General features: G+C 42.8%; 3 protein-coding genes and 1 long non-coding RNA gene across 7 annotated transcripts; 1 reads left to right on the forward strand and 3 right to left on the reverse strand.

The window, feature by feature from the left end:
- Positions 1-219: 219 nt before the first annotated feature.
- PDXK (pyridoxal kinase) lies at positions 220-42,362 on the reverse strand. Its single transcript, XM_081908067.1, has 11 exons — positions 42,027-42,362; positions 23,263-23,317; positions 17,954-18,058; positions 13,787-13,870; positions 12,900-12,946; positions 12,018-12,103; positions 10,912-10,957; positions 6,364-6,475; positions 5,658-5,794; positions 4,617-4,683; positions 220-2,610 (listed from the first exon to the last, which is right to left on the reverse strand). The coding sequence occupies exons 1-11, from the start codon at positions 42,117-42,119 to the stop codon at positions 2,498-2,500; spliced, it is 945 nt and encodes a 314-aa protein (XP_081764193.1). The 5' UTR covers positions 42,120-42,362; the 3' UTR covers positions 220-2,497.
- An 8,975-nt stretch (positions 42,363-51,337) lies between these two features.
- On the reverse strand, positions 51,338-71,746 carry RRP1B (ribosomal RNA processing 1B). Its single transcript, XM_081908066.1, has 16 exons — positions 71,510-71,746; positions 71,021-71,103; positions 70,340-70,397; positions 68,099-68,184; positions 67,495-67,556; positions 65,372-65,501; positions 64,492-64,556; positions 63,836-63,999; positions 63,268-63,359; positions 62,452-62,549; positions 62,254-62,273; positions 61,256-61,381; positions 58,683-59,407; positions 57,175-57,309; positions 56,405-56,471; positions 51,338-54,657 (listed from the first exon to the last, which is right to left on the reverse strand). The coding sequence occupies exons 1-16, from the start codon at positions 71,649-71,651 to the stop codon at positions 54,464-54,466; spliced, it is 2,247 nt and encodes a 748-aa protein (XP_081764192.1). The 5' UTR covers positions 71,652-71,746; the 3' UTR covers positions 51,338-54,463.
- A 1,061-nt stretch (positions 71,747-72,807) lies between these two features.
- HSF2BP (heat shock transcription factor 2 binding protein) lies at positions 72,808-92,656 on the forward strand. 4 transcript variants are annotated; one of them, XM_081908623.1, is made up of 8 exons: positions 72,808-72,923; positions 73,826-73,976; positions 74,742-74,845; positions 77,742-77,891; positions 79,855-79,993; positions 81,604-81,721; positions 87,171-87,274; positions 92,096-92,656. In XM_081908623.1, exons 2-8 carry the CDS (start codon positions 73,895-73,897, stop codon positions 92,302-92,304), a joined length of 906 nt encoding a protein of 301 aa, XP_081764749.1. In that variant the 5' UTR covers positions 72,808-72,923; positions 73,826-73,894; the 3' UTR covers positions 92,305-92,656. The 4 variants fall into 4 exon arrangements, with proteins under 4 accessions (XP_081764749.1, XP_081764747.1, XP_081764748.1 ...); XM_081908621.1 differs by lacking the exon at positions 72,808-72,923 and adding an exon at positions 72,957-73,084; XM_081908622.1 differs by lacking the exon at positions 72,808-72,923 and adding an exon at positions 73,083-73,213.
- A 3,588-nt stretch (positions 92,657-96,244) lies between these two features.
- On the reverse strand, positions 96,245-105,512 carry LOC309368744. The gene is made up of 3 exons (XR_014167918.1): positions 105,231-105,512; positions 97,699-97,806; positions 96,245-96,691 (listed from the first exon to the last, which is right to left on the reverse strand). It is a non-coding gene; the product is annotated as an uncharacterized lncRNA (long non-coding RNA).
- Positions 105,513-144,179: the final 38,667 nt, after the last annotated feature.

The following is a 144,179-nucleotide window of genomic DNA, read 5'->3' on the forward strand; positions in this document are numbered from 1 at the left end:
TTCATACTTTGAAGTCTGCAGGCAATGTGTATACAATGTAAAGCTTTTGTAAACTTCAGCTCATGTGTGCGTAAGGTTTGGCCTCTGAGATGTTGCTGAACTACAACTCCCATTATTCCTGACCTTTGGTCATGCCTGCTAGGGTTGATGGGAGATGCAGTTCAGTAACGTCTGGAGAGCCAAAGGTTCCCCACTCATACTTTAGCTGGTCTGATGAGCTTCACCACCTTCCTGTGACTATGCCCCCATGTTGCTGTCGTGCTCATCTGAGGCTGGCGGGAAAAGCTTTCATTGAGAAAAACTTGGGCAGGCCATACATTGTCCTATCCCTGATACCGGGAAGGGTGGGGAACTTGTGTGACACTGGGGACCACAGTGGAAATGTTATCAACAAGCTTACATCTACAACCACAATGACTAGACAAATGGGTATTTTAAATGAATGAAAAAGCTGAAATGTTTCAACTGCAGCCCCTCATTTTTAGAATGTTGTCCCCTTCAAGGCCTACCTTGAACCAACATAAACACTGTTTTGGCACCAGGCATATGACTGTTAATGTCACATTCTTATGTACAGCTAGATGTTTAAATTGGTTTGCTTAGTGACAATTACGAACATGTTTCTTTGGGGGCGCTATGGTAGTGGGGGCAAGGCTGGTGTTGCTTTTTGAATTGTATTGAATAATTTGTTGGTTGCTGTTACCCCTGTTTTTAGTTCTTGTATATTTCTATATTGTTTGTATGTTATATTGTAGATCACCTCAAGACCATTTTTAGTAGAAGGCATCTAAGAAATTTAAAACAATGCAATAAAGTAATTAAAAGCTGGTTTTTAACAACAGCAAACAACAGTTTGCACAATGGAGCTTTAAGACTCAAGCAGCACTCCTCTTAATGGAAGCACTTTTGCAGAAATCCTGTTTTCCAGAGAGATCCAGAGAAAAGGATGTTCTAATAAAAATTAGGAGAAAAGTACCCTGGTCATTTGCAAGGAAAGAGGAAGGAACACCGCAACAAGTGTTTCACAAAGTGCCATGGATTGCTTCAATACCCTGTTTTATCTCAAGAAAATAACAAGAAATAAAACAAAGAGTACAAATGTCAATTTATCCATAATTCTTCTGGGGGTGGGGAACAGAGAGACAGAGAGAAGAGAAACAGGAAAACAGGTTTAAAATTCTAAGTTGAATTAATATGCTTAGTCCTGGCACTATTAAATTATCAACAACTAAGAGGAACTGAAATTGTTTTAATAACTGCATGTAACAGAATCTAGCACTCTGTGTTGATTCCCAAGGTATTCAGACATGCATCCAGACCGTCATTTATTTTTTCAAGTTAAAATTTAACAATAACTCCTGTAAAATTCCTGAAGGTTTGGGCGTTGCATTGATAAATAATATGGGTAAAATGCCTCCCAAACGTCTACGGTGCAACCTATATTCATTTCTATCAGGCTTGCATGAGATTCCTGCCTAAGTGTCATTGAAAGGCATGGAGGTTGTACAACAGCAGTGGTTGGTGTGTAGTGCCTTTGGTGGACGTGTATGTCTGGAGAAACCTATTGATTATACAGTCTTTTTTTCTATCATCCATCCCAGAAGCAGGAGCACGCTAACCAGTGGTCAAAAACAGTGAATTGGTCTCAACAAACAACAAAGACTTTCACTCCACTCCTAGCCATTACAAGATGAAATGGGATATTCAGGTTTCATCAGAAGTGCTTATTAAGGAAACTTGCATCTTGTGAGTCTTTTGATAAAACTGTGTCAAGTGTATTCTATCAGAGGTAGAACCACCATTGTCTTTTACTCATCTGTATATTTTTGTGGAGAGAAAGAAGGGGGAAAGAAAACAAAACAAAAAAACCTGACGACTTTTGGTTGCTTAATATTAAAGGGTTAGCACCTCTGGATAGTGGAGTCTTGCAATTTTTCACAGACCAGACATGGGAGCTGTTCTCGACAACACATTCTTATACTTCCAAGGGCTGTACAGACAGAGAACCTAAAAGCTAACCATCTGCAGACCCCTCTCCAAACTTGGCCTGAATCTCTCTCTACTTTTTGAGGTACTGAACATTGAAGCAGGCTGCCAAACCACTGCATTTAAGGGGAGAGGTAACCTGCTCAATTGGCACAAGATGCTTTCCCGCAGTTTATACACTCCAGACAATCATTCCACTAACAAATGCATTCTGAAAGTCTTTGGCAAGGCAAGAAACCTTGTGCTCCCAAACCCAGGGTTCCCAACAAGACTGAATTGATCTGACAGCCATCTTCATACCTGGGAAGGAGTTGCAATATACAGCTAGCTTTTTTCATTCTTCTTAATTCGAGCAAGGCCAGCACATGTGCTTGGTAGTGGATCTCATCTATGCTGGGCACTATTTCATGGAAGTCAGGTTTCTGTCACAGATCTAAGGCAAACATTACAATTTACAGGAAAGAAAATGAGGACATCAATACATTGTGCGTTGTTAGGAGATATACAACCTTTATAACACAGTAGCTTTTATTATTATCTCTGGGTTTTCTATGTCCTTTTTGCTTTGGACCATCCGCAGTTCCAGCTGGGCTGAATTGGGTTTGTTTCCTTCTCCAGCTTGGGCTTAAAAACAAAAGCAACAAAGAGACTGAAATGCCACAGGTGTTTAATTTTAACAAAAGCAGCCCAGAAGAAAAACTCGTCCCTCCCCGCCCTTCACTCCTTCCCGCCCACCCCCAAATCAATATGCTTGAATCTCAGCTCTACTGCAATTCAGGATGCAACAAGAGCACTGTAAGATCAGACCAAAGGTCCATCTCATGCAGCCCTTTGTTCTCGTCATTGACCAGCCAGATGCCTTTGGGAAGCCCACAAGCAATAAAACAATATGCCCTCAATCTTTCTTTCCCAGCAGCATACGGCCTCTGAACACAGAAGTACAAGTTAGCTGGTATTAAAAGCTGTCCAATCCACCTTGGGCAGCACACTCCTTAATTTTTTATTACAGTGGTGCCCCGCAAGACGAACGCCTCGCAAGACAAAAAACCCGCTAGACGAAAGGGTTTTCCATTTTGGAGGCGCTTTGTAAAATGAATTCCCCTATGGGGTTGCTTCGCAAGACGAAAAAAATCGTGCATCCCCCCGCGGGTTTTTTCCGCTTTTTCCGCCCTTTTCTTAAGCCGCTAAGCCGCTTATCAGCTGTTCCGCTGATAAGCCGCTTAACAGCTGATCGCTGGAAGCCGCTTGACAGCTGTAGCGCTAATCCGCTAAGCTGTCAATGGGCTTGCTTCGCAAGACGAAAAAACCGCTATACGAAGAGCCTCACGGAACGGATTAATTTCGTCTTGCGAGGCACCACTGTATCTTGAGGGTGGAGAACCTGTGGCCTTTCAAATGCTGATACCTTCCAGTTCCCAACAGCCCCAGTCACAATGGATAAGGGTCAAGGATTCTAGGAGTCATTGACCAGGAGCACCAGGAGAGCGGCTGGATCAGGCCACTGGTACATCTAGTCTAGAATCCCGTGCTCACAGTGGCTCGCCAGAAGCTCACAAGCAGGACCTGACAAACAGCATGCTCTGCTGGGCTTCCCAGCAAGTGGCATTTAGACGCATGCTGCCTTCAACAATGGAGGGAGAACACAACCATAATGGGTAGTAGCCACTGATAGCTTTATCCCCCATGAATTTGTCTAACCCTCTCTTAAAGTCATCTGAGTTGGTGGCCATCACTGTTTCAATGGATGACTCCCTGAGGGAAAAATACAGGGTTTCTATTTGCCGTCTCTAAGCCAATGTGGTGCCTTCCAGATGTACAACCCCCATGATCTTTGACTCTTGGTGATGCTGGCTTGGGGTGATTGGAGTTGTAGTCAAACTATCTAGATGGTATTATGCTGGCCACAGCTGCTCTACACCATGCATAATTTTATTAGCATCTTTAATGCCCGCCCGCCCTCAGAATAGTTTTCCTAACCTCGAAGGGTAAATAAGGCCCTTCCTCTTGGTCATACACAATTACATTCAACACAAATTGCCACTTCTTTGACTGCATTAAAGCTGATTGTAATAGAGCACAATTCAAAATATTAATTGATGTGCATGACCTGTGTAGCATTGTTTTACAGAGTGGAATTTGTTTTTTATTGAAACTTTTCAACGTACAATGCAATAAACACCACCAAACTAATCTAAATAAAAATAAAGAAGAAAGGGAAAAGGAAAACAAAAAAGAAAAACAAAAGGAGAAAGAAAAACAAAAAGAGAAAATAGAAGGGAGAGAGAGAGAGAGAGAGAGAGAGAGAGAGAGAGAGAGAGAGAGAGAGAGAGAGAGAGAGAGAGAATAAAATACAGAGCTCTCTGTCATGGGTAGATTTTAACCCTTATCTCACACAAAAGGGGGTGGACCCTCCCAGCTCTCACCTGGGAGATTTACAGAGTGGAATTTGTAAGTATTGCTCCTTAACTGCCCCTTAATTTGTAAGCATTGAGCCACTGCATGAAATTAAAGGAGTAATAGATGGTCAGTTTAAAATCATGTTCATTCCAAACTCAACTGAATTGTATATGGGCTGTATTTTCCAGTAATGGTAAACAAATGAATTCAGAAACATGGTGTAAATAGGTTACCTTTTGCACACGTTATGGTTCTCTGCAAAACATGCTGCATTGCTGACACTGTCTTTTCACATGCCACCTGTAATTGGAAGGAAAATATTTCAGTTTCATTGGCAGTTTATTGACTCAGGCCAGTAGCACTACTGCTTTACTGACACTGAAGACAATTTGTAGGAGCTGTTCTCTTCAAACATGTGCCCATGGGGAGAAACATTACATTTAAATGCAATTTCACTAAGAATATGCAGGAGAAACCGAGTTGTAGGGAGCAGGCTTTATTTCTAAACAAAGCCTTTGGCACGTTATATTCTATTATTCCCCAAAATGAAAGCTTGGAGACAGAGTGGCATATAACACAATACAGATATTCTGGGCATCAGCATTTAATACATAAAGTATTTTGACATGGCATTCTCTTGCTTTTTCAGAAATTTTGAGACAATACTTCAGAAAGCTATAGTTGCTCATGGTATGTGCAAACATATGATGCTGTTGCCTTATACCAGATCAACCTATCAGTTCATCTACAACCACTCCTACCTCAGTATTCTATTCTGTAATAGAATATTCAGTAATGCCTTATTCTGACTTGTAGCAACCTTCCAAAGTGTCAAGCACCAGTATTTCCCAACCCTACTGCCCAAAAACCTTCTATGTGGAGAGTATTTTAACTTGTATGCACCTTTTTGTTTTCTTTTGACACTTCATTGCCTCTGTTCAAGCTGATCTTGCAGGTTTCCATAGCCCTTACTCCACCTAGGAACTAGCACCCAGCAGCATAACCAGCACTGATGCGGTAGATAGGTGTATAATTTGACACTGGAAGTGCCTGAACCCAACACTATCACATGCTCATTCTCATACCACTAACCTATGGTTTACTGTTACATCTGAACAAGGGCATTCATCCTTTATCGTTTTATATGGCCTTGCTTACTTATCCTGTCGTCTTCATTTACAAATTTACATACTAAGAATTTAAAGTAAAGAAATGAGAATATTTTTTCTGTCATTGAGGCAGGAAGGAAAACTGGGGAAAGTGTCTGTCCATACTTTTAGATTGTCTGGATGCTTGTGGGTCCAGGCCAAGAGCATGGCAGCAAACAGGTCTCCCGTACCAACGAAGACAGCATCTACTTTAGGAGACTCCATTCGGATCCTCTGTGTCACTGTGGTCCCATCTTGTGAAGCTGTTAAGGAAGGCTCATATTTATATTCTTCCCAGTTTAATGTAATCAAACAGGAATCTGAGGTTAACTCATAGGTGGGCAACATAGCAACCATGTACCAAATTCAAGTGTCTACAAGTGACTTCCCCTACATGTGAAGGCAGGCTCTGGCAAATTGAGCAGACAAGGCCAATTGTGGTCCTTTCCTTTGGACCACAACAGCTAGGCCGAGAGTGGGGTCTTGTCGTCTGAGCAGCCCATGTACTCCATACACACTGCCCAGGCTTGCACCCCGGGAAGCTCACTTCAGTGCTGCTAATGCAGTGAGCTGACTTCACCCCCGGAGGCACACACCATTGTCTCTCAAGATGCCAACAACAACAACAACCACAACAATAACAAGTGTCTGCAAAATATATTAGTAATATCTCGAAATAAAGGTAACTTTGATTTATTTTTACATGTATCTGTATTTATATATGAAACTTAATTTTCAATAAATGTTCTCCTTTATTGTGGTGTGTATTTTTAATATGTATGCATATGACAAAGCAGGGCTTTTTCTCACTTAAACAAATAAATCAACTTACTTTTCCTGTGGCTTCCTAATGCTATCAGGTAATCATCTCCTGAAGGTGCCTGGAGGTCTGAGCTGGTGATTACAACAGTCTCGGGTCCCATATTGTGGAGCATATCCATTACCTTTCCATGGACCAAAATATTGAACAGTTAATTCTCATTGAAGAAAAATGACAAATAGTTAAAAGTCCCAGCATTTCTTTAAAAGGCAGGCACTAATTTAAAATACAAACTTACAAGTATGTTACATTTAACATTAAAAAAGTTTGTATTAGTGAGAGCCACTATTTTTAATATCCTCCACCTCACGAAAAGCCAAGCTGCTCCAGTAATGCTGCTTTTTACAATTTGGGTTCTTACAGTGCAATTCTATACATGTCCGCTTAGAACAGGGGCTGTCAACCTGGTCCCTAACGCCCACTAGTGGGCGTTTCAGGATTCTAGGTGGGCGGTGTGGGGTTCTACAGCACAAGCTGAATCCTCCTTCCATTGAGCACTGGTGGGCAGTAAAGAAATTGTACCATCAAGAAAGATGCATTAGTGGGCGGTAAGTATAAAAAGGTTGACTACCCCTGGCTTAGAAGCAAGTCCCCTTGCTTTCAATAAGTCTTATTCCCAATTAAGTTGGTATAAGATTGCTGCCTTGGAAATAACTCTTCTTCACACAGTCCATTTTTGTTTCTAACAAAAAGAAAAGGAAAGCAGTTTTTTTTCTCTAGGATAACAAAGTAGGATATCTGCATGGAAAACAAGAAGGCCTGGGCTTAGTATCCTGTTTGTGCCAAGAGATGCAGGGCTGTTGCACAGTGACTACATGTGGGTATACTGCATGTATCAGGTGTGCTCTCCTGCCTCCCAGAGCCATATTTACTGTACTAAGATGGGACTAAACAAAATAGTTATCAGAACCTTCACAAAACTAGAATTCCCAGGGTTATTGTGGGGAAGCCACTGTAATTAAACTAGTCTAAACTTGGCTTTGATTTACTGCATAGGTGGTTCTCAGCTCATAACTTTGAGGTCGTGGAAACAAAGGCCAAGTTTGTACATGATGTACTGCATGCCAATGTGCCCCCGAGAGTAGCTGGGGCTCACTTTATGAAAATATTTTTAATGCCTGATTCAGCCAGCTCTTCATTCCAAAACAAGTGTTCAGATAATTAAAAAAAAACCTGTGTTAACTTGAGTGTTGCAGTATAATTGAGATGGGATTGTGTTTTAATGGGATGGCATTGTAACCACATTGTTTTATGCCTGGCTGAAACTTTATTATGTTTAAAGAGATATTTTTTCCCTTTCAGAATGGGATTGAGCAAGCAGACAGACTGATAGAAAATTCTTCTGTAAAGATTTTGGAATGTGACTAGAAAATCTATAGACCTAAAGTTAGCATCTTATTAACTTGTCAGGCAGTCCAGAGACTACTTAACTTGGGCTTGCTTCCATTAATGAGACTGAAAATGGCAAACAAAGCATTATAATTAGCAATGAAAGACAAGAGGGGTATTCCCCGGTGACTCCAGAAGCATAAAAAAAAGGAGAATAAGGATAAAAATAGCCGTAATAGTCGAGAGATGCTTTCTGATGCAGGGAAAAGTGTAATCTGTGGGCTGACATTCAATTGGCTTTGCTGGGAGAAAAACTGCAAAGATCAGGGGCCTGTTTATTCTTGGCATCAGGATATTTGTCTAGACAGAACCTAATTAGCGAAACTTAACATCAGAGGACTTTACTTACAGGAATCAATAGCATTCAGTAGATTGCTGGAATATCTACGCTTCAGTACCCAATTATCCCATTTAAAGACAGGGTGTGTTTACCAGAAATTTAAGACTACAATCCAGTGGTAAATTATATCTATAGGACTTCCATAGCTATATTAGTACAGAACTGTGTCATGAAAACACATTCGTGACCATAACTATTAGCACAGTTGTTCCCAAACATTTCCCCCCTCCACAGACCACTGGAAAATTGCCAAGGGTTTTGGAGGATCACTTATGGGTTGTTTTTTCTGCTTCTTGTAGCAGTTGCAATGTGCTGTGCTACAGATGCTGTATGATTTTTGATTACATCTCCATTGCATCTTTTATTTCTTATATACTGCATGTTACATGAATTCCATACGCTTCAAATTGCAATACAATACAAGAAATAAAAGCATCAATAAAAATACAATTAAAAATCAATATGAATATTTACTGTGTGGGATGTACCACCTGCCTTCTTCAACCACAAATGCACACATATGCTGCAGACTAAACACTGTGGCTTTAAGTATGGTTGAGTCCCAGTTTGCAAAACAACAACAAACCTATGGTTATGTGCAACATATTCAATAAACACACAAGACGTAACTGGCTGTACTTTTGAATAAATGAGGTATACTATTCATTGTATCAAATGTAGATTTCAACAGAAGTAGCTCATAAAGTTCAACGGAAAAAGCAGAAGACGCAGTAGATCAGTTCATTCTGTAATCAGTTCATGCATAAGGTCCATATGTGTATACTGTAAGTGTCTATTCCACCTGTCTGTTCTTGAAGTTCAACAATCCACATGAAAGGTTGTTACAGTTCCACAGAATCCTTTCACAGAGTCTAAGACAAGGATTTCTGGAATATTTGCCTTGTTTCACAGTCCTGAAGCCCAGGATGGCGAAACAAGGCTAATATTCTGCTTTTTCCGTTGAACTTTATGAGCTACTTCTGTTGAAATCTACATTTGATACAATGAATAGTATACCTTATTTATTCAAAAGTACAGCCGGTTACGTCTTGTGTGTTTATTGCAGACCACTGTTTAGAAACCCTTGATCTAACACATAATTATCACAGCAGTAACAGTTACTACACTCTAACAATAGCTCTATCTCAAAACACAATGATTCCGATTTATCTTTTTATACAGCACACTTTTTAAATGTGCAGAGATACTCCACAATTGCCACTTTAGTTTAGCATCACAGTTTTCTGTGCCCCTTAACTGAATCTGCCCGGCCTGGATGCCAGCCTGGCTCTTTCTTCTGTCATCATGAATCAAAGCCTAAAGGAACAGCTCACCATGCATCCCACTGACAAAACTATCTTCTCTTCTCTTATTAACAATAGGGGGGGAAATACCAAGAGCAAGAACTCAGAGCTCCTTCCATACCACTTATTGAATGCCGAATGAGACACTGGTTTGCAGGCAATAGAAGCTGTTCAGCTTATTATTTTTCTTGTGGCTGACGGTTAAATTAAAGGGGGCTTCTTTGTGGGTTGCCATGAATTTGTTTTGGAAATAATGTAGTGCCAGGAGCTAAGATGTGGAATCAAGAGACTTGAACAAAGGCATAATTGCACTAAAAGATCTTCTTAGGGAAGTGTCTTAATCAACCTTATGGTAAAGTCAGGATTGCCATATTTCAAAAAGTGGAAACCCAGACAATTTACAGGAATTCAGTCCGGACGCCATTTTCAACGGGCAAATCCCAGATATGTCCAAGAAATTATGGACGTATGGCAGCCCTAGGTAAAGTGGAATATGCTTATTCTCATTTCCTACTATTGTTTTCACAGCACCAACATATAAGCACCAGGGGGCAGTACTGCAAAGTAAAGCAATGCTGAAAGTCAATTTTGAATTGCAAGTGTTGTTTTCTCCAGTGTTGAGTTCATTTCTCTGTGATTTTTTTCAAAACCAAAAAAAAGTTGCTCTGTGTGCAGAATAAAGCACTGAATCATTAACATTTTTACAACGATATAGTTAATCCTAAATACTGTGGCTTTAAGTATGGTTGAGTCCTAGTTGATGTGTGCCATAGTTTGCTTCTTTCTCGGTCATTTTGCAACTGCCTTTTGCTGAGCTAAACCATAGTCTGGCTTAATGTGGCATCTGAACTTGGACTTGTGGCTTATTTCTCCTGGACAAACCACAAGTTGCAAGCCATAGGCCAAAATTTGGTTACCCACTTGTGGTTTGTTTGGAGAGAGCTAAACTACAAGCCTGGATTCAGGCAACATGCTAAGCCAAACCACAGCTTAGCTCAGCAAAGTGCATCATCATCATGACCAGGAAGGAGCAAAGCAGCTCCAATCTGCTCTCCAGGAGTGCACAAATTTGCTTTCTTGCACTAAGCCATGGCTTTGCTTAACATGGTTTGTGAATGGGGGCAGAGAAAAGAGGTGGTCTTGCCCACTTTTGGCTCCGGTCCCACCTACACTTGTCATGCAGCCACCCCGCTAATTACCCCCGAATACAAAAAAGTTGCCCACTTCTGTTTTTAAAGCTCTTACATGCTACTAACCTGTGGTAAATGCATGGAAGCAGACCAACTGCACTAAGTGTACAAACGTCTACAAGCAGTCACAACAACCCTTTCTCTAGCAGTTACAATCACACAACAATGGTAAGGGCTGCAACAACTGCCACATAGAGGCACTCCATACACTTGACATCTCTTTGTGATTTGTACAAGTCTACCAACAGCACCATATTCGACCCACTAGTGATTACATGGAGGCGTTTAAATGTTTTCACTGGGGCACTTAGATATCGAAGAGTTCAAGAACACCTACCTCTATAGCCTCTTTTTCGGTGTGTATCTTCCTCCCGGTAAGTAACCTACAAAGCAGGAAATAACAGTCCAGTGTCCTTTTAAAATAAACATCTTTTGCTAATTAAGATTTTAGCAATAAAATCTATAGTGCACTTTACTGGGGAATATCATCCTCCAACTTTTAATGAGATAAAACTAATAAACGCCACATTGCACAAAGATTCAAACAGCTTCCCATCAAACTTGCCTCAAAAACAAGAGATATGGTATAACAAGCCCCTATGTTGTATCCTTTGTCTCTGACATAGTATTATGGAAGCTCAAGAGTCTAGCAAGTAGGGAACTTTTAAGGAAGGTTCTAACAACCTTCTGAGCTACTATAAAACCCTAGGTATAATTCTGGCCTCTTTCTTCACAGCTGGTGTTTGAGGCTCATTCTTTAACCTATTTCTCATTCTTTAATCTATTTCTGTGTCATGTTTTATACAGTTCTGTGAATTTATGGGCTGCCTTGGTTCAACAGATAGAGAAAAGTTGTTTGCATAGAGTTCCCTTTTGCACTGCTATCATATTTCATTTAATTTATTTCAGGTATTTTAGCTGCTTTTTCTGACACAGTGGTACTTGAAGGAGAGTTCAAGACAAGAAGGTATCATAAATTAATAATTCAAATTTATAACACATTTCTAAAAATCTTCTTACTATCTTTGGCCAAGGCCTTCTAATCAAAAGGCTCTGAATGTTGTCTTACTAAGGTGTTATTCAGTGTGATAAATGTATAAGTTTGCCTTCACACTAACAAATACAAGAACTTAATTATGTTGCTCATCAACCCTTGGCATCTTCTAATCCTCTCAGCTAACAGACCCTGTAAAATGATAGACTCAAACAGCATATGTACTCCATGTTGTTTAAACAATCCCAGCCAAACTAATTTTAAAAACTTATCAAAATTTAGATTTGTAAGCATGTGATTTTATATATGGCAAGAAATATCAAGAATGCATTTAATATTAATTTTAATTAATTACAAAATGCAACTTATCATTTTAATCAGGATAATAATAATAATGAAAACTATTTATCTCTACATATTTAAAAATATATGAGAAAAACAATACTTACTCAGCCTCAAACTGATTAGGTGTTATTATATCTGCTACAGGCACAACCTTGTCCTTATAAACTGGAAGAAGATCCTTTGGAACATACTGTAAAGAATAAGAAAAATGATATTGGCTTTGGAAAGCTTAAGCAGATTCTTCATTATTCACAGTTTATTCTAATAAAGTTCAAATCCTCCAAAAACAAATCCATGAATGAGCAGTTCTTCTTCTCAGCTCAATCCAGAAATTGATAAGCACACTGGTAGAAAGAGATTCACAACTATTACTGCACTTGGAAATTTAATATGAGGGACTGATCAAAATTTGCTACATGCTGGCATCTACATATAAATACCGACAATCCCCAGAGGAATACTGTGAACGCCCCAATGTGTGTGTATATGTGTGTGTGATTGTCAACATTTGCACATGAGTGTCAATAGCAGGCATAGGCAAACTCGGCCCTCCATATGTTTAGGGACTACAACTCCCATCACCCCTAGCTAACAGGACCAATGGTCAGGGATGATGGGAGTTGTAGTCCCAAAAATATCTGGAGGGCTGAGTTTGCCTATGCCTGGTCAATAGTAACAAAATTCTACACACAGTTCCAGCAAATTCTGCTATTCTGTTGCAGCAGAAAGAAAGGCTGCTGTGGCATGGGGTGGGGGGGGGGGAATCACCTATTTTTTTAAGACAAGCAACTATCCGTAAATGGCTTTCCATACAGAGTGGCCACCATGCAGTTGCACTTGAAGCAGCCAGCACACCACACATTCCATACATGCAGACAGAGTTTCGTTCCCTGTTATACTGGTCCAGTCTATGTCCTGAAGAAATAGGGTTTGCTTTGGTATAACATTATTCATTAAGATGGGCCAAGAGTGAGATGATTACCAACCATATAGCCTTCCCCACTCCACTTGTCACCCATCACAGGATCGCATACTGAAAGAGAAAATTAAAATTGTTAATGCAGATGCAATAATGCCACCGTATAAGAACACTTTTAAGTATGAAGAGCCAAGAGATCGTAACCATGCCAGGCTCATTGAAAACCTATATGGTAGTTACAATAAATTGTTATTATCCTATGCTAGGAAATTGATCTTTGCTTAAAAACACGCACACACACACAAAACTTTGTACAGGATCCATAAAAGGATAGAAGGATTATAGGCTGTGAATCTGTCCAGTAATTTGAAGGGAACACTTCTCATACCTAGAGTGAACAAATGGTCAGGCAGCAGCAACTTAAACAGGCCCTCTTAGAACTGTTTGAAAGCGATGTTAACCTATATTGATTCCAGCAAACAAGATCTTGTCTCGTAGCTCCAGGATATCAGGCAAGACTTAAACAGCTAATGTAACGAAAGTTATTCAGTGACCTTTGAATCTGAATTCTCTCTAGCGAATGCTTCAGCACTCAGTTGCCTCTTTGAAATCAGAGAAACTAAGTCAAGGCAGCAAGTTCCACTGTAACATCAGAGGAGATCAGTCTCTTGTTGCCAGACAAAACACCCATGAGCTGTGAATTTGCTAATGCCCTTTTATTGTCACTACAGTGTTGCTAAGAGATTTCCCTGATGTCCCAGGTGGTGACATCAAAACTAATTTACTCACAATAAATATCGTGATCTATTTTTTTATATACTATCAATGCCATAACCACTTTTGCCTTCCCTGAGCCTTTAGAGTTATGTTCAGGAAAGCCACCAATATCTTCCGTCTGGGAGATCTCCCTAACTACATAATGTAAAGTGAAGAATTTGTATATTAGAAACTTACCATATACCAAATTGGAGTTCTGTTGTTTTAGCTCTTGAACAATATCAACCACCATTGCAAGGAATGATTTGTCTCTTGTGTAGCCTTTGAAGGGATAAGAGGAGAAATTAAGATTATGTTGGAAAAGTATTTTCCACACCCAATTTCTGTTCAGTGGCAGCAGCTCTATGAACTGGCCTGTAGTTGTCACTTCTATAAATTGGGGTGAGTTTGCTATATTAGAGTTTATCTGCCTGGACATGTGGAAGGACTCTTAAGCCAATCTTTTTTCATAGGTCTAAGAGATCAAAGCAAAACACAAACACAGAAACCACTATAAGCTTCCAAGCAGCTTTTCTGCTAACAAAATCATTCTCTTCCCTTGAGGAAAGACAACCAAATTTTCTGTCCAGGATGCAGATTGGCTGTAGTGGTTTTTACTTTCTTCCATGTGTGACTCAGTCATCACAAATTGAAGTGCCACAGGTCACATTTTGATCTTCATTTAGTTTTTCAGCTTTGCCAGTTCAAATGCAGAGGATTGAGGATGGTAAATGTTATAAATGTACTGTATTCTTTATCAAGGGTAGAGCCCCTACTTTTGCAAACACACGTCAAATGGAACCCTCCCAACTTCTCCCCCCACAACCCCTCCATAAACCAGAGTGAGCTGGAGGAAGTAATCACATAATATAGAATTGGAATGGACCCCAAGGATCATCTAGTCTAACTCCCTGCAATGCAGGAATCACAGCTAAAAAAATCCCTGACAGATGACCGTTCAAGCTCTGCTCAAAACCTCCAAGGAAAGAGAGTGCACCACCTTTCACGATAGTCTGTTCCACAGTGGAACAGCTTTTAGTGCCAGAAAGTTCCTCCTAATGCTTAGTTGGAATCTCCTTTCTTGTAATATGAATCCATTGGTTTGAGTTCTACCCTCTGGGGCAGCAGAAAACAAGCTTCCTCCATCTTCCATGTGACAGCCCTTCAGATATTTGAAGATATCATATCTCCTCTCAGTCTTCTCTGCTCCAGGCTAAACATGTCCAACTCCCTCAACTGTCCCTCATATGGCTTAGCTTCCAGACCTTTTATTATCTTGCTCATCATCTTCTGCACAAATTCCAGTCAGAACCTTACATTTTTCCTATTGAAATATATTTTGTTAGTTTTGACCAAGTTCTCCAATCTGCAAGCTGCGGCCACTCAGATCAAGCAAAGTGAATGGCACCTCAGAAACCCTGAATGAATAATAATAATAATAATAATAATAATAATAATAATAATAATAAGTTTTATTTATATCCCGCCCTCCCCAGCCGAAGCCGGGCTCAGGGCGGCTAACAACACTAAAACAGTACAACATTATAAAACATTATAAAAATGAATTAAAATCAAAATTGATGGCAACCATAAACTAAAGTTTTGTAAAGATTGCCAAAGGAGGGAGTCAGGCTGCGCCCTGACCAAAGGCCAGGTGGAACAGCTCTGTCTTGCAGGCCCTGCGGAAAGATGTCAAGTCCTGGAGGGCCCTTGTCTCTTGTGACAGAGCGTTCCACCAGGTTGGAGCCGCAGCCGAAAAGGCCCTGGCTCTAGTTGAGGCCAGCCTAACCTCTCTGTGGCTTGGGACCTTCAAGGTGTTTTTATTTGAAGACCGTAAGTTCCTCTGTGGGGCATACCAGGAGAGGCGGTCCCGTAGGTACGAGGGCCCTAGGCCGTATAGGGCTTTGAAGGTTAAAACCAGCACCTTAAACCTGATCCTGTACTCCACCGGGAGCCAGTGCAGCTGGTATAGCACCGAATGAATGTGATCTCTAAGCGAAGACCCCGTAAGGAGTCTCGCTGCGGCATTCTGCACCCGCTGGAGTTTCTGGGTCAGTCTCAAGGGCAGCCCCACATTTACTGTGTAAGATGGCCGTGAACAGCATAGATGGTTTGTTATTCTGCAAAACCAAATGAAGCAAGAACTCCCCAGCCCCCATCTCTGCTCTTCAACACTGTTGAGTTCTAGCGGGTAATTCAGATGAAATTCAGAGCAAACTTTGCCCTGCCTCTATAGGAGTGACCCTTATACATTTTACTCAAGAGTTATTCATTAGTTTAGAGAGATTACTTTAGTGAATAATTTACACGTCTGGTCATCATTCCTCAGAGAGTTGAGAAATATGGCCTAAGTTATATCCATGCTATACATTTAAAGAACTATTACACCACTTCATGGAGAATCCTGAAAACTGTAGTTTGTTGAGGGTGCTGGGAATGGTAGCTCTGTGAGGTCATCACCTTAACATACCAGAGCTCCCAGAATTCTTTGCGGGGAGCTATGCCTGTTAAAGTGGTGTAAATGTATGGTGTGGCAGTGACCTTAGTCTTAGATCTAAACAAGACATAACAAGAGACACTAGGGAGACCTGAGACAAAATGTATTGTGAGGGACAAGGAGCAGCTGCTGCTCTGTATGTTTTCAAACAACATATAGTACCAAAGGGAAAAAAATTGATGTCACCACACTCTGAAACTCCCCATTCTCATCCCCTACCAGCCAATTATGTGAGATGGTGGCAAGAAGGCCCGTGTGATAACATCACATGCCGCTGTTTTAATAGGCGTTATAAAGCAAAGAGCACAAAAACAGCAGAAACGCCATATCCCTTATAACAGTGACTTTAGTTCTTTAGTCACAATGTGTGATACTGAAAGTAGAGACCAAAGTCGCCACATGCAGTAGAAGCTGCTAAAAAAAGTTATTTAGCAAGCTTGCCTGAACATGTAAACAGAGTTGCAGATAACTGCATTTAAATTTTGATTATTTTATTTGTATATTTTTTACAGCTGCTTTATGCATGCTGCTTAGAGATTCTATGATTAAATAGTTAATATATTTGTCAATCTAAATAGATAAATAAATAAATAAATTGTATCGCTCTTAGATATTAGACTAGCAATCCAAATTGGGTTCATTGGGATGTGTCTGTGTAGGGTGCCGCATCCTGGGCCAATATTTTCAGGAAATTTTTATTGTTCTCTCTTCCCAAACAATAAACAGGGCCAAGACAATGAGCAAAAATAAAGATTAAAATTAGAGTTTTAACCTCTATACCCAGCAAGCACAATGCATTAGTCAATGAATGTCTGAAATGTTATTTTTTTCACTGGTGCCATACTCTCTTCCATCAAAGCTTCTCTTTCCCACTTAGACACAACTCCTTGAAAATATAGCTCCTCACAACTTATGCTTTCCTGAAAAGCTCTGAATATGGACACAGAGTATGTAATACCTTAAAAATCAACTTTAAATGATATAGACTTTCCAGTCTCGAAATTACCTCAATTATTTCAAACTATACTTTGAAAAAAGCAACCCTGAACCCACATAGAAGCAGGATAAGAAATAAAATAAAAATAAGCAATAGTGCAGGTAGAAAAATATTTTAGCTGGCCAGCTGTGGTTGGTAAAAGAAAGCAATACTGTGAAGCTATTCTGTCATTTTGCACATTAAGATTTTCCTCAGGGGGGAAATTAAAAAGGTCTTCAAAACAAATGGAATCTGTTTATGCTGAAAATTCATTGCCACATCAGTGCAATCTCATTCACTTTGTTATTAAATATCTCCTTTACCTCCAAGAACTCCATGGAAACCAGAGCAGGGGGAAATAAACTGTCAGCTGTGCAATACCCTTCATGGCAGAGTAGCCTTTATGGGCGATAATTCTGGACCTGTATCATTAAATTTCCCCGTTATCCCCGGCTTTGAAACCACCTCCCTTCTTGAGGAAGTTATATAAATCAATATGGCAATCAATTTCATCTAGCAAGTTTATAACAAGCCTATTCACTGCAGTAAGAAATACAGAAAATGAAATTTAAAACATATGCACTGTATGCATTGAGGTGAAACTATGTTATTAATAATAATCTGCAGAAATGTGAGCGAGGGTATTTTGCTGGATGCAAAGCTTTATATTACAAGCTTCCTGCTGAGGTTGCCTTTTAAAAATGCTTCTCCTAGAGAGGTAATGCAGACATAACACTGAGTTAGCTCTTAAACATGTTTAAGAGATTGAGGGAAGGCCACCTAGGACCCCATTTGCCTTAACAACAGCTATGGAATCATTTTACCCTCAGTGTACGTATTTCAGGTTCTTTAGTGGCCACGATAACACTCTCGCAAAAATTAAGAAGCTTACCTGTAAGTACATAATCGTAATGATTTACATTGTTCAGTTTCAGTCCTTCATATAGTTCATGAAGTTCATCTGAATTTAACACCTGTCCCTTCCAGTGATCATAACCTGAGCAAAGAAACAGACCAAATAAAGTTACAGGTTGGATTGGTTAAGTAAGACTACACCGGGTGGTGTATCCCTCTGGAACTGGTCTGTACCTTTTTCTCATTTAGATTGCGCTAACCCTTGCTATAATGTCTCTGTGGGGAATTATCTCAGGTTTGGGGAATTGTGCAGCAGATGGTGGCAGGTAACTTGACAGCTTGAGGAACAGATACCCATGAACACCCAGCTGGTACTTCACATATTGAGGTCTGCAGAGCTACCTTTAGGCTGTCACTACAAAGGTCATTTCCTCAAGAACTCTCCCCTGAGGGATCCTTCATGGCCAGAGGATGTTCACACAAAGTATAGAATGTAATATAGACTGTGGGTGATTGGCAACCCAATCATTCCTGGTGATGAGTGGAGGAAGAGTGCTGTCTTCACTTTCTGATGGTGTCCACACTACTAGGAACTGTCCCTCTACTCACCCAAAGACCCATAGCAGGCTGCAGTGTTCAGAAAGCCCTGTGGGGTAGATGGAACCAGGTCATAGGTCATATATGACCTACAAGACAAAGGTTCCCCATCTAATGACCCATATGTACATCCAGGCCTTTCAAGTCAGTTATATTTCTATTGTCTATTGATGGTTGGTTTATTGTTTATTTTGAATTCATGTTTGGTGTGTATTATAGTGTTTTGTTAAATTAAATGTTACTGTTTTAATTCCATATATTGTAAACTGCCCTGGGATCTTAACTGATGAAGGGCAGTTTAAAAATGGAATATGCAAATAATAAATAAAGCAATGGCAGTTACAGCCTGAACACTGGAAACAGAGGGAATGATTGATTCCACAGCATCTCCAGCACAATAATCTCATTAAAACTGAAATTGTTGTGGCAGGTTTTGTAGAGGAATGAGTGAGAGCACTAAAACAAGATTAATCTCATAATTTCTGACCCAATAAATGCATTTTCGAAAGAAAATAAATCAACATTAATAGTCCTGTTATTATTTTGTGAAAGCAACTGGGGTTTTCCAAATATAGAATCAGAGGAAAACCAATCACATTCCGCAAGTGAAAGAACAAAAGGGTGTTCCTCAAGCCACCTGAGGCATGAAATCTACCATCTGGCTATAATAATTCCCCACATTAGCTTTGGTTAGGGAGTTCACCCACCTGCTTTCTCTGACCCCTTTTATAAACGTACCGTAATTGCATTTTGGCATCTGATGGTACAAAAGTTCAAAGATGAACAGAAGCGGTGCCAAGAACACTTTTGAATAAACTCTGAGAAGGAGGGAAATAGCCAAAGAGCATTCAAGGACACAGTGTCCCATTGTGACTGGCAGGAGGTACTGGGCAAGCAGTAAATGGGTCAGCATACTATAATATGTTATCCTTGGAAACGAAGGTTCAAATTTCCACTCTTGTTCCTCCCCCCCAAAAAAAAGGGGGGGAGCATTTTCCTTAATTCTCCAACACAGTTCTGCAAATTTATTAGCCTTCTTCAAATCAGAACTGGTTCCGCAACAACAGGCATCGAAGATAGCTTTGCACATGCCTTTAAATCTCTCTACTCTATGGTCTTCTTGGTGCCTGGGTGTTGAGCTCCTGATCTGTTGTTAACCAATAAATACAACCATCCTGCCTCCTGGTATTAGGGTAGAGCCGTTGCAAGATCCCTCACACAGGATGCTACAGAGCCAAAACCCACAGGAGGCTACAGAGAATGTCTGAGTTAGCATCAGCATTCTGCATCACGTCTCAGTGGGAAATGTTTGGCTGGAAGCATGTGCTTAAGCCGTATTCAGGAGTGAGAATTCCTGTTGTGAGAAATCCTGTTTGGATCCCAGTCCAACTGCATCCCCGAACGTGAAATTAAACAATGCATCTGAGTTTACAACACACACCTGTTTTGTTTTTCAAGCCTAGGAAGCAAACCAAATGAGTCCTTTATATGCATGCTAATAACAAGTCTGCCAAACTGTTAAGAGCAAGCCAGAAGCCTATCAGGGTCTATTTCCTCCCCCTTCCCCCAAAACATTTATATTCGTACACATGAGAGAGAGCGTGACAAACTGAAACTGTCTCCCCCTTCCCCCCTGTTTCTTCTTCTTTTAAAAAAAGAGCATCTACGTAGGCTGTGTGACAAGCGCCTTTTATTCGAGCGTGAAGCACAATGTCGTTTGGAGGTGAGTCACTCACTCTAATCATACAGTAAATACTCCTCGCCAGGCAACTTAGCCAACAGAGCTCCCTCAGGGCTCCAGCTTAAAATGCTCTCTCTATATCAGGAGGATTAAAAGAAGGATATTCTTGAGCATCACAAATAGCATATCAACATCTTCCTTTTCGTTAATGTAAGGAACAGAGTGATTCAGAAAAAAACAAGCGTCCATCGGAAGATGTTTTAATATATGCTCCTTATCTCTCTCCTCCCTCGCTCGCTTGCAAATATCAGAAAGTCAAATTCTTCGAAGGAATCATGAAGTCTATGTATGGGCAGGTGTTTATAGTGACAGGTGACAGTGTCAATTTGCCACTGGGTAGCCTCAGACAAATTAATACCAATCTTAGTACCTCTTAGCATTCTTGTGGGGATAAAAAAAAAGCTACCTCTACAGATGCTCGCCCAGGCTCCTTGGGGGAGAACCAAGGAGGAAATGTAATACACACACACAAACAAACACTTCATCACTGGAGAGATAAGGGGCTGCTGTTTCCAAAACTTTTCGAAGCAAGGTAGTTTCCCTTTAAAACTTGTTTTTTTTAATGGCTGCTGGGAAAAGAGGAAGAAAGATTTGACACACTGTGTGAAACAGCGGCAGAACGTGCTTTAATGGCACCTGGGGCACACGCACACACTCTGGGAGGGCAGGGATTGGAGGGTGAAAGGAGCCAACCGCACGCCTGCTCAGCCTTCGCTGCCAACACTGCCAGAGCAATACCAGGCCCAAGCTGCTTTGCAAGGCTGGAATGATCAGACTCAGATGAAAGTCTGATGCAAGAGTCTGTTCTTTATGCTCCTTTGATATCGCATAAAGCTTGCTCCTCTCACTAAAGGTAAAGGTAAAGGGACCCCTGACCATTAGGTCCAGTTGTGACCGACTCTGGGGTTGCGGGGCTCATCTCGCTTTATTGGCCGAGGGAGCCGGCGTACAGCTTCCGGGTCATGTGGCCAGCATGACTAAGCGGCTTCTGGCGAACCAGAGCAGCGCACGGAAACACAGTTGACCTTCCCGCTTGCACTTTGACGTGCTTTCGAACTGTTAGGTTGGCAGGAGCAGGGACCGAGCAACGGGAGCTCACCCCATCGCGGGGATTCGAACCACCGACCTTCTGATCAGCAAGTCCTAGGCTCTGTGGTTTAACCCACAGCGCCTCCCACAAATAAAGAGAGGTAACACAATCCTAACCTTGCCTAGTGGACCATCAGAGCAGAAGAGCCACCACCACATCTGAAGCCTTGTTGGCTCTTGCTGGTCTGGGTAGAAACTGAGAGGCGGTTTCCTTGTTGTTGATGATGATGTTGTTTTGCAGCACCAATTCCAGGCTGGCACAACAGAGAAGATCCATCTGACAATGGACCAGCACAGAAGTCAGTGGATTCCTGTTCGAGTCCAGCTCTATCCCTGAAATGCCCTGTACACCAGCTGTAACCACCCTTCCATTCAGGTCTCCACAGCAGCAAGAGAGAGACCAGCACAGAAACCAAATCAAATCCCTCCTCAAGTCATCAACATTGGGGAGTTGGGAATGGTCCCTGAGTGTTCTGTATTCTTAACATTTATTTAGGATTATACATAAGAATGCCAGAGGAGCCTGCTCTACCGGGTCAGAGGTCCATCTAATCCAACAACATGCTCTCACAGTAGATTTCATATGTGGCTACGGTAGGTTTGGGGAACCTTTCGTCCTCCAGATGTTGCAGAATTACATCCCAGCGAGAATGGCAAATAGCCAGGGATGACGGGAGTTGCAGTTTTCAACATCTGGCAGGTCAAAAGTTTCCCTATCTGGCCTCTAGGAAGCAGGCCCTGAGACCAGCAGCACTTTCTCCACCTACAATTTCCAACAATGGTATGCAGACATGCTGCCTCCGGCAGTGGAGGCAGAGCGCAGCCTTTTTCTCCATGACTTGCCGATCAGAAGGTCAGCGGTTCGAATCCCTGTGACAGGGTGAGCTCCCGTTGCTCGGTCCCTGCTCCTGCCAACCTAGCAGTTCAAAAGCACCTCAAAGTGCAAGTAGATAAATAGGTACTGCTCCGGTGGGAAAGTAAACGGCGTTTCCATGCGCTGCTCTGGTTCGCCAGAAGCGGCTTAGTCATGCTGGCCACATGACCTCCCGGAAGCTGTATGCCGGCTCCCTCGGCCAATAAAGCAAGATGAGCGGCACAACCCCAGAGTCGGTCACGACTGGACCTAATGGTCAGGGGTCCCTTTACCTTTACCAGTCATTCAAGTTAGTGGCCATCACTACTTTTTGTGGGAGAGAATTCCATAACACTTACTTTCGTCTGCCCTGAATCTTCCAACATTTCTAGTTCTATCATTATTAGATATAGAGAAAACCTTTTTGCTATCCACTTTCTCCACACCATGTCTAATCCTATACAACTCTCTCGTGTCCCACCCCCCCTATTCATATTTTTTCTAAACTAAAAAGTCCCAAATTTATTCCAAGTGCAATCACATCATAGATTTGTGTGATGTTGGCTTATTTTCATTCCCTGACCTAATGATCCCTAGCATGGACTCCTAGCAGCTGCCACACTGGGTCAACATCTTCACTGAGCTATTCACTTTGACCCAGTTCTTATTCCTGGTAAGTCACCACAAGTTCAGATTCCATGCGTGTATTTGTTGAAATTAAGATTTCCCCCACACAACAATGTGTATCTCTTTACACTTGCTTACCACTGAATTGCATTTGCCATTTTACCACCCACTGACTCAGTTCAGAGAGATCCTTTTGGAGCTCTTTGTAATCACTTTTAGTTTTAACTACCCTGAACAATTTGGTACCATCAGCAAACTTGGCTACCTCTCTGCTCATACCCAACGCTAAATCATTTATGATCAAGTTAAAAAGCACAGGTCTCAGTACTGATCCTTGGGAGACTCCACTTTCTACATCCCTTCATTGGGAAAATCCATCCCCTTTTCTGTAAACTAAAAGCATCTCAAGAGAATAGATATACGGTATGTATATACTTACCTGTATGATTTGAAAACTGGACAGAGTTCACAGTATCTATTTCAAAGCCCAAAACCTGCAAAAAACCAAATAATACTTATAAACAAAATTCCTCCTTATTCTAGGGTAGCAACATATTTCTGTGGCCCACTATGCATTTAAGTACAGTATGCTGACAACTAAAAGCTGGGTAATTAAGCAAACCCATAAACAATAAAATGCTTCTGCTGGAAGTCTCCCTTCTTCTGCCAACACACAGCTGAAAGATATTGATGAATAAACTAAAATAGAAGTTAAACAGGGCAAACCTGTAAAGGCAATATTACAGCAATAATAAGGTCAGGAAGAGAAAATGGTAGAAAATATGAATGTGAAGTTCTCAGGATCCCAAGGGCCTAAAAGGGGAAACTCTTGGAGGATGAGGGAAGGTTGTTTACAGCAAACATTAATATTTTGTAAGAGTTCAAAATCTAATAAACAGCATTCCTTTGCAGTGACTATATTTGATATTGCACAGAATTATGACGCAACATGCAAAAAACCCCTCCCCGAAAACAGCCAAGCCTGGGAGGGAGGAGCGGGTGAGATGGATATGTGTATGGTGTTGTAGCAAAGAGGTAAACTACTCTTTGCAGTAGCAATAGAGATAACAGTAAATATATATTTATCTCATATTTCAAGGCATGCTACATTTCCATCCACTGCTTAAGTCTTAGGCTGCAAATATGATGGAAACATCTGACATTTAATATATTTGCTCTGAAACCTCTCATGGTAGGAATAAAATAGTCTTCAAAATAAAAGCTACTATATACAGCAGAGTGAGTCACAGGGAGACAATAGTAATAGTGCAGAAATCGTGTATGATCCATTTTCAAGCAATTTGCTGGCAGTTTAATTGAAGCTTTGCTAGTCACGCTGTACACTGGGGGACATTGTGTCTTCCTTGACATGACAGGGTAGCCCCTTCACATAATTTAAGCCACATAACTAGGCTATGCTATACTAAAGTAAGACATACTCAGATTCACTCACAAAATATCAGCAGATTGCAAGATCTTTTTTTCTGTGGCCTAGGGAAGTGTACAGATTGGATGAATCTGCAGCAACTACTGATAAAGCTGGCTTCTTGGTTCTTTGCAACAACAGCTGCATTAGCTTTAAAATATAGGGACGGCAGTTTATTAAGAGCCCTCATACCACTCCAATAATTTGCTCCCACAAAGGCAGCTGTGTGAATGTGGCTGCCCAAGCATAGCTGTCAACCTTCCCTTTTTTTGTGGGAAATTCCCTTATTCCAGCGCCGTTTTCCCTGCTTCCCGCTGCTATCCCGGATTGTTAGATATCCCATACTGTCCCCGGGACAGGTGAGGCTGCTGATCCCTTATTTTTGAGGCTGCTGATCCCTTATTTTCAAATCTGAAAGTTGACAGCTATGTGCCCAAGATATCCATGCACACATATCCTGACATCATCTATGGTAGCGTATACAGCCCCCTGGATACTTCCCAGCAAAGGAAAACTAATGTGAACTGTTATTACTGCAGTAAAACACAGAACCATAGAGCTGGAAGAGATTTCTTTGTGTACTGGCCACAACAGTCTTCAAAATGAGACTATTGCAATGCATTTGACGTCTGAAGACTACACTGGTATAGAACAAGGCAGCTAATTGGTACTAGCCACAGGGAACATCTCACCAGTGTTAAAATAACTCCATTGGCTTCCTATTTGTTTGCGACCAATACAAAAGTGCTGATTTGATAACCTCTAAGAGACCGTTATAGCTTGGGACCTGGATATCTGAAGGACCACCTATTCCCATACAAACTTTAAATAGGTGGGTAGATAATATTTATTAATGTCCAACACTTAATAAAAATACTGGTAGGTTGAAACAAAATGGCACTTGGAGAAAGGCTGTTTTTGAGCTCTGTGGTTAATTGTATCTTATTTTATTTGGCTAGTTTTAAAGTTTATTTGTTTTAATAAACAAATAAACACGAGGGGAGCTACAGCCCAAAAGTATCTGGAGTGCAGCATGCTGGCACCTGTGAACTAGGATAAAATCAATCACACTTAACATTAATTGTGACATATGTGGGCTTTTCCTGGATCAGGGCCCAAGTTAGTACAGCTTTCCTAATTGATTGTTTTTAAAAATGCAATATTAAAAGTTACTGATGTTAACATTTTTTTTAAGCTCCTTGTGTGACCAACGTTAGTATAGCTCCTTTACTAGTGAAATCGCATTGTGAGCAATTAGAATAATGTAAGTCAGCGGAAAGCCTGAGTGGAATAAGCAAGCACTTATGAAACTGGATCCATATGGTCATTTCACACAGTTTAATTGAAGAAGAAAGAATTCAAGCTGGTAACCATTTGTCACGGTTCACTAAAGCAAGCAGTAGCTATAGTTATTGCCTGATAAATGCAGTGAAGGCTACCTCAAAATCACCACTGATTGCCTCATAGACCGTTGCGATGTGATGAATGCCCTTTAGCTAGGCACTGAATATTTCACCCATCACATACACATGCACTCAAAACTTTATGCACTTTTGAAGTCTATGTGCTCCATACACTATAGGAAGATGTGTGTGGTTTTATATAATTCCACGCAAGCTTTCTTTCTTCAAGGACCATTTGAAATTCAACCAATATGTGTCTGTCTGTCTGTCTCTCTCTCTATCTCTTCTACTTAAGAACATCAGAGACAAAGATACTGAAAGTGCTGAGGAAATAATTACAGAGCCAAAATAATAAAGAACTCTAAAAGATAAAACATTTCCATAGTAGCTCCTTAAAATTCTAACTCCATCTTAAAGACAAGCTGGCCACCACCAAAGGGGGGAAAAACACCACTCTACTTTGCAGTGAATTATTGCTTTGATTAAATAGTCATTAGAAACAAGAAGAATGCATTACTGCGATTTCTAATAGATACAGATAGCCAAACAAGTAAGCCACAGCGTTTACTGGTTGTACAACAGCAGGTTTAAATTGCCTCGTATATCAGTGTCTGAATGCAATCCAAAAGGTTTGTAACTATAGAGAAAGCCTGTACACAAGCCCAAGTCTATACAAGCCAGGATCCATCTCCACTACCCATCTCATGAGTACAGGGGTAATGCATCTCATTTCGCCGCCTGAGGCAAAACCGGAAGTGCCACACTGCTGCCGCCACTACCACCATACCTGCTGCTGCTGCCACTGCCTACACTCCCTGCTTTGCTGCCATGTGCCCTGCTGCACTGGTCACTGGCAGAGAAGAATTGCTGCCATCAGTGCCCTGCAATCCTTGGATGAAGGGTGGTATAGAAATTTAATAAATAAATAAAACATTTCGGCCTAGTCCCCCTTCATATTCCCAATTCCAATAACTGAACATATGAACTCAGTGATCTACCTTATACAGAGTCAAAACATTAGTCCATCTAGCTCAGTATTGTTTACAATGACTGTGAGTAGCATTCCAAGGTTTCAAACAGGAGTTTCTCCCAGCCATGTCACGGACTGAATCTGGGATCTTTGCTTGCAAAACATGTAACATTTTACTAAGCAACAGCTTTTCCGTAGTACAACTTGTATGGAGGGGAGAAGAGAATGGCTGATTTGAAGACTGGGAAGGTAATCAGATCTGCGTTTGATGGGGAGCCCTGAGCAAAAGGAATTATTTTCTTCATTTCAAAATTTTTGTTATAAGCCACCTATTCTAACATCCACCCTGTGTAATAACTGGATAACACTATCAAACAACCAAGCATAGATTCATTGCGGTCTGTTTCAGATAGCTGGAGGTTTTAGTTTTCCCAACAGGACTCACGTGACTAGATCACATATCTTTTGACAGAATTGTTCAGAAAATTACATACACACTTTTAAACGTCCATCCATCTCAGGAAAGAGTAAAGGTAAAGGGACCCCTGACCATTAGGTCCAGTCAAGACTGACTCTGGGGTTGCGCCACTCATCTCGTTTTACTGGCCGAGGGAGCCGGCATACAGCTTCCAGGTCATGTGGCCAGCATGACTAAGCCGCTTCTGGCGAACCAGAGCAGAGCATGGAAATGCTGTTTACCTTCCCGTTGGAGCAGTACCTATTTATCTACTTGCACTTTGAGGTGCTTTTGAACTGCTAGGTTGGCAGGAGCAGGGACCGAGCAACGGGAGCTCACCCCGTTGCGGGGATTCGAACTGCCAACCTTCTGAACAGCAAGTCCTAGGCTCTGTGGTTTAACCCACAGCGCCATCTGTGTCGCCCAGCAATGAGTAAACATGTGCTAATCTGAGTACCTAGTCTGATGACTGCAGACCACACAGGGCCAAGATGAGCAATGTCTGCAACGCATTCAAATACTGCAAGCAACAATGCACACTACAAGGCAAGCACCATCAGCCTTTAATAGCATCATTAGATGCAACTAGTCACTTCTATGCTCAAAACAAGCTCCCAATTTTCCATCTCTTCATCAAAAAAGTTAAAGAGGAATATCTTAAACTTTGGAAGGATGGAACAAAATAAAAAAATTCCTTCCAGTGGCATCTTAGAGACCAACTAAGTTTGTTCTGGGTGGGTACGTTATCCATGCATTGATCTTTCGGGGCTGCACTAGCAACATCTGAAATCTTATTATTATTATTAACTTTTGAGGATACTGCTTCTGAAATCCCAGGTTGATAGACTGCACTTACTGCTTACTATTCTGTAGAATCAGCTGTAAAATCAAAGTAATGCCACAGTTTGTTTTAATCCACAGCATGCTCTAATCTCAGTTCCTCGGTCCCCTGATGGAAGTGGCAAGCTGCAAGGCAGAGTGGCACTTAATTGCATGTCAACTGCATTGCAGGATCGTGACACAGCATAGCTCCTCTACTGGAACATTCCAAAGTTCTCAAAGTGTTCCAATACATGTCACCAAATTAGGAACAGTATTTAAGAGAGTGCATCTGAACAAATACGCCTGTCTTCAGTTTATCAGGATAGCAGCTTAGTTGTTAATTTCCAGACAGAAACTACAAAATACAATTAGACAGCATTGTGCAAGGCAGTTTTACATAAATCAGTGGAGTTCCAAGTGTTGTCCTGCAGGCAAGGTTTTTCTTTAGAAGCCTAAAATTTTATAGTAAATCACTCAAACCATTTGAAAGTTATTATGCAGGAGTTAGATACAGGAGATTTCTTTCTTTCTTATTAAGTTGCGCATCTCAATATGTGAACTTTTTTCTTCTTCAGATTAAGCAGCTGTCAAGTAGGATTAACAATGCATTCTGAGATTACCGAGTCTCATATCTTCAGCCAGAACTTTTTCTTCTGTATACTTCCCCCCCCAGCTTTGGTTGCCACCTTGAGGGGGATGGAAATTGTAATTGTTCATCGGCACACTAATTCATTTTTAGAAGTATGAAAATCAGAACTCCTTATTCCTCAGCATTGAAGCAGAGCTAGCAACTTTTTAAAAATGTGAACAGCAACATTAAATCCCAGTCAGGACACTCTGAACAGGTGCCACCCTTAAGACAGCAAAACACACATATGAACAGCTTTTCCCTTCTGTCTGCCAAAGGCAGCAAGAGGGGTTTGCCATCCATAAATACCTTCTTTAACTAAAGGCCCACGGCTGGCAAGAAATAATGTTGTTGTTGTTGTTTAGACATTTAGTCGTGTCCGACTCTTCGTGACCCCATGGACCAGAGCACGCCAGGCACTCCTGTCTTCCACTGCCTCCCGCAGTTTGGTCAGACTCATGTTTGTGGCTTTGAGAACACTGTCCAACCATCTCGTCCACTGTCGTCCCCTTCTCCTTGTGCCCTCCATCTTTCCCAACATCAGGGTCTTTTCCAGGGAGTCTTCTATTCTCATGAGGTGGCCAAAGTACTGGAGCCTCAGCTTCACAATCTGTCCTTCCAGTGAGCACTCAGGGCTAATTTCCTTAAGAATGGATGCGTTTGATCTTCTTGCAGTCCATGGGACTCTCAAGAGTCTCCTCCAGCACCATAATTCAAAAGCATCAATTCTTTGGCGAAATAATGGAAGAATCTTAAATTAGAAAGTGGGGAAGAACCTAGAACAGGCATAGACAAACTCAGCCCTCCAAATGTTTTGAGAGTACAATTCCCATCATCCCTGACCACTGGTCCTGTTAGCTAGGCATGATGCGAGTTGTAGTCCCAAAACATCTGGAGGGCCGAGTTTGCCTATGCCTGACCTAGAAAATACCTGGCTAGATCAAACTTGCATGGTGCTTTCTAAAGGATAAAACATATCACTTTGAATTCAAATCCAAAACAAAAAGAAAACACCATTAATTCATTCTCTATGCTGTCTTTATTTTAACCAAAAGAAGTCACTGAAATAATTGTTATTTTTGTCATTGTTGTAACTAGTCTAATCACTGCTGCATTCAAAATAAACACATGCCATTTTTTTTCTTCCTTTAAATCTACAACAATCTTAAGTACAAGTTGATTGTGGTACAGGTCAGGTAGTGTTACGTCCAACAGAAATTGAGGAAAAGTGAAAAAGAAAGTATTGTGATTTTCACAGCAGTTTTACGAAGATCCTCCGCTCTAAACAAGAAAAAAACTATAAACTGAATACAAGAAGAAAGACACCTGGATCAAATTCAAGGAGCTTGTGCAAGATCAATGGAGGGCAGAATCTGGCTAGCAAATACTTGTGCTGTGACATCAAAGAGAAACTCATTCAGAGAAGATGCACAAGCTGTATTTAAATGCTGCAGTGTAAATGTAAAACACTTTGTATATCTGCTTATCTACTATTAAGACAGATTGAACTTTAGACCACTGAATTTAGGTATCAAGGGCTCTATGAACATTGGGCTGGCCCTGCAGTAGATTAAAACATATGCCAAGTTCTGGGAAAAGTTGGGATTGAGTTTGTGAGGGGTCTCTAATTAGCATATATATTTTTTGGGGGGGCATGACTCATTCTGAGAAATTCTACCCTAAAGGTGGGGGGGGGGGAGAATTACTATTAAAAATATTGCTTAAAAGAAATACATTTACAATACTCAAAAGCTATGTTAGAAAACTACCTTTATTTATCTTAGGTCATTCAAAATATCACAAAATAGTGTGCAAGCTTTCAGAATCTCTACCATTCTCCTCTTTTGAATTCTCAAAAAAAAAGAAAAGAAAAAAGCAAGCTTGCTACAACCCCAATATTATGAATTTTTCCTATAGGTCAACATGACTGCTTTAAAGCTGCTTTAAAAATGCAGTGTAATCTTAGAGTAGAACATAATGGCCAGCATAGGTCAACCAATCATAAATTGGTCCTACTCAATTTGTATCTCTTGTTCTCTTATTATTTAGCACAGCACATCAAGCTTATATAATGGGACTACATAGTTTAGCTGTATTTGAAAGAAATGAATACAGTGAGGTACCAAAATCTCATTAAGATTTTGGAGATATATTCCCGGGGCAATAATGCAATACAGTGGGTAGGCAATTGACTTAAAGATAAGGAACAAAGCAACAATAATGCATCACGCCGGCAAGAGGCATTGAGTTAGCTATTTCAGGGTGTAAGAGTGGAAACAATGCTGATTCATGTATTCTATTATGACCCTGAAGAGGTCATGATTGTCCAAAGTAGGAGTCCACATTTAACTCTCAACAGTTTTACTTTATGCAGTTTTGAGAATTTATAAAACCAGCAGCAAATGATGGCTATTGTATATAAATCTATGGCTTGTCATGAAAACAGAAAATAAAGTCTTGTAGTTGTATTAATGTGGACCAATAAAGTCAATGACCAGTATCCAACAAACTGTACAGTTAGTTCCATGAGCCCAAGGAAGGGCTCAGACTTGTTCTTAACGGTGTGTTCCCCCACCCCCGGAAGATACATGGCAAATAGCTTTTAAAACGAAGAGACCTTTACAAACTGTGCTTAGCCTGTGTGTCTGCTGTTCAAAGGACAAAGGACCCAAATTCTCAGTCTTATGCTCCCTAGCATTGGAGCTCAAGACGTCAATCATTTAGCTGCACTGTCAACTGCAATATTCTAGCAAACATTAGTGAAACTCTTGGGGGAAGTGTGCATAATTCCCACACCCCCTTTTCAAAGTGCGTCTAAGAGACCTGCCTTTGTACCTTCAGGAGCAAATATCTGAACCTAGACCAAACTGTGCAGCTTCAAAATTCATGCAATGAGAAAGGGATTAGGAAGCCCTCTGATGAGAGCCAACTGACTCATCTTGCTGCTAAGGCACAGAGGTGTGAAGGAGGACCTGCTGGCACTCTGCTTCAGGGCATGGAAATGGAGCCTGGTGCAGCACTTTCGATCCCTCCCTTCTCAGTGACTCTTGGGGGGGGGGGAGAAAAAAGGTTGATAATCCAAATTCTGTTGATTTCCCCCCAGAAAAAATACATATACGTGTTATAAGAATTGTAAGGTCTCAAAGATAAAATAAATATTCATAAATGCACACATATCTAAATATAGGAACCATGTGTCTGAAATAGTATGGGAGAGCAATCCTGAAGCCATTTTGACTCTCCCAATGACCTCAAATATTCCTCTGCAGTAAGGGAGGCAAATGGGGAAAGCCTTCCCATTGTCTTTTTGCTTGCAAATCCTGTCTTAAGGGCATATTTGTGTATGAATAGGGTGAGCCTGTGACCTGGATTCAGGAACTAAAGTATTTAAGCATCACAAAAGAATGGCCAGACTGCCCAGGTAATGCAATCAGGGACTATTATCAGGTATCCTGGCAGACAGGATTTCTCTGTAGACCGCCTCTTTCTGTGATGTATGTATGATGTTTTATGGGGGCTACAGGGTGGGGAATTTCAGGAGTCTTTATAAGGGCTCAGGGTACTCCTTCCCTCCCTCCCCGAGTGGTGAGTGGAGATCCTGTTGCAACAGTTTATTTTCCTTTTCCTTTAATAAAGATCAGGCTTACTAGCCACTTTGCTTCTCAATATACTGTACTTTTCCGTGTGTAAGACTAGGGTTTTTTAAACAAAAAAATAGGTTTAAAATTGGGGCTCATCTTATACACGGGTAGTGCTGAGGGGTGTTTTCTTAATTTGGAGTCCCCCAAAATAAGGGGCGTCTTATACATGGAAAAATATGGTACTCTGGTAGGCCTCTGTTATTTTTCTCCTACTGATAGGGAACCCACTCTGTACGGGCTCTGGAATAACCCATAAGGGATGGGAGCAGTTTTTTCTTCTAACAACATATACATTAAAGATAATCTCATTCACATAGTCAGGAAACATCCTGAAATGTGTATCTGGAAGTTGGGCACATGGAAAAGGGCCACAACCCTAGAAAGACAGTATTCTGTACTGCAGACCACAGCATGGTTGTGCTGTGCTGACAGGTGCTAAAGTTTAAGGAGCAAAGCCAGCATGCACTTCTGAATTCTGAGGGCATGTTCCTAGCCCTTCATTTGGATCAAGGATGCTGTTATGAAAACAGCAGATGTTCTTCCAACTGAAATTAGAAATGTGTTACTACAGGCTTCTAACTGAGAGAAAACAAATGTTTCATGCTCCAAGTAAAGCTTTCACTTGGATTTTTAAGAATTTGATTTCTACTTTGTTGAGTGCAACTCACTATTTATTTGCTCTTAAGTGAGAAAGCAACCAGGTGCAATTAACTCTGGCACCTCATTTGTGGCCCCTGGATCGCTCCACTTTGGCCTGCGCTGCCACAGCAGTCACCCAACTCATATTCATCCCTGAGGCAATTTGGCAGTGCACCCCCCCCAACCTTCTCCTGTGAAGAGGCAGCCACCTGATAGGCCCCTCCTTTTTGTGGTTTCCCCTTTTTCTTGCTCATGTTTGCTCATGTCTGCTTGCTGCTGGACATTCCTGCTGGACAAAAGTCCCAGGTGGCTCTAGGCCACTCAACCTAACCTGCAGCAATCAAGGGCTGTTACAACGCAACTCAAACGAGGCCTCTGAATAGGTCCAATTGACTCAGGGTTTAGGCCTCAACCAAATCCAGTGCACAGACCTAGTTTCTACAAACGGCCCCTCCAAACTGGAGTGTGTTTTGTCGGAGTATTCTGCAACCTGTCAGTGACTCAATAATAATCCATTAGTAGTGGATTTATACTATCCACACATCATTCCAGGTTATTAGTTGTTCTATGATGCTTCTGCATTATTGCTATCTGGAGGGGCACCACTGATCTATAGTGCAACAACCCTCAAGAACATTATGGCATGAAGTTAAGAGGATTTCAGAAAGAAATCCCTTCTAACTCTACCATTCTATGATTCTATGACATGCGCCAACTGGAAACAAAGCAATACAGTATGTCTGTTTCAAAGGTTTTATAGGCATAAACGTTATTTAAAGTGGGTCATGAATAACCAGCCCAATACCATCATGAGCACAAATCATCCTGAATGCAAGTAAAGAGGATGGCTGGAAGAGTCCCAAGTGCTTTTCATTTTCTAACCTTTATTTATCCTTTTATCAACTCTGTGAAACAGAATTGGCTGAGGCAACAGTTCAGCCAAAGAGTTTCATGGCTGAATGGTGATTTCAACAAGGATTGCACACCCATTTATTCCCAACTATGCACACTGTCCACTGCATAAATGAAATCTGTAGTTCCCAGGAGAGTCATAGACTCAGAGCTGGAGGTGGTCTTGCAGGCAATTTAGTCCAACACTATTCTACTCAAAGCGGAAATAGAGTTAGAACATCTCTGATGCCTCTGCTCCCAGGAAGTGAGAGCCCTAAAAGTCCAACTGTTATCACCATTAAGAAGCTTCTCCTAATGTTCAGTCGAAATCCACCACCATTAAGTTCATTAGATCTACTCTTGCCTACAGAGCAGCAGAGAACAAGCCTTTGCTCTCTGAGACAGCCCTTCAGCACTTTGAGAATGCTAACATGACTCTATCTCTGTCTTCTCTCCAGGATAAAATATACCCAGTTCCCAGTACCCAGTGTGGTGTAGTGGTTAAGAGTGGTAGTCTCGTAATCTGGGGAACCGGGTTCGCGTCTCCGCTCCTCCACATGCAGCTGCTGGGTGACCTTGGGCCAGTCACACTTCTCTGAAGTCTCTCAGCCCCACTCACCCCACAGAGTGTTTGTTGTGGGGGAGGAAGGGAAAGGAGAATGTTAGCCGCTTTGAGACTCCTTTGGGTAGTGATAAAGCGGGATATCAAATCCAAACTACTACTACTACTACTACTATTCTTCTTCTTCTTCTTCTTCTTCTTCTTCTTCTTCTTCTTCTTCTTCTTCTTCTTCTTCTTCTTCTTCTTCTAGCTATCTTCATAAGAATTGTTTTGCTTACCCTTGACCACCTTCATTGTCTTTCTTTGAAGACATTCTTCATTGTTCTAATTTGTCTGTAGCTTTCTTAAGTGCTGCACCCACCACTGGGCCTAATAATCCAAAAGATCCAGCTAATGTGGAATAAAGTGGAACTACTGCATCTCATGACTTGGAAAATTTGGTTCTGTTGATACAGCCTAAATAAACTCTCACTACCCTTCTTTGCAGCCACACAACACTTGCTGCTTGTGAATCCCTGCTGTCCAAAGATTCCCATATACAACTTCCAGTGCTTTTTTTTTTTTAAGAAAAAGAGATGCCATAACACACTATGCGCACCCCCCTCGTTCTCCTAGAATGGCAATGGTGCCCACCTGAGAGGTGCCGGAACTGAGTTCCAGCGAGTGCAGGCTGGAAAACAACCCCTGACAACTGCCGAGCCAGGTATCCTCATGTAAAAAGCAAGTACAACTATATTTTAGCTTAAAATAAAAGTTGGTCTTGCTACAAATGGACACATTTGTTTGTTTGCCACAGTGCAATAAAGAAGATAAACATGCTGGTAATTTGATAAATAACCTCATAGTTTGCACACACCAGTGGTTTTATATGTTTTGCTTGCAAACATGTCTTGTGGCATCAGCAGTGGCAGCTGTCCCTCATCACCACTGCTGGTTTCACTCATTTATTTTTTTACCTATTTACTACTGTTCATTTTGATTTTTAAAACAGCTTTCATGCCTTCTATAAATAGGAGTGAAACGTCAGCATGACTCAGAATGCTGAAACATCTTTCATTTGTGATTCAGGGCAATTTAGCCTACAGAGGTTCCACTGTTCAGAAAGACCACTAACCTCTGCCATCAGAAACAGCTGCCACTAGAGAGGACAGATTAGCTTCACAGCTTCTACATTGCATCAGAGCATATACTGGCATGCTCTGACGTCTGCTCCAGAACTGACTTGCATGATGATTATCCTCTGGTGGAAAGGGGGGGGGGGAATCTTCTCTCTCTCCTAATATGGAGACACTTACCCAGAGCAGATTTTAAAGCCATGTGGTCTCTGATCAATAAAGAGAATGGTCCTCAAAACTCTGTTAAGTGGCAAATGAAACGTGTTCTTAATGAAATATGCAGACTATTTAGGTATCACTGGTTCTGCCTCCATTCCATTCATAATTGGTCCAGATGGCAGGGGCTGGCAAGTTGCCTGAGCATCACAGATATTCAAGGCTGAAAGCAAAATATTATAGAACTTCCTCTATAAGAAAACATATTTATCTTTCTCTCTATCAGCAAAGCCTTTATCAACACGCAAACGTGCTAGGTAGTCAAAATAACCTCCTATGTCTGTTTCATATCCCTATCTGCAAGATATGGATAACAATGCTTTATTTTACATATCTGTTGTAAGGATTAACTAGACTCTGCATGTGAAACACTCTGTAATGTGCCCTATAAAAATGCCCATCCATTAATTCTAGTAACTCTTTCCCCAAGGTACATTCAGAGTCACTTTATAAGTTTTTTAACAAACTTAAAGTAAAACAAAAATGAGGTAGCATGATGCTACTATACAATACATCATCTTATGCCCAGTTAAAAGCTGTCTTATACAAGATCAGACCTTAGTTCATCTATCCCAGTACTGTCCATTCTGACTCTCCTTTTAAAAACTGGATTATGTCAGAGATTTGACCTAGCAATGTGTATGCTCTTTCACTGGGTTACAGCCTCTCCCCTAAGAAGGAAATCAAAGGGGAATAAAGGGGTCTGCACTATATCCTGATGTGAAAATACTGTTCCATATACATGTGTTGCTCCAGTATAGTGGGGAACTGCAGGGCTTGCCGATCAGAAGGTCGGCGGTTTGAATCCCTGCGATGGGGTAACCCCCCCATCGCTCGGTCCCTGCTCCTGCCAATCTAGCAGTTCGAAAGCACGTCAAAGTGCAAGTAGATAAATAGGTACTGCTCCGGTGGAAAGGTAAACGGTGTTTCTGTGCACTGCTATGGTTCGCCAGAAGTGGCTTAGTCATGCTGGCCACATGACGTGGAAGCTGTCTGCGGGCAAACACTGGCTCCCTCAGCCAGTAAAGCGAGATGAGCACCACAACCCCAGAGTCGTCCGCGACTGGACTTAACGGTCAGGGGTCCCTTTACCTTTTATGCCGAGGTCAAATTTTCTGGGACTGGTTGAGAGTTCAGTCACAGGATGCATGCCATGGTATAACCAGAAGTTCTGGAACCAAATGACTTAGCAACAGGCTGCTTTAACGACCCCCTGAACCTATCCAGCCAAACAAATATATCCAGCCATTAAGATGTTCCTTGGATGCCTTTCTTTGACCGTGCTCACTTTCAGAACACAGATGGGAGGGAGACCCAAGAGATGATCTTTTCAGTTCTGGTGACCCAAACCATGGCACTCTCTTCCAAGGGGAGTGGTTCACCTTGCCCCCAGTATGATGTATTTTTGGGGCTAGACAAATTTTGTCACACCTTTTAGTTGATGTGTTTATTCATAAAGTGTTTTAATTTCACTTATATTTCTGCTCCATTTTTATGTATTATTGTTACTTTTCAGTGGCTCTGAAAAGTTTTGGCCTTTTTCACATCAACAAACTTCACCCTTTATGTATTTATTAAAACATTTCTGCTCCAGTTTTCAGCTGAAAGACTCTCAAGGAGGCTAACTACACCAACAAAAAATACAATCAGAAAGTAAATGCAGCCATCACCCCCACTCCCCCAAAACCTCCTCCAACCCCACAAAACAGAACTCAGACAACAACTTGCTGGAAGCAAAATATATATATAGAGAGAGAGAAACAATTCAGAATTAGTTTAACTCAGCCCAAATGCCTATTGAAAAGTCAAGTCATCACTGCTTGTGAAGTTGTAAAGGAGCTATGCAGACTCCTCTGCAAAAGGCACTCTATGGGTTGCTGCTACAACTGAAAAAGCCCTGCCTTGTGCTCCCTCCTGCCAAGGGACACACTGCAGGGCTTCTGCTGTTACTCTGACTGCATGTGCTGGGTCACGCGGGTTTCTTCCAAATACTCTGGTACATTCCATCTATTCACAGTGTCTCAGCTTGTTTTAAGTATCCTTGTTTTAAGAAAATCTGCTCCTTTCCCCTTATGGGGTATCCAAGAGCACGTATAGAGACCTTGAGTGGGTTCCTGATTGGTAGGAGAAATAACAGAGGCCAACCAGAGTAAACTGAAAAGCAAAGTGGCTAGTAAGCCTGATCTTTATTAAAGGAACGGTTGCAACAGGGTCCCCACTCACCACACGCAGGAGGGAGGAGAAACCTGAACAATGGTGCACAAGGCCTTATACAGACTTTTGAAATTGCCCACCCTGTAGCCCAATGTTGTTGTTTGTTGTTTAGTCGTTTAGTCGTGTCCGACTCTTCGTGACCCCATGGACCAGAGCACGCCAGGCACTCCTGTCTTCCACTGCCTCCCGCAGTTTCGTCAGACTCATGTTTGTAGCTTTGAGAACACTGTCCAACCATCTCGTCCTCTGTCGTCCCCTTCTCCTTGTGCCCTCCATCTTTAGCCCAATACCATCCCCCTAAAACATCATACATAAAACATCACAGAAGGAGGCGGTCTACAGCAGAACTCTTGTCTGCCTGGAGACCTGATAATGGTCACGGATTGCATTACCTGGGCAGTCTGGCCATTCTTTTGTGATGGTTAATACTTTAGTTCCTGAATCCAGGTCACAGGCTCACCCTATTCATACACAAATGCACCCTTAAAGACAGGATTTGCAAGCAAAAAGACAATGGGAAGGCTTTCCCCATTTGCCTCCCTTACTGCAGAGGAATATTTGAGGTCATTGGGAGAGTCAAAAGGGCTTCAGGATTGCCCTCCCATCCTATTTCAGACCCATTGTTCATATATTTAGATATGTGTGCATTTATGAATATTTATTCTATCTTTGAGACCTTAAAATTCTTATAACATCCTCTAAATAACTGCTTAAGCATGGCTGTTGTTCTCTGTAGTGACAATGCAAGAAATTTATCACATAGAAAGTAGACTTTGCTCCCTTAGCTCCCTGGCCTCTTAAGAGTCCCAGCACTTCCGTTGCAGACTCTCTGATCTTGATTTACTTTAGTTCACAAATAATAGCACAATTATTAATAAAATGCTGATATTAATTTGGTGATATATCAATGGCAATACTCAGAAATCACAGGCAGAGAAAGCATATAAGAAAATATCAAAACCCTTCTCCCTGACATGCTAGCTGTCTACAGAATGGGGTTTTAGCCTGAGGGAAGCATTTCATCATGCAATCCTCCACCTGCATTTGAAGTCATACAATCCCAGGAGAATGTACAATGAGATGCTTCTCAATGTGTGGATCAACCCTAAATAGCTCTTTGCTTTGGCAATGAAACACAAGCAATAGCATTGCTAGGTTCCACACACATAATCTGGGGGGTGGGAGTGGGTTTCTGGGTCATTCCAACAGGATTCAATAGCAGTTCCTTCCTTGTAAGTGTGCAGCATATTTGAAATTTGCCTCAGTTGGCCTGTATTTCTACACCTCCCCCAAACTAATTTCCTTACAGTAAATGTGGGAAGAGATAATATCATAGGTCTTTCAAATGCTCAAGCACTACAGTGATTGGCAGAGAAAAGCAAAAGGGGGTGTTGGATATATTGCGACCAGTAGGTTGGTGCTGCTTTTGACTGCTAATCAGAGTTGACAATGCTGAGTACCAGGTAAAAAGTGAAGCTTGTGCATAAGCCAGAAGTCACAAACCACAACTTGCTGTTTCTGGAAAAATGTGAATCCCTCTCTACAACCCTGCACTTCCATCACAAGTGCAAGCACATTATGCTCTATGCTTGCAAGAAGGGCCAGAGAATTATTTACTAATGACCAGTAACAAAGGAATATAGAAATCTGCCTTATAGTAGGTCAGATGATTTGTCCACCTAGCCCACTGTTGTCTCTACTCTGACAATGACTCTTCCTTACATCAGGGATCTTCAACCTTTCCAAACCTGTGACTCACTTTTAACCCATATATTTGGAAATTGCTAGTGCTGCTGCTACAACCCACCTTGGATTAGGCTGTGATTCAATACTGTGTCCCAACCTACCAATTGAAAACCCCATATTTTAAATAATCACCTTTCAAGTGGAAATCCCAGAGACCTTCTGCATATGGTGCCTGTTTTATACCATCAAGCTATGGTTCCCTCCCCAGCATAATATTTCCCTTCCACACATGGGCATTTTAAAACTTTGTTAAAAGTGAAGAGGCAGATGCACATTTAGATCTCTTTTTTTGTTCGGCTAATACAGACACAACATGGGAGGACAGACACCAGCACACTGAATTGCATTTCACAGCATTTCTAGGGTACTTTAAATTTTAAAATAATCCCTTCATAGGCTTACAGTGGCTAATAAAATGCTTAATCTTCACCATGGCAACTTTCTGCTGATGTTTCATCAGGTTCCTAGCCTAGGATGAATTCCAGAAGAACAGTTCTATGGGTTTGCAGCCATAAAATGAGAGAAGGTGCTTAAAGCACCACAAAGACAATCTAGTGCTTTTGTGCTATCATAGTCAGAAGCTTAATTCAACAGGTGGACTGAGACAATGGCAAGTATACATGCTGAAGGCAAGATAAAAGATAATGATTGGGGATAACTCTTAGGATATATATTTTTTCACACTGAAATTTGCAGTGGTAGCTTGTTTCTTTTTGTACGTCTGCTACAGTTGAAGCAGTGGCTATAAACAAATGACGGCAAGTGATTGTACTTATAAATGGCATCAACTGGCTATATCAAATTTTACAGAGAAGCATTTTATATCAAGCAATGCTCAAGGTCCTTTGGTGAAAAATCTAAAAGTTATTTGGGTTTTTTAAGGCTACAATCCTATCATATTTATCTGAGAGAATACCCCATTGAACACACTATGGCTTACTTCTGAATAAACATGCACAGACGTGCACTGCAAATGTATTTAAATGGCTATTTCATATATTGGGAAATGGAGATACTACAAAAAAAGAAGTTTATCCTTTGTTAGCACAAGTAATCTGGGTCAATGGCAGGCTATATAATCCAAAAATCCAACCCTAGTATCTGCTTTAGCTTTGAGTTCTCTATGTGTGATGAACCTACTGACCTGTGCTCAGCTGGACAAATTCTTTTGGGAACAGGTTACTCATCTTACAGTACTGCATGGTGAGGTTACTCATTATTTACTTCTGTTGCTGCCTGTGCAATATGCTTGATGCAGTGCAAAAATCAATTAGCTGTGTGCAACATTTCTTATGAAGTGACCATTCTTTTCTGATTCTTTGGGAATCACATGACAGCCAGAAATACTGCATTTTATCACAGCTATTTTAGGAAACGTAATTATGCAGCATTTGAAAAATGGTTTGAAGCTACATTCCAAAACATGCTGGACAGCACTGTAAGTCCCAAAAAATCCAGAGCTCTGCCTGGAAACAAGATGTCCCTCAACGAAATCTAACTGTCATTAAAACATTGCCTAAGCAACCCCTGTTAACAGTTGTTGTTGTTGTTTCTACATACTTTGCATTCCTGTTGGTGCTATGTAGTAACACTGGCCAGCACGTTATGAATATACCATGAAAATCAGCAACACCAAAAAAGGGCCTGTTAACATAGACAAGCCAACAACAACAGAAGGGAAAGAGTCAGATTCGGAATCTTAACATACTTGATTCTGTTTTTTTAAAGGAGTGGCTCTTTGGAGGATCACTCATTGCGTTCAGGGGAGCTGCAGGACCGACCCTGGAAAGCCTTTTAAGATACCCAAATGAAAACATTTTTTTTTTAATGGGAAGGACGTGTCATGGCCAAGCAACCTCGCCACCGTTGACACTTCCTATCGTTCCCCAGAGCTTAGAAACTGACACGGGGTGCGCCTTCGTTTTGTTTTTCTCTCGGCATATTTCTTTGACCCTCGCCCTACTTGGCAGGCGCTGCTGCGGTTAGGAACTTGCCTGAAGGCAGCCGCTCTTTAAAAATATATATACACTGTACAGTGTCTCCCTTCCTCTCCAAAAACACCCCATCCTCGAAGAAGGGGCGCTTTCTCCGCCCTCTCCCTCCGCCTCTGCACAGGCTGAGGCTTGTGTCAGGAGGGGCTTCCTTGGCAGAGCCTCGCCTAGAGAGACCGAGGGGGAGCGGGAAAGAATCTCTACACGCCTAAGCCCCACAGCTCCCTCTGGACTGGGAACGGCAAGTCTCTGCCTCCAGCCAGGCCGCCCGACGAGCGTCCTAGGCGCCCTCCGCGGACGCTGGAGCCACAACCTCGCCGGTATTTCCTTTCCCGGGCTGCGCGCCTCAGGCAGCCTTGGAGACGGCAGGAGGAGCCACCTGCCGCCGCCGCCGCCGCCTGCTCGGTTGTGTCCCTCCGTGTTGCCCTCTGCCTCTTCTCTGACACGCACGCACACATGCACACGCACACCCGCGCACCTACCTGCAGGGGGAAAGTGGCCGCCTTGTTGCCCACGTAGCCGCGCACGACATGGCTCTGGATGGAGAGCACCCTGCACTCCGGCTGCTCCTCCATGCCTGCGCACCCGCGGCGGCTGAGCGAGGAGCCGGGCAGTCGCGCGCCCTCTGCGCCCAGGACAGCGCAGCTCCGGGCGGGCTGGACCCAGCGGCGGCGGCGGCGGCTTTGCAAATCCGCCTCAGCAGCAGGGCGGCCAAGGACAGCGGCGCAAAGAGCGAGCGGGGGAACCGGCGGCAGGAGGGAAGGGGGGAAAGAAGAAAAGAAAGTCAGGCGATCGGCGCAGACACCTAAAAGTCTCTTCTTACATCACAGATGAGACTGAGCAGGCGGCGGCTCCCGCGAAAGCAATTTAAAGGCACCCGCACACGCCGCCCAGCGAGCAAAGGGAGGGAGGGAGGGACGGCGCGCGCAAGGAGCCACCTGCCCCCCGTAGGCCGAGCCTGGTGCGGGGTGGGCGAGGGGGGAGAAGGAAGGAGGAACCACGAGCGAACCGCCCACGTGCCACGCTCTCTGCGCCCGCGCGCGATTGCCCGCCTCCCTGAGAGGCAGGAGGAGGGAAGCTGCGCGCGAGAGGCGCCCCCGGTTAGGGGCTTCCCAACGCCAGCCTCCCTGCCCGCCCGCCCGCCTTCCTACGCGCTGAAGCAAACATGTAAAAAAATAAAATGGGGGAGCGAGCTTTGTGGCACGCGCGCCCCACCTTGAAAAGACTTTGACAGATCGCTTGCGCCTTCAGAAGCTCTAGTGGGCTGGAGCCCCCGCCTCATAAGAAAGGCCGTGGCTCGACGAAAGCTGCTGTCAGTTATTCAAGGCGCTTTTGTGGTTTAAGATTTGTTCAGCAGCGGTTTCCTCTTCCCCGTAGAGAGGCCCCGAGCCCTACTGGACCCTTTCCGTGGGCACGACAGCAAAGAGGGGCAAGTCTCCAGCTTCTGCATAATCGCTATAAAGATGCCTAAAATGGCCACACAGGGACACAAGCAGCCACGACCAGCAGGAGGAATAATTCTCGCAGTGGGCTCCGCTTCCCACTTAAATGCACATCTCAGTTAGGAGAGGCACGTGTGAAAACGATGAGATGCTTGCCCATGACAGTTGGGCATCAAAAGAGGTACATAGCAAAGTTACTGTGGCCGCAAAAGGACGTGCACACGGAAGAAATTTATAGAGACCAAAACACACAGAAAGCTAATTCATTCTTCAGGTTCTGGATTGTTATCTGGCCAAAACAGCACTACCCATGCAAAAGAGGAAGGTATCAGTAGGCTCAGTGGGGGCAATGTTTGCAGGAATACAGAAACAAACTAGAATAAAAAAATTAGAGAGGATAAAAACTGCAACATTTTGTTGCAATTCCTACTTGTCAATGTCTGTTAGCCCTGGTATGCACACTTCCAATTACCAGTCACTGGGGAATAGTTATCTTGTTCTGTTGCAATATTACTTGGAGATGACAGTGGGCTGGTCATGATAAGTCATTCTAATGTTATTCCCTACAGATTTCTTAATGCATTTTAGAATTTATACCCCACTTTTTCTTAAACCAGCTACCATAAAGACACCTACAAAGGTCCACAACAGAATAAAAAAAAATCCTCTGTATAGCAATGGTGGTCAAGGGAGAACATGAGCACGTTTTCATCCAATTTATATAAACTTCTTTTCCTGTTCATATAGGGCCAGTTCTTTCTCACCAATGGCAAGCGAGCATTTGCTATGATATACATGGGATTCTCTGATTTGTATATTTTTATTAAATCTGCTCACACAGCCTACTTACCACTGCTCATGCATAGTAGATTTACTAATTGACAGTACTCTGAAACAAATTATTGTCTGAGCTCCAGTAATTGCACTACTGCTTCTGTATCCTCCAGCATATATGTCTCAAGCATCACAATATGTGTGTGTATGACAAATGCCTACACCCACATATGTTTATACATGCACCACAGTACCCTTTCCATTTATCAGTCCCAACTCAACGCATGCTATACGCTGTGCTCTCTCGGAACTCCAGAGTTCTATGTGCTTCCAGTTTTTTGTTAACATTTCTATGAGGCACTGCCACACACAGTACAGTGGTACCTCGGGCTAAGTACTTAATTCGTTCTGGAGGTCCGTTCTTAACCTGAAACTGTTCTTAACCTGAAGCACCACTTTAGCTAATGGGGCCTCCCGCTGCCACCGCAGCACAATTTCTGTTCTCATCCTGAAGCAAAGTTCTTAACCCGAGGTACTATTTCTGGGTTAGTGGAGTCTGTAACCTGAAGCATCTATAACCTGAAGCGTCTGTAACCCGTGGTACCACTGTACAGTAATGTGTTTTCTATTGAACAGTACAATTATAATTTACTAGCTGTTGAAAAAGTGTTAACTTCCGGTTTAAAATCAATAATTTATATGGAAAACTTTTAAGATGTTGATACAAAGTAGGGGCGGAAACTAAAATACATTTTTTGTGAGATTAGCATTTTGTTTCTTATGTTTGACTATAAAATATAATCTTTGCAACTCCCCCCCCCCCTTGCTGTTTGTTTCTTCTTCTCTGTGACTCATTTGTTATGTTTAAGTTCAGTGCCTTTGGCTTTGATTCAGTTTTGGAAAAAAATGTGCACCACTTGCCTCTGGATCCAGCTACGGGGTTTTTTTGGCTTTGCAACTTTAGTTTGGTTTGCTGGAGTCAACAAAGAGGTGCAACTTTGCATGAAATCATTTGATTAATTATACTAGCAGCTGTGCTATTATTATGATAAGAGAAATCAAAATATATGAAGAGAGGGGAAACAGAGAAAGAGTGCTTGAAGTAGGATGGGATGCCATTCTGCTTCTTTAAAAGCATTCCACTACATTTCAAGTGGACATAATCAAGCCTGGTACAACTATCCCACTTCCCATTTTTCTCTCACTGCTATAATGTCATTGGACATCTTGTTATTGATGTGCATCCCACTACTACCACGCCGTGGCTGTCACACTGGAGTCTCCCAACAAGCTGAAGCTAAGCACCTTACCTTGCCTCACAACCATGACCAAGTTATGCAAACTGTACCAGGGAAGGCTGCATATTAGCACATTAGTTGGGAATCCATACAGTTATCCTCAATAAGAAATGGAATTATCTGCTCAGCCAGAATTGAATTAGGTAATATTGCCATGAACTGCCAGTGGAAAAGGTGCGGGGGATTCCTTTGTCTTGGGTGAGAAACTAATTGAAAAATCGACAGTCTTGTCAAGACTGCCCTGTGATGAAAATTATTATGGTCAATTTGAATAATCTGACACAATATTTTAATCTGCTGGGGTTTTTTTTTTGCTAAAGAGGACTAAAATCAATGCCATTTCTCAGAAGTTTTAAATAGAAGCTGGATGGTTGACTAGCAACTCTTACCTACCAGTATTTTTAACTTTTTAAAATTTTAAAAGCTATGTAGTGAGTTATTATTGAACAACAGTGGATTGTGGCAGTGATTGCTGTGCAGTGAAAAGGATTTATGGATTGACTGAGGTTCCCCGAGACCAGTGTAGGAGGGAAGGAATCACATAAAGTAGATACATCAAGAAAATTGTATGTAATTATAGCTTTCACGGCCGCATACTGCAAAGTCCTGAGTCATTGATCTCTCAACAGATTCAGTGCAAACTCGCCGCTTATTTGAGGCCCAAAATAGAGACACATTAGAATCGTATTTTAAATACAAATTAATAGCTTTGAAGGCCTATTTCAAAAACAGAATGACAAGTTCCGAATAATTAAAATTTAGATTCCAGAGGAGCTGGATGAAACAGGAGATTAAAGAGACTTTACTTTTGCTACTATTTTGGCACAAGGAACTTTAAAGCACTTTCATTGCAGGGCAATTAATGACCAAAAACTCTTCTATCTCAACATTTTGAACTCGCTAAAGTTATTTTCAGGAGTAAAAGCTAAAAGCAGGAGTTGGGTAACGTATAGCCCTCCAGAAGTCATTGAACTCTGTGCCTCCTCAGCCAACATTGCCAATGGCATTCTGAGGGGTGGGGGCTCCAGTGATGAGGGGGAAACCATGGTCAATGGTCAAGCATGGTGGGAGCTGTAGCTTCAGCAATACCTGGAAGGCAACAGGTTTGTCACCTCTCATCTTTCTCTTATGGGAAAAGAATGGGGGTCCAGTTGAGAAAAGGGGAGACTGTTGCTATATGAAGTTCAAACGGTGGGCATCAACATGATTCAGCTCAGACTCTGAATTGGTGTTTATGGAAATTCTGCTTTGGCTCAGATAAGACTTGTATCTGTCCCAAATGGCCTGCTTTGGTTCTTGTTCTGAGATTTGTCTGAATCCAATACACACTCCAAGTAGGAAGTGGCAAAAAGAAAAGAAATGCCCCAGTAAATATATTTATTTGATGAAGATGGTGATCCAAGGAGCACAAAGCTTTTGCAAGCATCAAAAGAAACCCTCCTAGCACAAACAGTCTGTTTCGGCAGCTTGCTTTCTATGTGTGCTTTCTTGCGTCACATGCTGTCGTCTGGCAGTCACAAGCTGAGGGATATCTGCTTGGCAAGAGTCACAGTTCTCTGAAAATCACGCACACAGCGGAAAACTCAAGACTGCTGCTGTGATCCAGACAGAACAGATCTGTGTTTGAGATAGAGCTGCAACGGTTGTGTGGTAAATGGATTAACTATGTCTGTATTCATCTTCAGTAGTGTTACCTGGGTGACAATAATTATGTGTTTTTGTTCTTTTGCTACAGTGAGAGAAAATGCCCTTTTATTGAATGGACTAAATATAACCCACCTGACAAAGCTGATATGCAATTCACCATTTTGCTAAGCACCGAAATATGACTTCCTGTATTTGCTTTTCTTTTGGCTCATGTAATGCATGGAAAGAGGGGAGCAAAGAAGAGCATTAAAAATCAGGGACAGTCTATGCTCACAGAGCATTCTTAAATCAAGGATGTCCTTCACCTGTGAGGATATCTCCCAGGTTCTCAGATAATTTCCCTCCAAAACTTGCATTGAATATATCTTGGCCTTTTGTTCACCTGTATACATAAGCAGATCGTTCTTAACTTTCACATATTCTAAGATGGCATCTATATACTTTTATTCCCCCCCCCCACCTTGTATGTTTGAGTTGGTATGTTTACCTATGCATTTTTTCCTATTTAAATCCTAAAATGTAAACATTGGGTTTTGATCTCAAAGAGTCTCAAAAGACATGGCTAACTCAAGTCTGATGAGCTTGTAGTTTGCACGCCATAAACATAATTTAGACACAATCCCAAATAATACTGCATGTGCCAAACTATTGGGGTGGATTTATTGGGCTTATTTTATAATATTCTTACTGAAAATTACTTCTAAATAGAAAACTTCAGATGGGGGGGGGGACTTGATTTCACAGACTTGAGTGATTAATTACATGTAAATGGAAAAACACAGCATTTTTCTCACCTTATTAATTCTGAAACTTTGATATATTTACTACCATGTTTTCAAACTTTGTTCTGTCAACAAACTAGCTAGAAACGTCCCCCCAAAAGGAAAGTTGGGACTTGTATGTTACTGTTTCTGACCTTAAAGCACCACTCATTTATGAAAACAAGGCAAATAAACCATAGATCAGCCTTCCCAAACAGATCCTCAAGATGTGCTGGACTATAGCTCTCATCAACCTTAACTATGCTGGCTGGGCTGATGGTAATTGTAGTGAAAAACATCGGGAAGGCATCAGAATGGTGAAGGCTGCCACAGACAGTCTCTATAAACTATCAAGAACTGTTTTCTTGATTTGGGATGTTCCAGCTTGTATTTAATCAGTCCACTGTCCATATACATTAAAAAAAATACCAAAACAACAACAACAACAGAGCTTTCTGGCTCTTAAAATGTGCCTTTATGCCTTTAGGTAGGGAAGACTTCAGTTAGGAAACATTCTCAGGCATTCTCAGCTTTAGAAACTGTTTATTATTTTTGTTGTTGCTTTGGCTGCCTTTACAGTAGTACCTTGGGTTAAGAACTTAAATTCGTTCTGGAGGTCCGTTCTTAACCTGAAACTGTTCTTAACCTGAGACACCACTTCAGCTAATGGGGCCTCCTGCTGCCGCCGTGCTGCCGCTGCACGATTTCTGTTCTCATCCTGAAGCAAAGTTCTTAACCCGAGGTACTATTTCTGGGCTAGTAGAGTCTGTAACCTGAAGCATCTGTAACCTGAAGCATCTGTAACCTGAGGTACCACTGTATATGGGCACATTTTATACTGGGATGGGAATCACTTTCTCCAGCTGTTAGTGCAGCGAAGCTGATGGCCTTGAATAGCCAAGGGAGATACAATTTTGTCTGGCAGAGCAGATTTATGGCACTTCAGTAATGGATACAAGGGGCCATTTTGAAGGTTACAGACTGAAGGTCACTATGGTTTGGTGAGGATATATATTCAGCACACCCTGCATTCCCACGTAACTAAATTTAATCTGCCTCCCACCCCACCCCTGTAACATCATTCATTACCACTTAGCAGTCATGTAAAGGATTGTCTTTTATCGTATAGTATCCTAGCCCCATAGAATATAATGAAGACCACCTATTTCAGGAAGCACGACTCTAGATTTTTAAAAACACAATGTTTTGGCAATAGGATCTAGACTCAATCACTGTTGGCTACACCACATGCATAAAGAACGTTTAAAAGAATAAATTTACAAGAGAGACCAAGGCTGGAACAGTCCTAGATGCTCAGAATTATAAAAGCTTACAGCAGGCAGAGATTGTTTGTATTACTCAAATATGCTGTGGAGCTTTAATGGAGGTTGGGGGGTGGGGAGAAGTCTGTTAATGGAATTGTCAATTCAGTTCATGAACTGCATAGTAAAGCCAAGTTATGCATGACAATGGAAATCTTCAAAGGGTCTTATGGGCTTATCCCATCCCATATAAATCAAGAGCTTTATAGTAAATAACAGTGGACCGGCCATTGAAAATTTCTACCTTGCTATTGCTGTTTTGCATTGTTTGGATAATATTGTAGTTTGCTACTACAAAGTGGAGGCAGGGAACCTTACTCCTGTGAAGAGCCAATGAACACAGAAGCCAGTGGGTGGGGGCATTTCTGATGGTGCGCGGAAGCCGAATGTCTGGCAGAGTTTGCAGCTCTGCATAGTTCTTTCCATCCCCTCCGTGCCACCCTATGTGAGACTGCCCTTGAAAACCACCGGGGAAATTCCATTGGTGCAAAATTTTGCCGGGGGGGCGGGCAAGTACTGGAACCATGTGGCCCCCTTTTTGTATCACTTCCACTAGCTGTCAATTTGTTTTCAAGTGCGATTCAAGATGCTGGTAACTTCTCCTAAGCTGCTTGGGACCAAGGTACTTGGAAGTGATCTGGCACCCCTGGCAGAACCATCCAGATTGTGCCCCCTAGTCATGGACAAATTAGCTCTTCTTTCCGCCTCTTCTCCATCCCCCCTCCACCCATTCAATTCACCCTCTATTTAAAACATTGTCTTATGAGGCAATAATTGATATTTTTATTTATGTACATATTTTTTAGCAGATTTTGCACCCCACCTCACCTGTGCCCCTGGCGGGGGCCCACCTCACCACCCCCTAATTATGGGCCTGCTTGGAAGGGCTACCTCCTCCCATGTGAACCTACCCATCCTTTAAAGATCTGCTACTATACAGCGGTGGAGGAACCCTCTACGGCACCTGGGGCGGGGCAGCCCATACGGACTGTGCGCGAGAGTGGCGCCCGTACGGACTGCACGCGCCCTTGGCTGCTCTACAGCTGAGGGGAGGCAGGGGCCATCTTGTCACCGCCCCTTCCGCCCCCCACTTCATACGCCCCTGCTACTATAGCATTTGTATGTGTGAGTGCAACTGCTTCTGAGGAAAAGTGGGTGGCAGCACATGACAGGGCCTTTTCTGTGGTAGGGCCCAATTTGTGGCACTCCCTGCTTCAGGAGGTTACCCTCTGTTCTCCACTTGTGTTTTACTGGTTCTTGAAGGCATTTCTTTTTAAGCATCCCTTTGATTTCTGCTGCTGCTTAACTTGATTTATCATTAACTCTGGCTCTCTTGCTTTTCTGGTGCTGCTTTTAGTTTTGTGTACGTGCCTATCTTTGTTTATTCCTTGTATAAACTCATTTTTGTAGGGACAACATGAGAAAAAAGTTTTTCTATAAATAAACACAGAAGTACAAGCAGGGGAAATGTGGTGTGGTTTTTCTGGCACACTTATACATGTAAAGATCGTGGGCTTTTTTTACAGAGTGCCAAGACTTCCCAAGATTTTTCGTGCCACTGAGCAGGTGCCTGTATTAGTCATCTGCACTCCATGACTTGGTTTGTATATATCAGTAAGCCAAAAGCCAATAGTTCTTGGGGAAGGGGCACTACCACACTATCCAGGCCTAAACTATAGTTGAGCTTACTGGGTTGAACCCAGGTTCATGTTTCGTCTTGCTTCACAAGCTATAACCAAGCTTTGTTCTTGTTTTACAGCTTGTTTGCCTGGAGCAAAAGAAACAAGGCCTATTTCAGACGACGTGCTAAGCCAAAGCACAGGTAGCACAGCAGCAGCAGGACCGGGAACGTGGCTGTGATTTGCAGTGAGTGACACTGGCTTAGTGGTATACATGTGAGCTGGAGGTGGTGGCAGGAGGGCTTCCTTAAACTGCTCCACTGAGGGGTGGGCAGGCGCACGGCTGCCTGCGCACCAGTGGAGTAGTTTGAGGAAGTCCCCCACAAGCCAGAGGGGGACCTCTTGATCAGCTATGGGGCGAGCGAGAGGCTGATTAAGCCCCTGTACCGTTCCTGCTTGCACAAGCCAGAGTGGTACAGGATAGGACTGGGCAATATCAGTACATCACAATATTTAGCTGTTGATATACCACAATGTTAAAAACCAGGTATCGCCCAGCCCTAGTGATCACATGGAGAAGACTGGGCTGCTGACACCATCCCTGTTGCTGTCATACCTCACTTCCTGACCTCTGCCTGTGGAACTAGTAGTCTAATGGAACTTTATTAGTATTGGCAGTTTTGCTGCCCTAGACTCCTTTGGAAGAAGTCAGGGCATATAAATTTAATGACTGAATAAATATGGCTCCCTGCAACAAAATAATGTAAATAAAATGCAACAGTGCTCTTTCAAAGCCAAGTTTAAGTGGCCCATTTTCATGGATCTGGAGTTATTGAGATGTATATGCTGCAGAATGGAAAAATAAAAATTGCTCCTACAACTGGAGGGAACAAAAAAGTCAAAGGACGATGCTGTTCAACTCACAAAAGCTTGATAAAAAATGTTTTTATTCCTAAAATATTTTAAATACAAAGCTTTAAACACAAACCATTTTAAACAGTGTTCTGCTTCATTTAAGCCAGTTTAATTACAAAACCGAGTGAAAACTCTTTTAAAAATAAGATCTTTGCAAATTCTGCTTTTTAACAGGACTATAACTCATAGTAATCCTAGATATTTTTAGAATGCACCCATGAACAGACAAACTGGTTTGAAAGCTGAGATTCCTGCTTTTTGTAGTCTTATCAACAACAGGACATCATTTTTATTTTCACTTTGTGTTTAGATATCTAGTTGTAAATTAAAACGTCACATATTGTATCATTCATTGAAATTAACATCTTGGGATGAAATTCTCAGGAAACATGGAAGAACAGGAAAATGTATACTACACATGCATGTTTACAAGCCACCCCCCATCAGAAATCAACCATTAAATTTGAATATCCATCATTCCGAAAGACCCAACAACACTCACATTACCTTAACATTCATCAAGACGTGTTGCTGGTCTTGTCAGGGCCAGCCTCATGAACGAGGGGGCCCTTGGTAAACTCTAGTGAGCCTACGTCTCTACCAGTGGTCCCTGATAGGCTTGACTAGCAGCAGCATGGTCTAGCCACCATTTTAAATCTCCCACAATGCCTTGAGCTAATGCTATATCAGGGGCATTGTGGGGAATTTAAAGGGTGGCTAGACCCTGTTGTCTAGTGCTGCTTGCAATACCAGTCTGAGGGGGTGGGGGGAAGCATAAAGAGAGCCCTTGGGCAAGTATCAATGGTGAAGCCTTGCTTGGGCCCCACCACTACTTCTGAATGATACGGACCCTGACTTTTGTCCTGCAACAGCCTCAGTAACTGTCAGGGTACTGCCATCGGAACAGGGTAGGGAAGCAGAGTGGCAGTTGGGTTACAGGGAACCTCTGAAAATCTTACGAAACAGTTCCTCTTCCTGTGGTGAGGAAAGCCACACCTCCAGTGGGGAAGAGAGGAAAGGACCAGAGGATGCTGCTGGGAGCCTCAGCACCGCTCCTGACCAAGCCGGCCAGGAGGAAAGCATGCCCCTTCCATCACCCACCCTGCGCAGAGGTGTAAAACGCAAAGAAGGAAGGAAAAGGCTGGGGGTGACGAAGCTCTTATGTTGGGGGAGGTCCCGGAAACAACCACTCCCAGATTCTGCTAGCGATTGAGGCAGACATGAACTTGTGGCTCTGCACTGTAAATAGTTTTGCACCAAAATAAAACCTGTAAAAGGCAGGTCTGAGTCCTGAATGATTACTCACGAGCAACCACCACTGCCATCTGACAGTGACAGAACCATCTTTTGACTGTTAGGGCAACCACAAAGCCCTGAGGTTCAGAGCATTAAAGAAACTCTTCTCCAATCTCTTTACAGTTCCATCTTTCTAGCTGGAGAATTATAACAACATCTCCAACATAAGAATGAACATACAACTACTGCTGTCCATATTCTTGTACGAAAGTAAATCACTGGCTTATTTTGGTTAGACTTCCCCACTATCTTATCACAACAAGTAGTTTTCCAACACAGTGTCCCACATTTGTTGCTTTTTTATATTAAACTCCATTTAAAGAACCAATGTTAATACTTCTATTTAAGATGTATGCCTTCCGTTATAGTCTGCTAAGTGACCATATACAACACAAGATACAAGACATCTCCAAAACTCAAGCATGTCTGTCTTAACCAAGTCACATCACAGTATTTAAAACGGCAAGGAGATAAAACAACCACTAAGCACGCTCAGAACAACACCACAAGCCACAGACAGGGACAGTAACACAGCACAACACATGAGACATGTGAAACAGTAAGAGTACTATTAGCTTGAAACTTTATTACCACTGTGGAGAGATAGTAATTGAAGTGACTGCCCATTTATTCTGAAGCTGGAGTACAAAGAAGATATATATATATATCATCTCCACAAAGATCTCTTCATCAAAATAAAAAATGACCCACATGACCCAGTGTCAATGTCCACAATGTTTCCTGGGCTATGTCTTCATGCTATGCTGCATTTGAGAAAAAGGGATTGAGAGTCTAAAACTTGCAGTAAATAAATTATCTGGTACAAAATTTTTTATCGTTTTACACAGAAATCAACAGGAAAATGGAGATAGGCACAATCATGTAACCATTTGTAAGATGAACATCATTAAAACTTACACTGCAGATTAAAAATATGGCCTTGCTTTCAAAGCCACCTTACTATCGAAACCATCTTTACCCTGTGTCAAAAGGCATTAAGGCTTTCAGATATAAATAAAGGCCATACTAATCTAGCTCCTTTTAATGAAGGGAGGATCATAATTAAGACCTAGTCTTTATCCAAGGGCTCAGGGATAAGAACATTATAAAAATGCAAAAATTTACAAAACACACACAAACACACACCATACCTTCTTACACAAAAAGGAGAAGCAAATCTGAAGTAGCCCACAATGCTATTTCAAGTGCTTAGGAAATATGTGTCAACTGGAGTACTTGGGCTATAGTCAATAATGAGATGTGTGTTGGCAGCGGGCTACCCAACTGAGGTGCAAGCGGTTGTTCCACAGAATTAGTTCACCTCAACACAGATATTCCATTTCTAATCCATACCCTTTGGTAGGAAGATAAGAGAAAATAGCTTGAAAGGGAAAGAAGGAAAATCAGAACAGGAAGCATGTGAGAGGGGTTGTGTACTTCTTAGCTCGCATGGAATTAAGCCAATAAATGCCAAAAACCTCTTCACTAGGAAAAACAACAACCAATGATTAAAAGAGTGCAAGCAACAACAGTTCAGAACAAATCTGTACACATTCATTCACAATGTGATAGGGTTATTTCAAAAATAAAATAAAAGATGGGCCTCCATAACTGGAACCCTAAGGTCATGTGCCATTACCTTTCTTTTGTTAACAGCATACACAAAACAGTCTCAATGTACAGCCAAATAGGTGCTTATTACAGTTGACAGCACCAAGGGTCACACAATCAGAACCTTATGTATACTATTCCATTAACTTGAAAAGGAAGATTCCCAAAATACCTCCAGAAGCAACTGGTTATACTGGTCTGTTCTGTACAAAAACTACTCCTCTCCTTATCGGCTTAGAAGAAGTCAATAGCAGTTGGTCTTTTCTTAGTTGGCATTAAAAGGGATTTCTTCATTTGAGGTGTTGCTTCTGCAGAAGAGCTGGCTGGCGACTTCAGCACCCCGTGAGATGGTTTTTGCTCAGGATTGAAAGCCACCCGGGAGGCTCCCTCTGGGGTGACCAGGATACTTTTGTCTGTCGTCTTAAATTCTGCCAAAGGAAAGATTAAAAAGCAAAAACTTGAGTATTGCATCATATTGTTATCAAGCATGTGCAAACATTTCGATGGTTGCTAGAGCTGTTTGTGCACAGAAGGAATCCAGAGAGATTCTGGGGGAACAAATGGAACACTGCAGACCAAAAGTATTCTATACATTACCAAAGAGCCTGTCTGCTTCGGTACGCCAGACCACATGTGTCAACTGGGCCTGACCTAAAGGTCTGTCTGGTCCAACATCCTGTTTCCCACAATGGCAAAACAAGAGGCCTATGAGATGCTCACAACAGGACATAAGACCAAGAATACCATTCTCTTAATCATGTTCCCCAGCAACTACTGTTCAGAGGCATGGTGTTTCTCATACGCAGGGTATAGCCATTAATGACTATTAGCTGTTGATGTGCTCAGGGACAGAGTTCATATGGGGGGCAAAATCTCCTTTTCAGCCCAGATGGTGGTGAATCTAATGAGGTTTGTTTCCACCTCAGTGGTGTCACAGACAGCAGCTTCTTCCCTCTTCTTCCATGAACCTGTTTGACAATTGTACAGTCGTACCTTGGAAGTCAAACGGAATCCGTTCCGGAAGCCTGTTCGACTTCCAAAATGTTTGAAAACCAAAGTGCGGCTTCTGAAGGACTGCAGGAAGCTCCTTCAGCCAATCGGAAGCTGCAGAAGCCCCAAGAACGTTCACAAACCAGAACACTCACTTCTGGGCTTGCGCTGTTCGGGAGCCAAGGCATGACTGTACTACCTACTTGTGCCCTAAGGGCTGGTGGAGAGGCCCTTCTCCTTGCTGAACCTATAATGGATACAAGATAAGTTACAATGAAAGAGAAGAGCCTTCTTGCTGGCTGCAGGTAGGCTATGGTATACCTCAACTTGCGGTGTTCATTTGAACCCTTCCCACACACTGATTGGTGAAAACTTTTGCTTTTTGCTTCCCAGGCTGATGTTTTACACATGGCGAAATCGGTTAGGGGCTTTTAACTGATACCTCCTCATTTTTATAGTGGTTTGTTTTATATTGTTAAAGGAATGTTTTTATGGTTGCACACTGCTCTGTGTGGTACAAAAGGCAGTGCTAAAGAGTTGAGTATAAATCACAATGAGGCAAATTTTTGGTAGTTGATTAAGACATTAGATATGGATTTTGTCTTTGTTTCAATATTAAATGCATTTAACCTTTGAATAGAATGCATCAGTCAACGATTTCTGTGTGCCTGCATTTTGCAACCCTCATGCTTGTTAAGCTATAAACATGTAATCTTATCTAACCCTAAAAGTAACGAGCCAGCCAGTATGTTTTGCTGTGTCTGTTTTGAGTCAACAGTAGGATGTAAATCCAGCATCTCCTTGAAGCTCCTCCAGTTGTTTTGGGGAAAGGGAAGTAAGATATGGGATTGGAATGTCTCTAGCCACTACTGAAGGCCTGGTGGCTAAGGCAACTGGGTTAAAATGTGATAGTTGAGTCAAATGGCTTGGGGCACCCAAGGTAAATGTTGGGAAGTTGATCTCAGAATGGAGCCATGCATGCCATTTTCCTCTTGGTTCTGTGTTTTATTTAAAAGATGTTCCCTCACCTGGGCAATAAACAGCTGGTGTAGAAGTAAATTCTTACCACAATTACATGCACAGACAGCATTTAGCAACTGCTATTTAAAATTGCATCAAACCTTCCACTGTTTTACCTGCCTGTTTTTAGAGAAGCAACAAGGTTTGAAGTCATTTTGAACTCACCAGCAGTCATGTTTTTACTCAGTCCAAAGGTGACCTTTTTGGAATTGGAAGATTGCAGCTTGCTTAACTACAAAGAGAGATTAAAGTGGCAGATAAAGTTGTTTTTCTGGACCAGTTAAATCCTTCCCTTTATTAAAACACTTTTTGTGTCCCTCTATCTGAGGTGCTTCCCCAAAACACAGTTCATCATCTTCGGTAGTTTATAGTTTCTGAAAGACTGAAATATTTGCAGTTTTGTGCAGTATTAAATATTCACTTAAGTTCTGGTGTGTTTTGCACAGGAAAAACATTTTAATTCCTACTGAACATACTTTGCAGACACCTAGGTGTGACCAATAGGCTTTGGGGAAAAGCTCCCATTAGTGCCAGTGGGATATTTTTCCCTAACTGCAATTGCAGTATGGGATCCCAATAATTATTACCCCTCACTGCAAGCTGTCTATGTGCCTAAAAAAAATATTAAAAATCTGCTCCTCAAATACAAATACACAATTAATGTGGTCACATGCAGTTTGGCTTAGAGACGAGTAATTCTGAAAATTCTATGCCTAAAGTTTGTTAGGAGATAGCAAGCATGGCATGCAAGCTTCCAACATTTTCACACAAGGAAGAACAAAGGGAGCATGTAAGGCCTTTCCTCACACAACCGCTCTCCACACCTCTGGCATGTGGTCCCTGAAAGGTTGCCCTGGAGGGAATGTGGCACTTGGGCTGAAACGGGTTACCAGCCCCTGCTTTAGCTGCAAAATATAGCACCTTTGTCACTATACCTGCATGGGGGAAATGCTGCCTTTAGCTTTTCTAAAGAACACTGGCTTTGGTAGAGTTGTCTTTTCAAATTTCACAAAATCATTTCCCGTCTTTGCCTTTTTGTTCCTTAGCAGTACAGCAGCACCACCTGTTTCCTGCAGGGAGAGAAAAGAGCAGCAGAGACCAATTAGCAGAGTCTGGACGCAGTAATATGATGCTGAACAGCACCAGGGGCCTTGGTGGAAATGGTCCGGCAGGAGCCCTGGACTAGTTCCTGCTGATGCACCTGCACCCAGCTGAGCCCACTGCTTCTCCTCTCTTTCCTGGTAAACAGCAGCGGCTCAGTCCCTGCTCCATGTCACCACCCACTATTGTATTAAAAGGAGATGTGTTGAATGTAAAAAAAGGCTGAGCCAGAGCAAACAGTTTCTCATGCGCTGTGGATTCTTGAGGAGGTATTTATAAGGGGCCTTTTGCAGGCAACATAGGAGGCACTAGGTCTACTGGTGCTCACAGAAACCTTGTTAGCAAACCACGGGCATACAACACAGTCTATATACACTGCAAAATGTCCATGACTTCCACTCTTTTTTGTACAGCTAGATCACATATCGCCCCCAACCTTTAAGACCACAAACATTAGACAAGCCACGCACTGAAACTGCACGACTTCCTCTGGAAAGACAAGAGGATTTCTGCATTAATGTGAGAAAATCAATTAAACTGGCCAACAACAATCAGACCAGGAATATAGAATTTAAATAATCTCATGGAAAGACAGGTAGTGAGGCCTTTGCTTGTCTAATCTTAAACTATCAAAGCTTTCACTTCTTAGTTTCAGAAAATAGATTTAAAAAAACAACAACACATGGGATTTGGGGATTGATTTTCTTCTTTAGCTTCTATCTGGTCACCTGTTTTACTAGTAAAACCAGCCATTATATACATTCTCTCCAAATAGAAGCAGAAGGATCTGTGTTGGAAATATAGCTGTTTGAGGCAAAAGTACACATATCTGGTATGGGACGCGGGTGGCGCTGTGGGTAAAACCTCAGTGCCTAGGGCTTGCCGATTGCATGGTCGGCGGTTTGAATCCCCGCATCGGGGTGAGCTCCCATCTTTTGGTCCCAGCTCCTGCCCACCTAGCAGTTCAAAAGCACTCTTAAGTGCAAGTAGACAAATAGGTACCGTTTTATAGCGGGAAGGTAAACGGCATTTCCGTGTGCTGCGCTGGTGCTTGCTCGCCAGAGCAGCTTTGTCACGCTGGCCACGTGACCCGGAAGTGTCTCCGAACAGCGCTGGCCCCCGGCCTCTTAAGTGAGATGGGCGCACAACCCTAGAGTCGGACACAACTGGCCTGTACGGGCAGGGGTACCTTTACCTACACATATCTGGTGGTACATGTAAAGCAAAGCATCAGAAAATGCAGCCCAATAGAATGTTTATTGTGGTCAGAGAGTCCTCCGCAACCTGCTCCCCAAGCTGAGGTGGAACCAGACATTGTAAGTTGCAGGACAGATCTACTTACACTGCTTCTGCTCTTTTCGTTTTCAACTTCAGTTACAGCTTCTTCCATGGAACTTAGGACTTCCTTGATTTTCTTTTTCTTTTTCATGCTGATTATTTTCTGCTTGGAACCCCTAATCTTGACCAAATTTTGTTTTTTCCTCAATTTAACTTTTCGGAGCACTGTGCATCCAGATTCTGCCAAGTTTTCCTTTTTGGGCTGCTCAACAGCCTCTTCAGAAAAACTGCTCCCAGATATCACGCCAGTCTCTGCTTTCCGTTTCTTCTTAATTGCTTTGCTACCACAGGCTACTGGAGCACAGTAGCTGGGATCTTCCTCGGCACTTATATGAGCCTGTCCATTTTGATGGGTGAATTCTATAGGGACTTTCCGCAGGCGGCCATTTTTCTTCTTGGGCTGTTTCTTTATGCTGTTTACCAAACAAGTCAAGTTCTCCAGCACAGAATCACCACTGATACCTACAGTGGGTGCAGCTGAAGAATCCGTTTCACTGACCTCCATGCTTAAAGACTTCTTTGGTCTTTTCTTACTATTTAATGATTCACTGTCCTGGTTTGGCTCTTTGGATCCTTCCTCAGGGACAAGTCCCTTCTCATTACATTCAGCAGATATACCAAAGTCAACCATCTGGCTGGACTTCCTCTTTCGCTTCTTCTTCTTTTTCTTCTGTGGCCCTGGGCTCTCCTCCTCTTCCTCAATACCATTTATTATGTTTCTAGCACAAACTGCAAAGACAAAATAAATAAGCTTTTAAATTCAAAGAAGAGGCTGTCGAGCAGCAGCCTCCTATTTCTCTTCCTGGGAAGGGGGCTCTACACCTGAAGAAAGAGTGGGTGGCCCCAACTCCTGGGGCGAGTGATTAGTAATCGAGGAATGGATACTACTATTAGACCCAGCTTCTGCGTGTCCCAGAGGTACTGCTCTAGTCACTGTTGGAAAACAGAATGCGAAACAAGATGAGCCATTGATCTGTCCACAACAGGGCAGCTGCTATACTATTATTGTACAGTATTTGTTGTTAACAGAGCTGATGAGAACAACTACAGCACCACCTCGGTTTTCGAATGCTTCCGTAGTCAAATGTTTCGGAACTCGAACGCCGAAAACCCGGATGTAAATGCCTTGGTTTTCTAATGCACCTTGGAAGTCGAACAGGAACCATGGCTTCCTTATTGAGGCTTCCGCTTTCAGTTTTCGAACGTTTCAGAACTCAAACGGACTTCCGGAATGGATTACGTTCGAAAACCGAGGTACCACTGCATTGTCATTGATTTTCATGTTAGATATTTTAATAAGCCCTGTTCAGATAACCACCTGCCCCCTGGGATTTGGATCACATTGGGGGGAAGATCACAGCCACACTCACCAGCTCTGTTCCTATGCCCTCATTACCATGTGTGTGTATGGGGGGGGAGGTGTGTGTGAATTAAGGAGTCAGTTCTATGTATGTAGACTTCCTGCATGATTTAGAATGCTGATTGCTTCAAATCTTCTGCACCTCAATATGTGGAAGGTTGGCAGGAACAGGACCTGAAAACGCAGAATACTGGGTATATGGACCCACTCTCCTCAACATATGGCTGCTGTAAATTGTGTTACGGGAGAGTAACACCCTAAGGCCTAAATGTTCAGGCTTTCCCTGGCAATTAACATTAGTTCCAGCCACCCTCTGTTAATTTACTTTCAGTTTAATTGAACAGAGACACTACAGCAATCAAAACGATACATACACAAAAATATACACACATAAATCTAAGAAAAAGACAAAAGTTACAAATAAAGAGATGAAAAGAAACACAAAATAGCACTGTCTGCCGTTTCACAGGAGCATCAGGAGAATTTGGCTTAGTCCCATTTCAAAATGTCCAGAGTCTGGAAAGAAAAGGCTGACCAGCCTATTGATTCAACACTGCGAACACAGCATGCAGAAATCCTACTGAGAGTGCTTGATTTTGTAACACAATCAAGACTTGCCAAGTCTTCTGTCGTCATCTTGTATTTTTGATTATTATCTGTGGCATTTGCTTTTTCTAAGATATGATTTCAATATATCCTCCTTTAGGATTTTTACTCACCAGGGATATATAAATGCTTTTAAATACACAAACAAAATTTGAGGACACTGCAAAGCTTCCACTCCCTTCCAGCTAATACTCCAACAGCAACAGCTATTTCTAATTTCCAGCGGAGACAATTTATTATCATAGTGAAGTTCAGTTAGGGTTGATCAGTTACTTAAAGTAAAAGAAAAGACGCTTAAAAGGGCAATCCTACAACAAGGCCCTGGGTTCATCTCCAGGTGTTTTCCTTCTAGTGGCACAACAATAAAACTCCTAGCACATGTGCAAAGCTAAGCAGGGTCCAGAATCGTTTCAAATTGGATGGGGGACCACGAATTGGGATTCCAGCATTGCAGGGCGTTGGACTAGATAACCTTTGGAGTCCCTTCCACCTCTACCATTCTATGATTCTACATGGAAGTCCTTCTGAGTTCCATAGGGTTTACCCTCCCAGAAAAGTGTGTATGAGATTGCAGGCTAAGTTAGGATATTGCATACTGGTAGCAACCTCACCTTCTTTTTCTGGTTGTGTTTTATCCAAGGGTTTGCCAGATTTCCTTTTCCACTTCCTCCTGCTGAAGGTATCATCATCTTCATCTGTAGAAACGTCTTCAGGGAAGTCATCCTGTGGAAAGGTCCCTGAAGGGAGAGAACACTGGAGTGAGAGTTGCCCCCAAGCAATTAGCGGCTCAGAGGTCCTTCACCCATACAACACGCTCTTTTCTCTACCTATACTTTAGTCCAGCCATCACCAACTTGGTGGCCTCCAGATGTGGTCAGACTGCACCTCCCATCAGCCCCAATCAGCATCTGGAGTGAGCCAGACTGGTGACAGCTGTTCCGGTGTGTATCTTTCTCCATTACCTTAAATGCCAAGCAGAACAAACTGTTCATTCAAAGAGAAGGGCAAGACCTTATCACACCTCCCCAAAGGCAGGAACAGGCAACCTTTGGGGCTTACCTACCAGTGGCTACATGATGGTAATTGGCTGGGCTGAAGCAAAGATTGGGTGGGCATCCCTTCCCTCTCTCTTTCTACCACCCTCTTCCTTTCAGTCAGCCCCTTCCACACACACCCCCATCAATTCCTCCCTTATTTACCACCCACTTGCAACTGAGGCTGCAGGCTGTCTATGCTTCTTTAAGAGCAGGGATGGGTCTCCAGTCCCCATCATCCCAAGGAGGATGAGAGTTGGTGTCCAACACTTGGAGGGCCACAGGTCCCCCTACCCCTGCTTTAGAGCATCATGCGATACTGGACACAGTTGTAACTAATGTTAGGATACAACCGATTTTCCAGTAAGTTATAATGGAGGTTGGACTAGATGACCCTCATGATCCTTTCCAACTCTATAATTCTATAAGAGGTGATATAAATGTCCCCAGAAGAAGCCCTTTCAGGTGCACATAAGATATCTGTTGCAAATTTAACATGACTGCATTTTCTTTCCTCTGCTACTGTACAATTCTTCATGGAAATGAAAGAGTAGCAGATGTTCTTGAAGGCTCACCTTCTGCAAGATTTTGGAACCTGAAAAATAAGTGGAAAGGAATTATGTTGTCTCAGTTACACCCAAAAATGAAGGCACTATGGGGAAGCAAAAGATAAAAGGGCAGGGGTGTTGGGACTCCAGAAAGTGAAAGGAAAGAGAAGATAACCAGGTAAGTCAGCACAATCAGAAAGAACATTTATTACAATAGGAACTTACTTTTTCACCACTTTGTACAGGCACTTTCTGTTATAAGCAGGTGTGTTTTTTCTGCTGGCCAATTCAAACAGTGTGTCGCCAACAGTTTTATAATCAAACTGTAAACATAAAAGAGGAAGGCATTACAGAAACATAGATCAGCTGCATTCAATAATTTAGCGCAGAACCACTTAAGACACTAATTTACTGATTTTGTACTTACTCCAAATTGGAAAACCCCAATGGCAGGCATAGGCAAACTCGGCCCTCCAGATTTTTTGAGATTACAATTCCCATCATCCCTGACCACTGGTCCTGTTAGCTAGGGATTATGGGAGTTGTAGTCCCAAAACATCTGGAGGGCCGAGTTTGCCTATGTCTGCCCAGTGGAGTATCTCTGTCCAGCTCAACTCCCTGTGCTTCTTCCCCACCAGTCCAAGCACACTCATTCTCTCAGCCATGCTCCTTCACATCCTCAGGCCTTTGGTTACTGATCCTACAGCAGTCAGGCCTCACTTTCATAAATCCCAATAGGAACCACAATTCAGGAAATCTTGTGAGTCCAACACTCACAAAAATGCACAACATTCACTTGTGCTCCAGGTCTTGCACTTTGAGAACCAGCAATTTGATCTACGTTTAAATCAAGCAAGACAATAAAAATGGTCTTCTACCAGTTTTCAAAGGAAAAAAAAGTTCATTAGGCTAGTTGAATATTGTTTGTGAGAGCTTTTCATTTATAAGAGAGCAGCCATCAAACTTAATCAGATTTAACAAGGCAATTCCCTAGTCCTCAGACCCTACAGAAGTTAGTATGTTGTCAAAGACAATACTCACCTGGAGAACAGGCCCAATGTTATCATCTGCATCTTCTAAAAGGTTGTCTGGTGCCTCTGAATCTAGGGAATGTTTGCTTGGCAAGTCTGTGCCTGCAGGATAAAAGCAACACATTTAACAGAGCACCAAATGTGAAATCCGCAACAAACTTCACTAAGTTCCGTGAAGCTGCCATCAACATAAAGGAGGGATGCTTTATGCAAGCTGATAGATGTTTAATGTTGCACACCAGCACCTTAAGGACAGTGCGTGCGCGCACACACACACACACACACACACAATCTTCCTTTACCCTCAGGGGAAGGACACAACATGTGTCATGTTAAAACAGTGGCCAGAAAGGTGGGGAAATTTGAAAAGGAGACAGAGTACTAAGCTTTGCACACATAAGGTTCTAGGTTCAATCCCTGGTATCTCTAGGTGGGGCTCCCACAGGTGTCCTATGCTCCCATGAGCTCACTTTCACTAGTAAGCAGATGGTTGCATTCTGAGTTAAAGTTTTCAAAGCAGAAGACATGACAGGACTCCATTCTAGAAGTTACAGTTATTACTGTGGCCAGGCCCATACCTTTGACAACTGGCTCGTTCTCTCCTTCATTACTTTCATCTTCTTCCGATAAGTCATCATCGCTCCCCGCTTTCAGTTCTTTCATTAAATCTTCTATAGCAAACGGGGACTGATCAACAATGGTTTCAAAGATGCCACGGATTATGGCTTGCAGCAAAAGATGACTGAACCATTAAGGGGGGAGGAAAGGGAGGAAAAAAGGAGCATCACAAAAGCATTCCAATTTATGGACTCTCTTTCCAATCTATCAAAAACTAACCCATGAAAATTGAAAAAATTGTATGCCATTTGCAAAGAGTAAATAAAAGAACCACCAATAAGTCAATCACATAGATTGTGAATCAGAAGCTGATGTCTTTGGATTCGCCCAGGGTTTTCTTCAATATCACCATAGTAGCGCCCGAGGATCAGAAACTAGCTTTTTTATCATCAGTATAAAAGGAACTCATGCAGTTCCCATAGCTACACACTTTCATTTCGAGGCACACAAAAGAAAGCTTTGCTTCACAAACTGAACATTTCACTATCTCGCTTCTTCTGTTTTAATTATGCTCTGCAAGTCTATCCAGACGTTATCTACTATTTAAGAAGAACACCCCCCCCCGACAACCCTTTAAGTTCAGAGTCAAGCAGCAAAACATAGCTATATAACATACTCCTTGGTCTTGGCAATGATTTTGCAGAATGGTTCTATAAATTTGAGATTCTGGTCTGCGGTGAGCTGCAAAAAAATAAAATACATGGTTAGTTCAACATCAACCTATTCCAATTCTACTCAAAGAGATGGGAAATTTCCCCATCTGAATATTCCCAAGGTTACTTGAAAAGATCTAGGACTCGGGGGAAAGAAGCATTTTACAGTTGGGGTAAATATATCATAGAAGATAAGCTCTCTTTTGCCAAAAGATGCTAAAACAGACTGGCTAAAACCAATATGATAGCCTACAACAATAGAAATATAAAAAGGGAAATATATTTTATTTCTAAATATATATTTATGAATTACTGTGTAACCAACTGAAATGCTGTCAGGATTTGACATGATTTGTCATCTGTTAAGGTTGTCATTATTATGGATTATTTTGTTTCCTTTTTATATAGCCTGACCAATTTCAAAAAGATGGAAACACATATCATGATGATTTTTCCGCGCCCCCCCCTGTAATGTCAGATGGGAAGCATTATACAAAGTCTAATGATTTCCACTGTATTTAAGCAAGACATTTTACATTTTAGGTAACATAAAAAGTTGAGCAAATCTACAATTCATAAGTTGCTCCATGGTGAGGATTTGCTTTTATTAGCATTAACAAAAAATTTCAAATTTTATCTGATTTTATATGTTTATACAGTGCTACAACAACAACAATCAATTAGATAGCACGCCCAACCTAAGCAAATAGTAAACACACACAGAGTAAACTTGACTTTAATATCTTTCCTAGGCGAAGACATTAACAGCACTTGTTTTAAGCAAATATTTTAGGGAGACTTGCTAGATTGCACAGCAATACACAGAGATGTTTTGTTTCCTACCTCTTTAGCACCAACTTTAGCCAATTCTTCCAGATAGATGTCAATAAAATGCAATTTTATCCCAACAGGAGCCTTGCTGTCTGGGTGAATAACCTCCTTCATTAGCAGGTTCAGAAATGGCTCAGTAAAACTGGATGAAAAGCGGGGCGGGGAGAAAATAAAGCATGGTCCATTCATCTCTGTAACGTCATATGACATTGCATCAGTTCCAAAAGAGTGGCCACTGCTTTTGAAACAGAAAACAATCTGATCCACTGAAATAGAGCAACAGCGTGAATCAGAAGTTTTCTTCTCTAAGTGATTTACCAGGGTGAGAGTTCCAACAAGTTTACCCTCTCCCAACAAATCCTTTGATGAAAGCTTGTTTTAATACCTTAACATATAAAAAAAACTGTGTGATGTCAGTAATACGCAATTTAAAATTGTAGAGGTATTCTAGAATTCTGCACTAAGCCCCTAAACCAGTGTTTCCCAAATGTGGGTCTCCAGCTTTTTGGGACTACAACTCCCATCATCCCTAGCTAGCAGGACCAGAGGTTAGGGTTGAGGGGAACTGTAGTCCCAAAACAGCTGAAAGCCCAAGTTTGGGAAACTCATCTCTAAACTTTTGTTGTATCCAATGCAGTATAAAGGTTTCCAGCTTTTGCAACAGGATTGCCCCACACCATCCACAATCTGCTCTGAAGGGTTCGGGGGAACCCTACAATAGATTTAGGGGGAATGGTGGGAGCAGGTGTCCCACTGAACCCTTATGCCAATGGGACACTTATGTTATGAATGCCGGCGTGGTTGCTCGAGAGCGAACAGGCAAGACTCCCACTGGTCTTTTCAAGGCTTTATTATCTGTCCAAAACATTCACAATGCAGAACGTCTCAATTCAATGTCTTGCTCAGTCACTAGCAGAATCTGGGAGTGGGCGGTCCTTAAACTTTCCCCAGCAGAGCAGTATTTTGACCCCATCCTACGCCTCCCCTCTCTGTGCGTAAGCCTCCTGTGCAGAGAGGGCGTGGGCAAAGGGGGACCTGCCTCCCCCCCGCTTTGCTCCGGCTCGGTGATCTCCGGCGGCTCCCTGACAACTTACTTATAGCAATTCACTGGATATAAGATGGTAGGACCTCAAAATCCAAAATTTTCAGTGGCCATTAATTATTTTGGTCAAGCAAATATGTACATTGGTATAATTTGCACGGCTGACACAACTTGCACAGGATTCATGGGAATCTCAGCTAAGCAATGCAGATTTTATATAGATCGGAAATAGATACAACACAGATTTTAACTATTAAACAATTCCTAACTTTTCTCACAGTGCAATTAATCTACTGCACCTCTGCTCAAACCTTTATTTTCTTCTAGGAGCACAATCTGGTATTTCTAGTGGATTGCCCTGAGGCCTTTTTAACAAATATGCCATGTTCCTCTTCTTTCTTCAGCAACAAAATTTATTTTGTGCATAAAAGGCAGGATGCAAGTGTGTGGGAGAAAATAATAGCAGAACCACTGAATTTTAATTATAAGAACATTTTTATTATTATTGTATTGCTACATTATATAACACTTTATATATGTCCAACTCTATGGATGTTTACTTAGGAATAATCCCCAGTGAAGTATTCTTACTATTGCTATTCAATTTATGGCTGTAGTACAAGTTTTAACACTGCCGTTAATGTATGTCTACCTGGAAATATGTCACATATGTGTTCAATTTATCTTAGAATTGCTGCTTGGAATACAAAACCAGTTTTGCAGAAAAATATGTATAAAGGAAGTGAGCACAAGATGAGCTTTTGGGATGAGGCCCATTATGTCAGCCTGGATAGCTCAGCTGGTTACAGCTTGGTGCCAAAAATGCCCAGGTTATAGGTCTGATCCCCATATGGGACAGCTACAAATTAATGCATTGCAGGGGACTGGACTAGATGTTCCTCATGGTGCCTTCCAATTCCACAATTCTATGGTTCTATAATGCTTATCAGGGATTGTGAAAGAAAATTTATTGGTAACTCATCAATAGATTTAGAGTGAGCAAGAGCAGTTTCTCTCTCTCTCTCTCTCTCTCTCTCTCTCTCTCTCTCTCTCACACACACACACACACACACTCCCCAGAGGCGCCACCTACCTTTCATTCCATCCATTTCTTTTCAGTACTTCAAAGGACTGTCTCAGCACCATGCGGATCAACTAGGTTAGAAAAAGATGCATCCCATCATGTTTCAATTGATAGGAAATCATCACTTTGTTGACAAACATCTTAACCATCCATGCAACCTTATACATGTCTATAAGACCTACTGTTTCGATTTGGCTGTACCCTCAAATCAGCACTTATAGGATTATAGCCAATTTTCCTGTTTTTGTAAGAACGTAACTTCACATACAGAAATTTAAAGTCTTTTCTTGATGCTAAATGGATTACGGAAGTATGGTGGGACTGCAAAACTCATGCAAGGTTTCTCCATAACACCAAAATCCCCCAGCACACAACAGTAAAGATTAAACATGACATGTTCACGTCTCCCCACTCTGGTTTAAAAATGTGAATTCTAACTTTAGATTTGAAGAGTTCTCTATCTATTCCCATTGCTGAATCTTACTTGTGTTGTGTTCGTTCATTGTGCTACTACCTAATTTTATGAAACAGTGCAATCCAAAAAGTGGAAGATTTTTCACCCCACACCACTGATTATGCCCCATTAAAAGACGGTAGAAGAAACAGCTTTTACCATGTAAAATTTATCTAAGCGCAGGTTGTCTATTCCATTCCACTCACGGTTCATGGTCTGCCAGAAAGTCTGAATGAACAAATGCCCTGCAGTGAAATAAATAGAAGCAGCTTTAAAGTTCCATACAAGCCGTGTTAGTTCAAAACATTTTCACTACACTTTTCATAAATGTAGGGGGGAAATTCAAAGCTGAAGCTTGCAGTTTAAAAGAAAGATGAGTACTGTAAGGTGGGGAATGCATATGAGGTGTAAAAAATTATGCGCAATGTGATAAAAGCGGATAGTTTCTCTCTCTCATAATACAAAAAGTGAGACCACACAATGAAGCGGAATGTTAGAATATTCAACAGAGACGAAAGATGGTACTTCGTCACACAATGTGTACTTGACAGATGACTGTATCCTCTAGCTACCCAAGTTGGTCATTGCAGACTGCAGAAGAGATTTTCCTACAAGTTCCAAAGCCTTCAGAAGCTTGCTCCACAGTAATGCAGGCTTTTAGTGTGTTTTGTGGAACAGCATTCCTGTAGCAATATGACAGGTGCCCACTATTTGCACTCTCCAGAAACAATTGAAGACATCTTTGTCATGACACTTTCCCAGCAGGGTGAATAGCTATCTGTCACTGGTGTCTATTTTGCATTCATTTTTATCCACTATTTTCTGTATAGTTTCAAACTGTTTTTATTGCATTCTTTACATCACCTTAAAATGTATACAGAAAATGATAAATAAGCAAATAAATAGTAGCTACTGTAGAACTGTTTTCACAAGATGTAATGACAACCACCAACTCAGATGGCTTGAAAAGAGGATTTAATCAATTCATGAAAGATAAGGCTACAAATGGCCCCGAGCCATGATGGCTGGTTATGCTGCCTCCAGTGTTAGAGACTGGATGATGCTGAATACGAGTTCCTGGGATTCATAAGTGGGGAGAGCACTTCTGCAGTCAGGCCCTAGTTATAGGCTTCTCAGAGGCATCTGGCTGGTCACTGTGAGAGCAGGATGCTGGACTAGATGTGGCCAGCAGGATTCTAGCTATTTTCACATGTGAAGGACAATTAAGACAACTGCAAGTGTGAACAATGGTAGTTAATTATCTCTCTGTTCTCAATAAGTGAAGGAAGCACAAAGCCATCAGTGTCCTGCCAAAGCAAAAAACCTGAAGGGGTTGGCAAGGATCTGAAAGTCATCAAATCCAACCCACCCCCCAAGGCCTAATCTTCCAAGATTTATCCACAGGGAGCTGACATTTTATTCTCCCAACAGAAACATACACAGGACCTATTCACATGTTATTCCAGTTGCTTCTCAGAACTGCTCGGTACAGATGGAGAGAATGTCTGACCTAGCATTCCACACGTTTCAGCTGAATTCTATGTTTAAGTATAGCTGCCCGCATTGATGAGTTCTACAGGAGTCTTGATGATGAGTAAGAATTTCACCTTGTGACCAATAGAGCCTCTTATATGTAGTAAGGTATGCAGTTCTGCAGCAAACAGTGGCTGCCCAAAAACTGTCCAAAAATAAATACCGTATTTTTCGCACCATAGGACGCACTTTTTCCCCTCCAAAAATGAAGGGGAAATGTGTGTGCGTCCTATGGTGCGAATGCAGGCTTTCGCTGAAGCCTGGAGAGTGAGAGGGGTCGGTGCGCACCGACCCCTCACGCTCTCCAGGCTTCGCGGACCTCTTCGCAAGGAGCGGGAGCACTCCGGCTCCTTGCGGAGAGTTGCCAGCATGCCGAAGCCTGCGCGCGCTGAGCTCAGCGCGCCCAGGCTTCGCGGACCTCTCCGCAAGGAGCCGGAGCGCTCCGGCTCCTTGCGGGGAGTTGCCAGCATGCCGAAGCCTGCGCGCGCTGAGCTCAGCGCGCCCAGGCTTCGCGGACCTCTCCACAAGCAGCGGGAGTGCTCCCACGGCTTGCAGAGAGCTGCCTGTTTGCGGGCTGGGGTCGGGGGAAGCTCGAGCTTCCCCCGCCCCAGCCCCGCGCCTGGGGGGGGAAAATAATTTTTTTCCCTTTATTTCCCCCCCAAAAAATGGGTGCGCCCTATGGTCCGGTGTGCCCTATGGTGCGAAAAATACGGTAAATCATGGGCTATTCATGTGGTTTTCATAGAAATGAAGACACAGTGCTTCAGGACCTCAATTCTTTTTTTATATACTAATAAGCAGAACAAACAAACTTGGCTGGAAACCCCTGAACATATAATAAAAGCAAAAAAACACACAAAAACTTACAAGCATCTATATTCTCTATTACATGGGTAAGTTGTGCTATATTGTTCGATAACTCCTCCTAAAAATGAAAGGAATTTTTTTAGTATACAACATTCAAAGAGTAGATTCCATTTTTCCTTTTCAGAAACTACCCCCTCACTCCCAAACACTGAAACTGTTCTCTAAACTCCCCCAAACAAAGAAAATATTATTTGAGAATTTGACCAATAAGGTCAAACTATATTATCACAGTTGGTCTGAAATAGTAGACAAACGAAGAACCTTACCCAAAGCAGGGTGGACATTTCAACGCAGAATTTGGTCAGAGACAGACCTACAACAGTCTTCTGTGCTACCTGTACAGTAGCAGACATGTCTCCAAATTTCAACCACTGACTATTTACTTACCACACTCCTCACCCTGTACAATTGTCTTTCGTGTTATTACAGGGACAAAAAAATCACCTCCAAATTCCAACTCAACATTGGGTATTTTGTTACCCCCATATACTGTAACATGCCAGAGGGGGAAAATACATGAATAAAAGCATAAACAACGTCAGTGCATGATGAAGAAGGGGAACAGTGTCCCCTCCAGCCATTACACTGTGCTCCTGAGGGTGGAGCAGGCAAGGTCCACAGACAACTGCTCCATTCATAGGCAATATCACGGCAATACATCCTTACACGGATTGTACATACCTGAAGCAGGGGTTTATCCTGCATCCACATGCAGTAGAACAGTCCTTTCCATATTTTCAGCCATTCTTCCTGGCTAAAGGTACCTGGAGCAACATAAGTAAACTGCGTATTAGAGAAAAGGAGGCAAGTTTCCCCAGCCTGTCCTACAAAAGCCCCTACCCCTAGAGATAACGGGAGCCCATTTGCCCATGAAGAGCGGCGCCTCCCCTTCAACCGTACCATGACTCCACACTCGCTTATCCCACCGACCCTCAGTAGTTCACACGGTACCTGAGAAGCAGAGCCCGGTTGCAAGCACCTCACGTCCCGGCGGCCATGTGCCCGCTCAACCCCACGCCCGCCTTTCCCTCCTCAGTCCTGTCGCTGCTTCGGGCGGCTGCTCTTCTGCCCCACGCGCTGCCCTCTCCGCCGCTCCAGCAACCCGGGGCGCCCGGCTGCTCTGCCCCACCAGCGCCACGTGCTTCCCCCGCATCCCTTCCCCGCTCTTACTCGCCGGGCTCCGAGTCCGGAGAGCGAGGTAGCCGCGCAGCTTCTTCAGCGCCCGGTCCCGAACTCGCTTCTCGTTGGCGGCCAGCCTCTGTGCGAACTGAACCTCCGGAGGCTGCGCGGCGGCGGCAGCGGCAGGAGCCATGACACCCCCAGCAGCCCAGCTCGCCGGAGAGAGAGAGAAAGGTAACGCGCCGCCCTACGTGGGCCGAGCCCGGGCAGCCTCCCGGACGCCTGCGGATGACGTCAGCAGCCGCTGCTCCGTCGCACACCCACAGGCGCAGAAAGCCGCGAGCCCGCCAATTCGGCCGCTGGAGAGAAAGGGGCGGGGCATAGCGGCGCGTGGCGCTCGAGGCAGCGAGTGGCGCAGCGTGCTACCCTACCCAGTCAAATAGGGCGTTTAATATGCCCTCCTCTTTATACCCAAGTTGTGAACGAGAATACGAGCAAATTAAAAACACACGGTCAACAAACAGGAAAAAAATTATCCAATATAAAAAAGCATGCTACGGGACCTACTCCCAGATAACAGCACATCGATACACAGAAATCTCCTCCATTGAGTTCGATGAGGCTTTGCCCCAGCGGGTGTAGGATTGCAGCCTTATTCCCACCGAAGTCATGGTTTTACCTTTGCGACAAGGTTGAGGGCGTTTTTGTTCAAGGCGAGCAAGTAGGGGTGACGTGACAGGTGCAATCAACGCCACACTCGAATCAGCCACTGCAATGCTGACATCCGTCTGTTTCGAGGGACAATCTGGACTGGAGTATGCTTCCGGGCGTGAAGTCACACCGCTACTTTAGCAGCACCGAAGTGACCTCCCTGGGGAGCAAGCCCGGGCAGTGTGCATGGAGCCCTGGGCTGCCCAGGCGACAAGACCCCCCTCTCGGCCTCACTGATGGTCCAAAGAAAAGCAGAGCAATGCTTTATATGAGAGCTGGGGCTGGTCGTAAAGGCAGCTAGCTGTTCGATTTTTGTTGGCAAAGGATAATGTCACAGGTGCGGATCTTCACTCAAATACTACAAAAGAATCAAACATTATTTTATTGTATTGCTAACCTATACAGAACCGATGTCATGTAAACTGCATAATTCTACATTGCAGGGGGTTGTTTGATTCCTCTAACAGGCTGTGCGCGCATCGCGAGGAATCTCAATTTTATCCCCTGCTTCACATTCCCGTGCCATTCCCCCACGTCTTCTCTCAGGCTTGAGTTCACCTTTCCACCAAACGGAGCTCGCCGCTGATAAAGGAGGAGCGAAGGCTTTCTTCGAAATCAATCTCTATGGTTTCTTGCGCGAGCTCCCAACGTTAAGTATGGGGTCTCCGCCACAGAGATGCGAAAGGTGTAGAGCGGACACCATCGAGAACTTGCGAGTCGGGGCGGCTTCCGAATTCGGAACTGAAGTTCCGAGGTGCGTGACCCCCCACTCCCTCCCACTCTCCTATCACGTGTTGGGAGGGTTATCTGGGCGGGACCAGAGGGACTCGTCTCTCTCTTGCTTCGCGGCCGCCTGGCGTTGCTATGAAGCGTGCGAGCCGAGGCAGCGCGTGCTGCCCGCGGGAGGGCGAGCAGGTAGCGCGAGGGCTCGGCCCAGGAGGACGAAGGAAGCGCCTCGGCCCGCTCTCGTTCCGTTAGGATCCGGCGCTGAGCGCGGGCATGAGGGACGAGCCCCTCCTCGCCCTCCTCACAGCAGCCTCTGAGGCACCTTCGTCCCCTGTCCTGTTCTCGCCTCTACCCCACAAAACACACCGGGGGACGTTGGGCTAGCCGGGCGCTCTCAAGCTTAAATCATAGGATGGTTGTGGGGATTAAAAAAAAGGGAGAGGGGCAGTTGTGGGTGCAGCCTCCAGCTCCTTGTAAAGGGCGACCTTGGCCCAAGCATGGCGCCAGGAACCGCTCTTCTGCCCTTTCCCCTCTCTTCACAGACAACAGAGGCCAGCAGGCCTAGCAGTTAACAGAACTGGGGCTGGTGGGAGTTGTGGTCCAACAACTTTTGGAGGGTCAAAAGTTATCCAAAACTTTATGACTAGAACATTTTCCTTGGTGCGTGGTGGCTTTGGAGTCATGGACTGAAATTTGAGGCATCCGGGTTCTTTTGCTAGTGCTTAAGATGGTGCCTTCAATTTGTCATTCAGAACTGAGAAATAGTTGTTTACAACACTCCTGTAATGTAGACTTCTGGACTTGGAAACTTAGGAGGGTGAAGAAATTTCAGGGGTCTTAAACGCTGAAAACAGTTCTAGAATGTGGCCAACATGTCATATAAATGCTAAGTGCAGAGAAAAAGATAATGAGTTTTTGTTTCTGTTACAGAAAGTGGAGACGCAAGGGGAATTTGTTAAAGTCAGAAAGAGAGCTTTGGAGAGGCTGACTACTGAAGTGATGCAGCTACATGACATTTTGCCCAAAATACTGAATTATGATATCTTGGAGAACTTGCAGAAATTGGATGCTGTTGAAACAAGTGAGTTCTTAGGTTCCGTCATTAATGCTATAAAATCATTAATGCCATAAAAGCAGCTTAGAGCGAACAACTTAAGTTTGTGGTGGTGGTCAATATTCTTGAAGTAACTAAAAGTTGAATAATCGAGGTCTAAGTTAGATAGTACATAGAAACGTTTAACTCATTCTTGACCTCAAGAAAATACTTGTGGTTGGGTGAGAAGAGGATTTCAAAATGTCAGAGAGGTAAGGGAATGCTCGATTCAATCCTTTCCTTGTCTGATTCTCCTCTGTTGCAAATCTTCCCTGGGGAAAAACAGCTTTGGGAGAGAATAGTGATTTGGAGTGGAGAAATGGTTGGCAGGGAAAGGGTTAAGCACCTGCCTTCTCACTGCTTCCTCCAGCACCTACCTCCTTTACATATTTCTCATGGCAGAATCCAAGCTTTTTCACTTAGCCACATTTTATATTGCTACTGATTAGTGGCTACATGTGCATTATAGTAAAGTGGTACCTCGGGTTACAGATGCTTCAGGTTACAGACTCCGCTAACCCAGAAATAGTACCTCAGGTTAATAACTTTGCTTCAGGATGAGAACAGAAATTGCACAGTGGCGGCACAGTGGCAGCGGGAGGCCCCATTAGCTAAAGTGGTACCTCAGGTTAAGAACAGTTTCAGGTTAAGAACGGACCTCCAGAATGAATTAAGTTCTTAACCCGAGGTACCACTGTATTTGAGAATGCTTGTTCTTTTTATTGTTTTACTTGAGCCCTCCATTTTTTACAGTTGTGGAAAGGAAAGATATTGAAGTGGAGCAATTAAGAATGGATTGCGAACACTATAAAGCCCGTTTAGAAGCAGCCCAAGCAGATTGTATGAAAGAAAGAAAGGTAGGTATATTATTAGCTGAAACCCACTTTTTTACGTACACAATTGTGCTATACCTCTAACAATAAGGGCAATCGTAAACATGCCTACTCAGAGGTAAGTTCAGTGGGACTTAACTCCAGCTAAGTGTAGGAAGAAGTGCAACGTCCATACGTGTTGAGACAGTTGGGGGGCATGCTTTTCTGTACTGGCAACCCCCTCTTTTTGTAGAAGGTTCCTGCAAAAAGAGGTATGAAAGAAGGTTCAATCTGTCTTATGGTAGCCTGTTACATCCTACAAGTTGCTTGGGGAGTTTCTGAACCCTACTTCAAAGTCCTAGCCAAGGTATAAGAAAAAACAAAAGAGAAACTTTGGATTGATCTTTCCAGAGTTCTGTGAATATGGAATTTCCCAAAATCTTGTGTAATATTCTCTGGAAACAAGGGATAACATTAGCATCTATGCCATCCATCACATGGAAAAGATTCCAGGGAGAAATTATGGAGAATTGCTTTTTAATGCCAATGAAGCTAAAGAATTGTATTAGGAAAAAAAGGAAGGAAACAGTCTCGCATACAGATTTACAAATAAAACCGGTAGACACTATCTAACTTAGCCAGTTACCTGCTTGAGTATTTTCTTGGATTTCAGAGCATGTTCAGAGTTCCTGGTAAAACAGAGGTTCTAAGAGAGAGACAGCATCTTTGACTCTTGCTTAGGTGTTTCCCAGAATATAAAAAACTGAAATGAAAGTTTCACATATTTATGGGAATCAGAGACTAAGCACAGTTGGCCTCCTTCCCATGACGGGTTATTGGCTTGGTTCTGTCATGAAACCTCTTCCATCTCTGATGTAATTGTTCTCTGGCCAGCTAGAAAATTACTTAGACGTTAGTTCCACCTTTTAAACAATTTTACAGCTGTACAGTATATTGAAAAATTTAAAGCTACATTTGGATGCAACATTGTGAAAAATCTTCAATCCTGAGTGTTTGTTCAGAAACAGTTAAGGATATATGGTTCATACTAAGGGTTCTAGATGCTCTAAGTAGTACTGTGGAGGTCCATCAGAACATAGCTGTTTATAACATGTCAACTCACATTGAGCTCAGTGAGAGTTCCAAGTAACTATTGATCGCAACTTTTGTTGACATTTTAGACTACAGTCCTCCAGTCACTTTCTTGGTAGTAAACGCCATTGACTTTAGTGGGATTTGCCTCTGTACTTTTCATGTATTAACCTACAATACAGGACTTTCCTGCTGGTTTGCTGTCTTATGTTCATGCTAGCATATCACAGGAATGATTCGATTACTGTATTTTTCGCTCCATAGGATGCACCGGACCATAGGGCGCACCTAGTTTTTAGGGGGGGAAATAAAGATTATTTTTTTTATTCCACCCCCCCCAGCCCCAAAGAGCCAAGACAGCCAGCGGGATCCCTCCCACTGGCTGTCTTGGCTTCCTCTTTAGCCACGCGCAACCTCTCCAGGCGGCAGAAGCTGCGCGCGGCTTTGTTTTTAGTCGCGGGGCTGGGATGGGGAAAGCCCAAGCTTCCCCCGCCCCCAGAACAGGCTGCTATCTGCAAGCCTTCGGAGCCCAGCGGGAACTCCCACCACACTCAGAAGGCTTGCGGAGAACAGGCAGCTATCCACAAGCCTTTGGAGCCTGGTGGGAACTCCCGCAGCGCTCAGATGGCTTGCGGATAGCTGCCTGAAGCCTTGAGAGCGAGAGGGGTCGGTGCGCACCAACCCCTCTCGCTCTCCAGGTTTCAGCAAAAGCCTGCATTCGCTCCATAGGACGCACACACATTTCCTCTTCATTTTTGGAGGGGGGAAAGTGTGTCCTATAGAGGGGAAAATGCGGTAATTTAGTGTTACTGGATCTTTTCTAGCTAGGATTAATTCTGTAGTGTAATTTCTTGAATTGTTTTCATTTTTCCTTTCTGAACAAGGTTTGTGGAATGTCTGCTATTTCTGCTTCACCCACCTCCCCATTCTGCTTCACCCACCTCCCCATGCACACTTATCTTTAAATTCTATATAGCTTATTTGCAGGTGTTGTAACTCCATCTTCACATAGCGAATGCATTTTTACCATGCTGATAGAGGAACAATTGTACCAAAAGTGTACTAGTTTACATAAGATGTATCAGGCAAGAGTTTTCAGGAGAGATCTAACAAATCTTTTGAGTTCTGTTTCCCTCCAAACCTCCTTGTGGTACCAAAGACAAAAGCTTGCCCCTTTGCCAAAGAGGGAGCTGCACTAATGGAAAGCATATCTTTTGCCTGGCTCAGGTTGTAATCCTAACGCAATTTACATTAGAATAGAATTGTAGAGTTGAAAGGGACCATGAGGATGGTCTAGTCCAACATTCTGCAGTGCAGGAACATACAATACAGGGGATAGAACCTGCAACCTTGGCATTACTAGCACCATGCTCCAACCAACTATTACAATATAATTCCCATTGAATTCAGTACGATTTACTTCTGAGTAGACATTGTTAGAATTGTGGCTTATATTACCAAGAATACTTGTTTGAGAACATTGCTACTATCTATTTTTATATAATTATCCAGACTGTTCTTTTCTTCTGCTTATGACTGTGTAATGTTGCCATAGAAGCTGCGAGTTGAAATTCTGATGAATATGCTTAAGTTTGCCATGTGTTCTATATCAAGCTCCTTGAAGGAAAATGGAATGTAAACGTAAATATAAATAAGCAAAAAGTATTCTATGTATGCAGAGATGAGAGAATTCCACAGTTTAGGAAGAATTTAAATCTTAGCAGATCTGCTTCACCAGCGCCAAGTTTTTTTGTTTAATGCTCAGAGGACTTTGGAACTTATTGAGAAATCTAATCAGAACAGTCTGATATAATCCAATATGAATCACAATTAGCTTTATTACTTTCAGGAAAAATTAACTGTTCGGCAGCAGCTGAATGAGGCAAAGCAACAATTATTGCAGCAAGCTGAATACTGTACAGAAATGGGTGCTGCAGTTTGCACGTTGTTGTGGAGTATCTCTAGCAATGAAGAAGCAGTTAAAAGTATTCTAGGAAGTGTAAGTTCAGTGACTGCAGAGATCTTTATTTGTTATGTATTATACACAAATGACAGCGTTGACTCAAATTTTTTTAAAAAAATTACTTTTGTGTCATTCTGGTTAGAATGTCCACATAGCAGCTGTCAATCTGCATTTGTTTACTCTGATTGAGACACTAAAATTGCTACATCATCATCATTATTATTATTATTATTTCTACACCGCCCATCAGGCTTACAGCATGTATATATAAAACATAGTAAAACATATAACATTAAAAACTTCCCAATACATCAGAAAAAGTGGTTAAAAGTTCCTATTCCAAAGGCTTTGTGAAATGTACAGTTTTCAAAGATGTATTTTAAAAGGCAGTGATAACTCCTGCCAGACTTCTGTTGCCAAGGATTTCCAAAGAGCAGGACCTGGCACACTAAAGACTCAGTCTCTGGTAAAGACCAACCAGATGTAAAGGACACCACCAAAAATGCCATATCACATGATCTCTGTGATCAAGGTGCATAAGGAATTAGGTGGTCTTTAAGGGACTTTGGGCTCATGTTTTTAGGGCTTTGTGAATTTACACAGTAAACTTGAACCTGGCCTGGTACCAAATCAGCAACCAGGAAGCAGATGTGTATAGGATTCCACTGTAAGTCACTTTAATTTGTGAATAAATATCCAGACTTCAAAATAAAATTCCTTATGGAAAATACAAAATGTATGAAGCCACAGTAGTTGTAATCTGTGAATGAACTGTATATGACAAATTTAGTCTATGTGCTAGCTTTTCCCTGATCAAAACATAATTTCCCAACCGCTAAGTGTAAGACAACAATTTCCCAACTGCTAAGTGTAAGACAATAACTGCTGCACCATATTAATATGGTGTAGTGGTTAGCATAATAAAATTAGGACTAGGGAGACCCAGGTTCAAATTTCCACCCTGCCATTAAGCTTACTGAGTGTCACTTGGTGACATTATCTGTTGGTCTGGCTTATTGTGAAGCTTAAATTAGGAGGACAGGTGGATAGATGACCCTATATGGCACCTTGAATTCCTTTGAAGTTAAGTGGTATAAGAAATTTCCCTTGTTGCTTTTTCTGTCACAACCTGTTGGCACATGCACTTTGGGGTTTTTTCTTTCTTTCTCTGAGGTGCTGTCCCCTGCACAGAAACAAGGAGATTAGTGGCATATATTATGACACACATTTATTTATGCCATGATATTATTTATTAGTTTTTCATAAGTCTAACTTTTGGAACTAGCTTCTTGTCCTCTGGGCCTTTGGATAGGCCATCTGAATACATTAGCACAGCCTTTCTCAGCCTTGGGTTCCTAGATGTTATTGGGTTACAACTCCCATCATTCCTAGACAAGATGGTCAGTTATGATCGGAGTTGTAGTTCAAGAACATCTGGGAACCCAAGGTTGAGAAAGGCTGCATTGCAGATTGATTTATGTTTCTGTTTTTCAAGATTATATTTTATAGAGTTGGGACCTACCAAGGACCTCTTGTGTGGGATATAAATCTCAAGAATGAATAAACAAATGAAAGGAAATAAATTGCCACATGATCCTTTGTTGTTTTTGCTACTAACACAGCTACACATCTGGAAATGGTTGTGCTCTGTACATAGGTGAAACCACCTGTTCTGCTGCTCCTCTTGAACATGGGTTACACTCTTGATGTATGCATTGAAAGGCATCTCAATAATATGTTGGAATCCTACTAATCTGATGCTTGGTTTCATAATGTTTATAGACATGATTTCCCTAGTTAAACTCTTCTTGCTACAGTTGCTTAGAAGAGCTAAAGTCACTGAAAAACATTTGTCTTAATAGAGGAGTCTTGGTAATGTTCTGTGCAGATCAGTATCATAGTGCCATTGAGTTTTACCTACTGAAAAAAAACTAACCATTATTTAAAAACTCGTAAGTTTATAACCATAAAGTAGTAATTTTCCCTTATGAATTTTCAGAGTAAAGCTATAAAGTTTTTTAGCATTGCTGGACAGACTATGGAGAGTTTTGTGCGATCATTAAGTGAAGATATCAAACAGCAAGACATGGATTCTGATGAAAGTCAGTTTGTGTTAGGTTTGGCAGGGATTGTTACAAGTAAGTTTGTCCTGGAATGTCATAGGAATAATGAAACACATCATATATAAGTTAGCATATATTTTTTTAAGTTTCTACCTTTCAAAAGACTTTTTCTGAGCTGATATACTTCAGAGCAACTATTAGTAGTTTAGCTATAATATTTGACAAAACTGACCTCCCCATATTATGACTTCCTGCTTGAGAACAAATATTGAGTAAATTGCTTCTCATGTGTAGGATAATAAAACTGATTCATGATTTTAAATAGAACTAGGGAAACGTTGCCCCCGTGACAGATTCACTCTACTTTACGCTCACTTGCACTGCCCAGTGCATGCAAACACCACATACATACAGGCTAGAAACATATGTCTCAGTCACTCACACTACATACAAACAGCTACACATACATACTTCCCCTTCCCCAGTGTACATACTTTTTTCTCCATTAGCATCTTTTGCTCCCCACCTTGCTGATCCTTCTTTTCCTTTCTCTCTCAATACAGGAACATCTCCCTGCCCCAAAGTGTATCTTTTACCCCCCACCCCACAGGTCCTTCTCTCTCCTCTACCCAGGAAGTAGGCAGAGTGCTTGAAGGCTTTCCACAAGCATCTGGTCAGTCACTGTGGGAACGGGATGATGAATTGGATGGGTCATTGACCTGACCCAGCAGGATCATCTTATGTTCTTAAGAGCGTATCCTGTAACCATGAAGTGATGGGGAAGCTATCCTGTTGCTTCTCCCCCAGCACTCGAAGCAAATCCCTCAGGGCTTGCAAAAGGCCTGTGAAGCAGCTGGGACACCCACACCGCTCAAATTAAAGCTGTCCATGGCATGCAAATCCTACACAAGCTTTTTATAACCTCAGAAACAGCCTTAATCATGGAAGCTAAGTTAACAAACTTCATAAGAGTAAAGGAAGGCAGATAGACAAAAAGATAATAAATATATTGAAAAGTGGAATCTGTTTATCCTCTATTAGTCTACTGGAATAATAAAGCGCAAGACCTAGCCCAATACTACTCTTTAGTGGGGGACGTATAGGAAAATTTTTATATAAATTAGCAATGTAAACATTATTGTAATGTTTTTGTTATTTATTTTTATACCTCAAGTAGGCTTTTGCATTTGTGAGGATTGTAATAACTTTCACAAAGAGTGGAATAATACTTAAATACACTTTAATCAGGTGTGATTGATACATTTATATATGTATCTGAATTATGTATGTATTGTTCATAATATTTGCAAAAACAATGTTATTTTACATAGTAACATTTGTAAAAACTCATTACAACTAGGCTTGATAAGGAAGTGGGTTGTGCTTATATTTCAGGTTTCTGCAGAATTTGTCCCTCTCAGTCCATGGTTTTCCTCCATAGCTACAACATTTCTGGGTTTTTTTAATCTCTAGGAGATGCTGTAGTGAAACATAGCACCAAAAACCAGCACATCGTTATTGTTGTCTTGTGGGGGATTATTTTCTAGAAATAACCTTCCCATAGCCTTCCCAACAATTACTGTACAGAATTTTCAGTAGTGCTGTTAGCTTACAAAATTGTGCTGAATAAGAATTCTTCTCTCTTTAAATTTTGTGTTTGTGTGTGTGTGTGTTCTCTTTTGTAGATGTTGCTGCTTTAGCATGTGGTCGTGAATTCCTAGTTAATTCAAATCAAGTATTGTTGGACACAATGATGCAACTTCTGGGAGACATGAAGCTTGGATGCTGCACAAAACTTAAAGTGTATGATGATTGGAGGTTTTTAGAATGAAACTTGTTGTCTTAACAATCTAATATAGTCGAGAATGATATATATTGTGGTGGAATGTTTAAAGTGCTGTGAACTAAAATGAGTTGTTAAGTGGGGAGTCTATAGTTTAGGTAAGCTGCTGTTAGTCAGACTTAACCCCTAACCCCTCCCTCTCTCCGTATCTTAATACGGAGTATAATAATACTTGCCTACTGAACAAATGCCTCTGCTATGAATAACATGAGAGAGGCTTCCAGGGAAGGTTTATGAAGATATTACAAGAGTGGGCAAGTCATCTTTATTGACAGAAGACAATGGGTTTCCAGGGTGCGGTCATTAGTGGATGGTGTGGTGTGGCAGCAGCACTTACCTGACCTTCTAACAGCTGTGTTGCTGCTGCTTATGGGGAAGGAGAGTGGGATGGGTGAAGTGGCAGGGAAGTTGGTGCTGTGTGAATGTACTGGCAGGAGCACCGGATTGGTGTTGCTGTTGTGTGTGCACTGTCCTATCCACTTCTTCCCCTTGACCCTTCCCACTGGGGGGAAGGGTTGTAGCGGTAGTGCATCTGCCTTACTTGCAGAAGCTTGTAGGTTCAATCCCCAGTATGCGCAGGTAGGGCTTGCAAAGGCTCACTGTCTGAAACCCTGGAAGAGCCACTGAGTTAGTGATCTGACTCAGTGTAAGGCAACTCCCTGCCGGTATGCAGCAGCAGCTCAATGTCAGTCGGTCAGGTAATTGCCACCATGCCATTCACTGCTGGATAAAGTGAAACAGGGCATGCATCCAACCACAGTCTTTGGTCTGGGAAGGAACTGGGCAGTTCAGTAAATCTGAGCAGCAGATCCAAGCATTGTAGATGTCATAGCATATTGAACATGGGGATAAAATTGTAGCAAGTACTTTGGTCATCCTTGCATTTGAGCCTTTCAGTAAGCCCAAAAGATCAAATCCAAATCTCTGGAAAGTTTCAGAATTGACGTCCTTAGAAATGTGCCTCTGTCAGTTTGCTGGGTGAAGGAGCAGCAAACCAAACACATTTGTGCAAGAGTTTATGAATGGGTAAAGAGGCTTTCTGTATCACTGCCTTAATAAGCTATTTAGATATGTAACTCCTAGGCAGGGAAGATTGAGGATTTGTACCTTAGTCTGTAGCTCCAAATACATTAAAATCTAGCTTTGTTTTGTTTGCTACTGAAAATATGCTATGTAAATTTCAGTTGTCTCTATATGTTGTCACAAAGGATGGCCACCAGATGGGGCTGCAGGCTTTGTAAAACACCGTAAGTTAGTATTTCTAGACAGAACTAGTGCTGGTCATAAATCTGTATTTTTTAGCCCCAGAAAAACTTATATTTGAAGAGATAAGTAAAATGAGATACCTTATTAAAATGTTTGAACATTTTTAAAAGTACGGATATAGTTTTGTAGTACAGCAAATATAAGAGCAGTTGATGATAGGAGGTGGTGCTGAAGAAATAGGGATCAGCTCCCAGGCTGTTTGCTTTGGCAGACAGCTTTGCCCTTTGAACAGCTTAGCAGAAGATGTTTAAACTCTGCTTCCCTCTGTTAGTATTTTTTACTGCTTTACTTTTTCAGTTCACCATAACCAATCCCTCAGTTTCCTACAAAACAAACAGCTGAAAGGAAAACACAAAGCACAGCCATGTTTCTCTACGTCACTTTTAATCCATTTTGTTATCTACTGATACTACTGATAAACAGACTGAAAGACCATATCAAGAAGTATTAATCCCTTGCACTGTAAGAAATGTTACATAATTTTACATGGGTTAATGATACTGAATAGTAGACACTGCAAGAGATCCTTTTGTATCACGATATGGCCCTCCTCTGGAATATGATAAGCAGGAATGAATGTAAAGGTCTGGAGAAGGATGTGATTTCCTCTCTTTTCCCAGTTTCTCTCCTAACTTGCAGAAAGATTTGAGTGGATCGCCATCAAAGCTATTTTCATTTTCACATTTCTGCTCTGGATAATAGATTTAGAAAACAGAGAGAGATGCAAAAGCTGAGGTCTCTTTGCCTAATCCCCATCTTACATAGGGGGCCCAGCACCTGCTGAATAGACAATCTTCGAGGCCCTGATAGAGCCCACTCCAGCCATAGCCCCGCAACCAGAGGTTGTGGAATGATGCAACATGATGTGGGAAAGAAAATTTGTATCTGTAGTGACTGAAGCATCTTGAAGCCTATCAAGGTGGAATGCAAGGTATTTTTTTTGCTGCCTTTTGCCTTTGCTTCAGATAGCATCTCCAACCTGAACATGGCAGATCATTGTCCTTCTTCCCTCTCCTCTCCCCCCCCCCCGTCAGAATAGTAGCAGGGACCACAGGTCATATTACAGGTGTGCCAGTGGCAGAATCCACACTACAAAGCATACCAGAGAAGTATTTCATATGAATTCAAATACTATCCACCTTTATGTCAAGCTTGTTCAGAAATGTTAGGAAAAAGAGAAAATGTGGATGCCATACCAGTTTGTACAGGGCAGGTGAATTATCCAAGGCTCAGCCTTTCTACCTCACCCTAGGATTGCATTCAATCCAAAGGCTTAAGACCAGATGCCACCATGACTCAGAAGTATCAGAGACCAAAGAAGAACATAGACCAAAGGCGCAGATACTAGCAACAGAATCTGAAAATATTTTTGGACCCACCACTCTTATGGTGAAGGTGGCTTACCAGAGCATTTTGAGAGCAAAATCTATGATAGCCAACGAGACTCAGTAATATAAAGCAGATCAGTTTAATGTAATGACAGCTGTGTTTTGTTTTTCATGTTGATTCTCAACCGTTTATTTTTTAAGGGAAAATTTTAAGTTGGAAGGAATAAATTCCCGTCGTAACAGAAGAAGCATAATTTAAAATTTTATTATCTCATTGTTTGAGGGTTTAGGAAGCGTACAATTTTGCAAAGCGGTGTTATGAAACATTTCTGGAGGCTTTTGAAAATAGCTGACTGAGCATAGCACTTATCCACTGTGTATATTTTCAGAGTGCTGTGTAAACAGTAACAAGTGGTTTGACAAGAGTAGTGTCACTTCAGAAATAATGGCATAGTTGGTGACTTTATGTAATTCAACAAAATATGCTTTGGCCTTTCTGAAATGTAAATAAAAGGCTAACTTGTTCATCTGAGGTAATGGTGGGAAAGTCCTATTAAGAGTATTTTCTTCTCAACCTCACAACAGATAAGCCCTGGTTTGCTATCCTGATTGAAAGCTGATAATTGGGGGAGAAAAAGCTTTTCTTTTCACAAAAAATTAGCACAGATTTCGAATAGTAGAAGTTGTTTTATTGTCTTTGTGTAATCTTGGAATTTTACTCTATTGATATTGCTCAAACATTCAGATCAGTTTATATTCTTATTATGTGAACTTCAAAGTGGTGGACATATGTTTTTAGAAGAATGCATGTCATGTGAGTCTGTTCTCCTTCAGAAGCAGAATAACAGACTAGAATACTTGGCAGTTGCTCCCTGTGGGATGACAACAGGCAGGATTAAGATTGATGACTTCCTCCCAAAGGAGGAGCTTCCTTGCAGGACCAGTCTGTTTCCTGTCTCTTAGGAGACAGCAGGGTTTTAGCTAGAGCTCTTTATCAAACAAAAAAGGTATATTGAATGAATCTGCCTTTCACCTTTCTTGACCCCTCTGTACTGAAATTAGGTAGGACAGGTGATGGAGTAAGCCGGGCAGCAAATCCAAGAGAAACAAGCTGCTTAGGCAGAAAAAATCTTTAATGATGGCTCTGACCCCTTGCTACTTAGTCCAGGAATGTAGAGCTGGATAACAGTAGTGCTGTTAGTCTTTCCAGTAGGCCTTTTGCAGAGCTGTGGTGTTTCAGGTCTCCAGAACCTCCTCTGTCTTTACTAGGCTGGTGTACCCGTGAGCCTGTCAGATATGTCTGATGGTTCAGGGCAGGGGTCAGCAACCTTTTTCAGTCGTGGGCCGGTCCACCGACCCTCAGACCATGTGGTGGGCCGGACCATATTTTGAAAAATAATAATGAATGACTTCCTATGCCCCATAAATAACCCAGAGGTGCATTTTAAATAAAAGGACATGTTCTAATGTAAAAACACGTTGATTCCCAGACCATCCACAGGCCGGATTGAGAAGGCGATTGGGCCGCATCCAGCCCACGGGCCTTAGGTTGCCTACCCCTGGTTCAGGGCCATAGCTTATAGAAAGAGCTTCAGGGATCTGTCTCTACTCACTGCAGACTTTTCAGCAAGAGTATCTAATGTAGCACCTAGAAAAAGTTTTTGACTTTGGCCTAGGCCATAGCTGAAAAATCCTAAAGTGATATCAGGGATACTCAGTTCAGCATAAATTTTATTTATGTGGGGCTCCAGAGGTTGTCTTTGTAGTTCCCAAGGATAAGAAAGTTTTATTCACACATGTGAAGAAGGAAGACAACAACAGATTTTCCCAAAGTCCTGACATTTAGAGACTCTATTCTCTTTGCAAGACATGTCAGTTTAAAAAAAATGCCAGATACCAAAAAAATCAAGCTTTTTTAAAAAACAAAACAAAACAAAAAGAACCCCGAAAGAGGTGTGGGGTCAAGCCATCTTGGATCTCAAGTATCTCAGCAAATTAGTAATATGAAGTCATGTTCACCTCTACATAATTCCATCCTTATTTGGGGCATCATGATATATCAATATATCATAATGTTTAGCTGGTGATATATCGTGATGTTGAAAACCAGATATCGCCCAGCCCTAAACGTAAGTAGTTTAGTTTAGTTAGGTTCTGATGTAACAGGGGTCTTCAGGAACACGGTTGGCAGTGAATTTTGGGAATGGGGCACATCTTTTATTGTGAAGTTTAATTTAATCTAATATAGGTTGTCTGGCTGTTACTGTGAGAGAGGCACAGCTCTGTTCATGAAGAAGGGTCAGCTGGAGTTAGGCATTGCTGTGTTGCCATATAAGTTTGTTAGAGACATGACAAGATGATGTTAAAGTTGAAGCTAAAAAGAAGAGAATGAAATAAAACTGTATTTGAATTTGTTACATTTGTGACAGGATTTTCAATTAAGCCTTGTCAGGCTAATTTTTTAAAGTGCCCTTTTCTGTTTGTCAGGAGGACAAGCACTTAATCAGGATGATAGGCTATCCGCTGAGGAGTCTCAATTAAGAGGATTTCACTGAATGTGTTGTGTGATCATATAAGGCTGTGTTCATATGAACACCTCCAGTTAGTTCAATAGGATTTGACTGCTGCCAGGTTTCTTTACACTACATTATTACAAAATGAATAAAAAGAACACACAGGATTATATTAATATTGATATATCCATTCAGTCTTTGCTTTTTAAATGTGAGGAATGTGCTAAGCTTCCTGAGGCTTGTGTTCGTAACATGGTTTGCAGCTTTTGTAGTGGGATTCAAATTTTAAACTTTTCTTACAGACTGATGCTGATGTCCTTATACAATGTCAGTATCAATGTGAAAGGCTTGAAGTACATCAGTGAAAGCCCAGGGTTCTTTCCATTACTCTGGTGGCTCCTGAATGGTAAGACCTTTTATGAATGCAATACGGTACTAGATTGTGCTACACATGTTTTCACTACGTAACAAATGTCAGTATATTAGCTAAATGGAAATAAACCAGCTCCCTGTTGTTTATCAAAACATATTGTATAGCATGTAAGAAAAGACACATTTTGGAACTTAAGATGTGATAGGCAATAATTGAGAATGGAAGGATGAGTTGTATAAGCAGGATTACTCTTGCTAAAAAGGTTTGTATGTTGATTATCCTATGCATATAGAAAACTATCACACATTCTTCATTTATGCACTGCTGAAATCCTGTCCACTCTTACTGGGGAGGGCCACTTATTGGACTTGATGAGACTTTATGGTGAGAAAAGTACATAGGATTGAGCTATTAGTTAATTAATTTCAGGCTTGGGGTTTTTAAAAGTCAGTTATTAAAATTAAGGATCTAGACCATGCCCTTGAAATGCAGTGTTAGAACAAAGAAGCTGTTCTTGCTTGAAACTATTCGATGTAATCTATTGTTTAATTAAATGGCTTGACATCTTCTTAAAAACAAAAACACTGCAACTGTTGATGGAAAGATAAGTCTGAACATTTGTCCTGAAGGGCAAAAGGAAAAGTTATGATTCTGCCCTTGTTAACTTCCTGCTTCAGCTATATTTTATTTATTAGATTCTCACTTTGATTTAATTTATAACTTTCTCTGTTATTCAGTCTTAGGATATGTATCAGTTCTAAAATCAAGACTTGGTAAAATCTATAAATATTTATAAAAGTGTTATATATTATTATAAAAATATTAAATACATTATTTCCATAAATTACACAGTATCTGCTTGCCACCCAGCTTTTAAAAGCAAGCCCAAGTTAAAATGTATCACGGCTTATTGCAGAATGATAGGGCTTGGACTTTTCAGGTCTCCATGGGAGGGGACTAACAGAATTGAACTGAAATGTGACAAGGGGCACTGGTGCAAAATATATCTTAGACATACCTCATCTTGGCCGTTTGTTATGATTTGAGACTTTCCTTTCAAAGAACAGAAAATCTCTCAATTTTGATTCTTGACTACTGAGAGAGGCCTGTTTACCTCCAAAGCAGCTGTGTTGTTCCCCCAGCCAACGCCAAAGCAGGACTTAAATCACATAGGTAATACAATAGACCAGGCATTTCCAAATATTTTTATCAAGACTTGCCCTCTGAGGTTTGACACACAACAAATCATTTTTTGTTAGTGCTCCTCAGCACCGCATTCTGTCTAATTTCCACTGCATACAATCATAAAATGTGTCTAACACAGCTACCGTATAGACTCAAGTATAAGCCGACTTTTTCAGCACATTTTTTATGCTGAAAAAGCCCCCCTCGGCTTATACTCGAGCGAGGCGGGCGGTAGAGGGACGAGCGGCCCAAAAGGAGCCCTTCCTCTGCTGCTGCCCGCCTCTCGCAAGGGCAGGCACAGGAGCCATGGTTGGGAGAGGGGCTGCGCTGCGCTGTGCCTCTCCCAACTGCGGCTCCTATGCCTGCTCTTGCGAGCGGCAGAGGAACAAGCAGCCTGAAAGGAGCCCTTTCAGGCTGCTTGTTCTTCCTCTGCCGCTGCCACCACCACCAGGTTTGTGGCTTGGTGAACTGGCTTATACTCGAGTCAATAAGTTTTCCCAGTTTTTTTGTGCTAAAATTATATTCGGGTCAGCTTATACTCGAGTATATACGGTACCTACCCTTATAAGATTTGGGACATTGCTTGAGGAAATGCTTGAAACTTCCAAATTGTGTAGTTTGGTGGGGTCTTCTACACATCAGCTCTTACATTTCCCAGTGATGAAATAATCTGTCATTAGCAAATAGAAGGGAAGCACCCCACCAGCTTGGGCTGGCTTGGTGTGTGGTATTTCTCAGTAGCATAGCAACAACTTACCCATTGTGCAGTAATGAGACCTGACTCACTACAAATATATTTCAGGAAGCTTCTTTTCTGTACTAAGTATTGGTGTCAGCCCTTAATTTATTGTAAAAGGAGGTTTAGTTTACTGCTAGTTAGATTTGTGTGTGTGGAATTCTCTCCGGGACTCAAGTTTCATAAGTGTTTTTGACATAGGTGTCCCTCCCTGAAAACTCACATTCTAAAGGCACAATAATGCAGGGAAGCACAAGACAGAGCACAGAAAAATAATGAAAATACCCCCCGGACAAGCCCCCCCCATTTTTTAAGTCTATACATACACTGTAGTGCATATATGCGTATATATGCGTGTGTGTGTGGGTGTGGGTGTGCATATGTGTATTGCTTTTATGTATAATTTCACAATTTTTAATTGACACCATTATTCCCTTTGTAAACTATTGTTGTTTTTTATGTTTTTTCTGGTCTATGACCGTAATAAATTTATTCATTTATTCATTCAATGAAAATACCTCAGAGCAGGACTTCCCAGTCTATTTTTAAGGGAGATTTACTGCCAATATTCCCTCTTTCCACCCATTTCCCTGATTGTTCTCTGCTAAATCTTCACCACAGCCGCAATTGTTCCTAACCTGTGCAATTCTTGTTAATTACTTAGCCTGTTGCTAGTGCAGCCTCCTACCTCATTTAAATTAAGCAATAAAGAGATATCTGTTGTAACTTTATACTCCCTACGACAGCAATCTGCATTTCAGCTTCATGATATGCTTGTTTGCATTGAAAAAAGGGTCACTGAATTTCATGAGACTTCGTTCCAGGTTTGTACATAAAGATTGTAGGTTTAAGCATGCAGTCAGTGGCCAGCTCACATATTGCTTGTATGAAATTATACTAAAACGTTATAATGACTGTGGGTAGAATGATGAAAAAGCTTGTAAATTAGTAATACTTGAACTTGGTACCCGTTACTTGTCAGCTTGATAAATTATGTCTTTGATGACTAAAGAATGTTGCAAGCACCTGTCAGTTGAATTCACACCACACTTCCATAGCCGATTGCAGATTAACAGTTTAGCATTGAGGTAATTCAATTACTTAAACCCCATTATAGAGAATAGTTCATCTGTGAGTATACTCCTAATGACACATGTGACTACAATAACTCTCTGCCTTATCAGTTGCTTCTGTTAGTGACTGAATGCAAATGACATCAAATACTACGGTACAGTTCATGTCAGTGATGTTAAGGTAGATTTTCAGTACGTTGTTAAAATTGTGTCAGCTTTTATAGGCGGCTCCTACTCATGAGCTCGTGTAAGCATTCAGACTATTGTCTTTAAATTATTAATATATATATATTTTTAATCACCCAAAATGTTTCATCACCAGTTCTTTGCGAGGAGGATATTGTACAGTATTGTTTCATGTAGACCTTAGCTAACACAGTTCAGAAACACTTTTTTCCTGAAAGGTGCATTGAAGAGGTATTTGATGTTGTAGTGCAAACTGCACTACCGTCATGTACTCTGTGTTGCCTTTCATGTTGACCTGGACATTTCAGCTAGTAGAGAATGCAGCAGCTTGGGTGCTTTTTTTTTTTGCTAGGCATCCATAGTACACTGCATAAATTTTGTGTTAGTTGCATTGGTTACTGGTACATTTCTGGGCTGAAAGCCAAGTGTGGGTTTTAACCATCAAAAGTCTGAAATGGTTTGGGGCCAGGTTATGCCCATTTCAACCTGCATAAGCTTTTGTCATTGATTTGTTGGACCACCTTTAAGATTGGTCAGATTGGCAGGTTTTAGGAACAAGGGTTCTCAGTAGCAGCTGCTGCTATGTGGAACCAGAGGATGTAAAGTTGTACGCCTCAGTTGCATTATTAAAAAACAACAACTTTGAAACCTACTTGTTTCAAGTGTCTTTCTGCAGATGTGTTTTTGTTTAATATTATTCTGATTTGTTGCTGCCACTTTTACACTTGTTTTGTACTGCCTAAATTTATATTTTAATGTATCTTTCTATTCTCTTAATTTTTTAGTTTTTAATGTAATTGTAGTTTCACGTTTACATTGTTCACTGCCTTGGGTGGACTTTGTCCAGAAACGCAGCTTCAGTTGTACCTTGGATCCCAAACGCCTTGGCTCCTGAACAGACGGGCTCCCGAACGATCGAAACTCGGAAGTGAGTGTTCCGGTTTTCGAACGATTTTCGGAAGCTGAACGTCCGGTGCAGCTTTGTTTTTGAATGGTTCCGGGAGTCGAACGGAACGCATTCTGTTTGAGAACCAAGGTACGACTGTATTAACATATTAAATGAACAAATGTTTGTTACAAAGTGGCATTGCTTTAGAAACCCAGTAGCTTGCGATCCAGTTTTGTGTTGTAACATACCAGTTGAAAAACAGTGCCCTGGTAAACAATAAACAAAAGGTACAAGTTGGTAGTTCTGCAAGTATTTATGCTACATTGGAAATAATACAGCAGCATTGTAGTCCTTTTCACAACTGCCCCTCCAGACAACTTAGAGCATGGGGAGGAAAAAGCAGAGCTGTACCTGCTGGCCTTCCCCATGTCATGGTATCCACAAGTTCCATCTTCCTGATCTCTGTACATTTGTTGAAAAGTCTGAATGGGGAGCCAGTCTAGCTCCTCCATGTGATCCTGAACGCTGCATGAACAGGATTCCCAATTGTGTGGATTAGCTTACATGCTGACAACTGTGCATTGGGTCCTTGTTCACACGTTCCAAAAAATGCACAGAATCAACAGGAACATTAGCAAGGAGCCAGGGACAATGGATGTGACTCCATTTAATTGTGAGAAAATGAAAGTTGGATGTAGAAAAACTTCATTTGTTGTGCTCAATGAGAAGTCTGTTCTTTTATAAATTATGATAATTGGTTTAGTTAGTTTCTCTTTCATGTTTAGATCCAGATCCAGAAATATGTCTTCATGTTCTACGGCTTCTCCAGTCTGTGATTTTAGAGCCAGATGTTTTAACCAAGTCAGCTCCTGAAATACGTGACTCTTTGCCACTTCCACGTATCCATATGCTGTCAAAGAGCCGCAATGCAGATCTACAAATCCTGGCCCGAGAACTGCTTGAGGACCTTAAAATACTAGAGAGTGAAATATAAGGTTGTGTTCTATAACATTGTTATCTTCTCCAGCATTTTTTTTCCAGTGTTGTAGTAATTTGTAAAATTATGCATGCATTCAAAAAAAAAAGGTGTGTTTGTATGTGACCAGTGTTGCTTCACAGAAGAAAGTAATTTCAGCCATAAATAGGATACATCAGAATTCCCAGGCTAGCCACATTACATCAAACCATCTCACCTAAGCTCACTAGACATTATTATTTGTGCTTTAAGCTGTTTGAAGTCGAAGATTAAATGGTTTGAATAAACTGCATCTGGTTACATGCAAGTTACATTTGTCACTTTCAGATGATTGAAACGTGATGTTGAATAAATCTTTTGCTGCTGGAAATGTTGTCATTGACTATGGTCTTTGCACATAATGGGATGCCAGACTATGCCTTACTGTGAACAAGCACGTGTACTGGTGCCTGGAGATAAAAATCACAACCACTTCAGTTCTCCCCTGATCCTGCTGCTGTCACACTTCATGGCTTGTCTTGGTGTTACGTGTAAACCTGACTTTATGGTTTGCCTTGCTCCAAACAAACTGAACTGTAACCAAAGTTTGTACTTGATTTTTTTGCAAGATTCTTGTTATTTATTCTTCCTGTGGTATGATGAGTAGGGAATCAGACATGTGTTGATGTCAAAAAGTGCCCTAGAGGAATCTGTAGTAATGATGCAGTGTGCTGAATTCCTGTTTTAAATCTAACAATGCTGACAGTATGTAATGCTAGCCCGGAGCTTTTAAGAGACTGCAAGTTTGAAACAGCTAGAGTCTCAGTTTCCTAGGCCACTCATTAACATCAGTCTGATCTCAGTTAAGAGAAGCAGGAAAGGAGGTGTTCTCTTAGTAGTCTCTTGATGGCAGATCAAAAAGAACAGGCATTTAAAAGGCAACAACCATCCCATTTATATCTGTTTAGGCAATCTCCTTTTTAAAGTTCTATTTGTGTTCTTTCACTTTATTTGTGTGTTTGTGGGAAGATGTATATCTAGTTAGAGCATTATTAAAGTAATTGACAGATCATTCAGATGTGGATGGCTAAAGGGAGTGTTATCTATGTTTACTGTAGAAAGAGTTTGGATGAGTGCCGATTCCCTTTTTATTCTGGCATGAGGTTTACCAGTTTATGCAAGATTGATGATTACGAGTGGCAATATTGGGGTGGGGCTGGTTGGCATGGTCCTCCTGGCTCTCTTCCACACATTCACTGAAAATGGCAGTGGCAGCTTAAATCTACAAATGACCAGTTCACATCCACTACATTATAGTGGTACATTTGAGAGATTAAGGTGGAATGAAAACTCAACCGTTAGGCTTTACTAATGTCTGTCTCAACTGAATTTGCCTCCAGGGTTACAATACATGGACATCAACTATTCCACTTTATAGAAAAAGTCATATCCCTGCACCTTTGTCACAGTACACTATGGCAAGCTCAGTTCTGGTCTCTTGCCTTCAGAAAATCCCAAAGCGAAACCAAAGCCCTTAAATGCCTGAGACCAGAGTATCTGAAGTCAGTCTTGGGGAGTCATTGCTGTCTTAGTTAGCTGAAGGGGCCGTTTTAGTGTTTGTGGCCAAAGTAAACACTGCCTGGTCATGTTCACTTGACACCATCATGGTTTTCTGTCAGACACCTGAAGCCCATCTTAATTCTCCCATGCTTTAAATGGCATTTAAGATCTTTTTAACTGCTGCTTTTATCAGCTGTAGCATTTTAAGTGTGCTTTTATACTGTTACCATTATTGGTTCTGTTTTGTGAAAAGCCTTGTAGGCATTTGAAACTGAAACGTAGGGTATAAATGCCTTAATTAGAAATAATAAAAGTTAGGTGCAACCCCATAGAAAGATATTACCAGATATGACTGCCAGCTCTACACTCTGCAGTTTTTCTATGGGTGGAATTCAAGGAAGTTTCACTCAGAGTAAACCCGTTGGCATTAATGGTCCTAACTGAGTCACGGTCATTTCAGTGGGTCTGCTCTGAGTAAAACTTGACTGAATACTGCTCTATGTATTTTGGCTTCTGGAGACTGGAAATAATGCAGCAGAGGTGGTCCTCAGTTCATTTAGGTATAGCTATTTGGTCCACAGACCCCAACATGGCACATCAACTATGCAGTAACTATTGCACAGGCTGAACGTTGCTTAAATTCTAATGTGCGGACAAGTTTGTGTCCTCGAAATTTCATGCTCCAGCAAGTTATTATATTTGCCTTATATAGCTTGACTTGAGTGACTTTTGGTACAAAAAAATCCTTGCCTGTGCAGGAGATCCATTTAGTGTCAGTCAGATGCAAATAAAAGGCTGGTGAGTTTGAAGTAGACATCCCATTATAGGAGGGATTTCTGTAGCCATGGTGATTCATCCCTTGTATGCTTTGAAGTGCTTGGGAGCTGTCTGCTTCATTGGGCAAAATCTATGTGTCAGCAAATACTAAGAAACAGAGCAAACCAATAAGATCTGGGGATTACTGCTGTGACTCGGCAGGTAATCCAAGAATGAGTGGCCTGACACCCCAACTGTCCTGAAGTTGTTCAGACAGGTCTTTGGTAGAGAGTCACAACATTTGTACTTTACAGTTTTGTGAAGTTAATTCTGCATCAGCCAGAAAGCAGTGCCTCCTTTGTTCTTGTCAGTGACAAAAGAGACCCAGCATTGGTCCATGTCAGGGGTTGGGAAGGTTTACCTCGCCTGGACTGGTTCACTGCAGCGGAGATCTGTCCGTGGGCTGGATTGTGGGTGGGTGTGAGCACCCATGCCCATGATTTCTGGCGTCTGCATTTGTGCAGATGCGATTTCCATCGCTGCAGAAGTGAGTCCCTGCGCCACGCTGCACCAGTTTAGTGCCGCGCGTGGGGACTCATTGAGTAGGTGGCTCAGTTCGGGGGCTGGTTAAACGACCCCTGTGGGCCACGTGTGGCCCATGGGCCACAGGTTGCCTACCCTTGGTCCGTGTAGAGTTAGCCTACCTGCCTGATAAAGAGATCTAGTGCAGATTGCCAGCAAAAGTTGAAGAAAAACCTCTCCTCACACCAGAATAACCTGCGCATCAGTTCAATACAGATTAATCAATCAATCCATTCAACATGTTACTAGAGTGATATGGTGCACTAGACAAGGTCTGTGCAGACAAATAGCTCCAGATGATGACTCAAAATACAGTAAGTGGAGAGACCTCAATGACACCTGCTGGGGAAAATCCTTTCTGATTCCAGTTATGTCAACTCTGACTGTAAGCAATGTCTGTTTATCATGTCTTTCATTATGGTCCAGATTCTGTTTCTGTTCTGTGAAGGAAGGGGAAAGCAGATCTCACTCTAGCAGAAAAGCCCACACCCACTCCTGCTTCTAGATACACACCTTTAATTGAGTTCAGCAGGTAGAAAACAACTGTCAGTTCCTTGAAGCTTGAAAAGCTGAATAGCTCAGTTCCGACATGTTTTAAGGCTGAGCTGGTGATCCTGTGGCCCTCTTAACATGTCAGTCCTATAATCCTTGACCATTAGGTGTGCAAGTTGGGTTTGGTGGCAGATCATCTGGAGGGTTGCAGTTTCCCCATCTCTGTTTTAAGGTCACTTCTGTATTTCAGCTCTACAGAAGCTTCACTCTCGGTGCCAGGCTCAGCCAAATTAATTTGAGTATAATGCTCACTTTTTGCTCTGCCATGTGCATTCTCTTAACCCACCATGATATCTCCTTGTCACAATAAGGCTTTTTTTTAAAGGTTTGTATTAATGTATTTTGTTCACAATCGAATGCAGGAGATATCTATTCCATTAGTGCTGCCCCTCCCAGTTATACTTCTTTCTAATTCCCATCCTATGCACACCACAAAATTTAACATCAGTGGAGCTGAAGGTGACAGAAAGCAATGCAAAACATGGGCTACTAATAATGAAAGACTAGACAAGGCATCAGGCTAAAATGGGTGGGGAACCTCAGACCTGGGGGCTGAATGTTGACCCTACAGGGTTCTCCCTGGATCCCTCCCCTCACTTGAGTGTTTCTGACAGCAGGATGTGTCATTGAACCCTGATCACGCTTCTTGCTGACATGGATGGATGATAGGCTACTGTACAAAGACAAAATCTGTATTCCTTGCTCTACCCATTGTTGTCTCTGACCCTGCCCACTACTATCCTGTGGCCCTCAGAATGTTTCCCAGGTGGGTGAGTGGCCTTTGGGTTGAAAATGGTCCACACCTGAGTGAAAAGGACCTTTTCCAGAGATGGTAACACTTTTATTTCAGTGTTTAAATTGACACAGAATGGTGTTTTTAAACTAAAAAACAAAACAAAAAACAACAACCCACCAAACAAACACAACCCTATAATTTTGCTTTCTAAGAGTGTGCATGAAAACATAAAATTCCAGTCTATGGGAAATGAAAGGAATAAAATGCTACCATTTCCATTCACTGGTTTCATGTGTTTCTGCCAGGCTATGCATTCACTGGATCGATATATTCCCAAATTGTCTATACTGTACTTAGCAGTGCATGCAGACACCACAGATGGCAAACTGAATAGCTTCAAGTTCTCCTGCAAAAGAGTCCTATTAGCAAGGGTTGTCCCCCTTCACTGCAAGCAAGAAATCAATGCTAAGTCCTTAGGGAGAAGCTAAGAGAAGTGTGAGTTTATTCAACATCCTGACCAAAATGCAATTCACTAGTGTAACCAGAAGTCTAAAGCTAGGTATACATTATGGGCTTAAGACACAGCAAGGCCGTTTTTTGTTTTTGTTATTTGCTGTATTTTAAATCACATTTGCACACTTCTGAATGCCTGTCCACAACAGTGGGCATGGAAGGGTATGTGGTTATTTTCAGACGGCTTACATTTTCAAAAACTCCCATTCTGTCAGTTTCTGTCATACTCTTTCCAAATCCACACTTGCTCCAAACTATCTGCCCTACTCACCAGTTGGAAACGGTTGCTTTTTAAGACTGGAGAGAGATTTTTGGGTATTAAGGCAAACATCCACCCTCCACCAACCCCAGCTATTAAGGAATATTGATATGAAGTCCCTGACCTCCCCTTGGTTGCTCACAGTAATTGAGGCTGCCAACTCATAAGAGCTCCAGTCCCTTAGTGAAAATTGATCAGTGGAGGAAAAGAAACCTTATCAACTTCAAGTAGACTTGTCAAGTTTGCAGAACTACAATCGATGAGTCAATTTCAGACTCATTATAACGGCAATAGGCCAATGAGAAGGTAATTTCCTGGCATTAATGACTGGCTGACTTATAGGTATAAAGGTAAAGGCTGCAATTGCTCCAGACAGTTGCTAGGAAATACCCTCCCCAACGGCTATTATTGGTTAGCTTAATAGTCAAGGGGGAGGATGGAAAAGGGGAACTCTTGAGTAATATGAGATACGCACATGGTGGAGCTCAGCCTGCTTCTTTTACAGGGCCAGGCTGCCTCAAGATGTCTGCCTGGTGTCAATTGGTGGATTGGAGTGTAAGGACATGGAGAATTGTAGCTGCTCCTGTAAAAAAAAGATGCAGACAGAAAAGACCCTGTTACACAATTTAGAACATATCAGCACAATATTGGTAACATGGGGTTTGCTTCGGACACGCTGTTTGTCTCCGTCAAATGATGCAAAGGCCTTGGTGCTTTTCAGATAAGGGCTAAACCTAAAAAACAAAACAAAACCCTGCCCAAGTCAGCAGAAATCATTCCCTTAGGGAAAACTGCTGAATTTGATTTATGTGTAGTCCTCCTTGTTAGTTCTGAGATGCGATGGCTAGAATTCTAGTGAGGATTCTAGCTGATGGTGGCAAGCACAGGAACATCTCTCTTCCTCTAATAGAAGGCAAATATCTTTCAAACACTAAAGCGTTTGTTGTGGCTCTTCTCCCAACAGTATCCTAAGGTTTCAGGGCTTGTTATGTTGATAATTCAAAACCAGCATTAAGGGCTAACATTATAGTAACTGTGATGATGTGGAGGGGAAAAGGGCAAACTAAGGTGGAGAAATAAAAAGGGAAAGGTGTGTGTTAAAAACTCCCCCTCTCTTATACCTGTGCAATCTCCAAGTTCGCATGTAGGCAACATCCCTTTCCTTGTTTACAAAGGAGCAACATTGCAGAATTTTTTCAGCGGCATGATTCATCCGTATCCTTGAGTCCCATATGAGAGAAGGACCTCCATGGCTCAGGGGTCAGCAAACTTTTTCAGCAGGGGGCTGGTCCACTGTCCTTCAGGCCATGTGGGGGGCCGGATTATATTTTTTTGGGGGGGATTAACAAATTCCTATGCCCCACAAATAACCCAGAGATGCAATTTAAATAAAAGGACACATTCTACTCATGTAAAAACATGCTGATTCCCGGACTGTCCGTGGGCCGGATTTAGAAGGCGATTGGGCCAGATCCGGTCCCTGGACCTTAGTTTGCCTACCCATGGCTCAGACTCTTCTAACCCATCTCCTTGAGACAGTAAAAAATGAAGCAGAGAAATTGGGGAGATCATGGGAGGGTCATCCCTGAGAGCCAATCCAAAGATCATCCCTGAGAGCCAATCCAAAGTACCTAAGGGTATGGGGCTAAGCCTGATGTCTGGAAGGGTGTTCTTCAACCCCACTCTGAAAGTCTGAAAAGCATTTCTGGGCCAATTATTACCTAGCTAGCACTGTCAATTGAGGGTCCAGTCACTCGGAACGGGAGAGCCTAGTCAAGAGGGAAAGGTCACTGGGTTTGAACTTGTTCCGGGATAGCATCTTTCAGAGATGGACAAGGTAAGTAGGAGCCTTGGAAGGGCAAGAAAGGCGGGCTGGTGCCACAGATGAAGATTCTCAATGAATGGGAGTGGGGAGGCCTTGCCAAGAGCACAATAAGCCAGCCTGCTATTTTCAGGCAAACTCCCAGGTCAAATGTGTGATCACATAGCTCCTCAAGTACTTTCCCCCTGTGTTCCCTTTATACTGTGACACAGTATTTTAATACAGATGTCTCATTCCTAAGGTTTTCTGACCCCCTATATGGCCTAGGCTGAGGCATAATAGCCAACACAGGCAGATCCAATCCTATGCGTGCTGTGTTTTGGATTTGTACCACTTCTGATTTCATTGCAATGTTGCTGTGTTAGTTTTGATCCAAACTGGAATTCAGCTTTTTGATACCACCAGATTTATGAGGTGCTGCTGTTTCCAGAGCCGTATTCTGATGAAATTGTAGAGTCTGTGATCCAAAATAGACAAATAAACAAATGGGAGCATTTAGAGCACACTGTCTGCTGTTTAAATAACCGATTCTGTGCATCATCAGCAGGGCTGAGAAGATGTTTGTGAAGCGCTCCGAGGTCCTTCTTTTAAAAAGTCAATATGTTACTTTCATTAAATGGGAGGCTGCCTGATGTTGGGAAAGTGTATTTACGTATTTTAACCACTTGACCTTTTGAGTTAATTTATCTTCATCATGCCTCTGCTCGTCTCCTTGCTGTTTTCGCTAAGTGTACTTGTTGACCTGGCGTCTCGTTTTCTGCACCGCTGTATACCGTGGAATGTTTAACTGGAATTCTGAGGTAAACTGCACATTCTTTGCATTGTGTACCCTTTAATTCATTCCTTTACCACTGTCCTGAATGGGGAAGAATCATAACGACAGCAAACATCCTTTGTGTGTAATTTGAGCAAGAGTGAGCAGGTGTTCCACTCTTACTTTGAGTCAAAGCCTTAAAGCCCTAAGGTAGATGAGTCACTCCACAACTTCTTAATAGCAGACTTTTCAGTTTCCTGAAAATCAGGCACAGGTGTTGTAAGTCGTGTCCTACCTAGGGCCACTGTAATGTCATGGCATATCTCCAGGTTATTTCCCTAAGGGGGCTCCCATACCCTTAACATGTAGACCATCCCAACGCTCTGCATTTCTAGGCCACAAAAACTACACCTGTTGAATTTCTGCCCACCATGCAGCTGTTACAGGAACAGGAACATTGCCAAGAAGAAGGCGGTGACCTTTGCATACCCAGAGTGAAGGAATCCTTAGCAGATGGAGTGTCTGCAGCTGTTCAGCCAGAAAACACCCATTTCTATTCTTACCTTGACAGTAATGCAGTATCAGCTAACTATTCAACATGACCAGAATAAAAATATCGGCGTCAAGAAATATATGCATTCACTCAACAGCTGCAGAGACTGAATCGTCGTTTCTTAATCTAGAAGAGGACGATTCAGAGCGGCCTGGTAATTTGTAGCAGTCACAACTGCACTAAGGGTTTGGGAATTTGATTTTCTTTTAAATGTAGTAGGAATACACCCCCTGCAGAGCGAGTAAGAATTCCCCAAGTGTTTGGTTTAGTTGCAGACTATATTTATATAGCTCCCTGTGGGGCTGGGCGTTATTGACTTCAGCACAGCCATTCCAGGGATTGCCCTAGCACCAGGCATACCTGAGCAAATGCCAAGGACGGTGTCCTTTTCAAGGGGCAGAACTGTCAAGGTTGGGGTGAGTCAGAAGCTGAAGTGGCTGGAACTCTCTGAATCACAGAATCGTAGGATTGGAAGGGACCTCAAGAGTCATCTAGTCCAACCCCCTGCAATGCAGGAATCTCAACTGCATCCAACCTTTGCTTAAAAACCTCCAATGAAGGCGAGTCCATAACCTTAGGAAGAGCCACGGACCCTAGCAGGCAAATAGCTGAGGAAGTGAAGAAAGCCTTCTTAGGGTTCAACACCAAATCGTGGGGTCCAGGTGTGCATGCATGCTTATGTGAAGAGGGGTCCCTCAATACTGCCGTTGTTCCCAGCCTGAAGTGTTTTACAACTTCATCAAGGGCAGCCAGTTGCTACCCCCAAACTTTATTTTGGCAGAGACAAAATAAACAAGTGTGTGTTTATAAGTGGATGCCCAGAACACAGACCAAAGTGTCACAGTTTCTGTAAATTCTAAAAAGTCAGACCCATGTACAGTATGAGACATGTAAACGCATGAGAGTTTTGCAAAACACAAGTTTTATTCTGCATTTATTTATGCATTTCTGATGACTTATGGATGTTCTAATTTTAAAAACCCACGAAGGAGATCAGAACCCTATAGAACACATGAAATAGTTGTACCCTCTCACTTGCAGATGCCCCAAGCATGACATTAGCTGTGTTTGATTCGCTGGATGTCGCTAAAGCTCTAATAGACTCTTGGGCATCCCTCTGTTCAAAGGAAAACACAAACATAAATTGAAACAACCATGTTTAATTTCTCTCCAGGACTATTCCAATATGTGGAAGCAGGACTGTTTATTTCTAATTTATTATTGCTTGCGCTTTTCTACCAATTTCAGAAGCAAAAGAGATGTGGTGTGTGGGAGGCACACAAAAAGGACTGCTTGTTTTTGTTTCAGACCAAAGCACGTAACATGAGGAGGTGTGTTGGTCATTTGTTGGACTTTTTTGAGTGTTACATTGCCCACTGCCATAATTCCTGCTAAGGATGTAAAAAGATGTCAATGTTTGTTCTGACCTGTGTTGGTTGCATGTAGTGCTGTTTCTGTTTCGCAGCAGTTCGGCTCTGACAAAAAATGGTTTCCGTGGTGGAATTTTGCACACTTAATTATGTAATTAATCACACAATTATTATTTTATTCCACACCATTTATTTCAATGCAAAAAGGCCATTTCTTTCAATGTACAGTGGTACCTCAGTTTACATACGATTCAGGTTATATGTGCTTCAGGTCACAGACTCCGCTAACCCAGAAATAGTGCTTCAGGTTAAGAACTTTGCTTCAGGATGAGAACAGAAATCGTGCTCCGGCGGCACGGCAGCAGCAGGAGGCCCCATTAGCTAAAGTGGTGCTTCAGGTTAAGAACAGTTTCAGGTTAAGAACGGACCTCCGGAATGAATTAAGTACCGGTACTTAACCCGAGGTACCACTGTAAAGGGAAAACAATGTGTGTGTGTGTGGGGGGGAATGTCATCAGTTGCATACTGTTTGCAGACTGAAAACAATAATTGGCTTGATTTCCATTCCAGGCATAGGATGAATAAGCAAACATTGACAATCTCCATTATCTTTTCCATCAGAATTCTCTAACATCCCTGTCTCCTACACTGGGTAAGTAAAGGATATATTACTGGTGTGTCAGCAGCATCTTTCTCTCACCTACCAACCCGGTGGTTGTTGTTGTTTAGTCATCTTAGTCGTGTTCAACTCTCCATGACCCCATGAACCATAGCATGCCTTGGAAACTTTCACTTTCTTCTCAAAGCTTCTCCTTTTTGTTATGTCCATGGAGTTTTCTTGGCAAAATACTGGAGTGGTTTGCCAGTTCCTTCTCCAGGTGGATCACATTGAGTCTAAACTCTCGGCTATGACCTGTCCGTCTTGGGTGGCCCTGCACAGCATAGCTCATAGCATCTCGGAGTTATTCAAGCCCCTTTGCCACAACAAGGCAGTGATCCATGAAGGGAACCAACCCGGTAGAACTGCTATATACTATCTAATACATAATATTAGATATATATACACCAACTATGTCATTGGTATATATAATTACTCTATGAATTTCTCATACATTTGACAAGTTCATATACATATTTGGTGAATGATATTTAATAAACCATCTGTTTTGGTACCAAGGACTCAATTAGATGTTTGTTTAGCTTGTTAAAAAAAGGGGGGCATTAAAATACGGAGCACCTGAAATTCCCTTTATAATTCTGGCCTCGGTTGTGACATGATTAATGAGCTTTTCCTCCAGAGAAGGCGTTGCACTTTCTCTGGGTGTAGCTGTCCAGCTTGACCCAGATGAGAACATCCTCCATTGTTCGTTCTGTGAAAAGCTTTTGGTTTCGTTTACCTCAGCTTCAGCATTGTAGTTCCCTTGAGCGGCAGTCCTTTCCTAGTGGAACCGTGTCCATTATTCTAAAGTTGAGCAATTTGTATGAATCAAAGAAATGTTCCATTTGCTCTGCAAATCTTACCTCTTACACAAATGGGCTGCGTCAAAGAAGGATGAATTCTTGCACACAATAAATGGCAGGGGTGACCCGATGGGGGAAAAAGAGGCTGAGTTTCCTTAACCTTTAATAGCTTACACAAGACCACAGATTGGGTGGGTGATCTTGCCTGTGGCTCTTAGGAGCTGTCAGCATGATGAGACAGCAGCCTCACCTAAGGAACAGCTTTGACTGGCAGGCTAAACCAGCTGAGGGTAGCCAATGGGTCTCAATCCTTCAGTGAGTTAGGGACTTCCCCTGCATTTGCTCTGGCAGATTACGAAGACAAGAACAATAGTGGGTCCCACAGTCAATAAGGTGGTTTGTGCAACATGCTGTAGAGGGAAGTGAGGGGCAGGTGGGGCTCATCAACCTGGGAAGGTAGACAATCTAGGAGAAGGAAAACTCTGATCCTAAACCTCTGCTGCCTTGTGGGATATCTTTGGGATAAGAAAAGGCTAAGAAGTAAACCCTACACAAATCTGGAGCAGAGTAAGGAAGTAGTTTGACACATCCACAGTTGAAAATGAGAAAGCGTGCTTGGCAAAAGTTTACCAGGCTCCCCTGACATCTCTCCCGCCCCACTGATATAAATAAAATATAGACTGTTGCTTTGGCCACGACCCACTTTCCAAGCAGTGTGGTTCTCTCTGTAAAATATAGGTATTCGCATGTCCCATTCTGCCACCTGTCAAAGCAATTGAAGATTTACAAGTGACAACTGAGTGTTAATGTCTGCCATACTTGGTCTCCAAATAGCTGGTGCATTCCAAGTCCCTCGGCCTTTACGTCAGTTTTCATCCCCTTATTTCCAGCCCAGCTAGTAACCCGGTGGCCATTTGGAATGAATCATTCTGCTAAATACATGTCTTCCACGCCAATTACAACTTGGGGCAGGGCAGTGGGGGTGGGGGAGTCAGGATGAGTCATTGCACAATGTGGAAAGCCAGATTTTGCCCCTTGGTATTTCTGTGCATGCAAGAATGATGAGCACTTATTTTTAGATGTTTTTCTCTTTTCTGCAAATGTTGCTTTCCATTTGGAAAGTTCGCCTTGAAAGTCACATATACTAACGCTCCAGCCTTTCATGAATTATTACAGGAAAGACTGACCTTGCTAATATTCCTTTATTCTCTTTCCGACAATCTAGTAGATATTGTTGAAAAACCTGGCTTTTGTCAGCTTTTTCTAAGTTCTGATTGAGGTTTTTGCTAAGTTCTTATTGAGCACACACAGTGAGATGATCTCATTTTCTAGCATAATAATAATAATAATAATAATAATAATAATAATAATAATAATAATAATAATAATTATTTATACCTCGCCCACCTTGCTGGGCTTCCCCAGCCACTCTGGGCGGCTTCCAACAAAATATTAAAAAACAGTAATGCATCAAACATTAAAAGCTTCCCTAAACAGGCTGCCTTCAGATGTCTTCTAAAAGTCTGGTAGTTGTTGTTCTCTTTGACATCTGGTGGGAGGGTGTTCCATAGGGTGGGTGCCACTACCGAGAAGACCCTGTGCCTGGTTTTCTGTAACTTGGCTTTTTGCAGTGAAAACCCCCAGACAGCCCTCTGTGCTGGACCTCAGTGTCTGGGTAGAATGATGGGGGCAAGGCGCTCCTTCAGATATACTGGACCGAGGCCATTCACATTAGGATTCCTTTGGGTTGGTCCAATATATATGACCCAGTGTACTGGGCATGAGTAGTGCTGGAGAGGTGTGTGTGAAGTGCCCTCTCATACAAGGAGCTTGCCCCCGCCCTTGCCTTCACCTTTGCTGGACTTGTGCCATTGACATATACTACCATTTTTCTGTCAGTTAGCTTACCATGTGTGATACAACTCGGCCACCTCAAAATATCCTATGTCTTTTCCATTCCCCCCACCAATTTTTTCCTTATGCCACCACTGGTATTTCGGCAGACTAACAGAGCTGTCAACCCAAAACCTGTATTGCTACAGCTTACCTGTAAACGACTGTGACAGGTCAGGGCAGCAGCGAGGTTAGGGCAATGTGGACTGGCATCTGTGCAGCCTTGTCCTTGTCACTATATAGCCCCATCCAGGGAAACTGTACCGACATCCATCTCAGCAGGACAAATTCACAACCCTGCCCTATCCCACCAGTTGCTGCTGGGTTGGGCTCTTTCAATCACCAGCGAAAGCCAAGAGGAGGCGAAAATAAATGTCAGCTCTTCCAGAGTTCAGAATTACAAGGGCTACTACAGAAAACAGACTGCTGGTCTTGTTTATGGTATAGAGCAAGGTTATTTTAGTCACTGGTGTACAGATCAAATGCCAACAAGCACAGCGGAAGTCTGAGCCCTAACAGAGCCCAAGAGCGCATTTTAAATGCAAATAGTTAATTGTTTCCTTAAGTTGGGTTGAGTTTTCATTTCATTCATGTTTTCTGTGTGCACACAGTGGAGATGCTCTGTGTTGTCTCAGACCATGCCTATAATTAGGTTTCTTTGGTCTAGCCAATGTAATAAACATGCTATCCTTCTATTGTCTCCAGGCAGATATGCCCATTGTAGCTTCCGCTTTCATGTTACAACTTTAAGAAGCTGTGTTCGGGTTTATGCACTCACAGATATGGGTGGGAGAATCTGTCATTTTCAGGTCTCTTGGTTTCTCATTTTCCAGTCTTAAATTTAGCTGTCCAAATTCTGCAGCAATTTTCATATGTATAAAAAATACCTTCATGCATTTTTTGGTTGGTGAACTGCATTGCAAACTTTGGATAAGTGTGAATACTGAAAGATGGCTATGTTTCAATTTGCATATCATTTTGGAAATTGTAATCGAATTTCTCCTCCAACCCTACAGATACAGTATACCATAGGTAGGCAAACTAAGGCCAGGGGCTGGATGCGGCCCAATTTCCTTCTAAATCCGGCCTGCAGACAGTCCAGGAATCAGCGTGTTTTTACATGAGTAGAATGTGTGCTTTTATTTAAAATGCAACTCTGGGTTATTTGTGGGGCATAGGGATTTGTTCATTTCCCCCCCAAAAATATACAGTGGTACCTCAGGTTACATACGCTTCAGGTTACACACTCCACTAACCCAGAAATAGTGCTTCAGGTTAAAAACTTTGCTTCAGGATAAGAACAGAAATCGTGCTCTGGCGGTGCGGCAGCAGCAGGAGGCCCCATTAACTAAAGTGGTGCTTCAGGTTAAGAACAGTTTCAGGTTAAGAATGGACCTCCGGAACGAATTAAGTACTTAACCCGAGGTACCACTGTAGTCTGGCCCCCCATAAGGTCTGAGGGACAGTGGACTGGCCCCCTGCTGAAAAAGTTTGCTGACCCTTGAAGTATACCATTGCATCCAGTCAGTGCATGATTCTCGCTAACCTTAATTGCAGATAACCCACCTATCAAAATCCTAGTCCAGTGTTTTAGAAATATGGAAATTTCACATTTGAAGGGGCCCTGCGGGGACAAATGTGGTGGTTCCACCTAAGGATGGGAGTGAAATTATTTTGGTTCCCATTATAATGTCAGCCTACCAAGTTTGCATTTCATGACCCAAGACAGAAACCAAGCACAAAGCTCCTCCAAAATGCGCCATGCTCTGAATTTTGCAGTACAGCTCTCTTAACCAAAGAATGCACACAAACAGGTTTTTGCCAGTGAAAATGCACCTCCCAAAATATGTATATTAGTGAAAACAATGTACAAAAATGGATTCTAGGCATGCAAAACCACATGTCCCATACCAAAATGTCTACGTCAGGAGAAATGCACACAAATATGCATATGGATTTTCGTGTGGCATTTAAAAATTCATGTGGAAATGGAGTGAATGGAACTTAAAGATTGGAAAATGAGAAATAGTGAAACTAACATGGACAGATGCACCCATCTCTAGCTCCACCCACTTCTCCATTGTCCCTCTTCTGTTCATGGGGGTGAACCCATATGATGTAGAACTCTGATTTCCTATGTTTCTGCGCTGCATAGGGACCGCCATGAGTCCAGGAGACTCCCCACTCCAGAAGGTCACAATCCAAGTTATTGAGCTAGATGGAGATGCGGGTTGGGGTTGGGGGACAGCTACTGTTCTTGTCCCAATCCTGCATCATATGTGGAATTTCCACATTTCCATGAGCAGGAATCAGGAAACATGTGCACTTAGCCCCTCCTCACAACTGTCACATGTTGCTTACAGAGAAAAAGAGTGTACCCACTGAGTTTTGTGGACTGTGGTGTGCTTTTGATTGTGCTTTATTTTGTTTCAGCCTCTGCTCCCTTGTGGTGGTGGAGGGAAGTTGGGAAATTACTGGGTTTCATACCGTATAAATATTGAGACAGAACTTTCTGATCTTTCTGATCAAATGATTGCATAAATCATTTTTGGTGTAGTGGTTCATTTATTGGAGTCAAACTCGTATAATTTTATTTTATTGAAAGCAGACAAAGAGTCTTGAGACATCTTGAAGATGAACATATTTATTATGGCAAAGCTGGACTCACGGACTGGACTCCAGTTCAAAGGCATACTGGCTCCAACATTTGAGGGAGCACATAGCCATCAGGGCTAGCAGCCATTGGTAGCCATATTCTCCACCATTTTGCCCAAGACCCTTTCAAATCCATTGCTATATCTTATGGGAGCAAATTCCATAGTTTAACTATGCCCTGTCCTCCACCTTCAGCTTCATTGGATGGGCCCAGGTTCTAATACCATGAGGGAGGGAGAAAAATATATCAATACCCACTTTCTCCACATCATGCTAAAGCATTGCAATTGAAGAATTTAATGTGGATCAGTTACATTTTCCTTCAAAGTTATAGGAAGGACTTTTTATGCCAGCTTCACCATTGCCTTCATTTAGTGCAGGTGTTTTATTTTCAGCATAAACAGGACTCCGTTTTTGTACCTACACACACACAGAGCAGAGCCTCCTGTTTCCAAAAAGGACAGTAAGGGTGTGTGTGTGTCTGATCTCTCCAGCACTTTTGATTGTTCTCCGAGATGTGGAGGAGGGGAAAAAGGAGAACCAGGACATTCTGGGATCAAATCAGAAACTGAGATGGCTTCTGTAATTCCAGGAAATTGGGCCACTTGCTCTCTAAGCCCTGTTATCTCTTCAATTTCTGACACCTCCCCACCCCCTGGTCTTCTGCCTCTTTCCCTCTGGCCACTCACTGTCATCCCACCACCAACCCTGGGCTCTGAGCTTTCTTGCCTTGGGAGTTCCCCAGCTAGTTTCTTCCACCATTCCTCAGTCCATAACAGATACCTTCTGAATATATGTCTAAAGAGAACAGAGGCAGATAGGAATTCAGACACTTAGAATAAAGGAGCATCTGCCAAAATTTGGCTACACCACGGGCCTGCTTTAGAAATCTGCAACTAATTAGTTCATTGGTTAATAAAAGTATTTTGTTCTTTAGATTTTCGCCATGATATTGTTCACTTGACTAGACTGGTTCAGGCCTGTGCTGCATAGCCTTCTGAAGGAACTACTTCATTTGGCTGAACCATACGGCTTCTCTTTACAAAAACTAGTGTTTCACAAAAGTGGCCCCAGTGCTGGAGTATTCCAGATTTGCTCCAGGCATTAGTTCTTTGCAGTCCAAGAGGGAAACATCCAAATGGAATAAAAGTTAAACCCTCTCTTGACTGAGTGAGCACCGGTCAGCAGTCTCAGTCCTAGAGGTATATTAAAAGATTTCATTTTCTTAGTTGTGCATCACTTCAATTTTTCATAGTTGTCAAAGAGGGCAGTGGTAGAATAGGGAAAGAGTGAATTCTTTCCATCCTTTAACCTTTGTAACAGACAGCAACAACCCCAAGCTCTTGGCTGCAAGTTCTTGGACTACAACTCCATGGCAAGGGGCCAAAGTACTAATGTACAGGAAAGGCCTAATTTATGAACGCTCCAGTACAACTCTGAAGTCATAGGAGGTGACCCTTCTGAACCCAGGGAGCTTTCAGAGTGCAATAGAAGTATGCGGTAAAAATGTGGTGTTGGGTTATGCTCAGTGCTTGGCAGGATGAGGGTAATTTGAAAGGCTTTCCTCCCCACTCACACACTTTTCTTTTCTTTTCTTTTCTTTTCTTTAGTAAAGCAAATGTATCATTTTGGGAAACGGGCAATCTATATTTTTGGGTAGTGATATGACCAAAAGAAACTTTTTTAAAAATGATGCTCCCCCCCCCCCGAGGAAACATCTCCATAAACTTCACGTTTCAACACTGAAGGATTTTTCATGTCTCCAAGCCAAAGGCTGTGAATGTCAAGACAGAAATGAACAGCCCTTGACATCGTTCCACAAAGAAAGGAAATGCAGGAGTCAAAGGAAACGTGGTTCCAGTGCTCTTTTGGTGTGAAGGAGCACAAAAAGCCAGACTTAAAAGGCCTCATTGAACCTAGAGAGCCCATGAGCCCAACACTCATGCCTCAGCTGCCTCTGGCAGACAGTAGCCAGATGTCAGAAATACAGCTCCTAAACTCTGAAAAACATATTTATTAAGTAGGTCAGTTTGGTCATAATGATCCAAGCTTTATAAACCATAGCTGATTAAAAGATTATCAAGTCCATGTGCTCTCCGTGTCCTTCCCTCCTCATGCAGTGGACTTTGATGTCTTGTTCATGGTCTCCAAAATGGAGAGCTGTGGTTTTCCATTAGTTCTCTAACCAACATCTGAAATCAGTATACAACTGTGTATACAACTGTGTGGACTAATGTGACCTGGCGGTTTAAAGAGACCATGACCAAAGATCCAAAGTCAACCTATAAGGGAAGGAGAAAGGGGTGGGGGAGAATGTGGGCCCAACGCTTGCTCATGTTTTAATAAAGTTGAACTACAGTGGTACCTTGGTTCTCAAATGGCTTGACTCCTGAACAAATCGGCTCCTGAATGCCATAAACCCGGAAGTAAGTGTTCCGGTTTGCGAATGTTTTTCAGAAGCCGAATGTCCGGTGCAGCTTCCGCTTGAGTGCAGGAAGCTCCTGCGGCAAATTGGAAGCTGCGCCTTGGTTTTTGAATGGTTTTTGAATGGACTCCCAGAATGGATTAAGTCTGAGAACCAAGGTATCACTGTATGGTTTATCAAGTCAGGATCCTTACATCCGAACCCACCCATAGCTCACTATAATCACTATTACGATTTCCATTCAGATTACTTTCTTGGGATCAGGATCAGTTTGCACAGATTTGTTAACATATTTGGAGCATACTGCTTTTAAAACTTTCAGGAGGAATAAAGATGTCAAGGTATATTTCTTTCCCTTAGTTTCTGTTTTACAAAATTAAATGGAATTATTCTCAGAAAGATAAACATATATTAATCATTGCCCAAATGTTTAGTCTACCTACAGATCTGAAATAAAAATGTCCTTTAGAGCCAGCTCTGTGCATATTCAGGGGTACTACTTGACTGAGTGCATGTGGGGGACAGGATTTCCTACTCTACTTCAGGCCTCAAAATGTTTCAGGCCCATACAGAAAGTGAGGGCTTTAAGAGATGGCACCAGGCAGGACTGGTCCTCCCATGAGGCAAGGTGAGGACACTGCCTCAAGTGGTGGAAACCTGCTAGGTGGCACCCTCTTGAGTGCCCCACTCCCCCTGCTGCTAGCAGAGGAGTGGTGCCAGCAGTGGCACCAGTTTCCACTGAGATCTCAAAAGATCTTGCTGAAATCTCATGAGACAGGTGTGTCAACTCTGTGGGGCTGAGGTCTCTACAGCCCCCCAATGTCTGCTGGGATGGGGCTCAGCCCCCCCCCCCATCGTGAGGGGGCAGAGGATGCCTGGCAGGATGATGCCCTGGGCCGTACAGCATTGGGAGGCGCTGTGTGGACTAATGTGACCTGGCGGGCAAATGTCACATTGGGAGGAGCCCTCAACAAATGAAACAGATTTGTAAAAACGCTACGTGGAAGAAGAAGGGGAAAAAAAAATACGAGGCACTACACTTCTGTAAAACAAGAAAATCCTTAATAAAAAATATTTATAAAAAAAAAAAACATTGGGAGGAGCCCTGGTCAGTCTCTCCTGATGCAGCAGTCTTGTACGTGGCACACAATGCAGGTGACGTCATGCGCATGACATTGCACGTGTGATGTCATCCCCTCCCCCAATGTCAGGCGCAACGTGGGGCCTGTGTCATGAGATCTCACAGAGCGCACAAGATTTTGCAATATTTTGGGGAGCTCTCAAGAGATTTCACTGGGGGCCACCGCCACCACTGCCACTGGTGGTCTGCGGGAGGCACAAATGCAACACACCTAGGGGAGACTTCAGCAGTGGAATGGGGCAGCGGGTGCCAGTGGCAGGATGGCAGCAGGGCTGGGCCAGCACGTTCCCGTGTCACCTCAAGTGGCAAAACAGGACATGCCACCCCTAGCACCAGGGAACTGCAAGTTAGGAGAGATGACCCTGCACTTCTGTTCAAGGAAGTTGCATTAATGTTTGAAGTAATTAGCAGTAGCAAACCCTGAGCAACAATATAACTTCCTAGCTATTAATCCTGCACTGAAAATGAAATTAAGTTTCCATGTGCTTGGCAGAAGGGTTCTCACACTTCCTATTTGGGGAATACAAAGAATAAGGCATCTGCTGCTTACAGGAAGTCAAAAGCCCACGTTTCCTGCCAAGCCAAAAGAAGGAAAACCAAGGGAACACATCTTTCGCAATGGCAAGCCTCCTCTGCACGTACTTTCCCTCACAGCCCCCATGATCCAAACAATTAAAAGCAGGGGTGGGTGTGGGTGGGGAGAGAAGCCAGTCCCAAAATCATTTGCTTATGTTCTGCTACAATATGCCATTAGGAAATCGATGCAAGTCAAGGGTAAGTATTTCTCCTCAGCCCAAGAGATCATGCAAAGTACTCCTGTTGCATGGTTTTCTGTCTTGCTCTGGTCAGAACTTGGATCATCAAGAAAATAAATTGAATTCAATCAGAGGCTTTCTCATATCCACACACACCTTGCTCTTGCCAGACACAGGTCCGTGCTTTAAAGCTCTGTGTCCAAGCACTCATTTCTTTTTGCCTCAGAGCTTTCCCTCAAAAGCCCATTCTTTAAAGCTGAAGCACAACAAATGGCAATTCAGGCTTTCCCCAGATTGCTCTTTGCTCCGATTCAGCTTGAAAGAGTTGGTTTTCACAAGGAAAGCTCCAGAAGTGGGAAAAGGGGAGGATTCTTGGTCATGGAGCTTTAAAGAGCGGAGTATTGTTAAGTGTGACATGTAAATGCTCACACACATGGTTACACAACACTGGTACATTGGCATTTCTTCCATCATGTTTCATTCTGTACACCCTTATGCAGATAGCAAAAAATGCTGAATGTTTCTGAGTTGCAGCTATTTTGTGTAATAATAATAATAATAATAATAATAATAATAATAATAATAATATTTATATACTACCTATCTGACTGGGTTGCCCCAGTCACTCTGGGAGGCTCCAAACAAAATATTAAAAACACAATAAAACACCAACAATTAAAAACTTCTCTGTACAGGGCTGCCTTCAGATGTCTTCTAAAAGTCATACAGTGGTACCTTGGGTTACAAACACCTTGGGTTACAAACAGTTCAGGTTACAGACTCCGCTAACCTGGAAGTAGTACCTCAGGTTAAGAACTTTGCCCTAGGATGAGAACAGAAATCGTGTGGTGGGGGGAGGCCTCATTAGCTAAAGTGGTACCTCAGGTTAAGAACGGACCTCTGGAACAAATTAAGTTCATAACCAGAGGTACCACTGTATAGTTATTCATCTCCTTGACATCTGGTGGGAGGGCGGGCTTTAAAGGTCAGCACCTGTGCCCATCCAGAAGGCCCTCTGCCTGGTTCCCTGTAACTTCACTTCTTGCAGTGAGGGAACCACCAGAAGGTGCTTGGAGCTGGACCTCTGGGCTGAACGATGGGGGTGGAGACGCTGAACGATGGGGGTGGAGACGCTCCTTCAGGTATAAAGGGCCGAGGCCATTTAGGGCTTTAAAGGTCAGCACCAACACTTTGAATTGTGCACTAAAAGTAGAGCAGCCTTTTCCAATCTGGTGTCTTCCAGTTACTTGGGCTACATAGCTCCTCTTGGCCCAAGCCAAGATGGCCAAAGTCAGAAAGGATGGGAGCTAGAGTTTAGCAAGCATCTGAGGGATATCAGATTGGGAAAGGATGGTGTATAGATTTGACAAGTACTCAAGGCTGTCCCTATATCTACCTGTGAAGTGTTAGAGGGTACATAATAAATAACCTGGACCAAGATGCATATGAATTTCATCCAGATACACACAACGTATGTCTATCCATGTACATTTAACATGTGCATATATAGCAAATGTGTTGCTGATCATGTGTTCCATGCAGGTACACTCTGAAGCAGGAAAGTGGAACTGGCCACATCTCCTGTGCCACTGTGCAGCGTGGAAGCAGTCCCAGGACTGTCTGATCCAATGCTTCATATCTGCTTACAAAGCAGGTTGCAGGACATGTCTCATTGTTAGCTCTGCATCTGACTCACTCAAGAGTATGCACATAACCCTCCTTACTTGGATAAGTCATTCACCTGCAGCTTCTACCAGCCAATCCCCCTTCATTCCGAGAGTTTACTGTTCCCACCTTTCTCCTGGCTTTGTCTGAATTATTGCTCCCTTCATTCTTTTAGTTTTGCCTGAATTGGATTTTTCCTGGTTGTTAATTCCCAGCTTCCCTCTGCTGAGAGGTAATCATTACATGACACTTTATTGATCCCTGTTTAGATCCTGTTAAAATGTTAATGTTGACTGAGCTTCATGATAATAAGAGCTAAATAAAAATGCTTTCTGCTGGCAAAACCCAGTGACCTTGGCTATTCTACTATTTCAGTATTCATTTCATCTCATTTCATTTCAAGGGCTGGCCCTACTTTGGGGGGAGAGTGAATCAGCCACCTGAGGTGGCAAGTGCTGAGGAGGTGAGGAATAGTCAGAGCTGGGCTGCCCTCCAGCCCCTAAGCCCAGGGGTCAGCAACCTTTTTCAGCTGTGGGCTGGTTCACCATCCCTCAGACCATGTGGTGGGACCAAACTATATTTTGGAAAAAAAGATGAACGAATTTCTATGCCCCACAAATAAAACAGAGATGCATTTTAAATAAAAGCACACATTCTACTCATGTAAAAACACACTGATTCCTGGACTGTCCATGGGCCGGATTTAGAAGGCAATTGGGCTGGATCCGGCCCCCAGGCCTTAGTTTGCCTACCCCCTGCCCTAAGCTACTTAGGTGCAGTGGAGGAGGATGACAGTGTTGGAGATATAGGCACCAACTATGCAGGGCCCTGGGTGCCCAGGCACCCACAAATTTTAAATGGAGTGGCTGCCCTCCCCCCAGTTTTACTTGGCAACATGGTGCATGTATCACATCAACACCCACTTTTCATTGGATCTACCTTGGTTTTTAAAAATGCAGTGCTGGAGCTCTGCTGAGATGTAGTTATCCCCTCGTGCCAGGGAATATCACACCAATTGTTAACAAAGGCAATCTAGTTATTCCTACATCTATAGGCTTGCCAGAATTTTTGAAAGCGTATGGTACTCTAAAAGTGTGGCCCTAACCATGTCTACTCAGAAGTCAGTTGAATTCAATGAGGCTCAGTCTGAGATAAGTAGGGTTATGGTTGCGGCTAAAATTCATTTGTAGCATTTAAGAACATGTATGTGTTCGCCCACATTTTATATATTTTATACATTCATGCTCTTCACAATGAGGGACAGTTGAGAAGTAAAGGTAAAAAGGTAAAGGTTACGTCCAGTCAAAGGTGACTATGGGGTTGTGGTGCTTATCTTGCTTTCAGGATGAGGGAGATGGTGTTTGTCCACAGACAGCTTTCTGGGTCATGTGGCCAGCATGACTAAACCGCTTCTGGCACAACAAAACTCCATGATGGAACCAGAGTGCATGGAAACGCCGTTTACCTTCCTACCGCAGCAGTACCTATTTATCTACTTGTACTGGCGTGCTTTCGAACTGCTAGGCTGGCAGGAACTGGGACCGAGCAATGGAAGCTCACCCTGTCACGGAGATTTGAACCGCCGACCTTCTGATCGGCAGGCCCAAGAGGTTCAGTGGTTTAGACCACAGCACCACCCGCTCTTATCATTGGTAAGAGATCCCTTATTCAAATTTTGGGGTCACAGTGCCTTATTATTATCAGACTTGTCATAAACCACAATAACTGACAACCCTTCTGGATCATGAAAAATGTTTATGACTTCTTCTTCTTCTTTGGCGATCACTCATAGCCGAGTAAGATTGTCTTCCATAAACACGGTTTTAACAATGAGTCCGTAAGTGACTGTGGAGGCCAATTCTGGATCCACACGTCCTTCCACAGTGGGGACATTGGTTTCTGGGCGGGAGTTGATCATGATGTGGATTTGCCAAGTGTGCCTTCCTCCTAGCATGTTTCTCCCTTGCGTCCTGAGTTCGATCTGACAAAGTCTGTATATTCCATGTTTCAAAGTTCAATTGTTTTTTACGACCGCTAGGAGGTGACCCCACTAGGCATGGTAATCCAGTCAGGGAAAAAGGGAGGCAGACTATGTTTAGGGCACATTTTCTAGCCCCTTCCCCTTTTCGGGGTGAGCAGAGTGGATCCTAAAAAGGGCTGCTCAGTCATGGATACAGCTGCTGAGCTGCTCAACTGCCTTGTTCCTTGAGTCAGAACGACTGAATCTGTATCCACCACCCATGTGCCGGTTCAGGACTAGGGGCTTCCAGATTACACGGTCCTGCCCCCATTACCATTTGCCGATCGTCATGGGACTTTGGGGGTTTGGGTTGGGTTTTTGGAAGACGCCTGTGTGTAAATTTGTTTTATGTGTGTTGATCAGTGCACGCTGACCAACGCACAGTCTTTGCAGTAGGGCTCTGTTCTGATGGCATGAAGTAGTCATGACAAACCGGTAGATTCCTATCTGCTGCAGCCTTCATCCACCTTCACAGCTGTTGTAACATACTGCTTGTTATTATCCGACTGTTCTGCTGTTGAGGACTTCTTGGGTCATACTTTGTCTAGCTCCTTCCCTTTGACCTTACCACCTTGGGTGACCCTGCTGGGAGTACAAGATTCCCGACGGCTTCGCTCACAAGGGTCATAGAAACATGCAAGCCCACTCACCACGACAAGGTGATGACCCAACGAGTGGGGTTTATGACTATGCTGCTTTGTGATCCACCAGATTTTATATGTTGGTTCTTTAAACATCCTGGAATTTGCAACATAGGAGCATCAGATAGCACTTCCTTGAGCAAATTCCTGCAGTGAAAGTACATACAGAACTACCTAGTACAGATTCCAAAATTCTGTGTTAAATTGTTCTAGGCAAGTGTGTGCCTTTCTCTTGGATTTATGTGAGCATATCTTCACTTCTTTACGAGTTCAAGCAGTCCTAGAAAAAATGGCTGATTTCACAATTGAAGCTGTGGGAGGACAACACAAACTGGGCACTGCTGGGTAAGGTAGAAAATTAATCACACTTCTTTTTTAATAGCATATTTCTATCTGACTGGCTTCACCTTCTACTGCTCCCATAGTTTTATTTATTTTTATTTATTTAACAACATAATCATAGAATTGTAGGATTGTAGAGTTGGAAGGGACCCTGAGGATCATCTGGTTCAACTGCCTGCAATGCAGGAATATGCAGCTGTCCAATAGGGGGACTGAACATGCAACCTTGGCATTATCAGCGCCATGCTCTAGCCAACTGGGCTATTCCAAAGTTGCCTTGCATTTATATCTTACCCTTTCTCTCGTTGGAATCCAGGATGGCGAACAGACCCACAATTTAAAAACAAAGTGACACCAAGGTTCTAGTTAGGACAAGGAGTGCCTCTGATAATCTTCAGAAGTGGGGCTGAATTGGGGAGGCTGGGGGATAGGGCAGAGAGATAAGCAAAAGAGTAGGCAACAGTCATATAATCCAATGCCCCATTTTTCATTTTCACTTGCCTTTTTTTTTTGGTACAGTAAATTGAAGCAGAGAAACTGTTCCCTTTCTCACTTTTCAGCCTAGGAAGACACAGCTCCCCACTGCCCACACACTGATTCCCAGACACTGACCGTGAGGCAGATCAGATGTCATCAGCTCGGTTCCTGTTTGTGTGGATTTTCATGGCAGAGTCAAGAAGCATAAAGTTAAATCTGCTCCACCATTAATCCTGTGATGTTCTTAGCCAGAATTATCACACCTATGGCAACTTTAATGCGTGTGTGAGAGAGTTTGAGTTTCTTTGTCTTTATCTTGTTTATGTTAAGATTGCCATTTGCAATATTCACTGATGGTTCAAAGGTCTCTCCTTATTAAACGGAAAATGTATAAGAAGGGAGAAAAGCAGAGGAGAGGGCTGTTGCCCCCCTGCTTGGGATTGTATATGATGGCAATGCTACATGCACCTGTATAGAGAGCTGAAGATCAGCCTGATATTTCATTTCCCTTCTCCACCCCCCTTTTTATGAAGATTACTCGCTCTGGGACCCCACAGCTAATTCTCTCCTGGCCTCCTCGCTGGCCCAAGTAGGTCTAATTTAGCCAGCTAACCCTGGTGACTATCTAATGTTTATTGGATGGATTTCTCTCAAATTGATTTTTGAACTTTGAATTTTATTGTTATTCATGTTTTTATACTGTATTTTATGCTGCTTTTATGTTGTATTACAATTAAGTGTTTTAAATTTGTTGTTAGCAGCCCTGAGCCCGGGTTTCTGAACCGGGAAGGGCGGGGTATAAATAAAAATTTATAATTTATTATAAGACCAGACAGAAACTTTATTTTCTGCCATTTTTGGAAACATGGATTAGCTTCACGCATACCTAACCTATATGCTAAAAGGAAATATTAAATATGCATTAAACAAAAGAAACAAAACAATATAAAACAAAGTGAAAGAACCTTTAAAGTTCGTTTATTATGCCCTCTCATCATTTATAGGAACTCTAAAACAAAGCTGACAATCCATATTCTTTTCCTACCATACACCATCCTATGATTCCTACCGTGTTCACCAAACGGCTGAAATTCTCATTCTAAAATTTGGCAGGATTCATTAGAAGGTGTGACCACAACTGAAAATTGCGTCCAGTTCTGTCAAAAAATGGAAAACTAGACTCTTTTGTTGTTATTGTTGTTGTTGTTTTAAATGAAACCCTAAGGTGCTCTGCATGAAGCCCCCTGCATGCAGCTCAATTGTTCAAGAGAATCCAGAGATTGGGTGACCTGCGCTGGTTTAAGACAACTAGACTGCTCACATCCACAAGTGTCACTCTGCACACCGGAATCCTTCCGTTCGGGAAAAGAGCACCTGCAGGGATCTTATCTGGATTAGGGACTCCTGGCAGCTATTTTAAAGGAGAGGGGGGAAACAAGAACAATGACAACACGCTTAAAGTCATAAAATAACTTTGATTATTCCAATTCTGTAGTTTGGGCCCTGGCACAATGGCATCATGAGTCCTCCTGTGAAGCCATGTATTGTGTTCAGCCAATTTCTCATTTGCCTGGCTTACTGACAAGCAGGCACACTGACTTAGATTATGATCTGTTCTGGAGAAGAACTTTAGATTAAAATAACGCTTACTTCAGAAGACAGGTGAGTATTGCAAAATGGACACATCTACATTCCAAAGCAGATATATATGAACATCAGGAATAGTGCTATTTAAAATTCAGTTGGCAGTGTCTAGGTTCCTTTAGATTATTCCTGTGGCAATGCTTTGAAAAGACTAATGAAAATACAGTAATTTAGTTAAATTTGCTTTGGAAAAAGGTGTTTTTTCATGATGTTTTTGAAAAATGTTTGGCAGGATATCCTAGTTTCCAGTTTGCCCAGTATCCTTTCCCCTTAAAATTAGAATTACGTAATAGAATGTGCGCTTTAAAAAAACAAAACAAAATACTTTTGTGAATAAATTCTGCAAGGCAGAAGTGCCTGGCCACAATGCAGTTATTCAAACCAGATGGTAACCTTGGCATCTTTTGCAAATTTATGTAATTTCTCCCTTTGCTCTGCACTGGAATGACTCCAGATTCACTCACCTTTAAACTGCCTGGGACTGATTAAAAAGCCAATGCCATAATATTTTAATGGATTTCATAACAATACATTTCATTTCATTCTTCTAAGGGTATGCAACAGCCATAAGATTTTATTTTTATTTGAATTTTCAGTATTTGGAAGCAGCCTGATTTGTTTCAGAGCTGCTCTATGCCTTCCTAATTTGGTTTACTTCACATTTAAAGGCAAACCTAACTAATTCACACTTTCCAAATGAGTACATGAACTGGGACAAGGATATCATTTGAAATTTGCACTTCTCTGAATTTCTGCAATTTCCCCAGCCAAGTAATGGGTACAAAAATGTATAAAGTACACATAGAAATGCATCTTAGTGAAAACAGAGACAAATGCTTTATATTAGGGGAAATTTTATTTACAAAATTGTGTTTATTTAGCAAAGGTAAAGGTAAAGGGACCCCTGACCATTAGGTCCAGTCGTGGATGACTCTGGGGTTGCGGCGCTCATCTTGCTTTATTGACTGAGGGAGCCAGTGTACAGCTTCCGGGTCATGTGGCCAGCATGACTAAGCCGCTTCTGGCGAACCAGAGCAGCGCACAGAAATGCTGTTTACCTTCCCGCCGGAGCGGTACCTATTTATCTACTTACACTTTGACGTTCTTTCGAACTGCTAGGTTGGCAGGAGCAGGGACCGAGCAACAGGAGCTCACCCTGTCGCGGGGATTCAAACTGCCGGCCTTCTGATCGGCAAGCCCTAGACTCTGTGATTTAACCCACAGCGCCACCTGCGTAGAAGTCCACATTAAAGTGCTGGTGAATTTTCATGAGGTTTGTTGTTTTTTAAAGAAAAAGTTGCAAACTGCTGTGGAAAAATGGGAAACTGAATTTAAGATTGGAGAAACTGGTCTGAGAAAGAGCCAACAGGGCTCCTTCATTAGAGAAAGGCATTTTGGGAGTAAATTTGACATTTTACTTACACTTAAACTTATAGTTTACTTAAGGTTAAGGTTCTTGCTGCATTTGCAAGCCCAGGACAGAAGTGAGGAAAGCAAGAGGAGAACCCAGGGGACATCGATTGGCCACCCTCTGCACCTCTGTCTCAGTTCTGATGATTGGGGTGGCTCTGGGTGAAGGTACACTGAGGTGATCTGCGGTGTGTTAGGAAAGTGAATGTTGAGGCAGGGGCTTAAAGGTTAGAGAGGAGAAGGTGGAGGATGAGACCTTTCTAGGCACAGGAAGAAATACAACAGAAACCACAGAGATGGGAGTGAGGGAAGGACAGAGAAGAAAATTGAAACAGCAGACAAGCTGTTGCGGAAGACAGGAAGGAAGTTGGGGTGCAAAGGGAAATGAGGAAAAAAGCAGGCGAGAAGCTTTAAAACGAGGTTGGCAGGAAGCCAGCAGTTAAGGAACACAGTAGTGAGGAAGAATGATGATGGGCTTAGCAGACCCATTGACGAGTGGTTGGAAAGAAATGGGAACTGGCGGGTGGAGAAACACCAGCAAGGAGCCTTCCAGAGAAAAACGTCACAACAAACTGCAGCGCAGACGGCATATGACACACGAAAAGGCTTTTAAGCCTCTCTCCTGGAAGCTCTTCTAGCCAGGTGGCACACAGCCCAGCCTTGACTGCGTTTACTCAGAAGTAAGTCTCATGGATTTGACGTTTCAAAGACTGCATTCTGTCATTGAAAAGATAGCAGGGACGAGCCCAGCTGAGTCCTGGCATAAATTAAGCCTCGACTGTGTCTGTTCCACTAGTTGTTCACTGCAAGAGACCTGAATCCATGCTTTGTGGGAAGTTCCGAGCAATAAAGCAACGTCAGGGCAAAGAAAGTGGCTGGAACTCATAGCCATTAAGCTCCTGCAATGGCCAGAGGGAATGCATTGCACAATTTCCCGTGCACCAGGTAATACTGAAGAATATATATAAGCAAGAAAGAGGGTGTGTGGAGGCACAACACTTCAGAAGCTTCGCTGTAACGTTTTTTTTAAAAGAAAGCAAATATTTACCATCCATTAGAACTTCAGAAACTTTGCAGTGGATAATTAAAGAGACCAACCAGACAGATATTGTATCATGTTTGATAACATTATTCAAATATTATAAACCTTGAAAGTATTTACTCTGCATACCTGTAATGGAGATTCATCATTGTGTGGGAGCTGACTTCCAAAGATCAACATGCCTGTTTTTTAAGGTAGTCAACTCATAAGCTAGAAGAAAGTCAATTATACAGCTTTTGTGAGGTCATTGTACTCCACAGTGGGGAGTCGTGATTTTTCGAACACGTGCAGATGTATAATTGCTTGGCATCCATTTTCTTTGCCCCACTTTAGCCTCTGGTAAAACTTATTTTGTATAAACTCCTATAACACCTTGGGTGATACCTGGAAAATGCTGACACTAATTCCCGAAATTTAAGATGCATTTATGGCCAGATAGATAGTGCCTGCAACATCATTCACTGGTGGTGAACATATTTCTTCTCCATTGCGCATATGCAGCAGACTTTGGTGCACTCTGTAGTTCACATCTACAAATGGAAACCTCTTTTTACACAATTCTATTACCCTGATCTAAGGGTCAAATAGGAATATTCCAGTTGCTACACTTTATACCTAATCCAGCAGAGAATGCCCAGCAACCCGGCCTCTAATTCCATGGCAGCTGGGGTATCCCTCCCCTTCTAATAATTAAATGAAATTGCTAGTGTCTCATTTTTACTCATTGTTACTAGTTTTGCAGTTCCCCTCCTTTTCTGATTTGCGCTTGGTGTGGGAAGCGGAGTTGGGTGAGATTCTGAATGGAATTGTTCAGAATAAAATCTGTTACATTTTCCTTTGCACCAGCCTATATTCAAAGGAATTCCCTCAAAACAGTTGATAGAGGGTACTGCATGACTAGCACATATTCAGAATACAAATATTTGGACTTTTGGAGGGGATGTGGTGCTATTGGCACATATTGGCACCTGTGGTGGGTTTGCCCCACGTAGCTACTTTCTGGCCACAAGTGTGTAAGGAAATTGGAATCGTTATTGACCATTCACTGGTCCTAGATCCAAAATTGTGTCTTCTCTCTATTTTCTCAGGAATTAATGTTGACTTCCCTTTAAAACATTTGGTAATTTCCCTTTTAGTTGCAACCAACTGGTCATAACACAGGGACGGAAGGGTGTTTCTGTTATGAATGTGAACTGCTGGTATAAGAAAGCTTAGTTATTAGCTGTCTCCCAAAAAACTAACCCATCATCTTAAGGTTTTGAAGGGAATTGCTAAGCCAGTGGGCTTCACTGCCAGTTGGAGGGCTTTTGTGGCGCAACATGAACAAACAGCATATGAAACCACTTATCTCAGTGAAATATGATTTTATTTGGCAATACCTATGACATTGACTGGTCCACATCATGCCTTCTTCACCGGACCCTGCTTAGGAAGACCATGTTCCTCCTTTTTATTTATTGCCTTCTGCTTTCTTCTCTGCTTTGTACTTACCTTGGTTTTCCACAGAGTCATTCCGGTGACTGTTTTCATTCCCCCCCCTTTAGTATGTTTAGTGTTTTTGTGCTATGATTTAATAGTGCTGTTGTCCTTTTTAAGTGTTAATAATAAAATATATTAAAAATAGAAATGCTTCAGATTATATTTTTTCAGATTTGATTTGAACTTTATACTATTTTTTTGGGGGGGGGAGAGAGATAAGGATTAGGTATAGCACTGGACTCTCTTCCAGGGACAAGAATACCCCCAAGGTGGGAGTGAAGTAATGACAGATGGGACTGGAAAGAAAATTCAGATCATATACAGGGGTTGGAAAGGACATCCTTGCTTCTGTTATTAATTTTTTGATTCTGTAACTCACCAGTGATGGAAACATTTATCATCAGCTGCAGTTTTCTGGAATGACAGCTTTTTGTGTGTAGAGGATCACAATTTCTTTAATTCTGAAGGAAGCTTAGAGATATAAACAGAAATGTGTCCAACTCAAGCTGAAACAATCTTCCTCTTTCATTAAAAAAAATTCTGAGTCATATGCCTTTAAATGCACATTTAGAATTTACTGTTTTATAACAGGATTTTGTTAACCCCTTCCAATCTCAAGGAGATGTTTTGCTGGCAATGGTTTCATGGTTTTGCCTACAGGTGCAAGATTTGCAATTTTAACTGCTTAATGCAGCTAGAGGAATCTCTGTTTGACCAGGAATAATGTGACAGCTTTGAATTCTAATGAGGCACAATAAGAAGACTTGGGAGATAGTTAAATCAGTGTATCTTATCAGTGCGTCTCTCAAGCAAGCCAATGAACAGCTTTCCGAAAGCCCATGATGAAAATTATGCCTTCAGCCAAACTGTGTATCTCTGAGTCTAACCCGGACATGAAATTTATGAAACTGCTAATTACAATGATAGCACTGAGAAACTACAGGATACATATGGACTATGGCCTTCCTCATATGTAATTGGCTTCAAACACTAGCAGTGGGAGTGTGCTGGAGCCAGACTTATGTGTACATAGCCCAACTCCTTCTCACTCTTTTTATCCGCACACCCATATATAAAAACTCTCTTGGCAGCTGATGTCAGTTCAGACTTTTCCTGACTTCTGATTATTTCTCTCTAATCACCCTCTGTATTATTACCCCTCCATCAAAACAAAACAAAAAACAGCCCTCTATTTATGTCTTATACCAAGATCCTAGTTCTTTCTTTAATTGTAGTCTGGACTTCAACTTTCTTATCAAAACAGAGAGGCATAACTATTGCCCAGATCAAGAAGAGATATCTCTCTCATGCCAAGTGGTTCAAGGCGGACAGGCCTCATAAAAATCATGATAAATCTGGCCTCTCCTTTTCCAAGTTAATTGCCAGAGTGGAGCCTTTTACCTCCATAGACGGAAAGGTATTTAAAAGAGACAACATCATCTAATGCAACAAAAATGTGAGCTTTTCCAAACTATAAGGAGGTTTAAAAAACCAGGCAGCACAAAAATGTATCCAAGATGGTGGGATACTGCTCTCACATTTATATCACTTTGTGTTTTCACAGAGCATTGTGGAGAGCTGCCTTTGACCAGATCTGGACAGATGGAATTACTAGCTAAATATATTGTTGCCACTAGCCCAATTGGCAACTGAAAACCTCCTGAATATTTGGGGCCCAGATGGATTTTGTTCTTCACCTGCTCCCAGGTAGGCCTGCTTGCTTTCATATCCTCAGGGTGCTTTTCTGTAGCTGGTCCCATTCAGACTGTGGTGTGGGTTTCTTTTTTTGCCAGCTAGCTCCAGGCCTCCAAGTGTTTGCGTATGATATATTTGATTCCAGATGGGTGCTTCCTCTGTGGTCTCTGCCGGTAGAAGCTGGCAGAATAGCAAGAAACGACATTGCCTTTAGTATATTGCTTCTCCCTTTCGTGGGCACACAGGCCCCTATTTGCTATTGGGCAACCCACATCTTGCGAAAAATATGTATGGGTGACATGAGGGTATGAGCTTGCAAGCAATTGCAGCTGCCATCCTACTTACTCCTTTGCTGAACAGTATGTTTATATCTATTGCTTTTACACTTACCCCTAGTTGCCGTTTAGGCAACATAGCACTCGGGTGTCCAGCTGGTAGGGCTGCACAAACAGCACAGTTCAGAGTCAACATCAACCCTTGTACTGTGAAGGGCATGTGAAAGGATAGGAGTGCAGGTGGCAAGAGCAGATTATCCTTCCCTGGACACTGTGCACTCAGTCACCTTTAGCACAGAGAGAGGCAGAGTCAGTCATGCATTGTTTCCTCTTTCCTGGAATTTAAGATTCTCCGAGAAGAGTTATGTAATCCTGCTATGCCCCTGGCTGGCCTTGAATGTGTGATGAGAAAGCTCAGCCCGGAAACGACTATTGCCAGTTATCAGAGGGCCAAACAGAAGATGAGGAAGCCCTGCTTCCTGTCACAATACAAGAGCTTCCACCTGCCAACCATCAGACATCAAGGAGGAGCAGATGAGGACCCTGGGATGTTGCCCGCTAACACAAAGCATTCTTTATACTATTATCTCTTTACATTCCCCCTGAAGTAGCTGCCATAACTGGCCCATGGGGCATGTCTAGCAAAGGACACTGGCAAACAAGCTGCATCTTCAGATAGCTACAGAGCAGGTCACTTCAGCTGAGTTTGTTTGGGAATTCGGGTATAATTTTGCTTTTGCTACACAGCCATGCTGGCTGTGGCTGATGGAAGCTTTAGTTTGAAACATGTGGAGGGCACCAAGTTGGGGAAAGCCACTCTGTTGTTTGAAGCAGAATGACAATGGTTAAGTATAGCTGAGCTTACTTGCACCCGAGGCTCTTTCAAATCATACATGAATGCCGAAAGTCTGTTCATTGTCTCACACCGAATTGTTACCAAGGACCACTATATGACTTTTAAGGAAAGAGATGGTTGAGTCTTCGTCTTAGCATCCTGTCATGCTCAGGAAATACCTTTCTTTATGTCCATCGGAGTACTGTAGTCTCTTTTGTTTATGACCACTGGGATGGCTGCCTGCCTGCAGGAAAAGCATGTGAATGGCTTTATGTAAGAGCCACTACTTAAACCCAGATATCAGTGTATGATAACGGGCCTTTGGGCGGCAGTGTATTGCCTCTGGGTCTGGTCCTGACCGGATGAATACTAGAATCAGCAAGGGATACCCACATGACCTGAAAGTGTTGCTGTGCAATGCCAGGTCAATGATTCATAAGACCACTGCCATCCATGACTTGATCATGGATGGAGGACTTGACCTGGCATGTGTAACAGAGACTTGGTTGGATGAAGCAGATGGGCCTGTCCTTGCCGCTGCTTGTCCACCAGGTTTCTCTTACGCACAGCAACCCAGGTCATGTGGGCGGGGAGGGGGGGTTGCAGTGATTTTTAGGAAGTCATTAGTTTGCACCAGGCGTCCTATTGGGAAGACCCAGTTTTCTGAGTGCATGTTCTGGAAGTTGGGCAATAGGGGCAGTACAGGATTCCTTTTGGTGTACCGACCTCCCCGCTGCACCAAGGATTCCCTGCCTGAGCTGCTTCAGGTCGTGGCGGATGTTCTCCTGGAGACACCTAGCTTGGTCGTCCTAGGGGATTTTAACATCCATGCCGACACGACCTTACAAGGGGCCGCTCGGGACTTCGTGGAAAGCATGGCCTCCATGGGGCTGTCCCTGAATAAGTCTGGCCCAACCCATAGCCGCGGACATGCCTTGGACCTGGTGTTTACCTCTACGGATGTTGGTGATCTGACACTAAGTAAAAGTGAAACGAAAGAAGTGCCATGGTCAGACCACTTCCTGGTGCAACTAGACTTCTCTGCGACCCATCCCCTCTGCAGGGAGGTGGGACCGATTCGGATGGTCCGCCCCCGCCACTTAATGGATCCAAATGGTTTCCAGAGAGTGGTAGGGGATGCTTTATCCCATGTTGATGGCCTTTCAGCCGATTCCCTGGTGGCCCGCTGGAATGTGGAGTTAACCAGGGCTATTGACTGTTTGGCTCCGAAGCGCCCTCTCCGATTGCATGAAGCCCGGAGAGCCCCGTGGTTTTCCACAGATCTGAGGGCAATGAAACAATCGTTGAGACGGCTAGAGCGCCGGTGGCGGATAACTCATTCTGAATCTGACCGGACACGGGTTAGAGCTCAACGTCGAGCCTACCAAGTGGCGATAGCGACGGCGAAGAAGACTTTCTTCACCGCCTCTATTGCATCTGCAGAAAACAGCAGCAGGAGACTCTTTCAGGTGGTTCACAATCTAGCGGAACCACCTGTAACATCGGGGCCCAGTACGGGCCACATGTTCTCCTGCAATGATTTTGCAAATTTTTTTGCAGATAAAATCGCTCAGATTCGGGAAGAAGTAGACTCCACCGTGGGAGCAGGGCCGGGGCGGGAGAGTGCTAGAGTCCTGTCTGGTCAAGTTGTGTGGGATCAATTTCAATCTGTTACCTCCGAGGATGTGGACAGGCTGCTTGGACGAGTGAAGCCAACCACCTGTCTCCTGGATCCTTGCCCATCCTGGCTTATAAAAGCTAGCCGGGAAGGACTGGGCGATGGGCTTCGTGGGGTGGTGAATGCTTCCCTCCGTGAGGGAGCCTTCCCAGACCCGCTGAAAGAGGCGGTTATCAAACCGCTTCTTAAAAAACCATCTTTAGATGCGGCCACGATGGCCAATTATCGCCCAGTCTCAAACCTTCCATTCTTGGGCAAGGTGATTGAGCGAGTGGTTGCTGAACAACTCCAGGCACGCCTGGAAGAAGCGGACCATTTGGATCCCTTCCAGTCGGGATTCAGGCCTCATCATGGGACTGAAACTGCCTTGGTCGCACTGGTTGATGATCTCCGGCGGGCTAGGGACAAAGGTGAGAGCTGTTTCCTAGTTCTGCTGGATCTCTCAGCGGCGTTTGATACCATCGACCATGACATCCTTCTGGACCGTCTTGGGGGGCTGGGAGCTGGGGGCACTGTCATACAGTGGTTCCGCTCCTTCCTCCTGGGCCGTGTTCAGAAAGTGGTGGTGGGGGATGAGTGTTCAGACCCCTGGCCGCTCACTTGTGGGGTGCCTCAGGGTTCTGTCCTCTCCCCCATGCTTTTCAACATCTACATGCAGCCGCTGGGAGGGATCATCAGGAGGTTTGGGCTGGGTGTTCATCAGTATGCAGATGATACCCAGCTCTACCTCTCTTTTAAATCAGAACCAGTGAAGGCGGTAAAGGTCCTGTGTGAGTGTCTGGAAGCGGTTGGAGGATGGATGGCGGCTAACAGATTGAGGTTGAATCCTGACAAGACAGAAGTACTGTTTTTGGGGGACAGGAGGCGGGCAGGTGTGGAGGATTCCCTGGTCCTGAATGGGGTAACTGTGCCCCTGAAGGACCAGGTGCGCAGCCTGGGAGTCATTTTGGACTCACAGCTGTCCATGGAGGCACAGGTCAAATCTGTATCCAGGGCAGCTGTTTACCAGCTCCATCTGGTACGTAGGCTGAGACCCTATCTGCCTGCGGACTGTCTTGCCAGAGTGGTACATGCTCTGGTTATCTCCCGCTTGGACTACTGCAATGCGCTCTACGTGGGGCTACCTTTGAAGGTGACCCGGAAACTACAACTAATCCAGAATGCGGCAGCTAGACTGGTGACTGGGAGTGGCCGCCGAGACCATATAACACCGGTCTTGAAAGACCTACATTGGCTCCCAGTACGTTTCCGAGCACAATTCAAAGTGTTGGTGCTGACCTTTAAAGCCCTAAATGGCCTCGGTCCAGTATATCTGAAGGAGCGTCTCCTCCCCCATCGTTCTGCCCGGACACTGAGGTCCAGCTCCGAGGGCCTTCTGGCGGTTCCCTCCCTGCGAGAGGCCAAGTTGCAGGGAACCAGGCAGAGGGCCTTCTCGGTGGTGGCACCCGCCCTGTGGAATGCCCTCCCACCGGATGTCAAGGCGATGGACAACTACCTGACATTCAGAAGACATCTGAAGGCAGCCCTGTTCAGGGAAGTTTTTAATATGTGACATTTTAGTGTATTTTTCATTTCTGTTGGAAGCCGCCCAGAGTGGCTGGGGAAACCCAGCCAGATGGGCGGGGTACAAATAATAAATTATTATTATTATTATTATTATTATTGAATGGATGGCTGACTACTCCATCTTCAGCCCTGGGTACCATTCTCAGGGAAGGGAAGGGACATTTGCCCAGATGACATGATCCTGAGGAGCAGGTGGGACTCTTCACACAGGAGGAAGAACCAGCTGGATAATGAAGGCCAGTGGTGCAAATCGTGGAGTTGCTGGAATTCATCAGTCAAGAGTCCCCTGAACTGGGATCCTCAGAGAACAGCAAGTTTTCCCTGGGGGGAAGTAGCAGGCCAAACAGAAGTGTGGATGAGCTTTGAGCTTCATACCTTGTCGGAGCAAGTGGGCTATCCAAGATCCTGTGGCACCTAGCTGCTACTGAGTGTCCTTGCAACTCTCACGCATCCATCACAACCTTTGATCAGGACAGGACAACACGTAGGATTATTTCTCAGGGTCACCTACAATAACTTCAGTTATCATGAAAGTTACCTCTGCTTTAACAGCTGCACTGGCTCCCAATCCACTCTGGACCCAGTTTATAATGCAGATGTAAAGCTCTAAAGCTCTACATGACTTGGGAACAGGTTAACTGAGAGATTACCACCTCCTGCGTAAGCATACCAAAACCTCAATATCTTCTTTGGAGGATCTGTACCAGGTGCTCATGCTAAGTGAAATGAGATTTGTTGCTACCAAAGATAGGGCCTTCTTTGGTGGTAGCCCTTGGTTGTGAAATACCATTTTCAGGGAGGCTCATGGGGGACCTTCCCGGTAGCCTTTTTGACATTAGAGGGGGAACTATTTGTTCACTCAGGCTTTTAAATTCTGTTGTCAACCAATTTTGGGCTGGTTTTATTCTGAGCTGTAAATAGTTGCTGTTATCTCTGTTGCAAGCCAATTTTTTGGGGGTCTTTTGTTGGTTTTAATTACTCTATATTGTATTTTTAAATAATATTCTGTTGTTGTTTTGTTGTTGTTGTTGTTGTTGTTGTTGTTGTTACCTTCTATTATAATTCAAATGCATTTGTTGTTATTTTGCCAATCTAAGAGCAAGCACTTCAGCTTTGCTGTCAATATTTTGCGCTCAAACCTCTTAGCCTTCCTCAATGAAACCTGAATTGGTGCTGCTGCCTTCATCCCAGTCTGCAGTGCCCTCCAGATACTGCTCAACACCAACTCCCATCATTCCCAACCATTGGCCATGCCCTCTGGGGCTGAAGGGACTTGGGAGTCCAACAGCTAGAGGGCATAGTGTTGGCTACCTCTGTCTTGTGTGGTTAAAAATTCAGTGGTGCCTTAAGATATATATACATATGAGAAACTGTTCTTGTGAGGAGTGTGATGGTGGAACAGTGACACCAAAGCCAGCAGCAGTGAGTTGGCACCTTGCACAGATGTCTTCCGCTTCCCACCTGTGAACTGGTTTCCCTTGAAACTTCACCCTGGAAAACGATGGATATATCTAACAACAGCGTATTGAATTCTCTTCAGACATCGCCCCTTGTTTTGAGGAAAGTCTTTATACCCCTTGTTTATTATGTAAGCTAGGAGGGAACGGACCCAAAATATATTTCTATAAGCAGCATCTGACTGTTACTTACGACATTGCCTTGCGTAAGGAGCTCCACTAGTCAGCCTGTTCAGCATGGTGCCATACTGAAGAGCCATATGCCATGTTTTGGGCTGCCAACAAATCAACATTACAATAATTTGCAGACTGTTTTATATTTCCTCAAATTGGGAGTCTATGTAATTAGTTCCTCAGAACAGCCTGGAGGAAATACAGTCTGCTATTTAGGCAGAATTAATGCCCTTGATCTCTCAGTTGTGATTAAAAGAAATCCTAGCTACCAGTACCAAGAACTGGAGGAGAGATCCATGCTGGGGTATTCTTTTTCCAATCCTGCCTTAATTGCAAAACTGTTTGTGGCCAGTTCTTATGAGAACCTGCTGACTGGCACAAGATGTGCTTGCCATAATTGTTAATGAAAGATGAGTAGTCTCAACTACAGATCTCAGCAGACACGACCAAACTAGCTGTATTAATCACAAACAGCAGTACCTTGGTTACTAACCCAACCCCTACCCCCTAAGTATCCTAGAAGTGGCTCTGGCCTCTATGCATGCTCAGCTAAGGATGTATGAGTGTCTTGTCCCTTGCCTCTGAAGGGAATGGGCTTTTGAAAACATTCAGAGCAAATGCTCACAAAGACTTGAGCTTCCTGCAAAGAGTCAGTCTGAATGTTTGCAAAAAAGCTTGGAGGGCAATAGAAGGCCCTGCACACCCTCCAGGCATTGGTGGAGTGCCTTTTCCAATCAGAGATGTGACTGGGACACCCAGTCCCAGGATCCCCAGTTGGAAACTGACACCGTTCATATCATTTCTGATGGAGAGAATGCCCCTGAGGCTCTTTTTGAGTCCTCTGATCAAAGGCCTCTGTAATTTCAGCTTTATATCCTTATACCCGCTACCTGTGTTTGACAGTGGTTGTAATAATGGCATTTTACTATAGGCTGTGAATGTTTACTCATCCAAACACTTTGATCATTACCAACTGCAATAATCTGTATGAGAGCACTTAGGCACTACTGCTGGTAATATATCCTTAATGACCACTGAATTTTCTACTGTGCAAATATTTACTTGAGCAATAAGAAAAAAACCCAAAAACCTGCCTCTTGCTCTGATCCCTTACTGCCCATGACATTAGTTATCCATAACAGAGTGTACACAAATGAACATATACATACAGGGCTTTCAAACAAGCAGGTCCCATGTGGATTCTGAGGTGGTACCTGTGCAAGAGGACTGTGCTGTATCAGAAATGGCACATCTGAGTTGGCTTTAGCCCAGAGCTCACCAGGACTCTGGGACAAAACCTGTTTTGTGCAAAATAGTTTAGCCCTTGAACATGTGAAGCAGACTGCTACTACATAATGTAGTTTTAACTGAAAGAGAACTATCAGGATTTACTGTAATACTCTGTGCATGGGGCTGCCCTTGAAGATGATTCATGCATTTCAGATGTTGCAAAATTATTCTGTTCATCTCCTGATCAATATGAGGAGGAATCGACATATTCAGTTGCAATTGTATTGGATTTCAGTCCACATTTAATGTAAGAAACATAAGACCTAAGAAGAGCTCAGCTGGAAGGAGCCAAAGGCCCATTTGGCCAAGCATTCTGCTCTCACAGTGGCCAACTAGATGCCAATGGAAGCCCTCAGATAGGGCCTGAACCCAGCACTGCTCTTCCCACTTGTGATTCCCAGCAAGAGGTATTCAGAGGCCAGTTTTAGGGATTTAGGGATTTTTATAGGGAGGTGGGTGGCACTGTGGGTTAAACCACAGAGCCTAGGACTTGCCGATCAGAAGGTCGGTGGTTCGAATCCCTGCAACGGGGTGAGCTCCCATTGCTCGGTCCCTGCTCCTGTCAACCTAGCAGTTCGAAAGCACCTCAAAGTGCAAGTAGATAAATAGGTACCACTCTGGCGGGAAGGTAAACGGCGTTTCCATGTGCTGCTCTGGTTCACCAGAAGCAGCTTAGTCATGCTGGCCATATGACCCGGAAGCTGTCTGTGGACAAACGCCGGCTCCCTCGGGCTATAGAGCAAGATGAGCGCGGAACCCCAGAGTCGGTCACGACTGGACCTAATGGTCAGGGGTCCCTTTACCTTTACCTTACCCTTTCCAGGCCATCTGAAACCTGAAAAGAGTAGAAATACAGAGTAGAAAAGAGTAGAAATACAGCAAACACAAAGCAACCTGCAGAGAGAAAAGCCCTTTCTCCAATAGCCAGCCACTGTACCTCTGTTGGCAAACAAACATGAAGAAGGGTCTCTGTTGAGTGTCTCCATACCTAGGCAGACACTTGTTGAAATAAACTTACCTTTAAAGCAGAGATAGGCAGCCTGTGGCTGTTCAGTTGCTGTAGGAGTCCATGAGCTCCAGCTAGCATGGCCAATAGCTAGGGGTGAAGTCCAGCAACATTTGGAGAATCATAGGTTCCCTATTCCTGCCTTCAAGTCATTCTTGGCCTGGGACTCACATGCCATAGAGGCCACCTCTTTGGCCTTTGTGCATCTGCATGCAGAAGCTTCGGTCCTGCTCCGTAAGCCCTTGCTTCACGAGCATGTGGTTGGGCCCTCTACTACAGTAGCCCCAAGGTGATGGAACAACCTGTCTGATGATGGGCCTTCCTCTCTACCTTTTGTAAAAGCTGCAAGACAACCCCATCATTAGCACCCAGTGAAGTGGGCTCTTTGTATGCTTTGCAGGTTTGATACTAACCTGGAGGTTGTTAAGGTAATGAAGTGATGGACATCCTGCTGCCCTCCAGATGTGGTGGGACTACAACTCCCACCATCCATGATCCTTGGCTATGCTGCCTGGGGCTAACAAGAGCTGGACAACATCCAGAGGGCTACAGGTTTGCTATCCCTGATGCGATTGCTAAATTTGTCTTTTTTTAAAATATGGCATCAAATTGTGCTTAAATATATTTAATTGCATGCTTCTTTGACACCCCCTCAAAAAGCAGCAGCAGCAGCAGCACAGTAACAACAACAACAACAACAACAACAACAACAACAACAACAACAACTGCATAGCTCCTGTGGATCAGTCCTTACTTACATAAAAATCAGCTTACTTGCCAGCCATCAGCTCAGGGACTAATTACACATTATGCAGAAATGCATATAGGACAGAATTGAAGTTGTTTGCTTTGTTTGTTTGTGTTGCTGCTTATTACGTTTGTGTACCACCTACGCCAGTGATGGGGCTCTATGCTAAAGCCTGTAGGCAATTTACAACATACAAATTAGGAGATACAATTAAAAATCCATAAATATAATTACATAAGAACATCAATAAGAACACCCCTCCATTAAACAAAGCTATATGGGGGGGAAATTCATTGTGCAAAACAACAGCAGCAATGAACATTAAATCTGTCATCTGGAAGAATATGTTAACTGTAAAACTCTAAAAATTGGACTAATTTTATTAATATTACATTATTAATTAATGAAATTACTTTAAAACTAATAAAACAGCTAAAATTGACTGAAAAGCCTGAAAAATATGTCTTTGACTGGTGCTGAAACAAAAAGCAGTTTGGGGATGCTGGGATTTGGAGGAGAAAAGTAGCAGAGTGGAAGGAAAATGTGTTTTAAACTCTGCTGGAGGAAAAGCACCTGTCGTAGTTTGAAACAAATAAGATGCAAGTGAAATTAGAGTTTAGCGGCCCTTCTGTTAGCTCTCTTTGTGAGGACAAACTCCTTGATCTGAAGGTCCTTTTTACTCTCTGTATACAGCCATTTGGGGAAGAAAAAACAACAACAACCATGCAACTATATTTCTTCACCTTTGTCTTCATTTATTTTTATTCCTACCACGGTCCTACATTTCAGACATTCACAAGTCTTTCTAAGCCAGTTTACAGGTTGCCATTGAAATACATTCTTTAGAAATAAGCAATGAACAATATTGTTGTATAAAGTCATCATGGCATTTCCTCACAGGACAGTAAGTGGCAGATGGCTCCAAGGGCAGGAGGGAGCAGTCTAGCTGGAACAGGAGCAGGTCCTTGACACCTTCTTCACCAGCCTCCCTCCCTCTCCTGGGATCCTTCCCATGAGGTAGTAGGTGTTAGGCTACCCTGGGGGCAGAAGAGAGAGGACAGTTCAACTAGGCCAGGCTCTGACATCTTTGGCTTTGGCCTATCCCATGTTTACTTCTGCTCTTCTTCCTAGGCATGGGTCTGAGAAGTTTTTTGTTTGGCCTGCTGTTTCCCCAGGAAAACCCCACCGAATTCGAGGAAGTTCCAATCCACAGAAAACCCGATTCAGCGGTAAACTACGGGGTTTCCCGAGGAAAGTGGCATGGCAAACGAGAAAGGTACTGGACCCGTGCCTAGAAAGTGTGGACAAGCTCTTCTTCACCTGTTTCCCTCACTGTCTCTTCCCTTGTTTACAGCGACCATAGTCAAGTCCCAGGAACCTTAGGATAGGTAGCAAGGCTGTGGTGCCAATGGGCGCTTTCGTCCTGAGGTTGTTAGTGGTCCTGATGGAATGTTTGCTCTGCACTTTTTAAAAAACATGATTTGTTCCCAAGTGATGTCATTGGACCTCCGTATGACAATAATTATTTATTGTCACTGATTTATTAATCACATTCAAAACCTTTCAAAGACCCGTTTATCCAGCTGGGAAAGCCAGTTTATTTATGCTGGGAATGGGCAGAGCTATAGGAAGCCAGCATAGTTGATGGCATAATTTAATATTTATATTTTGTATTCACATTGGTGAGTTGTAAAGTTTTATCCCTAATGCCAAAATAATAAAAAAGCAGGCGGGATGGGGCACAGTCTGCTGTCTTCCTTTGGCCCAGGCAGTTTATTGCTGAGGAAAGCTGCTGCCAATTATCCATCTGAACTGTCTTGAGTTTCTGCCTGTCTGCCAGCTGCCCGACCTCACCCTGTCTGACTACGGCCTGTTTGCCCCAAGGTGCTTGCTTGCCCCTGTGCCTGAGTGCAGGATGCAAAGCATATTCTCTTCCCCCACTGTGTTTTCCTTTCTCTCACCAGCACTTGCGTGCTATATATTAAAGACTGTGAGGCCTGAGAAAGAATATGCGGTGGATCTGGTAGGGAGAAAGAATCACCTTTCCGCTGAAAATTATATGACGCCAACAAATGGAAACAGCCGCCTTAAATGACAGGGGGACCATCTGGACCATACGTCATCTGCCAAATCAACAGCATCCCATAAACCATTCCAAGTGTCTCAGCAGGGTCTAAAACTTGGCATGTGATAGTTACAACTGACAGAAGGATTGAATGGGAAGAGCCAAGAGCTGTAAGACACATCCGGCTTGAAACTCATTGTGAAATTATCTGATGACATTATTACTGCAGCAAGGACCAATTTCACCCCCCCCCTTCATCCCAGTATCGTCAACCACAATTGGCACATTTCTATAGTTAGTATTAGATAAAAGAAACCTCTTGCATATTCTGTATTGCTTCAGCCTCCACACACAGAGAGATTCTTCACACTTTAAAAATGTTTATTTGGAAGTGACAGTAGAATCCATTGCAGGTATTATCTTCAGACTTCGATCCCCACTCAGTCATGATCCTCACAAGGTGACCTTGGACCAGTCGTTGTCTATCAGCCCATCCTAACTCACAGGATTGTTGTGAGACTGCACAGTGTACGCTACCTTGAACTATTAGGAGGAGCAGTAGATATATATATGGAGAACAGAAAACACTTGTTTTATTAGTGATAATTTCTTTTAATTATTTCCAAAATGTATACCCCACCATTTTACAGAATAACCAAGGTGGCTTAAAATTAATAAAATAGAACAGTGGTACCTCGAGTTATAGATGCTTCAGGTTACAGACTCCGCTAACCCAGAAATAGTACCTCGGGTTAAGAACTTTGGTTCAGGATGAGAACAGAAATTGCGCAGCAGCGGCACGGCGGCAGCAGCAGCGGGAGGCCCCATTACCTAAAGTGGTACCTCAGGTTAAGAACAGTTTCAGGTTAAGAATGAACCTCCAGAATGAATTAAGTTCTTAACCCAAGGTACCACTGTATTTAGGTACTGCTTTTTGACAAATCTAAATGATTCACAGATAACTTTTCTGCAATCTTTACAGCAACCCTACATGGTAAGTCATGGAATCAAAGAAGGTTAGTGTTATTATTTCCATTCTGCAGATAGCTGCGGCTAAGAGAGTCTTGCCTATCTGAGCCACTTACAGAGGTGGGATCTGAACCCAGGACCTTCAAGCTCAACATCTTAGCAATGGCACCCCGCCAGCAGTCAGCAGTGCTTGCTGCATCATTCAGACACCCCACAGTAAATAAACAACAGCAGCAGCAAGTAATTTCTTTGTCCATCTCTACTTTTCTCCCTGAGAGATTATCTGGTAAGTTTCTTTTCATCTACCGTTATTTTGCTCGGTTATTATTGAAGATCATGCGGACTCTACTCCCAGAATAAACTGCATGCAGTCAAGTCATGGGTGAGTGACACTTCTGCTGTGTGGCCCAGGGGGAAGGCCCCATCTTGTTGTTTTGCTGTTCCCTCTACCATTCTAAGAAACTGAATCGGCCTTGCCTGTTTCCCCAGACCTCTTTTATGTTGCTTATACATTCTCTTTGCCCTAGAGCATCCTTGACCAATTGCTGCCTTGGTTTTACACCACCTCCATTTACAATCAAAAGATGTTCCTTGCAGGAAGCCAGTGAAACTGAAACAAATCTCTCAGGGGATGCCCAGGTCGCTGTCCTTTGGCTTTCTCCATTCTGATTGGTCACAGATAATTGCTTAAGGAGCTGCTTGTGTCTGCATCTCATCCTGTCACCCATTGCCTCTGATTAGCAACAGAGGAATTTCCTGTTGTATGTGTGTGTGTGTGTTAAGTTAGTACCTCATTAAAGTGCTAAAAGAACACCCCAAAGACCCAAGACTAGCTCAGGGCATAAACCTCCTTTCCTAACTATTGGCCAATTTCTGCTTTGTTGTTTCTTTTGTCCTCCTTTCTTTTCTTTTTTTTAAGCTATGCTGACATTGTGCAAAAGTACCCCTTGGCCACAGAGACTTGGCAAATTTCTTCTGCTGATTTCTTTTGTCTGTGTGCAGTGGGGGAGAGGTGATGGCACTCTTTTTGTGTTTGCACAATCCCCAGCTACTTCACAAGCCCATTGCAAGATTCCTTCTTCTGCCTGCTCTTTTTTTATTATGACACATGCACATTTCTAATGCGTGTGCATTCTACCACTGCTTTAACAATCCCTCTTCCCAAAGAACTCTGGGAATTGCAACTCTGTGAGGCAGAGGTGCCAACTTGCGAGGGAAGATGGGGTGGGGTTTGATGTCACACGTGTGGTGTCACACACGCAATGTGCAATGTCGCATCACGATGTCAAGATGTTGGGAGGAGCAAGGGCTTCAATGCAGCTTCAATGGCTGGCGGTTCATTCTCTCTGGCACTCGGTCTCCTCTTCCTCCTCCTACTGCTGCCACCAGCCGGGGGGTGTTTCCCCTTTCCTTCCCCTCCATGGCAGGAGGAGGAGAAGAAGGAGCCGGCCACTGAAGCTGCACTGTGCTTGGCCCCGTACTTGGCCCCCTCCACCCCTGCTTCTTTTTAACATTGGGGGGGGGAGCCCCCACAAATTATTAGGTGGATTCAAAAGAGCTGGGCCCCTAGGAGTTTGCACTCCTGCTATGAGGGGAATAGAGGTCTCCTAACAACTCTCAGCACCCTTAATAAGCTGCAACTCCCAGGAGTCTTTGAGGGAAGCCATGTGCTTTAAATGTATAGCCCCCCCAAACGATCTTCTCCATACAGAGCTCACTGGGTGTTAATATCAACCGTAGGAGCCTTCTTTGTAGTTCCACCACCTTCAGAGGCCTGGGGTGGTGGTCCAGCAGAGGGCATTCTTTGTGCCATCCCCTACATTGTCAGTTTTTGTTGTAGGCTGAAGGCACACCTATTTATCCTGTCCTTAGGCACATGAGACGTACATTTTTAGGACCCACAAAATTCTTGTGATCACAATGTTGCATTTTAAATTGTTGTGCCCCTCCCTGGGACCTTGGGGTGAAGGGTGGATAATAAAGCAAATGAAAAGTAATTAAAAGTAATCATATCACATTAACTGTTGTGTCTTCATTACATCAACACAAAATGAAAGGCTAGCCTGGAGGGTAATAGGATGCGAACTGTGCTACCAACATTTAGAACCAAGGGAGTGTACTGGTGACAAGCAGGTCCTACTTGACAACTTGTGGCTACGTAGCAGTTTTTAAGCGTTTGGGGTCAGCATGCAAGCCCGTTGAATTCCACACTAATTTCTGTGAGCTCAGGCAGCCTGTATTCCTGGTTCACTGTACACCATTTTCAAATACCTTGTTTATGCTGAGAGTGATTGAATTCTATGAAGTAATAGAGAAAGAATCTGCCTACGTTTTGACCCTCTGCACATCAGTAGAGGGAAATTTATATTAGGTTGCAATTCATGTTGGGAATCATGAGCTAACGTGATGGGCATATATGGCAGGCTTCAGGCTGGGATCCAGGTAAGGGAGACTGCTAATTGTAGGCAGATGTGGGTACAGGCTGAACAAAAATTAGTGCAAGCAAGGTGAACAGCTGTGGTCTCTACAGCTTCAGCTCAAATGGAGCATATGAGGAACAATGCACAATGAAAGGTTCGTGGAAGGCTGAAGTCACTTCTGGCCACAATCCAGAGATATAAACATGCAGTAGTGGGCCGCAATTAGGGATGCGAGAGAAATCGCATTCAGATCGCATTTAAAAGCAAACCTACCTAGTTCACACAATGCATGATCTGTAACAAAACCATCCTTAGAAATCACCCTTCTCCGAATTTTGCAATGCAGTTCTCTAGCCATGTAATGTGTCCAAAAATGCATATACTGGGGCAAATTCTGAATAAAAATGCATGTATTAGTGAATATATATATATATATATTATTATACTATTAATATATCTATAATAGTAAAAATAGCAAACGAAATTGGCAATTCCCTCAGGTAGTGCAATGGGTCAGTGTGTCTGGCTGTTAAGCAAAAGGTTGGTGAGCCCACCCAGGGACGGCTGTGGGCAGAATTCCTGCATTGCAGAGGGTTGGGCCAGATGACCTTTGGGGTCCCTTCCATCTCGACAATTCTCTGAAAATATATGGGGAAATTGCTTTGCAAAAAAATGTGTATATTAGGCAAAATTGCATACCAAATTGTGTATATCAGGAGACATTTGCACTAAAATGCTGATGAGGACTTGAACAAAATTCACAAATTGCTATGGAAATGTGGAGAACTGAATTTAAGCCTGGAAAATTTGTGAAACAGAGAGAAAGCAACAGGGACAGATTTGAGCATTACTAACTGCAGTGCATGCAGATCTTTATGAACCTACCCATTGGTCGAACCCCTGAGCTCTGTCACCCGTGGTTGCTGACTGTTTCACAAAGCAGATGCAGGGGAGCTGCTCAGAGGTAGTTGTGAACATCTTCCACCTCCTCCTTGCCCACCTGACAGAATAGCACAGGTGCCTTCCACACTAAGGAGAGGTTGAGGAGTGCAGCAAAAGTAGCACCAGGGTCAGGTTTAGCTTCTCAGATTATAACTTTTTGTGACTAAGTACCCTGGCCCTTAATCCATCATAATGTCATGGGGAGAGTGTCAGATTAGTTAGGATTGTGGGAACCCGGGTTCAGATCCCCACTCAGCCATTGGATGACCTTGGGCCAATAGCTCTCTCTCAGCCTGAGCTACCTCAAAGGGAGGTTGAGAGGAACAAATGGAGGGCAAAACCATGCATGTTGCCTTGAGCTCCTTGGCGGAAGCCAGAATATGAATGTAGCACATTAAAAACAACAACAACAGACTTCAGAAAAGAAAATAACAGGACATGGGAGAGGGAAGGCAGGCAAATGGAAATATTGGAAAGCCTAGCTTTATTTGTGTTGACTTCCACCTGTTTTCAGTGCCAGGGCTCAGCTGTGGAAAATGAAGTAGAAATTGATGGTGTTGCCTCTGAGCAGGTGCAGAGTGCCCTTTATTTCACAATGGAGGGTAGAACTACATGTTATGATGCATTGGATTCTCAGTCCTGTGTCAGTTTGTGGGGGTGAATTGGCAAGTGAGAGATATTTCTTAACCCTTCTTCTGCCCGCCAGCTCTTTCCTTCATCATATCACCTCGGCTGTTTTCCCCATGGCTGCCTCTCACAACCAGCTTCAAGCCTGGAAATAAGCTGATGGGAAAATGCCCTAAAAGGAGAAGCTGTGGGGGATAAATGGTGAGTGGGGTGTGTGTGTTATATACTCCCCCCATTACCTTTACTTGGCAAACAAATGTTTGGGAAGCGCAGACTTCCTCCTGTCAAGGTTTCATTCCATTCTGAGCAACGGCAAGAAACACTTCACACACACATCAAGGAGCAGGCGGGAAAGCTTCCAGATCAGAGGGTGTTGTTTCCAGACAGACTTCAGCTCTGGCATCTTTTTTTCCTAGAAATCAGGAACCCATGCGACCAAAGTAAATAGAAGGCTGTAATTGTGCTGCTTGACATTTTCAGGCCCGGCAATTGACATTGCTGAAGCAGTCTGACACAAATTCCACAGCCGAGAAAGACGTGTGGGGAAATGCATCACACATAGAAGCGGCTGTGGGCTCCTGATGCAATCTGACCCTCCCCTGGTCAACTGCTGTGGGCATGACGCTTGCCTGCTTCTGGTTTAAAGAGATTCAAGCTCTCCCGGGTGCTCCTCCCATCTGAGCTGGCCTGCGTAAACCGAGCGCAGCAGGGGCGGGGAAGACATCGCTTTGGTTTGTCCATCAGAATTTGCTAGACGAGGGATATGATCGATGGCAGCTCTTTCGGGACAAGCTGTATGGAGCTCCGTCCCACCCTGATTCGGGGCATGTGGCACGTAGACACAAGCACCCTTGTGCGCACGCACATGTACACACACTGCTACAAAGCTATCCTTGTATAAACTTTATCAGGAAGTCATCTGGACAGAGTTTTCCAGACTGCTGTGTTTAACTCTTCCCTGATGCTGGTCTGAATTTATACTGTCTGATTATTCCCACAGATTAAACAGTCTGTTTCCAGTTGTTCCAGTTGTCTATGAATCACTTCCATACTCTGGCCGATTATCTATAGTCCAGTAAGGAACTCTGGCTTTTCTACATGGATTTGGGCAATAATTTGGAATGCACACCTTTGGACGAGGTGTCAGATTATAGCACAGATTCGGCCGAGTTGCACAGAATTAATGTTTGTTGATTGCATTTGCACTTCATCTTTCCTCTAAGGAACATTTGAACCAGTGCACCAACTCTAGCCAGATCCTGAACTGAATAGGGCCGATTTAGGTCAATCTGGGATTTGGTCAGAGCTGGTTGAAGCAGCCCTAGACAAGTCAGATTGGGTCCACGTGGAGGAATCTGAGGATTCCAAAAAGTAGGTGGGTGGGAAGCAAAGAGAGTTGGAAAGCAGCAGACGGAGGGAGAGGGGAGAAGAAGTAATTGAGATCACATGGAATCTGCCCCCATCATTTGTGGACTAAATGAAAATGAAACACGAAACAATGATTTACAGAGCAGGAGAAGGAGCAAGTGGTGAGGCTGGGTGTGCTGAGTATCTGTGAGGATAACAGATCGAAGGAGCGTAAGGCCATCTCTTAAGGGCACACATTTTATTTTATTTGTTTATTGCATTTATATACCACCTTTTCAAACTCGAGGTGATTCAGTGGTTCCTTGGGTTAAGTACTTAATTCGTTCCAGAGATCTGTTCTTAACCTGAAACTGTTCTTAACCTGAAGCACTACTTTAGCTAATGGGGCTCCTGTTGCTGCCACGGTGCCGGAGCCCGATTTCTGTTCTTATCCTGAAGCAAAGTTCTTAACTTTTTCTGGGTTAGCGGAGTGTGTAACCTGAAGCGTATGTAACCTGAAGCGTATGTAACCCGAGGTACCACTGTATATGCGGTTCACCCCCTCCACAACAACCCTTTGAGGTAGGTTATTTTGAGAGACAGTGACTGACCCAAAATCACGCCGTGAGCTTCATGGCGATTCGAACCCTGGTCTCCCATGTACTAGTCCAACACTCTTAACTGTTACACCACACTGGCAGGAGAGATACTATGATCATAAAGGTGGTTTTCTCAGGGTGAGGCTCATTTATTATACTGCGGGTGTGCTGACTCATGCAATTTAACTAAATGCAAGAAACTCAACATATAACATGTGTATTACTTGGTGGAAAGGCCTTTACTTTTTATTTTATTTTAAAAACTCTATTTTTAAAACCCTAATTTAAAAGGCCTCAAATTGCTTCAGGACCCAGATCCAAGTCAGATTGGGACCTTTCTGAAGCACTGGATTGGGCCTCAAATATGATGAGGGCAGGGCATGTGTACAGCCCCAGTTTTAACCTTACAACCCTCAACTGCTTAAAAATAAAAGCAAGTGGATGAGGAGCGCCAGTAGCACATCTCCTGCATAATGGGCAGCTTGGTCCTCCAACCTCACTAGAATTGCCTTGGCTTCTGGCATTACAGTTTTCACATGTGGGAATGCTGGAGCACAGGAACTCACGAGATGTTACTGAGTACCTGAGTTTAGTAATAGTAAGTGGTGTCCATTACAGCAAGATTACATTTGTTGATCTTTAACATCTGAATCCTTAGAAGGCAAATAAACAGGGAAGGAAGTTCTTAAGAGTCTTTCGTTGTTTATCTTTGTCACTTCCAAAAATAACCACATCTTGAGCAAAGAAATGCCTTGCTGGTCATTTCACTCATTGATCAGCAGAGCAACAGACACAAATGGGCCCATGAAAAAACAGATTATATCTTGCTACTCCAAATGATTCCATCAAAAAATGACATGAAATAATATATATAAGAGATGATGACGACACCACAATCTTACATGTTCTTTAAAGCCGTGATATCACCACAGGCAGCAGAGAACCTGACATCTTGCACTGCACCTCACAAGGAATCTGAGGCACTCAGCTAGGGATTGAGTGGGTTGTGGAATTCAGAGTTTATCCTTTGCAAACAGGTGCAGAAAGGGTGTGTCGCAGCGGGGGCTGACATCCAGCTACAGTTACAGGCCAAACACTGACATATTACACCAGTTTAAATTTGGAGGGATTCTTTCCTGCCAATTGGGTCCTTCTGGATTTACAGCACTAATTACAGCAAAGGTCCAGTTATAGAATGTTCACCTGGGTTGCTCGAAAAAATGGCAAAATAAGGATGTGGCGAAGGGAAGGCATGGGGAAGTCAAATTTTTGTTGTATGTCTTTGATGTTTTGTGTTTTGTTTTGTATTGTCTTTAATATGTGTAAAAACTAATAAAAATATTATAAAAAAAAATAGAATGTTCACCTGGTTACAGTAGAAAATCTAGGTTCAATTTTTTTACTGAGTTTTGGACTTACCCAATGGAAATCTGCATTGTACAAAGTCAGGTCATTGATTCAGCTAGTTCAATATTGTCCACACTGACTGGCAGCAGTTCTCCATGGTGTAGTGGTCAGAATGCCACACTAGGACCTGGGAGACCTGGGTTCAAATTCCCACTCAGCCACAAAACTTGCTTGCTGACCTTGGGCCAGACTCTACATTTCAGCCTGGCCTACCACATAGGGTTGTTTGCAAAATGAAATGAAATGAAATGAAAGAGGGTTGTTTGGATAAAAAGGATAAAAGGCAAATATACTCTGAAGAAATAAG

The sequence above is a fragment of the Podarcis melisellensis genome, assembly GCF_964234715.1.
Source record: "Podarcis melisellensis genome assembly, chromosome: 4".
In the NCBI taxonomy this organism is placed as follows: domain Eukaryota; kingdom Metazoa; phylum Chordata; class Lepidosauria; order Squamata; family Lacertidae; genus Podarcis; species Podarcis melisellensis.

Bases quoted from the DNA above. Each gene is read 5' to 3' on its own strand.
- PDXK (XM_081908067.1), bottom strand. From the start codon at position 42,119: ATGGAGGAGCAGCCGGAGTGCAGGGTGCTCTCCATCCAGAGCCATGTC. The intron at 6,476-10,911 runs GTAGGTGTTCTT...GTCCATGGAAAG, and splicing joins CCGAAAAAGAGGCTATAGAG to GTAATGGATATGCTCCACAA. The intron at 2,611-4,616 runs GTAACCTATTTA...TTTGTTTTTAAG, and splicing joins AACCATAACGTGTGCAAAAG to CCCAAGCTGGAGAAGGAAAC.
- RRP1B (XM_081908066.1), bottom strand. From the start codon at position 71,651: ATGGCTCCTGCCGCTGCCGCCGCCGCGCAGCCTCCGGAGGTTCAGTTC. The intron at 57,310-58,682 runs GTAAGTAGATCT...CTCTCCCTGCAG, and splicing joins ACGAAAAGAGCAGAAGCAGT to GAAACAGGTGGTGCTGCTGT. The intron at 56,472-57,174 runs GTATAGTGACAA...CTCTCTTTGTAG, and splicing joins GCAGCATTTCCCCCATGCAG to TTAAGCAAGCTGCAATCTTC.
- HSF2BP (XM_081908620.1), top strand. From the start codon at position 73,757: ATGTGGCCAACATGTCATATAAATGCTAAGTGCAGAGAAAAAGATAAT. The intron at 77,892-79,854 runs GTAAGTTCAGTG...ATGAATTTTCAG, and splicing joins TTAAAAGTATTCTAGGAAGT to AGTAAAGCTATAAAGTTTTT. The intron at 79,994-81,603 runs GTAAGTTTGTCC...TCTCTTTTGTAG, and splicing joins TTTGGCAGGGATTGTTACAA to ATGTTGCTGCTTTAGCATGT.